Here is a 144,179-nt window from a genome sequence, read left to right as displayed (position 1 = left end):
AAGCCCAGCCTCTCCCTAACAGGTAGCTGGGGAGCAGAAGCAGGGAGATTAATCCACGCGGATCTGTGCATCTTCATCTGAAAACGGATGGTGATGGACCATGTCAGTGTCCATCACGTGGTTTGACTGCATCCTGCAGTCAGGATGATTGTTACGTGGAGCATTCACACACACACATACATATGTGCACTTATACAACATTAAAACAAAGTTTAATGAGAAACACCTACTCATTTGAGATACATTTAAAATTTTTATTCTATTTTATTTGCTAAAAAATTTTGCTCAATGACTTCAGTACTTGCTAAGGCATGCTGCAGTCCATGGGGTCACAAAAGGTTTGACATGACTGAGGACTGAACTGAACTGAACTGAAGGAATGGCAAGGACAGTTTGAAAACCACCATCCCAAACCCAGATTTATGATTCTCAACAATGAACTGGCTGAGTAAAGATAAACCGTGAGCATACGCTGGGACGTATTTGTTGTCGTGCTGTTTTAAATAGTTTTATCTATCTATTCATTTATTTTTGGCTGTTCTGGGTCTCCGTTGTTCTGCAGGCTTTTCTCTAGTTGCAGTGTGCAGGCTTCTCATTGCGGTGCTTTCTCCCGGGCTCTGGAGCACAGGCTCAGTGGCTGTGGTCCACGGGCTTACTTGTCCTATGGCATGTGGGGTCCTCCCGGACCAGGGATCAAACCTGTGTCTCCTACAGTGGCAGGCAGATTCTTTACCACTGAGCCACCAGGAAAGCCCTGTATTTGCTGCTTTGAATATTAAATGTCATCTTATTTTTGTCATTTGCCTCATTCTTATCAAAATTCAATGGAAAAAAAAACAAAAACAAAATGCTTTCTGAGTAAGAGAGAATTCTGGCATGGTGGTAATTCTGGTTGATTGAGATTATTTAAGACTCAATGAAGCCTCATATGGGGCTTCCTGCATAGCTCAGTGGTAAAGAATCTGCCTACAATGCAGGAGACTCAGAAGACATGGGTTTGATCCCTGGGTGGGGAAGATCCCTGGAGGAGGGCATGACAACCCACTCCAGTATTCTTGCCTGGAGAATCCCATGGACAGCTACGGTCCTTGGGGTTGCAAAGAGTTGGACACAACTGAGCAACTAACATTTTCACTTCCACTTTCAAGTGAGGGACAAGAATCTGGGTCTTCTGGTTTGTTCCTGGCACAGCTCTCTGGTACTTCATCCTCATGTCTGGGAGAAGGAGCCTTACAGGCATGATGACAACATCTTAGTACTGAGCACGTCTTGAGCATCTGCTGTGTACCTGTGCCAAGGGCTTTACATGCATTCGTTAGCTTCATTTCAGAAAACAAATTCTATGAAACTGGTACCATTTTATCCCTATTTCCACCTGAATTGATTAAAGAGAGCAAGAGGTGGTAGGGGGCATGTCTTCAGTTCCTCCAGGCCCAGAGGGACCTTCAAATTCCAAGTTAGGGAGCCTGGAACTGGATGCATCTCACTGAAGGAAACCAAGACGGCCTTTGCCCAGACTCCTTCGAGTCATGGATAAATATATTCCAGGAGAAAATGAATTCAATTGAATTAATTCAGATTTCATGCCATTTAATTTTAATAGGACGAATATTAGCCCATCAATAACACTTTTAAATGGCTGGACTATGAATATGTGCAATTCGATGTTGAACTGGTGATATTATTTCAACATCATTTAATCTGGTTCATCTCAGAGAAAATGAAGAAGGCATTTTTAGTGGTCACAGACGTGGCTGACTGAAAGTCTAATAAACGTGGGGACGGATGAATAAAACACTGTCCGGAAACCAACAATCAGAACTTAAGCATCTCTGAAGCATCTAGAGGCTCAGCCCAAGGCAGGCATGTGACCCCTTCTCTTTTGCATCATTAACGTCCCTGGGGCCAGACACAGAGCATGTATAATGGGGTTCTTGCCATAGGTCACCTTGCTGCTATTACAGCTCACTCTGCTTTCTCCCTCACTACCCCATGATCCCTGTGAGGGCAGGAGTCATGTCCCCACATCCTCTGGTGTCTTGTAGCCTCTCGTCCAGTGCCTTTGGATGAATTATTAATGCTGATGACCAGTATTGCCACGTGCAGCCCCTGCCTCTGCCCTCACACACATTCCTCCGCCAGTCTCCATCAACCTGCAGGTCCGCCCAGACCTCACCTGCAACCCTCCTGCCCCAAGCAACAGTCATACATAAACCAACTACATGCACACCCAGCTTTCACCAACCCTACACAGCATTTCCAAATAAATTCTGAGAAGTGTTCTAGGGCATTCCAAGGCAGTTAGGAAAGTTTATGAAGTCCTGGGTTAAACTCAGTGAAATGTTTCTTTAGGAAAGACTTTTAGGAGCCTCTAACATGCTACCAAGTGCTGTAATTTTCCTAGAAGGACTTAAGGCATTCAGCTTTTCTGTCCTAGTTTGGGTTCCCCGGATACAGACAGAGATTTTCTGAGACAAAGATATGGTAATTCATTCTGGATGTGATCCCAGGGAACATTGGTGGGGATAGAGAAGTCAAGATAGGAGAGAGAGGAAGGCAGTGAAAATAGGGCTTCCCTGGTGGGAACCTCCCTGGTGGTCCAGTGGTTAAGGATTTGCTTCCAATGCAGGATCCCCTGGAGGAGGGCATGGCAACCCACTCCAGTGTTCTTGCCTGGAGAGTCCCATAGACAGAGGAGCCTAGTGGGCTACAGTCCATGGGGTCACAAAGAGTTGGACATGACTGAAGCGACTTAGCACTCGTGCAGGGGGCATGGGTTCAATCCCTGCTTGGGGAACTAATATTCCACATGCCACAGCAATGAAAGCTCCTGCATACTGCAACTAAGACCTGACACAACTAAAGAAATAAAGTCAAGCTAATTCTAAAATAACAAAATAAAGCAAGTTACCTGTAATGAACTGAATGTCTGTATCCCACAATGCATTTTTTGAAGCCATAGCCCCTGTGTGGCTGTGTTAGGAGATAGGACCTTTATGGAAGCGAAAGTGAAATTGCTCAGTTGTGTCCGACTCTTTGCAACCCCATGGACTGTAGCCTACCAGGCTCTTCCATCCTTGGGATTTTCCAGGCAAGAATACTGGAGTGGGATGCCATTTCCTTCTCCACTTTATGGAAGTAATTAAGGTTAAATGAGGTCACAAGGGTGGGGTCCTGATCCAGTAGAATTAGTGTCCTTATAAGAAGAGACATCAGATGTACAGAAGACCTGAATACACATCTCTTCAAAGACAACAGACAGATGACCAGAAAGCACGTGAAAAGATACTCACCATCACTAATTATCAGAGAAATGCAAATAAAAACTACAATTAGGTATCACCTTTCACACCAGTCGGAAAGGCCATCATCACAAAGTCGAAACAATAAATGCTCGAGGAGGTATGGAGAAAAGTGAACACTTTTGCATTGTTGGTGGGAATGTAAATTGGTACAGCCACTGTGGAGAACAGTGTTTAAAACAAAAATAAAAAAGAGAGCAGAGAGCCTGCTTGCTCTTTCCCCTTGCACAGGTGCACCCGGTGAGGAAAGCCATGGGGGGTTTAGTAAGAAGGTCACGCAAGCCAGAAAGAGGGTCCTCACCAGAAAGTGAGCTCTGCCAGAACCTTGATCTTCCAGCCTGAAGAACTATGGTGACAAGAGATAACATTTTGCGGTTTTGGCCCCTGGTCCATGGCCACCTGAGCTAATAGTACTGCATTCCCACCAAGAGTGCTGCTGCTGCTGCTGCTGCTAAGTCGCTTCAGTCGTGTCCAACTCTGTGAGACCCCATAGACAGCAGCCCACCAGGCTCTACCATCCCTGGGATTCTCCAGGCAGGAACACTGAAGTGGGTTGCCATTTCCTTCCCCAATGCATGAAACTGAAAAGTGAAACTGAAGTCACTGAGTCGTGTCCAACTCTCAGGGACTCCATGGACTGCAGCCCACCAGGCTTCTCCGTCCATGGGATTTTCCAGGCAAGAGTACTGGAGTGGGGTGCCATTGCCTTCTCCGCCCACCGAGAGTACTGAGCCTAAATCTGCTGAGACTCAGAGACAGACATACACGGGAGACTTGGATAAACCACAAGGAGACAAACTGGGGAGGCTGAGTTTGTCACCTCTGAACACTTAGAGGATGTAAAGCCAGCTTTGCGTGCCGCAGGGCTCGGCATGCCTGGAACTGAGTGGGTGACATGGCCAGAGCAATTCCTGCCTTCTCCCAGCTGTCACATGGTTTTTCCTCTTGCTGTGTGAGTCTGTGCCCTCATCTCCTCTTCTTATAAGGACACTAGCTGTACTGGCAGAGAAGGCAGTGGCACCTCACTCCAGTACTCTTGCCTGGAAAATCCCACGGACGGAGGAGCCTGGAAGGCTGCAGTCCATGGGGTCGCTAGGAGTCGGACACGGCTGAGTGACTTCACTTTTACTTTTCACTTTCATGCATTGGAGAAGGAAATGGCAACCCACTCCAGTGTTCTTGCCTGGAGAATCCCAGGGACGGGGGAGCCTGGTGGGCTGCTGTCTCTGGGGTCGCACAGAGTCGGACACGACTGAGGTGATGCAGCAGCAGCAGCTGTGCTGGATTAGAGTCCACCCTAATAACCTCATTTTTAAGAAATTCATTTCTTTATTTTTGCATGCACTGGGTCTCTGCTGCTCCTCATTGGCTTTCTCTGGTTCCAGCAAGTGGGGGCTCCTCTCTAGTTGTGGTGCTCGGGCTTTTCTTGTTGCAGAGCACAGGTGCAGGGGCTCAGTAGTTGAGGCTCACTGGCTTAGCTGCTGCGAGGCATGTGGGATCTTCCCCAGCTAGGGGTCGAACCTGTGTCCCCTGCATTGGCAGGTGGACTCTTAACCACTAGACCATCAGGGAAGCATGAGAGCATCTTTCTTTTCAGCACTGATGGTACTCCATTAACTGGATAGTCCACAGTTTATTTTTCCATTCACACATGGTAGGGGATCTTGGCTACTTCCAAGTTTGGGCAGTTATGGATTCTGGGTATATTTCGATGGGAGAGTCAATAGAATTTCCTGACAATCTGGGTGTTTGTGAGTGATGGCCCCAAAGAGAATGCTGAGGCACTTGGCCAATCTGGCTGCAAGAACAGGATTTCTGTGGATCCCCATTCACAAAGGGCGTCAGGGAGACGATGGAAAACAGTGGCCACAACTGTTAGTAACGGTAGCTGTCACTGATAGACCGTAGCTTTCTCTCAGGCTGGGATAAGCATACCGTGCAGTTTACACCAGCCCTAGGAGTAGCTGCTGTTAACACCCTCAGTTTTACAAATAGGGAACAAAGGCAAGTTGTTTACTGCTCCAGGGCGCACAAGTCTGCTCACACCTGGCTTCTGAGACTGTAAATATTTATTATACGATAGTTGGCCTTTTGACTTGAATGTATCAGCCTGGTTAATATGTACATGCGTGCTAAGTTGCTTCAGTCATGTCCGATTTTTTGCAACCCCATGTATTGTAGCCCACCAGGCTCCTTTGTCCATGAGATTCTTTCTCCAAGCAAGAATACTGGAGTGGGTTGCCATGCCCATCTCCAGGGGATCTTCTGACCCAGGGATCGAACCTGTGTCTCCTGCAGCTCCTTCACTGCAGGCAGATTCTTTTCTGCTGAGCCACCGGGGAAGCCCCCTGGTTAATATAAATCTCCCCAAACCAGGGTGCATCTGCAGAGGAGTGACTGTCACTCTGTGAGGATTCATGGCTGGCTGGTCATTTCCCCTGAAGACAAGCTCCAACATGCTGGCAGCAGGGTTCTCTACTTCCTGTGAAGAGCTCATGGTTCAGAGCCCAGCACAGAGTGGGTGTTCCATAAGCACAGGTCATCAGCTTGGAGAGGAGAGTAACAAAGCTTGGTAACCTGGGTGCCTAAAAAAAAACTGTACCTTCTGAAACTTGACCTGTACATTTTCCCTACTGAGTTGACAAAAAGTATTCAATCTCTTCTAGGCTCCCTTTGAGTGGATACAAAATCATCACATCCCTCAGTGGTTTTCAAGAGTTATCCTCAGGGGACTTCCTTGGTGGTCCAGTGGCTAAGACTCTGCACTCCCAAAGCAGGGAGCCTGGGTTCGATCCCTGGTCAGGGAACTAGATCCCACATGCTGCAACTGAGTTCACATGCTGCAACTGAGTTCACAGGCCTCAATGAAAAGATTTTGCATGCTGCAAGGAAGATCAAAGATCCCATGCCCGCAGTGAAGACCCAGCATAGCCAAATAAATATATACGTGTTTTTTAAAAAGAGTCATCCTCCAACAAAATCTGTGCTCTGGCAGTTTCCATCCAGCTGATGGAAATGAGAAAAGTTAGAACACTGCGTTGAGTTTTCATAAAACAAGATGTATTTCATGTAAAGCACAATCCTTAAAAAGAAAAAATAAAAAAGCACTACCCTTTTGTTTGAGATATGTCCTTTTTGGAATGCCTAAAATTGTCTCTCTTGCCTTTTGAAATAATAATGAAAGTAGTTAGAAGTGTGCTTGCCTAAATGAACTTATGGAACAAAATAAAAGTCCCCAGGTCAGTCACTCCTTTTTGTTGTTGCTTCACCCGGTGGGGAAACTTACCAACCCAAGAGATGCCAGTTTCTGGGTGTCACTGATTTTACATAATCGATGTAAACTCGGTTGACTATGAAGCAATCAGAAACGTGAGCCTTAGATAATCAAGGGTTAGGACAGGTCAAGTCTACTGCCAAGCAAAGTAAGCACTGATCGCCTGCCCATATACCCCTGTGTATTAGACAGGCATCGTCCAGGGATGAAAACGTAGAGCTGGTTATCCTCCTCCACTGTTAGCAAGACCACTGCTAGAGCACTTCCAGCCACATGTTGTCACATCCCGTGTACACACCTTGCAGAATTTGGGGTGTAAATGAGCATCCCCCATCTCTTTGACTTGCTGAAGGAGTCAAGGAGAGGCAAGATGCTTTACCTCCTACACAATCTCTTGCCAAAGTTATAGAAAAAAAAAATGACCAAGAAGATAAGGAACGTGAAGAAAGTAAAGGTCACACACTGAGGGGATCTGCTGCAGTGTCCCGTAACGGGGGTGAGGCGAACTGAGAACACAGCCTTGAGCGTTACTGAAGGCTAGGCCAGAGTGGCAATTTCTCTTGCCAGCTGGGAAGACGGTCTCAGTGTGCCGCCCAGGGCTGCCTGAGGCCATGTTCATGGCTGTGCGGGAGATGCTGGTCTAGGAAAGGACAGTCTGAGGCTGGCGGAGACGGGCTGATGAAGGGCCTCGGCACACAGGTCGGATCCTGTTCTGGAGCTTCTCCTCCACCCTGAGTCTCTCCAGGACCTTTCCCAGCCGTGCCAGACAGCAGCATCCATTTTAAATGAGTTGGGCTGAATCGCATGTCTGCCCCCTGGCAACAGAAGTCCTGACAAATACACCGATAAGCATAGAAGTATGGAGTCATGTTTAAATTCTTTTTTGTGTTACAAGCAGCCTTTCAAGGGGAAGGAGTAACAGCAGGACAGTAAATGCACAGCTGACCTTGGTCACTGGAGGAGATGCCCTGGCTCCTGGCGCCCAGGTTTCACCATTGAGCTGTATCCAAGCCCCACGTGAGTTTTCTTAGTTTCTTCCTTTAACGCTTTCCAGATCTCAAAACTGCATAAACCTGCACATCTCTGCCATCCGTCTATTACCCTTTCTCTTCTCAATCTTCCATTCTTTATTTAAAAACTTTTTATTTTTATTTTTGCTGCACCACATGGCATCCTGGATCCTAGTTCCCCCACCAGAAACCGAACCCACATCTGCTGCATTGGGAGCATGGAATCTTAACCACTGGACTGCCAGGGAAGTCCTGCAAACCTCCATTCTTTTTTCTTATTTCCTAAACACGTTAAAGAGGGCGTGAAATCCCACGGCTGTAAGCCCTGTAGGTCAGGGCCCGACTCTGTGTTATTGATGAGAGCAGTGTCTGGCTGGTGCTGTCACTCACTTTCCCTAAACGGTTCTGCTGAAGCGAGGCTCCTAAAATGTTGGCAGGTGGTTTGAACTGTGTCATACTGAAACAGCTATCTGTATGTTAAAGTGACTGTTTTTCCTCGCCTTATTCTGAAAACACTTTGATTCACTGCCTAACAGTTGAGAGGAAGATGCATATCCCTACATTACCGCATTTGCTACCTGGTATTACCTCTGCTTTTTATGTGTCTGTCACTACCAGACTGTACCTGCCTGTGAGCAGAGATCACGGCTTACTGGATTTGCATGCCCAGCCCTCATCGTGCTTCTCCATGAGGTACAAGCCGTTCTTAAAATGCCATAGAACCTTGCTTCTTGTCCGTGGGCCAGCAGCATCGGGATCACTGGGAAAGAGGACTGCCAATGCAGAATCTGGGCTCCGCCCCAGAACCACTGGTTTGCAGTTGAGACCTGGGGTGCAAAGAGAGCTGGGGTGATCTTGCAGAGGCAGGGGCTGATTGACAGGAGAAGGGAGGAGCGGGGAGGAGGGGGAATCCTGGTGGGTGAGCTTGAAGGGCGGGAGTGAGGAGTGACAGTAAGTTCAGAGGGAAGATAGGGCCCCCGGAGGAGGATGCGTCTGCAGGAAGGAGTTAGTTCTAGGGTCCTACGCCCTGCAGACCACCTTTATTCACACAGAAACTATTTCCCCTACCTCAGGGTGGAGAAAGGTAGCTGGGAAAACCTTCACTGCTGATGGGGGAAAGACCAGAGTACCATGCCTTTTTCTTCTCCCATCTTGAAAGAGAGACCATCTTTAAACTTAGGATCTCCCAGGTGCTCTGAATTTTGCATCCAGAGGAGACAGGCTCATAAAAGCAGATAGCGATCAGGTTCTCAATCTTAGAAACTATTGAATGTGTTCAAATGGAAAGATAAACTAACATTGCCACTTCAGTGCACCAATGAATTGGGTTTTGGCCGGCATCTGCTTCTGCAGGAAGTCTGTAAATGATTTCCATTGGAAAACGCAGCTCGGGGAACACTTAATAAATTGAATTTGATGATAATAATGATGATTCATGTAGCAGCACCCTATATCCAGTGAAGCAAATATTCCCAGGGAATAGTGATTAAAATAAAAAAAAAAGCTAGGTCCAGGACGCACCTAAGGAAAGGGGTCCCTTGGGGATCAGGACTGAAGTGTGGTCAAGTGCAATTCCGAAAACAGCTGGCTGGATCAAAGACCCTGCTTCCCTAAACCTGCTCACCCCCGCCCCATCCCACCTCACCATCCTGAGTACCACCCTAGGCATTTCTTTTGGTCGTGAAGGCAGCAGTTTAGGGAAAGGCGTGGAGAAGCGGGCCCTGGAGACCGGGCCGCCCCAGGGGGACCTCGGGAACGAAATGGGTCACAGGGCTCCGGGCGGCGCTGTCCCGCTCCCGCGCCGTGCGAGCCCCGGGTGGGATGCGGGGCGGCGGCGGCCACCGTGACGCTGCAGTTCCCGGCGTCCGGCTCCTCTCGCTCGCACCCGGCGGTGGGGGGCTCTCCCTGCCCGCGCGCCCAGCGCAGCCCCGACCCGTGGGGCGCGCGCCGGCCTCCCGGGGCTCCGGCGGCGGCGCGCGCGGGGGCGGCCGCGCGCGGGCGGGGAGAGCGAGCGGCAGGGCGGGGAGAGCCGGGCGCGCGAGCAGAGCCCGCCGCTCACCTGCCGCCGCTGCTCACCTGGCGCGGAGCGCGCCCCCGCCCTCCCGGCCGGGCCCCGCGCGCGCCGCCGCCCCTCGCCCCGCGGGTCCGGCGCCGACATGCGACCCGGGTAGCGCTTCGGGAGCAGCGGAGGAGCCCTCCCCCCGCGGCCTGGGCGCGCCAAGGTGACCCCCGCGATGTACCCGCGCCCTGTGGGTCCCCTCGCGTCCCCTCCCGTCCGCCGCGGTGCCTGGGCATCCGTCTGTCCGTCCGTGTCCACACCTCCATCGCGCGCGCCCTCCTTTCGTGGCTCTGCGGCGACTGCCCCGTGCGCACGGGGCTGCGGGGCGGTATGAGGGGGAGCGGCCAGGACCCCCTTTGTTCTGGCTGGGGTGTGAGTGTGCGCGCGCGCCGGGCGCCTGGCGGGTGGGAGTTTTGAACGTTCCAGCGAGGATGGCAGCCCGGCCCGGCTGGAGAGCTGTCGCCGCGGCGCGGTCCCCAGCCGCCCCCCCCTACCCCCCGCGACAGCCCCGGTGCCAGGCGGCCGCTCGTTGGCTGCACGCGAGACACATTCTCACGTGTGTCCCCAGCACTTGAGCAAACAGACCGCCGCGGTCCCGAGTGTGCCTGCCCCGCTCGCGCGCCTGTGTGCAAGTCCCATCCCGGGTGTCCCCCAGCGCCAAAACGGCATTTTTGTTGTTTTTGTGGGTTTTAAGCCACGGAGACTTTGGCTTTTGTCGTATTTCTTACCAGGTTGTGATTTGGGAAGCTTGTGGCATTTGGGGGCAGTGTCTAAGTAGGGCTGGCTCGCTGTTGGTGTGGTTTTTGCGTGATGTAGGATTGTCGTTCTGCCGTATCTCTAAACAGCCTGTCTTTTCGTTGAAGAGGACAGGGGTTAAAATGAATGAAGACCCGAAGGTCAATGTAAGCGGGCTGCCTCGGGAGTTTGTAGATGCTGGTGCCTCCGGTAACATCTCGGCGGAGGTCTCCTCCCAGGTCCCTGTCCTGCAGCCGGAGCCAGAGCTGGTGGTTAACCCCTGGGACATTGTCTTATGTACCTCGGGAACCCTCATCTCCTGCGAAAATGCCATCGTGGTCCTTATCATCTTCCATAACCCCAGCCTGCGGGCACCCATGTTTCTGCTGATAGGCAGCCTGGCGCTTGCAGACCTGCTGGCTGGCATTGGACTCATTGTCAATTTCGTGTTTGCCTACCTGCTTCAGTCAGAGGCCACCAAGCTGGTCACCATCGGACTCATCGTGGCCTCCTTCTCTGCCTCCGTCTGCAGCTTGCTGGCCATCACGGTTGACCGCTACCTCTCCCTCTATTACGCCCTGACCTACCACTCAGAGAGGACGGTCACGTTCACCTACGTCATGCTCTTCATGCTCTGGGGGACTTCCATCTGCCTGGGCCTGCTGCCGGTCCTGGGCTGGAACTGCCTGCGGGACGAGTCCACCTGCAGCGTGGTCAGGCCTCTCACCAAGAACAACGCTGCCGTCCTGTCCGTCTCCTTCCTCTTCACCTTCGCACTCATGCTGCAGCTCTACATCCAGATCTGTAAGATCGTCATGCGGCACGCCCATCAGATCGCCCTGCAGCACCATTTCCTGGCCACCTCGCACTACGTGACCACCCGGAAGGGGGTCTCCACCCTGGCCATCATCCTGGGGACCTTCGCTGCTTGCTGGATGCCTTTCACCCTCTACTCCTTGATTGCTGATTACACCTACCCCTCCATCTACACCTACGCCACCCTCCTGCCCGCCACCTACAACTCCATCATCAACCCCGTCATATATGCTTTCAGAAACCAGGAGATCCAGAAGGCCCTCTGCCTCGTGTGCTGTGGCTGCATCCCGCCCAGCCTGTCCCAGAGAGCGCGGTCGCCCAGCGACGTGTAGCGGGCTCTCCCGCTAGGAGAGCCTGCGGGAATTTACCAAGCACTCCCACTGCCTGGCCGGGCGTTGAGATACACTCCTTCCATCCTTTCTGCTGGAGTCTCTCTCGAGCCACAGGAGCACTTTGAAGCATTCACTTAGATGAGTTAAGTGATTGAAGTGAAAATAATGTCATCAGTGTTTTCACCTTTTTTAAAAGCAATTGAGTTCTTTGCTCCTTATTATTTTGTTTTATTTGGGATGGGTTTTTTTTTTTTAAGTATTTTATTTGAAGGCGGGGCTTATGCTTTTTTATTGTTTGGAGGATTAATATTGTCAGGGGAAAGGAAGGGATGTAACATGGCCATGAAATTATAAAAGGTAAACTGGTCCCAGAGTTTTTACCTGGACTTTAAAATAAAACTGAATTATTGAGGAAATTGGAGAAAGTACTTTTTCCAGACCTTTTTTAAAATGTCAAGGTAGATTTTTAAAAAATACTGCATGTATCTAACAGAATACAATCACTCTGAAGCCAATAGTCTATGTGATTATGTTATGGATTTTATTAACACAAACTGATTTTATTCACGTGAACTCAGTAGTGAGTTACCAACACTGAAACGATAAACTCATTTTTATTCATTCTTTCTTTACTTTCAGCAGTTGCTGCTCACAAGAATTATTTTGGTATTTCTATGACTGCTGTTAACTCTTTCTGCATGGCTGCCTATGTCAGCTAGACCACTAGTTTCAAATGTTGCCATGTGAATCCAGAACCAGAGGAGTCATTTTTCAATACAGTTTTTCAATATGACCTTCTAAAATGAAATATGAAATGTGTTGTGATTTACGTACAAAGTAGGATTGATTAGGTATAACACGGTGGTTTCCTAAGCTACAGTCTGTGTTCAGGAAACAAAAGAAAAAAATTGGTAAAATGTTCGAATTAGATTAAATTGATTTTAGTATATTCTGAAAAAATGAATCAATGTGAAGCTATCACAAAATATAAAAAGCATCACTTTTCCTGTGTAAGAATGTATTAATAGTTTTTCTTGGTTGAACCAAATAGAATGAAACACGGTAGACCAAGTATTTCTGATTCATACACTGTCTGTGGTGTCAGTGCATTTGAAACAGATGGTCTTCTATTTTACCAATTAAGCTTGTGAATAAATAACATACATATCTGATTGTGATGTGTATCAGCTATATTCTGTACATTTACAAGCAGAATGGCCACGTGGCTGTTTATGAAAAGTTGAATTTGAATTCCTTTTCTTTTCACCAAAAAACAACTTAAATTCAATAAAAGCTATATTGCCTGTTTTCAGAGAGCCAGGATTTAGTCCAGGAAATGACACAGAAAGATTCATTTTAAATATATCGTAAAACCGTTGTGTTTGACTGTCTTCTGTTAGCACAGAGGATACTTTGGACACAGAAAACCTTGCCTCCAGTTGCAGTGTGTTTATAGCTGTGGCTATACAACCAGTGGGAGAATTTCTGGGCGGCCCATCAGTGTAGCCCATTCAGATGGTGGAAGATCAGTATTTCAGGGTCCCTGGGGAATCATTTGTAGTAAATTAACCTATTTGGTCTGTCCCAAATGTTATGTTCACAGTGGTCTGAGGCCCTTCTGGCAGCCTGCAGGGCTGATACCATCTCTCCAGGGCCCCTTCTAATGCAGCCCAGGTGTGGATCAACCCTGCCTGAGTCCATGTAAAGGAGAGAGGTGGAAACATTGCAGAAATGGGAAAGGATTTTCAATACACATCACTGGATGACCCATCTTAGCCTTTAAAAATTCATCAACACGTGGCAGAGTTGGTAGGTTGAATGTGATGAGTCTTTTTTTTTGTCACTTGAAAGTTAATTGCATCTCCATGGGAGAAGTGACTAAGGTAACTTGGTTTCGACGTGGGCTGGGAAATATCCCTAAAGGGGTTTGAAAGCAAAAAATGATGTTTTTGTAGAAATAGTGTTTGCCATTTTCATATCTCTTAAGAGTAATTATAATGATCATAATAAGTACTGTTTTTCACGACATTAAAATGTGCCGGGCCTCATGCTGGGTGCTTTACCTGCTCTGCTAGCTTCACAAAAACACAATTACAGTTAAGAAAACAGAGGCTCAGAGAGGTGACGAAATTTGTCCGAGGCCACAGAGCTTCAAGGGTAAAGCTGGGATCTGAACCCAGGTTTTCCAGAGTCCGTGCCTGTTTCCCTTCTGCACGGGGCCACGCTGATGCTGCCCTGAATACGGGGGAAATGATTTACAACATGTGTCATTGTTTAGTTGCTCAGTTGTGTCTAACTCTTTGCAACCCCATGGAGTATAGCCTGCCAGGCTCCTCTGTCCATGGGGATTCTCCAGGCAAGAACACTGGAGTGGGTTGTCATGCCCTTCTTCAAGGGGATCTTCCTGACCCAGGGATCAAACCTGGGTCTCCTGCATTGCAGCTGGATTCTTTACCGTCTGAGCCACCAGGGAAGCCACCTGTGTTACTGTCACTAAAGTTTTAGTTCTGTAGTTAAGACATAAAGCTTCCCTTTTAAAATTACATGGGATGGACTATCAGTGTGGTCCTACCTGGGTGAAAGAGACCTGTTTTTCTCTAGGTCTCTTCTTCCCTGAGCTTTTTTCCCATTTAGAGCCAAGTTCCCCCACTCCCAGCCCCACCCCTTGCCCAGAGGCACACTGCAATGTTTTAATGCAAAGAGATGAGGGTACTCTTATTATACAGAGATTTCCCCTTTATTTACATTTGAATCCTCCTATTATATATACCCTTACATCTGTATGTAATGGTCTTCTAAATACTAGTTAAGTGGCTGCTCTTACCTCCTGTTTTTAAAACACCTGATTTCGACTAAGATTTTTTTCAGTCAACCGTAACATGTTCTTACGATTTATTTTCAGTTGTGAAGATTTCTGGATGTTTATGTGGGGGGCCATCTTCCCTCCTGGTACCTGGAGGCAGGGGGTGGGATGATGGGGAGAGCACCTTTTTCAGAAACCTAAATGGAATGGCCGCATTCACGAAGGGAAAATTTCTCTGCTGACTTGGCAGGCAGGATTGATCTTGGAGTCCTGCAAAATTTAGAGCAGGATTTAAACATGTTTAAAAGAGAAAATGTCCCTCATAGCTGAGTTGGTAAAGAATCTGCCTGCAATGCAGGAGACCCTTGTTCAATCCTTGGGTCGGGAAGATGCGCTGGAGAAGGGATAGGCTACCCACTCCAGTATTCTTAGGCTTCCCCTGTGGCTCAGTGGGTAAAGAATCGGACTGCAATACGGGAGACCTGGTTTCAATTCCTGGGTTGGGAAAATCCCCTGGAGAAGAGAAAGGCTACCCACTCCAGTATTCTGGCCTGCAGAATTCTGCAGAGTTGGGCATGACTTTCACTTTCAGTGCCAATAAAAGTATTTTGGAGCCATAGTAAACTTTTTGTTTTTAGAGAATTGCTGAATTCATTATTGAAATAATGATTGATTTTATTTCTTGATACCATATAGATCATTTACCAGGATGATTTACCATTTCAAATTTAAAATACATAGTAAATAAGTGACTGTGATGGCATTGTATTGAACATTTGTGTTTCCACTTTGATCAAAGCCCAGTGTAATAAAGGAACAGATGGCCTTCTTTTCCCTTTTGAAGAATGGGATGATTATCAGATGGTTTTGCTATCTGATTGGAATCTTAAAATCTGATTAGAACTTTTAGAATCATCAAATTTAGTTTATATACATCAAGAAAGTAAAAACATAGTTTGAATTAGCAGACAGATATACTGTCTTCTGGCAGACAATGCAGAAAAAATCCTGATAATTTTGACTAGGGTGGTGCTAGTGGTAAAGAAGCCACCTGCCAACGTAGGAGACATAAGAGATGTGGGTTCAATCCCTGAGTAAGGCAGATGCCCTGGAGGAGGGCATGGCAACCCACTCCAGTATTCTTGCCTGGAGAATCCCATGGACAGAGGAGCCTGGAGGGCTACGACCCATAGGGTCACAAAGAGTCAGACACGACTGAGCGACTTAGCACGCTCTCAATCTTGACTAGGGATCTTCAAAATTTAAATGTTTGAAAGACATACAAATTACCTGAGACTTGTTAAAATGCAACGTCTCCTTCAATAGGTCTGGGCCATCACCCAATTTCCAGCAAGTTCCCAGGTGATACTGATGGTGATGCTGACGGTCTGCAGTCAATGCTTTGAGTCACAAGGATAACTGTCCCATCTCTAGCACCCTTTCAAAAAGTCTATAAACTTCTGATAAGAATGAACACTTTAAAATATACATCAGTTCAGTTCAGTTGTTCAGTCGTATCCAACTTTGCGACCCCATGAACCACAGCACACCAGGCCTCTCTGTCCATCACCAACTCCTGGAGTCCACCCAAACCCATGTCCAGTGAGTCAGCGATGCCGTCCAGCCATCTCATCCTCTGTCGTCCCCTTCTCCTCCTGCCCCCAATCTTTCCCAGCATCAGGGTCTTTCCCAATTAGTCAGCTCTTCACATGAGGTGGCCAAAGTATTGGAGTTTCAGCCTCAGCATCAGTCCTTCCAATGAACACCCAGGACTGGTCTCCTTTAGGATGGACTGGTTGGATCTGGTTGCAGTCCAAGGGACTCTCAAGAGTCTTCTCCAACACCACAGTTCAAAAGCATAAAATATACACACTTAAATATAATATATATATAATTTATAGAAATGTATATAATAAAATATAAAATATTAAGTATAAGTACATAATATATTTTAAATAATATTGTTAGAAGTTAATAATTAAATAGTCTGTGTTTAATGCATATGAACTTTGAACTTTTTCTAGAATTTCTCAGTTCCTAGTAAAGATCTACAAATATTTTTTCCATGCTAATGTTCTCATTTTAAAATTCAGATTATCATTACCTTAAGATAATTCTTTCACAATCCTTATATAACAATGGAATGTGTGTGTGTACATATATGTGTGTGTGTGTATATATATATATATATGATTATACACACCACAACCAAGGTTTTCACTGCCATTTATTCAAGGACAGCTTTCCCCATGATGCATATGATTTATGTTTGGGGGACTGTGGGTGCTTGCATGATTTCATTTTGAAATAACTGAGATGAAAACTTTTGTTCTCTGGGTTCTAAAATTCAACCAAACTCATCCTAAGGCGTCCCTTTTCCAGCCAAGATAAATCAGAGAAATTGAAAAATATCTCACCGTGATTTTTGGCATTTATCTGTAATCTTTTGTATCAAAAATGCTATTAATGTTAATAGTGACCATGGTCCTTACATCCACTGTGCTATATTTCTGCCCGAGGAGGTAAGAACATATTTTTTTTACTTCAACAGAACTGTGTTAAAGTACAAAGTTGAAGTGGGATTTAATATATAACTTAAATTGTATTAAATATTTGTATTAAATATTGTATTAAATATTTACAGAAGAAACCTAGGAATTTTTTACTCATAAAAGTTCAAATAATAGCATCAAAGCACCAGTGAACAAACTTTCCATTGAAAGTTTGGAGCAGAAATGAAAACACTAGGGCACAGAGTCCCTGGTAATTGACTGCCTGAATGGACAACTACAAGGAGTGTATTTTAAAAGGAAAAAAGAACATCTTAACAGCATCCTCTGAAAGGTAACAGAAGTCAAGGTTACTGACTCGGGAAACTGAAAGGAAAAAACCTAAGGGAAAATTGGTTTGTTCCAACTACATCCTTACTCCTTCCAGAATCCTTTTGCAATAGGAACAAATTTATTCTTGGGTACTATAGAGTCTAACAGCTGGAAGGAAATTTACAGAGTGGAATTTTCTGTATGGCATCTAAACCATCTAAGTCAAGGCAGCTTTGGAAACTGAAGCCCCACACTTTTCCCTCAAAGCTTAGTGTGTTTTAGTATTTATTCCCAATCACAGTCTGCCTTATGACGCTGTAATTCTGTTTACCACGGCCCAGCCCTGCAGACGTAAAGAACGCCTTTGTCACAGTCGACATTTATATATTGAAAATACTGATTAAACAGTGTTCTCTTCTTCAAATGACGTTATCCCAAAGAATTAAATCATTTTTCCTGGTTGATTTTATTTTATACCCTTTTGATCATTTTCCCGATCCTTTCCCCTACATCATCTACCATTTCTCTACAGCCTCTTCGAGTCATCGAAACTGGGCTCCAGTGTCCCATTGAATGTGGAACTTCCTGGGGCAGAGTGATTAATTACCCTCTGCATCTGCTGGCCGTGTAGCTGTGGGCTTTCAAGTAGAGACCCCAGCCAGCAGTCTCAGCGTCTCCTGGGAACCTGTTGAAAATGCAGAGTCTCTCTCAGGCCTCACTCCACACCTACTGACTCAGACACTTGGGGCATGAGACCCTGCAGTCTCACCTTTAACGAGCCCACCGCCCCGCCCCCACCTGATGCACGTGACTTAACTGAAAACACTAGCTTTCCAGTCCAGGTGCTACTCTAGGAACCCAGGGGCCTCCCTCCCTCTGGATGTCCTCCCCCACGCCCAGGGGCTTCCTCTCTGCCCTACCACCCACTTCTCCCCCCACAGCCCCCAGCAAACTTGGCCTTGTAAACATGCACCATGCATGCTTGGTGCATGTGTGACAAGTTGCTTTAGTTGTGTCTGACTCTGTGACCCCATGGACTGCAGCCCGCCAGGCTCTTCTGTCCATGGGATTCTCCAGGCAAGAATACTGGAATGGGTTGCCATTTCTTTCTCCAGGGAGTCTTCCCGACCCAGGGATCGAACCTGCATCTCCTGCTTTGCAGGCGGACTCTTTACCAGTGAAACACCTGGGAAGACCAAAGGAGCTCCTTTGGTCAAGTTTAAAAAGAAAAAAAGAAAAAACTGCCACTCCTCATTAGGTAATTGCTTTAGTTCTGGAACAGGTGACAAACGCTGAGGAATCTCACACAGTTCAGAAATAAGCTTCAGAAAAGCTTATTTCACTGTATGCAGCCCTTCTGTTTGTGTGAAGATGGCTTCTTCCATCTCTCAGACTAGGCTTCTCCTCCAGTTACCAGCAGGCTCCTACTCATTTTCTCCAGGAAGCGCCCTGGGTTGCAGAGGTTTGGGAAAGAAAACCACTCAGGGTGCCCGCCTCTACCTGCAGACCTGCCAGAGTGACAGGGCCTGAGTCAACAGCGCCATCATAGATGTCGTTTCTATTGGAGTAAAAATAGGTGTATGATTGTAAGAGGGAAAGATGTCAATCAATGGTTATATAGTCTTCCTGAATAAAATGATTGGGAACACGGGCTCTGAATACACGCCACCCGGGTTCACGTCACTTCCGATTACTGGCTTTGGGGTGTGTTGCTTAACCTCCCTGAACCTCCATCTCCTGGTTTTATGAAATGAGCATGACCCAAGGACCCACCATGCCGCGCTGCAGGAGATGGGACACTGGAAGGGTCTAGCATACAGCACTTTGCACAGACCTACTTGGGTGTTACTTTGCCTTAGTGTTTTTATTAGCACTGCTGCTAATAAAATGAGACTCACTCATTTTTCATCCCTTGAAGGTAGTATTTGAAAACTAGCCTTAAAGCGGGGGTCGGGGAGGGGGTGCTGTTTGCACCAGCAGATTCAGAGCCAGGCCTATAAGCCTCCTTCTTCCGTGGCCCCTGGTGCTCTGCTCTGCACGTCTGGGAGTTCAACACACGTCTGAGCTCAAATCGTCTGATGATTTACTGGCTTAATAAGCAACATTGCATTTCAGAAGTCATTGCGTTTTCAACACAGGTTATATGATGTTTGCACGCCCCAGATATGAGCACAAAACAACTGGGCAATGCGATGCTTTGTCACAGCAGGGCTGGCAAGCTCAGAAGAAGGATTTGCAAATTGGAAATTGCAGAAATACAGGTAAGCTGAAGAAACCTTCAAAATAAGCTAGCCAATAAAAAACAGGATTAAAAAAAAAAAAACTGGGACAGCTGCTTTCTTAGTTCTCCTGAGGGAGAAAAGCACAGACTGGCTATTTTCCAGTCTGCGAAGTTTACAGGCTTTCTAAGAAGATGATTTATTTATATATTGGATAAGAGGTTTCACTGAAAATGATGGATTTGGTAGTTCGTTTCAGGATAGCAATCAGCTGCCTCAGAGAACTTGAGACCCAAGAATAATCTTTGCCTCAACCAACATTGGGCTTCCTGGTGGCTCAGGGGTAAATAATCTGCCTACAGCGCAAGAGATGTAGGAAATAGTCACTGGGTTGGGAAGATCCCCTGGAGGAGGAAATAGCAACCCTCTCCAGTCTTCTTCCCGGGATAATCCCATGGACAGAGGAGCCTGACGGGCTACAGTCCATAGAGACAGAAAGAATCGGACTCAACTGAGCACCTGAGCACACCACATCAAGCAGCATCTAACAAAAATATATTCAGTGGAATGTGTGTTTGTGCATCAGGATGGACTATAACCTATGTATTCTTATTTTAGGTTTTGAAACAGTTTGAAAAACAGTTGAGGATATATAAAATCAAGCTTAATTTTTCTGCATGAAGTATGACATAAAATGGGATAGGACAAAGCTGAAGCCTTCAACACATGCTCAGTTTTTCCAAACATGTTTTTATATACTTTTAAAAGCATACAATTCAGTCATTAGTGAGTTATTCTTAACGTCAATGTTTAATGTCAGTGGTACATATTTTGGATTGTATAATTTTGCTTGGTAAATATTTAGTATGGAACTATCAAATCTAAACAGTTACTATTAAAAGCTGTGTCAATGGTTACTTAAGAAAAGTAAAATAAAATAACTACCAACTCTACTTGTGTTTATTTCTATGTAAATCTATTTTGATAGAAAAACTCTGGAGCAGGGCTGTCTGAGGGAACTTTCTGTGATGATGGGAAAGTTGTGTGTGTGCTATTATTTGATAGAGGAACTTGCAGCCTTGTGTGGCAACTGAGATTGGAAATGTGGCTAGTGAGACTGAGGAACTGATTTTTTTTTTCATTTCATTTCAATTGATTTAAATTTTAAAAGCCATTTATTGCTGCCAGCTCCTGCACTGCACAGCACATATCTAGGTATGCACGGCTTTTTTCATGGAGACAACTACAATAGAGACTGGCTCCTGTGGGTCTGTGTGATTAAGGACTCAGGGTAGGAGATGCCCTGGATCCCAGGATGGAAGTGGAGAAGGGTCTCCTGGAAAGCTTCCTAGAGCAGTGGGTGTTGGGGGCATGGGGTCGGCTTTACTGAGAACCATTTCCTATGGGTCAGTCCCAAGGAGACTGATCACATCTCACGGAGCCCAGACGCATACCCCCCCCACACCAGCCCCAGACCACCAACCCCGCCCCCAGCTTCCCGCCCCGTGTGATCCAGTTGCTGTACATAGCAGCGTTGCAGACCCTCCATGCGGGGCCATCCTCCCACCTCACCCCTTTCCAGGTGTGGACGCTGGGGTCTGGGTCAGAACTGAGCCCCCAGGTTTGCCGGCTGCCACCCCGTCTCAGGCCACAGCCCGGGTCCACCACCCCACCCCATCCTCAGCTTTCTCTTTAGACTGTGTTGGTGGATGTCAGGAGCTTGAGCTGGTTGCTGGAAACACCACCTGGGCCAGGGGTCCTGTACGAAGGTGGTGGGCCGGTGCCTGCAGTTGCAGACGTGTGTCCACGTCCTGGGGCTCCTACCTTGGGTTGTCACTCCACCTAATAAAAGTCAGATATTATTTCCCAAACGGGAACCAAGTCTAGCGAGGGGAGGGGAAGGGTTCATGATCATAGGACGTGGAGTGGGCTGGTCCAGTCCCGCTTTACTTTCCTCCATTATTCATGAATGCTTGTGTAAGGCCTCACTCATATTGCTAACGGTGATGATTGCCAACTTACAGAGCCAGCACGGTGATAAGAGCTTTGCCTGCATTCTGTCTGACACCATGGTTTTTTAATGTGCTGTGTTGTTATTTCATGTATGGCAAACACATCTCCTGAGGCAGGGCCTGGTCTATGACTATGTACATACTCTTTAATGACTATAGGACTATATCAGATGAAAATACAGTTGTTATTTAGCCAATTCTCTTTATATTAATTATCTGGCCAATTTCCAGTTTTGTTACTGGAAACATGCTTCAAGGATTAGCCCTGAACACACGTTTGCCCACACCTACGATTTTTCTCTAAAAATCTTAGGAGATAGGTGTTCCCTCCTGGTCCAGTGGTTAGGACTTGGTGCTTTCACTACCATGACCTGGGTTCAATCTCTGGATGGGAAGCTGAGATGCCACAGCCACATGGCACGGCCAGAAATAAATGAATGAATAAAAATAACCACTACCTAACTTAGTACTGTTTTCCTTTCATTTGTACAAAATATAGTATGATGCTATTTGCAGCCTTAAATTAAAAATAAAAACTCTAGAAGAGGAATTACTGCATCAAAGTTCCAAACTGCCCTCCAGGTGAAAGTGTTAGTCGTTTAGTCTTGTCTGACTCTTTGTAACCCCATAGATTGTAGCCCGCTAGGCTCCTCTGTCCATGGGATCCTCCAGGCAAGGATACTAGAGTGGATAGCCATTCTCTTCTTTGGGGGACCTTCCTGACCCAGAGATTGAATCCATCGCCTTGATTGCAGGCAGATTCTTCACTGTCTGAGCCACCAGGGAAGCCCTCAGTAGTGATTCGCAATCCAGCCAGCATTGCATGCAAACATCCTCAGTAGACTTGGTTCTATCCTAGGTGTGTCTGCGCAGATGAGGGAAGGCAGGCTGACCAGATGATTCTGCCCCGTGAGGGACGGCCTTGCAGGTGTACCCTGATGGCACAATGGGCTCCATCTCAACCCAGAGGCACAGAGAGGAGAGACGAGAGGGGGCAGGCTCCCCGTGGGAGGAGGGCTGGGACCACCTCCTCTCCCTCCTGTGCTGGTTGCACTTCTATTAGGCCGTGCGCCCATCCAGGGACATCACGTTTGGAAATGGTTACAGATAACATTGAAATAAATTCAGTTTGCAATGTGATTAAAGGGTCAAGAAATGGAGTCAATGAGGAAAGAAGAAAAGAACTGGATTCTCTGTCCTGGAGGGAAGGAGGCCAGTTCATGACCTAATTACTACCTTGAGGTTATAAAGAACTTGAAAGAGAGTGTTTTGTTTTGTTTTGTTTTGTTTTCAGTATTGGTGGAGTATTGAATAAGGAGAATAGGTCACGTTAAAGTGGGATATTTTCCAGTTGGATACAACAGAAATGCTTTCCATGCATCATCTCACTGAATTTGATGATGACCTTTTGCTGAGGGCAAATCTCTGCGGGTATCATTGGTACCTCAAGTCTACATTAAGGCGCTTGAAGAAATCACTTAACTTGCTAACGCCCCACAGGTGCTCTTCCACTCTCCGGTGGATGCCCAAGCCCCTAGCACTATGCCTGGAAAAGGGTTTATATTTATTGACCGTTCACTTGAGTACTTGAACGCACTCCTACTGGATTCCACAGCCCTTGTCTGATACCACTGGGATACAAGGTCCCCGATGCACAGTCAACAGGTGATGCTCTCTAAAGCATCACTGTAGCGCAGATACCTTGGTCCCGTCATCAGCTCTCTTCGAAGCATTCGGCTTCCCCATCATAAAGAGTGCCATCTCACCGCCAAGTCCCCCTTGTGCAGGCCTCTTCTCCAAACCTGACCTCTGCCCTCCCCTGTCCCAACAGAGGGGGCTTCCCCAGCCCCTTCCCCCAGAGACGGCCTGCTCTCATCCTCCGTCTTGGCAGCTCTCAGCTCTGCCAGTGTGTCTCTGTCACAGGCAGTAGCTGGCACGCAGGCCTGGGAGCCCGGTCTGTATCCCAGATCCTGACAAGCTTAAGGAAATTCCACCCTCCCGCATGCAGGTCTCAGGCAGGGTGAAGTCTTGTAGCGACTTCTGAGACAATGATGTGTACTCCCAGTCCTTTCATTTAATCACAGGTACCACTTGGTATGAGGCTTCCCAGGAGGCATTAATGGTAAAGAACCCGCCTGGCAATGCAGGAGACATAATAGACACGGGTTTGATCCCTGGGTTGGGAAGATCCCGTGGAGGAGGGCATGGCAACCCACTCCAGTATTCTGGCTTGGAAAATACCATGGACAGAGGAGCCTGGCAGGCTACAGTTGATGGGGTCACAGAGAGTCTGACACAGCTAAAGTGACTTAGCACGCATGCATGCACCTGGTATGAAGATATAAGAACATTTCCTTCCCATGAGCCCACACCAACCTCCTGGCAAAGCTCCTCTGGCCTCCCACAGTGTGGGGACCCCAGATCCACACCTCCACCCAGCACAGCTCTAACCACCAGCCCAGCACTGGCCAGTAGGCGCCCTGGACCTCTAGCCTCTGACGATCTGCCAGTTTGTCCAAGAAGCACACATGGTGGCCTGCCTGGGGCTGGGAGACCCTCCAAGCTCAGGAAATGCCTCCTTGGCTAGAAACAGGCCAACGAACTACAAACAGTTTTGGGAGGAAGCAAAGGACTGGTGGGCAAGCAGCTGTCACATCGCAACTGGCCTCTGCATCAGTGAGGACCAGCAGTTCTATTTTCTAAGGCATCCGCTTTGGCTGAAATTCAGGTGAGGGTGCGGGCTAGAACGTGGGCACACAGAAGTGCACGTGGGTGAGTAGCACACGGCACGCCCGCTGCCCTTGCATCTCCCAGTGGAGATTTCCCTTGGGAGGACACACACACACACACACACACACACACACACACACACACACACACACTCGGGGAGCTCCCTGCCACCAAATCACACAGGACATGGGTGCACAGGCCCCCAGAGGCTCTCAGCCCACACTTGTTACTCCTTTTCCTTTCTTTAAATTCTCTGGCAAAACCAAGGTTACCTGGGCCGAACAGTCATATTTTTTCTATGGTTTCTACGAAGCACCATATGAGACGTGTCTTGAAAAAGAGATGGAATCGGGGTGGCTGATACTTGGGGTAGGATGCACTCTGGAGCCCTGCCACCCACAGGGAGGCTACGACTCCTTCCATGTCCATTTCACTCCAGGAAACACACCAGGATGCAAAGGAGGATGATAGCCACCCTAGAGATAACCTTGACTCTGTTTTAAAAGGGTTTGAAAGAGTAAATAATTCCAGCTGTAGCTCTTTCTTGTCAGTAACACTTGGCTGAGGACACACAGTGGGATGTTATGCTGTGACTAAGGATGTCTGAAAGAGTCTCAGCTACTCAGGGGGACAGAATCCACACGTCAGTGGGAACAAGACCATTTCAGGATGAAACGTGGGCGGGTGAGCAATAGGCTGAGGACAGAGGGGCAGGCACCTGCGGGTCAGACCCAGAGGTGGAAAAGCGAGAGGAGTTTCGGGAAAGGTGTGGGCTCATCGTGGTGGATGTCGACCCCTGTGCTGTCTCAAGCCCCAAGTCCAGGAGGATGGGAGATGACGCTTTGCACTGCGGCACTGTCGGTGAGGCCCTGTGCATGTGAAAGTAAAACTGCTCGGGATGCTGTGACAAGATTTATCCTCCAGTATCAGTTTTCTCCTTCTCTTAGTATTACACCCAAATTTTCTCTGCGATACAAGCCTGCCCAGAAGAAAAACTATACTTACTTTCCTTGCACCTGGGGTGGGCCCTGGGATAGAAGCAGGATTGGGGTCCACAACTACCTAGAAATGTCATTAAAAGTAAGAAATACACCTTCCCCACCTTCTCTCTTCTAGCCGGCTGAATGCATATGCGATGGCTGGAGCTACAGCAGTTATCTTAGCTGAAATAGGAAATCCTTGTGCTGAGGATCAAGGTGGAAGGAGCTGGATCTGCAACATGTGACATCCTGTTCCAGTCTGGACCAACTATACCAATTATAGAGATTCCCCAGATTATTGACAATCCACCCTCTGTTGATGGAAGAGGTGCTGAGGGGCAAGGCGATACACAAAGCCAGATATTTGGAGATGACTTGCAAATAGGAGGTGCTCAATATGGTGCTGCGTTATGTGAATGGGGGGAGAAAAGAAAACTGCATAGAAGGAGCATTTGGGAAACAGCAAATATCCCTGACTCTTGGATGAAAATAAACGCACAGGGCTGTGCAGGCAGACCAGCTGCAGCCAAGGTAGGCTGGATGCTCTATTTAGGGGAAAATAAAGCGGAGTCAAAAATAGTCTCCTCCACCAGCAGGTCCCTGGCAGCGCAATCAGCCACCCACCCTTCCTTGACGGCCAGCTCCCAATAGCCCCAGGCGAGCGGGCCCTTGTTTAGTCTAATCGCTTACTGTCCCTTGGAGCTGGGACTGCTTTGAGGTTTGTTTTTGCACGATAGGGAGCAGTCGCTGCCCCACACGTGCCCTCTAGGGAAACACTCTGCAGTGCCTTCACTCTACCAGCCAGCCTTGCTTAGGGGCCAATGGCCAGTCCCTGGGGCCTTCTGAAGCGCCACGAGGGGCCCTGGCGGGGGCTGTGTGCAGTCAGCACACAGTCTGGAGGCGCACAGAGCCCTCAAACAGCTGAAGGGACCAAAGCCAGCGGGCGCCTCCCGAGCAGGCCTTCCCAGTAGTTCAGCCGAGGCGGCTGGCCTGGCCGGGTAAACTGAGGCAGAAGCTGGTGTGGGCGGGGTGCATGCAGAGGCACCACGCTCCAGAGCCCACTTTTGACCACTCAGGAGTGAGGATGCTCCTCCGGCCTTTCAGACTCCCAGGACCCTGTCAGACTGCATCCCTCCCGCCAGCTGGATTTGGTACAAAGACCGATCTCTCTAAAGCACTTGGGTCTGGAGTGTAGCTGCAGACCAGTGACCCTCATGGGCAGCACATCATGGTCTTGGGCTTTAGTAAATACTGCAAGGCCCATGGTCTGGCTCCAGGACTTGGTCCATTTCACCTGCATTTTCAAATGTATTGGCGTAATTGCTTATTATCTTTTTGATGATTGGTGGGACTTTTAGCAAAAATCCCCTTTACACATCCTGACGTTGATTTTGTTACTTCCCTTTTTCTTTAAACTGGGATTGCAATTTTTGTCTTCTCGAAGAACCAGCCTTTGGCTTTCTCAATCCTCTTTTGTATGCTTATTTTTCTAAGTCTTTTCCTTGGCTTTTATCCTGATTATAAATGATACTTTCTTTGGCTTTATTTTCCTGTTCGTTTTCAAACTTGCTGAGATAGACTCTTAGTGCTTTAATTTTTAGCATTTATTCTTGTCTAATAAACTCATTTGGGCTTCCCAGGTATCTCAGTGGTAAAGAATCTGCCTGCCAGCTAGGAGATGGGGGTTCGATCCCTGAGTCAGGAAGATCCCCCGGAGGAGGAAGTGGCAACCCACTCCAGTATTCTTGCCTGGAGAATCCCATGGACAGAGGAGCCTGGCGGGCTGCAGTCCACGGGGTCACAAAGAATTGCACACGACTGAGGGACTAAACTGCAGCAACAGCAACAGATTCACAGAAGGCCATAAATTTTCCTTCAGCCATGGCTTTGGCTGCACCCCAAACGTTTTGATATGTAATGTTTAAGAATAATTCAAAAATATTTTCTAATTTTTATTATGATTTCTTCTTTGTCCCATATAGTTCTTTAGAAAAAGTACTGCTTAATTACCCATCAAATACACTTATCTTTTTGTTATTGATTTTTAACCTAGTTGCATTGAAGTGAAAAAATATTCTCATCTTCCTTCTATTTTAGATGTGTCTCTTGTAAATGGCATATCGCTGGGGTTGTGTTTATCCCATCTGGCAAACTTGGTATTAATTAGAACATTTATCATGTTTACAGTTAATGATGTTGTGTGTTATAGATTACTTTTATTATTTCATTCTATTATCTCATTATACAGCTTTTCATATTCTTCTAGTGGTTACCATGGAGATTACGACACCACTCCAGACGTGTCAAAGTCCAGTATGAATTGGTCGTCTGCTTCTTTCTGCTGTGTCCCGCTTTCTGTCCCTTCTTCTGCCTGGGATTGTTGAATGCATTTTTAAAATTAATTTTCATTAGCGTACAGTTGCTTTACAACATTGCGTCAGTTTCCTCTGCACAGCAAAGTGAATCAGCTATACGGGTCCATATAACGCCTTTTTTACGGATTTCCCTCCCATTTAGGTCGCCGCAGAGCACTGAGCAGAGTTCCCTGTGCTCTATGTCGGTTCCCGATAGTTAGCTGTTTTATACACAGCACCGATAGTGTGTGTATGTCCGTCCCAATCTCCCAACCCATCCCACCGCCCCTTCCCCTTGGTGTCCATGTTTGTTCTCTCCGCCTCTACCGGTGTCCTGGCTGGGCCAGAGCTCAGGCTCAAAACACAGACTCCACTCGTCCAGCAAATGGAGTCTGTGTTTCCTCAAGACTAGCTTTGTTTACAATGACACCCGGATGTCTGCAGGCCCATGTGACATGCATGGAGGGGGTGGCAGGTGGAGGTCAGGGTTCACTGAGTGATATCAAGCCTCCGGAGAGGAAATGCACCCCGGGGAGGAGGAGATGGGGCAGAACACAGCACCCCGCTCCAGGTCAGGCCTCCACAGGGAGCTGACACTTAGACCCCGGTCCCCTGCAAGACACCGGGCCACATGCACGGCCCCCCCTGGGTGGGTGCGGGCTGAAGAGCTGGACTGCTGAACTCTGGGATGGGGGTCCCCTCCCCGAGGTGCCGCCAGGGTGGTGGGGTCTCTTCTATCTGGGTGTCACTGACTCGGGGTAAATTGCAGGGCCTGACATGCAGACAGAAGAGAGTCTGACCCACCAGGTGGAACACTGGAGACCCTGCCAGTGTTCCGCGGAAGGGAGGCAGCCCCCGGCCTCCTGTGTGCGGTACCAGAATCACCCAGGGCCGCCGCCCGAGGCCTGGAGTCAGCGTTTGTGTGATCACTTTCCTACTCCCCAGCAGAGACACCAGATTCCTGCGTGGTCTGTTAAAAAAAGATCATTATCTAAACTAAAAGAAAAACCCATGTGGGGAGAGCTCGTCCCCTAAGTTTGCAAGTTAAGGGCATGGAAACCGCCAAGTCTAAACTCCTCCACTTGATGCCACAGACATGCGGTGAGGTTCCAGCCAGACCTTCCGGGGAATCTGATCACGACCACGCTGAACGCCCTTCAGTCATTTTTCTGAAAGTCTCTGCCTCTTGCTCAGCTGCAATGGCTCTCCACGCGCCTGTGTAGTGGTCGCCCTGGTGAAGCTCGTTTCTGGAGAAGAAGGTCCCCTACGCCGCTCCCAGACTCCCCCACAGCTGTCCCCGGAATCTCACTGAGGGACCTGGGGACCCAGGGTACATGTCTGCGGCACCTCAGAGATGCCAGCTCCTCCCAGAGGCCACACCAGCCTGGGGTGTGGGGACAAGAAGACTGCGGGTTCGAGCCCAGGTGCTGGGAGGAGAGACCTTCCCCCCTGGGGAGGGGGTGAATGGACCCCAGGTGTGGGGGTTGCAGGCTGACCTGGGGCCTCCCCCAGGCCTCTGTCCAGGGCCATCTCACCTCTGCTGCCTCTAGGCCTTCAGATCACAGGACCCTCGGCCTGGCCCCCTTCCTGCCCCACTCACCAGCCTCTGCAAGCTCAGGACACTGGTGGGCCTGCTTGCGAAGCCTGCACGCTCTCCCCAGGACGCTGGCCGGTGTGCCTGAAGAACCTTCCCCACTCCCTTGGCCTGTGGGCCCACTGCAGCCACCCGAGCTGGGCTTCAGACGAGAGGCGTCCAGCAGCTTGTGATTGTTACCTAAATGAAACAACTGCAGAGGGTGCGGAGCCGGGGGTGCAGGGAGGCCCTCGTGGAGCGTGCGTCCCCTGCTCCACGGAGTGAAAGAGTTTGCAGCCAGGCCACCCCGTGCTCTGCAGGGCGTCCATCCTCATCTCTGAGGAGGTCTGACGGGAAGGCCTGCCCTTGGCACTCCCCGGCTCTGCTGGGCACCAGGGGCCCCAGGACGGAGAGAAGACCCGCCAGGACCCTCCAAGGAAGCTGCCAGTGTGCAGGCTTCTCCACTGAATCTGAGCCCGGCTTTAGGGAACAGCGCAGCGGAACCCCAGCTCTGGTTCCGCATGCCTAGCTACTCGGGGCCGGTGGGACCCTAAGGACCTGGAACCCTCCTCCTACATCTCAGCACTGACGACAGCGAGGCTTCCAGAGGCTTCTGAACACGGCTGTGGTAGGAAACGTGACACGCCACCACCCTCCACATGCTAGCTATTCCATTTCTTTTTGCCAGTGCTGTTTATGACCCAGCAAACTGATTTCATGTCTTCGAATCGATTTCCAGCGCACATTTTGAAAAGAGTAGATTAAGGAACCCATACATCAGGATCCTGTTCATTCTTTCAGTGAATAATTTTGAGTCCCTCCCGGTGGCGAGCGGGCTGGACACCTAATACGTAGTGCTGAGCTAAGGAGGTAATGCTTGGCCTGGGGAAGTACACGTTACAAGCCTATGGGTACTCAGTGAACAAGGACATTTATATCTGTGAGTCGTATCAAGGGCTGTGAGAGGAAAGAGCAGGAGGACGGAATGACTTGGAGGAAGTGGGCAGTGAGAGTGCTCTCCAGGCAGAGGGAGCTCTGTGCACAAAGACCCTCAGAGAGAACTCCAGGAGCTCAAGGCTGAAAACCAAATGCCAGTGGGCCCGAGGGCAGGGAGCCTGGCAGACACTGCAGGTGACCAGTGACCACAGGCTGCAGGGGCGCCCCTCCCAGCGAGGGAGCCACAGTCACGGGTGCCCTTGAGCGCTGAGACGTGTACTGAGATGTGTCCCACATGGAAAATATACTAGGATTTCTGAGACTTAGGGGAAAATAACCATATCAACTAACTCAGCAACTTTTTATGTTAATTTCATTTTGAAATGATATTATGTTGAATATTCTGTATTGGGTTAACTAAAATATATTATTCCTGGAGAAGGGAAAAGCTACCTACTCCAGTATTCTTGCCTGGAGAATCCCCATGGACAGAGGAGCTTAGCAGGCTTCGGTCCATGGGGTCACAAACAGTCGGACACCACTGAGCAACTAAGCTCAAAATATATTATTAAAATTAATTTCAGTTTTTCAAAATCTGCAGTATGGCTACGAGAAACAGAAAGTTATACCTGTGGTTCACATCTGTGGTTTGCATTAGAATCTGCTGGAAGGCAGTTAGGAAGTCGCTTGGCTGCTCTATGAGAGGCAGATTCAGGGTGCAGGGTGATAAGGAGAGATGGTGGGAAGGGGCTGTCTCGCTTGACAAACAGGGAGGGAGAGCATTGACCTGGATAAGCGGGGTGGTCCCAAGAGTGGGCAGAAGGGGATGATGTCAGATGTGTTTGCAGCATTCCCCACCGACCCACATACTCCCGAGCATCGAGAAAGGAGCCTTGGCCATTTCCTTCATCTTATGTGAAAATAGAATAAGTTAGTCCCTCAGGTGTACCCGACTCTTTGTGACCTCATGGACTGAAGCCTGCCAGGCTCCTCTGTCCATGGGATTCTCCAGGCAAGGATACTGGAGTGGGTTGCCATTCCCTCCCGCAGGGGATCTTCCCGACCCAGGGATGGAACCCATGTCTCCTGCATTGCAGGCGGATTCTTCACCATCTGAGCCACCATGTGTGTTGCACATAAGTATTTGCCCACACCCCTTAGTGGCATTATTAGCAGCTTTATTGTGTGTGTGTTTAGCCGCTTAGTTATGTCCGATTCTTGGCAAACCCATGAACTCTGACCCCCCAGGCTCCTCTGTCCAGGGGATTCTCCAGGTAAGAATACTGGAGTGGATTACCACTTCCTCCTCCAGGGGATCTGTCTGACCCAGGGATTGAACCTAAATTCAAGCCACCTGTATTGCAGGCAGATTCTTTACCCCACTGAGCCACAGGGGAAGCCCAGCATTATTAGTAGTAGTATTTGTGTGTGTGTGATTAAAAGGCTACTTAATTTTCTTTCCCATCACCTCTTCGTGACTTATTTGGTGAACACAAACTTCCTGCCCTTGATAAAAACATTGAAGGCCCATGACTTTTTTGCAATATTATGAGAGGAATACTGTACCAATTTCATTACTTTTTAAAAAAAGATTTTAAAATCCAGCAAAACATTTTAAAGGGGTCCTTAAGGGCTTCCCTGTGGCTCAGCTGGTAAAGAATCTGCCTGTAATGTGGGAGACCTAGGTTCAATCTCTGGGTTGGGAAGATCCCCTGGAGAAGGGAAAGGCTACCCACTCCAGTAATCTGGCCTGGAAAATTCCATGGACTGTATAGTTCATGGGGTCGTAAAGAGTCAGACATGACTGACCGACTTTCCCTAACTGAAAGTCAGTGAATATGATACCACAAGTTGGTAATGTGGTATTAGCACAATTAGCAATATGAAGTGGTTTAACACTAAGATATCAAAAGATGTAATTCACAGCACTGATAGAATATGGAGAAACATGAATGATCAGCCGAACACATGCAGAAAAAGCACTTTTAAGAATTCAGTATTCATTCTTGATAAAACATTTAGGAAACAGGACTACAGGGGATCGTCCTAATCTCACAGGATTTCTTAGCAGCATTCTTAGAGGCATCATTACCATGTCCCTTTTGGCCCCAGTGCCAACTAGAGCCAGTGCCTGTAAGATGTGGGCAAATCCCTCATTCTAGTGTTTTTATCAATAATTTGAACATTTATATTTTAAGCCAGAGGGCCAGGGAATCTAATATCCGATATCTTGATCATTCCTTCCAAAGTTGAGTTCATTGCTCATGATCAGTATCTAACATAATTTCATCGGTTATTAAAGCTCTGCTTCTTTAAAAGCAACAATTGACCCTCTCCTGCAATGGATTCATGATGCCGGGGCCCTGGGAGCCCTGGGATGCTGGTCATTCTCTGATGATGATGGATTCCCTTCCCCTGCAGGTATATTCTTCTCTATATAATATTGCGATTCTTCTCTCTATAAAATGTGATTGGCACAAACACACGGATGATGTTTTGAAAAATGACCAAAGCTCAGCTTTCACAAGAGAGTAAGATCTCAGTATAGCCAGTCTTTGTAAAGAAGAGACAAAAGACAGTGATGTGGTTCAAAAGAACACCAGGGTTTAGGGCCAAGGAGGGGCCAGGCTCCCCGAAGAAGAGTCTTATTCCATTGACAGTGCTGTTGAGGGAGCCACCTTTTCACATGGCCCCAGGAGTCACAACACTGAGGTTCTCATCCACCTCCCACCCTGTGACCCAGGCAGGTGAACTCAGGCCTCAAAACATCGTCCTCTGCCCCGTACTACAGATGGGAAAACCAAGTCACCAAGAAGTGGACACACACAGAGAACTTAGATGGCTCCACATGCAAAGAGTCCAGTATAAACAGTAGTTATTCGAAAACTGGCAGCTGTCTAAGGATGACACTTGGAATTAATTGGGCTCACTTCCGAAACTATCAGCAACGGTAGCAGGATACAAGGTTAACAGACCAAGTCAACCACTTTCCTATTTGCCAGCACAATCTGGACACTGGGACTTTCAAAATCGCCTCCAGATGTTTCTTACATGCAGCTGGTGTTGGGAATCCCGGCCCCAGGCCACTGAGGCACCCCCGAGCCACTGACCAAGGCCTGATGAGCAGGCGGCTTTAAATGATCATAATATCAACTTTGCAAGATGCTAAGAACAGTCAGCTCCCTTGCCATGTTGCCATCCTAATCATCATAAAATTGTAGTGCATTGGCATAATTTGGAATCTTAATGAGAACCGCTTTCTTCATCTTAATTGGATTCCAAGTTACATTAATTCTTTATAAAAATCTCTCAATATATTATGCTTACTAAGCCAAAAATATTTTGTTAGCACTGCATTTTAAGTATGAGAGAAAGAGTGTGGGGGGCGGTGGGAAAAGAACAGAGCAGATAGCTCATTTTAAAATACTCTAAAAGGCGAAAGCAGTCCTGGCACACACCAGCGCTGCAGACGTGAATTCAGCCCCAGCTCGTGCTGTAGAACAGAAGCGAGACTTCCACCTGCAGGACACAGCACAGGACCCAGGAAGCAGCGTGACTTGGACCATGACCTGCCCCATCAGGAGACACGCTCCTGCCCCGGCCACCCGAGCCCTGTGAGCCTGTGTCCTTGGATCTGAAAGAGAAGAAACCACTCTCACTACCTGTGTGTGGCAAGGAACTGGGTCAGGTGCCTGTGTTTGCAACTTGATGAGATAAATGATGAGACTTTCTTAACTCAGGCAAAACAGAGACCCAAGCACACGCATTGTCCAAAATTACACAACCAGGAGAGGCAGAGACAGGATTCAAAAAACTCAGTACCTCTGAGTCCAAAGTCTTCTTTCTTTTTTTCTTTTTTTTTTTTTAACGTATAGAAACACACAATATTTGGGTTTCCCAGGTAATGCTTAGTAAGCAGTGGTAAAGAACCCATCTGTCAATGCAGAAGACAGGTTCGATCCCTGGGTCGGGAAGATCCCCTGGAGGAGAGCATCGCAACCCACTTCAGTATTCTTGCCTGGAGAATCCCATGGACAGAGGAGACCGGTGGGCTACAGCCCATGGGGTAGTGAACAGTCAGACATGACTGAGCAACTGAGCAAGCACGCACAAGGTAATGTGAGCAAAAAAAAAAAAAAAAATTGCATTCTCTAGCAATGTAAAACTATCTAGGAATGAAAGAAATATAGAAACAGACTATATTTGCTTTATTTAATTATCATAAAGATGAGATAAAATAACAGTAAAATTTTTAAGTGTATAATACATTATTGAATCTAGGCACAAAGTCTTTCTGTCTGCGCCACTCTGGTCTAATAATTCTGACTGAGATAAAAAGCCAGTTTAGATTTGAAGGCATCATGCCAATTGAAATAGACCTGCCCATAGATTCCACTGATGTGAGGCTCAGGAAGATTATAGTGAATGAAGAGGCTTCTTAGACCTAAATCCATAACATGCGAGGGTGGGAACCAATTTCTTATTTTACTTGAACTGCCTTGGGTCACTCAACAGTAGGAGTCCAGGTGAGCCCAGGGGTGCCATGCTTAGGGTGCCCTCTCTTCCACAGTGTAACCTATCTCCCTGCGCCACTTCCAGCTCTCCCTCCCTCCCTCTCTGGCTCCCAGGAGGGCCTTCAGGGTCTCAGAGCACAGATGCAGTGAAGTGATTTCCATCTCTTGCACCCAGCCTCCAACCCAGCCTGGGCCATGAGCCGAGGCAGCCTGAGCAGGCTGGTCCAGCCTCCTCTGGCTTTGGTTTCTCTGTTACAAAGAGAAACCATGTTTCTCTTTGGCTTGGCAGCTCCAAACATGGAACTTACTGTACTTTTTGCAACTTCTTTTTCTGAGTCAGTGGCTCTCCCCCAGCTCCCTGGAGCAGAGAGGATGCTGAGGAGAAATCTCCCAGGCCAGAGAGGTGCACCCCCCAACCCCCGCCTCGGCTGTCTGGTTTGATGTGACAGCCACCTCCACTTACCACGCAGCTAGGTCCAAACCCCACTACCCCCCAGGACTCCTGAAGGATCCTTCAGGCCCATCAGAGAGCAGACAGGGCCACCTCGTGATTCAGCATCCCGCCTCCAGGGACCTGTCCACGTCCAGGACTGACCAGAGGGGACAACTTAACCCCCAATTCTTCCAGCAGGAGTGAGGACCCAAGCAGGACGCCCACACCACCCTCCTCTCCCCAGCTCCATCCAGGGCACTTCCCACGTGGAAGGAAAAACCCCTTTCCAGGCAGAAATAGCCTGAGGAAAGCACACGTTTTAGGCCGGGTCAACCTGACTACCTGCTCTTAGAAACTGAGCTGACGGGCTGGGAAGCCCTTGGCTCTGCGTCCGGGGTTAGGGGGGACCAGCTCTGCAGCAGTGCCCTCCTGGATTGGGCAGCGGGTCACCTGACGGCGGGGGTGACTAGGCAGGTGGGAGGACGCCCCCTGGGGGTGCCGAGGGATCCTTCACCCGGTGACGCCTCATCCTGGTCCCGGAGCCGAGGCAGCACTGCCCCCCTGTGGACGGTCCCTGCACCGCAGCCACCTGGCCGCCCAAATCCCGCGGGGCAGCCGCCTTGGACCGGCCCGCATGGTCGCTGGATTCTGGTCCACCGATGCCCCCATTGCGGGGCAGGCACCATTCTCACCACGTTCTGGGTGAGGAACCCAACACTCAGAAGCCACCCGCGATCTACCCCGGGCCGTGCAGCCTGTGACGGGCCGACAGGGGCCTGGGAGCCCTGTGCCCTGTGGGCTTGCTCCTCCAGGGCCCCACACCCGACTGACCGCCGCAGCTCAAGCAGGATCCTCCAACCTCTGACTCAGCTCCCTCCTTCAGCAGTGTGCGGGCGGCTGTCTCTAGCCTCTTAGACCGCCTCTCGGGCCACTGGCCCATCCACACCCTCCGCCAGACCAGCCCCACCGGTGCCCCAGACTCGGACAGGCCAGGCCCCCAGCCTCTTCCTCCCGGAGCAGTGGGCGCTGTGCAGGCCAGGGCCAGCGCACTCTCTGGCGAGGTTTGGTCCGCCGGGGCGGCCCTGGGGGAGGGGTCCCTGTCCTAGACCCGCGCTCCTTCACTGCCCCTTCTTTCATACCTCCTCCCTCCTCATTCCCCGGGGTCCTCTGAACCTCTGCTAGGAGTAATTCTTTATATCAAAATGCCCTTGTTCAGGGGAAAGTGAAAGTGAAGTCGCTCAGTCGTGTCGGACTCTTTGCGACCCCATGGACTGTAGCCTACCATGTTCCTCCGTCCATGGGATTTTCCAGGCAAGAATACTGGAGTGGGTTGCCACTTCCTTCTCCAGAGGATATTCCTGACCCAGGGATCGAACCTGGGTCTCCTGAACTGTAGGCAGACGCTTTTACCGTCTGAGCCACCAGGGAAGTCACCTGTTCAGGGGAAGGCGGGGTCAATCGAGAGACTAGCACTGACCTATATACACTACCATGTGTGAAAACGCTAGCTTTGGGGAAGCTGCTGTATAACACGGGGAGCCCAGACCGGGGCTCTGTGATGACCTAGAGGGGTGGGGTGTGGGAGGAGCGGAGGGAGGCTCAAGAGGGAGGCCATATATGTATAATTACTTGTTATAATCACTGATTTGTGTTGTTGTACACCAGAAACCAATATAGTAAAATATGTAAACATAGTACAATGCAACCAATACAACATAATAAAAAATAAATAAAAAAGAAAGTGTTAGTTGCTCGGTCATGTCTGACTCTTTGCAACCCCAAGGACTGTAGCCCACCAGGCTCCTCTGTCCATGGGATTCTGCAGGCAAGAATACTGGAGTGGGTTGCCGTTTCCTCCTCCAGGGGATCTTCCCAAACCAGGGATCGAACCCAGGTCTCCCGCTTTGCAGGCAGATTCTTTGCCTCCTGAGCCACCAAATATCCCTGTTCAAATAACCAGTGTAGTTACTGTTTCCAATTGAACCCTCATAGCCTGCTGGCAGAGCTCAAGACTCAAGACAAGAGGCAGATCTCTGGCAGACACTCCCCCTCATCCCAGGGCACAAAGGGGAGTGGGAGCAGCGGGCTACAGTTGGGGGATGCTTGTGAAGAAAACAGTCAATCACTCAACAACTAAACCAAGGGTGAAATAAAGATAATTTCAGATGAAAATAATAAGCGTTTCCATCAGCAAACCCTCGCTGAAGAACATTTTTAAGTAACATACTTCAGGAAAGAATGAAGTGATCCCAAAAGGAAGGTCTGAAATACAGGAAGAAAGGAGGAGCAAAAATAATGATGACTTTTGGGGTAGATCTAAAAGGACATGAAACAATGCTATCTTCTGAGGTTGAAAAAAGGAATCCATAAGTCAGATGGGGATGCTATGGACCGAACTGCGTCCCCAAAATTCGCACAGAGAAGCCCTAATCCCACTGTGATGGTGTTCAGATGTGATTAAGTTATGAGAGGAGACCTTTGGGATGGGATGGGAGCTCTTATAAGAAGAGACCCCAGAGAGCTCTCCTCCACCCTGCCCTGTGAGGGCACAGCAGGAAGGCGGCTGTCTGCAAGCCAGGAGGAGGTGCTCCCCACCAGAATCTAGACATACTGGTACCCTGATGTTGGACTTCCAGCCTTTAGAACCGTGAGAAAATACATTTCTGCTGTCTAAACCACCCAGGCTGCGGTACTTCGTTATGGCAGCTGAGCTACACCAGGGAAGTTGTTTTACACTGGAGATGCAGCAAAGCCCTCATCTTGTCCTGAAGGAGTAAGCAGACAGGGCTGGCCGCCAGGTAGCCTGAACTTGCACATCTTCCCGAGTGGACTGGCCACTAGGGTTCTGATTGGCCTGTGTGTATCATAAAACAAATAAGTTCATTACCTCTGGGGAAATTATTGACCATTTTTAGACTTTGATAAATTAAGCTTTCATATTATAATGCTGAGAGTAATGACCCATTAAAAATTTTCCAATTAAAACACAAAAATTGTCAGAAGGAGGGAAAAAAAATTCCAAAAATTTGCTAACAAAAGGCATATCTAAAACATAAGAATACACAAGATTGAAAGTAAAAGGACAGAAAAAGATACAGCAAGATGTTCCTTTTAAAAAATGCTACTGGAGCATTATAAACATTAGATAGAACAGATTTAAGGTAAAGACAATCATCAGAGGCTCGTGTCATAATGACAAAAGCTCACTCACTAGAACGATGTAAGATCTGGTTAAAAGAACAGATTCCAGGGACAGTCTGTCCAAATCCCAGCATGGCTACTTATTACTTGTGGAGTCTACAGCAAATTACTTAGCCTCTGCATTTTTCAGTTTCCATACGTAAGTAGGCTACTAATAGTAACTAACTCATAGGACTGTTGGGCTTCTCTGGTGGCTCAGTGCTATAAAGAATCTGCCTAACAATGTAGGAGACTCGGGTTCTATCCCTGGGTCGGGAAGATCCTTGGAGAAGGAAATGGCACCCCATTCAGTATTCTTGCCTGGGAAATTCCATGGACAGAGGAGCCTGGCAAGCTGCAGTCCATGGGGTCACGGAGTCAGACGCAACTTAGTGGCTAAACAACATAGAATGGTTAAGAGGATAAACAAGTTAGCATATATTTAAAGCAATTAGAACAATGCCTGGCATGTATGTATATAGTAGGCATTCCATCCATAGGACTTGAAATTACAAACCCTAATAACATGAATCAACATATGTGAAGATAAGTTTACTAGAACTACAAAATATAAGAGATACCAGTCCTGATTCTCAGTGGGCTATTCTAGACACATCCTCTCAGTGATTTAAACAATTCAGTAACAATATGGAAAAGTTGACAGTACAAAAACCTTAAATCAATGAACACATATAAAACACTGCTTCTAATAACCTCCTATGCATTATTTTCCAAAATTTGACATATACTGCGTCATAAAGTAAATGTTAGCAAATTTCATACAAAGACTGCATGAAATCATGAAAACATATTCTAGAACCAGATGCAACAAAGCTAGAAATAAAAAACCAGAAAACCCTAGAAAGTCTTCCTATGTTTGGAAATTAACATTTCTAAATATTGGATTGGCCAAAAGCTATTTGAGTAACCTGCCCAAGGTCACGGGGCAGAGGCAGGATTGGAATTCCAGAAGCCCAATTCTAGGGCCTCATTCTTTGCTGTTTGCCTTACTTGTAGAAAAATAAGGTGAATTTTATGATGAACAGGAGTCTTTGTCTCTATATCACATGTGCAGCATATCGAAAGGACTTTATATATTTAAAAATAATCAGTCAATGTTTTTTAGGCTGGTGAACATTTGTTATTCTTCAACTGGCAAGTTGTGTCCAGCTCTTTTGCCACCCTATGGACTGCATAGCCCTCCAGCCTCCTCCATGGGATTTCCCAGGCAAGAATACTGGAGTGGGTATTCTCCAGGGGATCTTCCTGACCCAGGGATCGAACCCACTGCTCCTGTTTGGCAGGTGGATTCCTTACCACTGAGCCACCAGGGAGGTCCCCCAGGTGAACATTTTCTTGGCTATAAAAGTGACAGGTATGAAAAGGGAAGCAGGCGAGCTCCCTCTTCCCCACCTCGAGACACACGTATGCTCCTGAGGTGTACTAATGTCACTGTCTATGGATCCTTTCAGAAATATTTTATGCACATAGAAATAAGTTCAGTTCAGTTCAGTCGCTCAGTCGTGTCCAACTCTTTGCAACCCCATGAATTGCAGCACGCCAGGCCTCCCTGTCCATTACTAACTCCCGGAGTTCACTTAGACTCACGTCCATCGAGTCCGTGATGCCATCCAGCCATCTCATCCTCGGTCGTCCCCTTCTCCTGCCCCCAATCCTTCCTAGCATCAGAGTTTTTTCCAATGAGTCAACTCTTCTCATGAGGTGGCCAAAGTACTGGAGTTTCAGCTTCAGCATCATTCCGTCCAAAGAAATCCCAGGGTTAATCTCCTTCAGAATGGACTGGTTGGATCTCCTTGCAGTCCAAGGGACTCTCAAGAGTCTTCTCCAACACCACAGTTCAAAAGCATCAATTCTTCGGCACCCAGCCTTCTTCACAGTCCAACTCTCACATCCATACATGACCACAGGAAAAACCATAGCCTTGACTAGATGGACCTTAGTCGGCAAAGTAACGTCTCTGCTTTTGAATATGCTATCTAGGTTGGTCATAACTTTTCTTCCAAGGAGTAAGCGTCTTTTAATTTCATGGCTGCAATCACCATCTGCAGTGATTTTGGAGCCCCCCAAAATAAAGTCTGACACTGTTTCCCCATCTATTTCCCATAAAGTGATGGGACTGGATGCCATGATCTTCGTTTTCTGAATGTTGAGCTTTAAGCCAACTTTTTCACTCTCCTCTTTCCCTTTCATCAAGAGGCTCTTTAGCTCCTCTTCACTTTCTGCCATAAGGGTGGTGTCATCTGCATATCTGAGGTTATTGATATTTCTCCCGGCAATCTTAATTCCAGCTTGTGTTTCTTCCAGTCCAGCGTTTCTCATGATGTACTCTGCATATAAGTTAAATAAGCAGGGTGACAATACACAGCCTTGACGTACTCCTTTTCCTATTTGGAACCAGTCTGTTGTTCCATGTCCAGTTGTAACTGTTAAAGACATGTTTTTTCTTTTTTATTTAACGAATGGCATATATGCACATTTTTCCAACCTTTGGTTTTTCACTTTAATGATTTATCTTGAAAATCATATTAATGCATTTAAAACACCCTCATATTTTGTACAGTGGCAGAGCATTCCATTGTGTATACATTAAATTCTATAATTTAATTTGTATTCTGTCGCTGGAACAGGAGGCTGTCTCCAATATTCTGTTATTTCAAACCATGCTGTGGGGGAAGATGTCATTTTGCAGTGTGCAAATAAGCTGGAAACACCTCTCTGTGCCAGCGAATGGAGTATATTTCAGTTCCTAAAGGTGTGTAACAAATTACCCCAAGTCTGAGTAACCTAAGGGGACATTTATTTTTGCTCACAAATCTGCAGTTTCAGCTGGCAGAACTCAGTGAGAATGGATGTCATTGCCCCAGCAATGGTGGGCTGTGGGGACCCCAGTCCTCGGCAGGGGTCTCTCCCACTCCCAGGCCTGACAGGCGATGCTGGGTGCCAGCTGGGACCAGACCTTAATGTGGCCCTGCTAGTGGGCTTCCTCACAACTTGGAGGCTAACCCCAGAGGTGGGTTCTGAGCCAGGCTTCCTTGTCTTTGTGACCTCGGCTGGGAAGTCTGGCTTGCAGAGAAGCAGCCCCCAAAACCCCACCCGGCTCCGACAGGAGGGAAATAGAATCCGCTCCTGACACTGGAAGGGAACGTGGGCCCAGAAATACTACTTCCGGAGAAGTCCTGCACAGAGATGGACTTGCTGGATCACAGGCATGTGCAGTCTTGATAGTTCTTTGCTAATCGCCCTTGGGGGAATACGTCCCAGTTCCCTCCCAACCATGGTGAGTGAGAAACACTCACCTGTTTGATGGAGGAATGAGAGAGGGAAGCAAAGAAGGGGTGCGAAGAGGGGCCGCAGAGGCTCAGCTGTCCCACCACGCGGCCGCTGGGGGGCGGCGCTTCCCCGGAGAAGCGCAGGGCGGTGCCCTCAGAGGCCCGGAAGCCCCTAGTGACCGCAAGGCGCTTTAAGAGCGAGGCCAGACGCTCTCTGCATCCGGTCCGTTCTGTGGGCTTTCATCGCGTGGGTGCCTCGGTGGACGGAACAGGAGAGGTGGGTCAGAGCCGTCCGTCTCTCGAGCTCTTTCAGTACAGCGCTGTCTGGTCTCCCTGGAGAGTCCATGCAGGGACTCCGGCCCCACCATCCTCCACAGGACTCTGGGGTGATGCAGTTCCATTCAAGGCAGGTTTCCAGACGGCCTCAGGGTTAAGTGCCAGCGCCCGGCTCACTCAGTCCCCGAGGGAACAGGAGATGCTGCTGGGGGTCAGAGGTCATGCCGATGCTGAGCCCCAAGCCGCGCTCCTGCCCAGATGTCTCCAGGGGTGATTGTCTCAGATTCCACCTTGCTGAACCCTCGGTCACTTCCAGGGACCGCAAGACCACAGCCCCTGGGACTGAGCCTCCTCCACAGCGCTGTGAGGCCCCGGGTGTGGCATGGGGGCGGGGGGGTGGGGAGGCGGGGGGTGGGGGGATTGGGGGCTGGGAGGTAGTGGGGGACCGGGGTGAGGGGCCGGGGGGGGGGGTCGGGGGGGTGGGGTGGGGGGCGCTGGTAGCAGCACCCACTCAGCAGCTCTCTGTGCACGAGGTATGAGATGCAGGCCCACTTTGGGGTCATCATTCAAACAGACCCACTCCTGCCTCCAGTGCCCATGAGTCTGACCCCAAAACGCCCACCTTCCCATCTCCCTGCCTGGCCTAGAGCACCGAGGGGGCCTGTGTGCGTCTCTCACCAGGCGAAGGCCACCCGTGGGAGGGAGGGGTCAGGCTAGGCACCCGCACCAATCCCCAGGGAGGTCTAGGCCAGCTCCCTGCCTACACACCACTCTTCAGACATCAGTGGAGCCCAAAGCAGGATGTCTTGACCATGAAGCTTTGATGCCAGGATGGTTCCATTGTGCATAAACCTTCCAAAAACCAATGAAATGGGTGCATGGACCCCCTACTCATCACCCTCACCTCCCCACACCATTTCCCTCTCCACCAGGGTTCTGGAGCTGGTGGAGTCAAATTGCTTGCAGTCCAAGCAGGCGACCAGCAGGTGGACCAGCAGGGCTTCCCAGGTGGTGCTAGTAAAAATCTGCCTGCCAATGCAGGAGACGCAAGAGACTCGGGTTCAATCTCTGGGTCAGGAAGATCCCCTGGAAAGGGGCATGACAACCCACTCCAGCATCATCGCCTGGACAATCCCATGGACAGAGGAGCCTGGCTGGCCACAGTCCACAGGGTCACAAAGAGTTGGACACAATTGAGTGACTAAGCAACAAGGGGACCAGCAGGCCTGCCGCCCACCATGAAGAGGCCGTGTTGTCACTTTGCCTGGGTGGACTCGTCCACCTCTGGGGTGCACTGGGGCCCCGACTCTCACTTCCCACCTTGCAGTCCTGCCTCGGCTTCCTGGCAGAGCAGCGACAGCAGTGGGGTCTATCAGGTGCCCACCAAGTCCTCCTGCAAATTCCTGCCAGTTCGCCTGGCCAAGAGAGCAGAGTCCCACTGGGAGGCCTGGTTTGAACCTCGGTCCTGGGACCCCTGGGGAAAACAGGCGGCCTCACTTTTCTCACCTGTGAAATGGTCACACCCCACTGCAGAGAACTGCCGTGTTCAACACGACGGCTCACACAGCCGTCCTAGCGTGGGGCCGGGCATGGGGAAGCCAGGGGCAGGGGGTGCCTGTTCTCATCACCCTGGTTCTGTCCTGCTCTTATAGCTCCCGGCCCAGCGCCTTCATCCCAGCAGGAGAGGCAGGTGTTCTGGCCACAGTCAGAGCAGAGAGGGGTCAGGCTGAGACAGGCCACGCAGACAGGGGGTCACGGGTGTCCCTCTAGCCACCCTCTCCACCTGGTTTCTCCAGCTGAGGTGGACGGGCCCTCGGGGACACTTGATTGCTTCCCCTGTATCACCCTGCAGTAGGGGAGGGGAGCAATCTGCTTGCCAGGCCCCGAGTGCCCGCTCCCCAGGGCCCCACCCCGCTGGACTACAGGGGACACTTGACCTCATCCTGACCCCCGAGCCAGTGGCCCCAGGCCATGGTGTGGGGTGGGGGGGGGGCGTCCTTTTCACACCTAGCAGTCCTCTCACTGCCCTCTATTAGCATCCACTGCTGCTGCTGCTGTTGCTGAGTCGCTTCAGTCGTGTCCGATCTGTGTGACCCCATAGATGGCAGCCCACCAGGCTCCCCTGTCCCTGGGATTCTCCAGGCAAGAACACTGGAGTGGGTTGCCATTTCCTTCTCCAAGGCATTAAAGTGAAAAGTGAAAGTGCAGGAAGCCCCGCCTCCGGTCTCCCTGCTCCGAGGAGGCCTCTGTCCAACCTCCTTTTAGGATGGCTCCATGGCCTTAGGATAGACGGTTTTGCTCCCTCCTTCCAGGAGAGGCTGGGATGAGTTCTGAGGCCAGGCCGGGCCGGGCTGGGCGGGCTCCAGCTGGCTCAGCCCCAGGCTCCCTGGGCCCTCAAGCTGAACACAGGTGCCCAGTATTCCTGATGAGCTGGAGGGCCCACCAGTATGTAGATGAGTCTCTTTGGCCACTCGTCTTAGCAGAGGGCAGATGACCATCTCATCAGGTGTGGGATCCAGCCGAGAATCTTTACTGTTTCCCATCTAAAGTGTTAGTTGCTTGCTTGTCTGACTCTTTGCAACCCCATGGACTGTGTACTCCACCAGGCTCCTCTTGTCTATGAGCTTCTCCAGGCAATACTGGAGTGGGTAGCCATTCCCTTCTCCAGGGGAACTTCCTGACCCAAGGATTGAACCTGGGTCTCCTGCACTGCAGGCAGATTCTTTACCGTTGTGGCCACTAGGGAGGCTCTTTCCCATTTAAAGTCAGTTACCAAATGGAAAGGGACACCCTAGAGCACCCCCCACCCTGGGACCGGCTAGGGGACCCACCTGCTTGGGTCAGTCCTGCACCTGCAGTCCGACTGGACTTAGGGAGACGGAGCCGCTTTCCCCACTTCCCACCCCACATGACAGACGTCCACCAGCCCACACAGAAGCATCTTTTGTAAAACACGTGACTCTAGAAAACCAAGGCAGTGCTTGGCTTCCATTCCTGTTGCAGTCCCCCCAGAGCTGGGGGTTAGGGCCCCGTGCCTCTCATCATAAACTTGCCTCACATACCAGTTCCAAGGGCCGTGAAAGGGGGTGGGGGAACTTAAAATATATATATATATATATTTTAATACACCTTTATCTTTTGTCTCCACCGTGCACGGTCTTAGTTCCCTGACCACGGTTTGAACCCAGGCCCCCTGCGGTGGACCGCCAGGGAAGTCCTAAGGGGACTTTTAAGAGCAGGGTGCTCACACCTCCAAGAGAGAAGTCCTGGGAGCTTGGGGCCGATTCACACTCCTGAGCATATCACACCAGCCCTGTCCCCACCCCAAGGGGGACAGAAATGGAGTGGAGGATCAGACTCACCTCCCAGTCTAGCCAGGGCAGGACGAAGCTCTGTCCAGTGAGTGGTGTCAACGGGGACAGCCCCCAGACAAGAGTCAGGCCCCGGGATTTTGTCCTCCCAGGTACTGAAGCCAAGAGTTCAGAGGGGCTCCTAAATTACCTGCTCTGCCCAGAACCATAAACTCTCCCAGGTGCTGTGTGCAGCCAAGACCCATCGGTACAAACAAGCAAGGAGCTTGGGGGTGGGGGGCGATCAGCAGGCAGGTATGGAGATGAGGGGACAGCCGTCCTACAGGAACATGGGGCTGGGCCACCAGATGTGAAGTTAGGATGGCCACTCTGCACCCCAGCCCTGGGGTCCAAGATGAAGTTGCTTGGCGGGGGACTCTGCTTCCCCATGCACACCACGGCTGCACACTTCCCTCCATCCGGCACTAGTGGCAGACAGCCCCGGACTATGGGGGGTCTGAGCCCCACCTCAAGTCCACTTGGTGCCTCAGTGGGCTGGCCTGGGTCACTGTCAGAATGTTTGGGGTCTGATCAGTCCTGTAAGGGCAGGTGCTGAGCTTGTGTTTCTTGAACTCTGGTGTCCCCAAGAATCACTCACCTGGTGGGGTGAACTGCAATTCCAGGGTCTCCTGCTCGAGGTTTGGGATGGAGCCCAGAAACCTGTGTTTTTAACGTGCATCCCCAGGTAACTGTGGTGTGGGTGGGGTGGAACAACGCTGGGAGAAAACTCAGACTCTTGGCTGGTAAGACCCTGAAGGGGACATGACCACCAGGCTCCTCCGGCAGCATCCAGGGACATCCTGGCTCAGACGCACTGACTCCTTTATGAACTGTTTTGGGCCTCAGCGCCCCCAGTATTGCCTCAAGACCTGGTGGTGTGGCAGGGTCTGGACGCAGAGGGGAGGAGAGCAGGGAGCTGCAAGCTGGGGGTGGGGGCAGTGCTCTGGAGGAATCCAGGAGCTCAGTAGTGACTCATTGCTCAGCTCGGCCTCAACGTAGCTGTCATTGAAAGTCTCTAACATGCAAGTCAAACGAATGCCTAGGTTCCTGAAGGGTTCAAAGACGTTTCAAAGAAGCTGAGAGGTAACACCCTAATTTAATTATCCAAGATCGCAGTCTTAATTCCAAGAGGGTCCATTTCAAGCCAACATCACCTGCGCCCACAAAAGGCAACGTATGATCCACATAAATGCTGAGTTACAACTCCTGTCTGCAGGATGGGAAGGCTGCATCCTCTCAAATTGCTTGACTTTGATTTAAACCGGTTTGGGGCCAGAACTGCCAGAACGCACCCTAGAATACTAAATGCTTTGAAATGTCACTTCATGGAAAGTACCACCACTTGGTAGGTTTTAAATTACTCTCAGGAGGCCTATTTTCTTCATGGTGAATCATCCACCAGCTCACCACCTCTAATCACGGTGCTGTGTTTGAAGCTAATTACTCAAATCACAAGCAGGCAGATGAATGTAGTGGGGGACTTAACAGAGATGCTGTATGCAAATATTCACCACGAAACTGCTGTGTTTTGGCACATACACGTCCAGCAGGTGTCAGCTCTGTGAAGGAAGTGTGCTTTGATAGCAGGTCTTTCTCATCTAAGTCCTTGTCAAGACACCACTACAAGTTACTTGCACCTGCAAATACGTTAGACTTCTCAGGCTTTGGCGAATCGGTGTTAGCACTGCCTTTGCTGAACATACAATGAGAGCACAGTACCAAGTGGAGTAAGTGTGAAAACTTCTTGGTCTAAAGGTAAGAAAATCAGAGAGTGATGATGCCACGCAGTGGTTCTCCAAATTCTGAGTAGGAAAACCAGTGTTTCAAATGAACCCCTAGTAACAGAATTTACATTTCTAACAGTGAAAACACTAAAGTGCTTTGGGGAGCATAAAAATTTGAGACTGGGGTTAGGGTTGGCAATTTATTAAAGGAATCTCAATTTCCACATTATTTATGTACTGTGTTTTGCTTACAGCTTAGAGACTATCCTGATTCATAGACATAAAGAGATGCGAACAGCGAGTGTTTTAGAGCATGTTGTTCCTCAGTCACAGCCATGTCTGACTCTCTGTGACCCCATGGACTGCAGCCCACCAGGCTTCTCCATCCATGGGCTTCTCCAGGCAAGAATACTGGAGTGGGTTGCCATTTCCATCTCCAGGGGATCTTCCCTACCCAGGGATCAAACTTGCGTCTTCTGCATTGGCGGGCGGATTCTTTACCACTGAGCCACCAGGCAAGCACACCATGCATGTAATTCTTCTCTACCATGTAAAGAGATCGCAAGTCTCACTGCAGGGTCCTTGCAAAAACAAGTTTGCTTGGTAGAAAAATTGAACCACTGGTCTTCTGTTATCTTTTGGTATTTTTAAATGGTCTGCATTTTTAAAAATTACATTAAAAAATATTTTAAAAATAAACATTGCATGAGATATTTACAGAATGAGGCTCCTGGGGATGGAGGGCAGAGACTGGCCTGTTTCCGTCTCTAGCAAGTGGCCTGCAGACGCCGATGGCTAACAGTCCCCTCTGTCAGCAGGGCGTCGGGCACAGTTCTGTGTTTTACATGGGTTATTACATTTACCTTCTTCTTAAGCCTTCAAATATGTGTTGATGAAGACTCCCTTTCTGATGAAGCTCTGTAAATGACCATCAGTCAATAAATATGTATGGACCCTTATGAAGTGCCAGGCACTGTTGCTTGACAAACAGTCTGTAACAGTAAATATGATGCCCCCCATCTGCCCTGCTGAGGCCCAGCTGCTGGAGGACGCAACGTAAATAGAGTGGAAGCCAGGCATCTAGGGACAAGTGCTAATAAAGAGGAAATACAGAGTACCTGGCAAAATGCTTCGTATTTTAAAAATTGCACACAGCTAACTTTTGGTAAGAAAGTAACTCCGAAGTCCACCATCTATCCAATCAGTCCACAAGGAGCTGCTTGTTGTGGAAGACTCGGGGCCGTGCTGGGGCTCAGACACACAGATGACCAGAGTCCTCGCAGAACAGAGTGTGGAGAGCCAGCTCAGAGCAGCGGCCACAGGAGCCGGATGCCAGCCTGCTCCCCCTAAGGTGGCTGCTCTTGCCCACCGACCTCAAATGCCACAATCCCCTGCAGCGCTGCCCCCACGTGCAGTGCAGGTCCATCAGAAACCTTCCCCAGCCAGCAGCTTAGCTTCACTCTGTTCTCACACAGGAAACAGGCAGAACGCCCCCTTTCAAAGGGTCATTTTAAGGAGTAAGATGGAAGCATCTTAGAAGCTCCCAATGCTCCAGAATATCAGTCACTATGACTGAGACTAGATGTGGTTAAGATGCCAAAGTCTCCTGGACAGGTTGCTTCCTGCTCCGGGAATGGCATTTTCAAACTATACCAGTTCTTTCCCAAGTCACTCGCAGAACCAACCTCAATTCTTGTCTACACAAAAACTGTGTAGAAATTTAAATGGCATCCGAGCAGTATCTTTTATTATCTAATAATGGAAAGTGAAAGTGAAGTCGCTCAGTCGTGTCCAGCTCTTTGCGACCCCATGGACTGTACCAGGCTCCTCCATCCATGGAATTTTCCAGACAAGAGTACTGGAGTGGGTTGCTATTTCCTTCTCCAGGGGATCTTCCCAACCCAGGGATCAAACCTAGGTCTCCTGCATCACAGTCAGACACTTTACCATCTGACCCACCAGGGAATAATGGAAAGGCTAATTAAAAACCCCACCAAGCCCCAATTTCTACCCCCACCCCAAAAGGTTGACCATACAAGACTGCCATAATAAGCAAAACTGTTTAGGGTTAAAAGTGTAATTTTATTTAGATGTTACTTGTACATAATCTATAGTAAGATATACAAACAGATAAAAATTGTTTACCAGGAGTTTTTTTTTTTAATACCACTTTAAATTCAGTGTACAACAGCATTGGTAATACTGCAAGGTGACAGACTCTGGTTTAGAAAACAAAAATTACTTGCTACTCTGGCTGATACATTCCCATGAGTCTTCAATGGATGAAAATGTATCATGAATTTCAGCTGCAAATTATTACAAAACTTTCACAATCTAGCCACATGGTGCTCAGAAAAGATTTCGACATTCTAAAAATTTACTGAATTGAAAATGCTAATTCTCCAACAGTATACTTTTACTGAAGAAAAACAGAAGTGATCAAATCTTATGGTTTTAGGGCTAAACAACAGAAAATTGACTACGTCATACGCGTGCAGTTAATGGGTGGTTCTGAGTCTTCTTCTCATCCCTCTGCCTGATCCATGACATGAGAAAAAGCTTGTAAGAAATTAGACTAAACAAAAAAATAACCTTATAACATAGAGCTTACTTTAAAATGTAAAATCCATAGATAGGAAGTATGTGTTTAAATGGTTTTCTCCATTTATCTCGTAAATATTTCTTGAAAATGAAAATGGACAGTTCAAAATAGTCACTTTTTCCTTTTCATGTGCTATCGTATTAGAAAAAGTCTGGATTTCATTTTTAGAATAAATCAGTGCTGAGAAAAATACTGCAAAAAATAATCTAAAATGGATTTTAGTCCTTTTCCGTTCTCTTAGAGGCTACATAACACATCAGGGCAAAAGCGTTTTCACTGGTCAGAACATCAAGTTGAAAATAACTTGTTGATTAAACTACAGGAAGACAACCAATACTTAACAGGCTCATGAATATGTATAAAGTGCCACTAATTTTACTGTGATAAGATATAAATAGAAGAAATCCTGACACGGATAGTAGCTTTATGCATTCTCTCCATCCTGAGGACAGAAGGGACATTACAAAAAAAAAAAAAATAGAATTTACCAAACATAGGTTCTAGAAGGACACAGGTACTTCCATATCCAAAAGTAACACTAAAGACAAAATACTGTAAAGAAAGACAAAATATGACCACAATTGGTAAAAGTCCCAAGAAAAATGCCAACACAGCTGGCCTCTGCACTGGAGAAAAAGAGAGAATTTAAAAGAGAGGAACTGAGGAGTTCATTGGAAGTACTCAGAGGCAACACAGCATGGTGAGGAGCGCCAGCAAGCATGTGCCTGAACAGCTGGTTCTGGCTGAAAAGACTCAGACAACCTGGCCTGGGCGCTTGGAAACAAGGGTCACACAGACCTGAGGCTCGTCTCGAGTTCTAGCCTAGGTGACTCAAGGCCCGTCAGGCAGCCCTCACAGGATGACCGGGACCTTCCACAGCCCGTAGGTGTCCCTCAGGGACAGAGATGTGATGGTGGAGCACAGCTTCCTGGGGAGAACTCAGTAACCACACCCCCACCCGCGGCAGTCAGGGTCCTGCTGACATCCTACCGTCCACCCAAACATTGTTTTAGCCACAGGTTCCTTGGTCACAACTGAGCATCACTAGGACCCGAGTTTTACATGGCAGAGAAGTCAGAACTGCTTGGGGGTAAAGTGTCTTTGTACATCTGTGAAGTTACACCTGAGATCAAAGCCTGGGGTGTTTTTTTCTTTCAAACAAACAGTTCACCTTCACCCAGCATTACAGAATCTAAGTTCTCATTCACGAATTTCCTAGCAGTTTGTCTTGAACAGGAAGACCCGCTCGGGCTCACCTGTCATCACGTGGGAAGGGACAAGGAAGGGTCGACCCTCCCCCAGGGTACCTGGTCAAGGGTGGTGTGCCGACGCCCGGGTGGGAGAGGAACACGTGTGCTTCGAGGGCTGGGTCCCTAACTGGCCACAGCACCAGGGAAGGCAAAAAAGATGTGACAGCCTCTCACCTAAATGAAGCTCTCAGAACTCAAGATCAGGTGGGGCCAGGTGCCACCAGGAGCCTTCTCTGTGGCTCCAAGGCCTCCACGTGGGCCCACCTGGGATGTGGTTCTGGGAGATAGGTTGTACGGGCTCTGTTCCCAGGTCCATGTGGGCTGGTTCCCCAGCTCCAGGGGCCGCCGAGGGTGCTGAGTGCAACCCCCGTCCCCGACGACCCCAAAGGAAAAAGGGCCATTCTCTACTTTCCTTCCTACTGTGCTGCTGAAACCTCCTACAAAAACCACCAGCAAGCACTGATTCCATGAACGCCCGTGAGGGATCCTGCCTGAGAAGGGCCAAGTTCACGTTTCACAAGGTCAGCAGAGAAAATGAGGTTCTTCAACAGAGCCTCCAGATAGACAGAGGCCGCTGGGCCATGACAGTGCTAGCTCAGACAGCTGAGTCTCCTACTTGTCAAATCTTTCTCTTGAGAACCAACTTCTTCTGAAACACATTAAAAAAAAAAAAAAAAGTTACTGATTGGAAGACACTGGTCTGTCGCACAGTCGTGAATCTCGCAGAGACCTGACAACAGGCAGCTTCACAAACACACAGCAAGTCTGCAGGATTTTCATGATCAAGGAGCGTGAACCCAAACGGCACTAAACGCGCTTAGTGGCCGAGAGAAAGAAGCAAGAGGCTGTTTTCAGGACGATGCGATAGTTACAGCGTTATTTCCTCGTGTGCAGCGCGGTTTGCTATGTTTAGTGGCACTTAAGTATTACACAGTAAATACTGAAAAAACCCAGAAGTTTTGGATGTGCAAAAGCAATCTCACATTATTGATACAAAAGTGGCTAAGCTACGGGATTATAATACCACTATCTGGGTGCTGGGACCACTGACATCGTCGACGCGCCCCACCCCCCGGCCCGGCCCCGCCCGTTGGGCGCCCGTCTCAGTCGGACCAGTCGTTCTCATCGAACTCCGAGTCGTCGTCCGAGTCGCTGTACTCGACGGCGATGCGCCGGGACAGGATGGTGGCCACGTCGTTGCCCACCGGCTCGCGCTTGGCCTCCTGCTCCCGCTGTTCCTGCACCTTCTTCAGCTGAATCCCTAGAGACATGAGACGCGGCTCAGAATGCAATCCCTCTGCTCGCTCCGATTAAAGAGAGACGGACCAACAAGCCTATTAGACTTTTTTTGGCCTACTGATGCTGGCATAAAACGTTTTAGAAACTGGACAGGAAATGCTTGGGAAATAGAAGTTACAGGACCAAGAAAAAAAAATAAAATGTACAGAAGTCGTGACATTCCTTTAGTGATGTGTTGAAATGTAAGATAGTTACGATTCCAGTGCACATGAGCACCGAGAAAGAACATTCTAGAGCAGCACAGCCCAACCAGGTAGCCACCGGCCACCAGAGGCTGTTTCAAGGTTTCCGGTGGCCCCCTGTACTGGGACAGTTGTGCCAACATGAGTGTTTCCATCGTGAAGATCATACTCCTGGTCGGCCTGCAGCTCACTGGCACATCAAACTAAAAATACGAAAAGTCTAAGACGTATCCTAGATATGAAAAATTGGTCTGAAAAACTAGATCACTGACAGGAGCTCATTTTCTTTAATTTATACTTTTGACCTTAGAGTAAGATGCAGTGAACAAAAGAAGATCCAATTAATTGATGACCGTTTTTATAATCTATTCCTAGTCAAGTAAAGCTTTCCTGAATTCTCAGTGCTTTATCACCCTGTTTACTTGGTGCTGAAAAAACACATCTGCTGTTAAAAAAAAAAAAGAAAAGAAAACCAAACGAGGCTCCTGTCACCCTCTCCTAAAGGCCATCTGGTGGAGGTTGGAGCTGCTGGAAGCCAAGGAGGCCATTGCTGGTGGGCCACTGTCCTGGGACGGGCACTCACCCATCCGGATGGCGGCGAGCAGGTCGCTGCGGGCGTCGCTGACCGGCGGCTGCACCGCCTCCTGCCTCTTGGCCTCGGCCCCCGGGGGGGCGTGCATTGGGGAGGAGGAGAGCGACGAGCCGGCACCTGGAGGGCCAGGCGGGGGTGGTGGGGGGCCCGGGGGCGGCGGGGCCGTGACCACAAGCCCACTGGAGGGAGGGTGGGGAGGGCCAGCATAGGCAGAGCCGGCGGAGGCCGGGAAGGGGGGCTGCAGGGGCATCTGGAGGGGGCAAACGAAAGCAGTTTGTGCGGAGGGGATCACAGGTGGGGGCGGGGGCGGCGGGGGTCCTGAGGGGCTGTAATACTCCGTGATCTGAGCCGGCAGCATCCTGGTGGAAACAGGAAGCAAAGAATCACTACAGACCAACGGGTGGTCCCATCCTCAGAGGGTCTCCCCCACTTCAGGGACAGACCACCCCTCTCCACTCCCCCACCCCACCCCTGCCCCAGACAACGCCCACGCTGCCATGTGAAACACTGCAGGACGCAAACAAACATGCTTTGGACCACAGGTCATCACAAGTCACTGTGATGGGATTCAAGATGGTCTGCTGACGTGCACCAAATGATAACCACTGGAAAAGGTGACGTCTGCGGAGCGCTGGACAGCTGACTGCAGCGCAAAGAAGGCAGGACAAGGCATCGTTACACGGGGCATTTCAGAAAAGGTGCTTGGAAATCTGTCTTAGAAGGGTTCTGGGGCCAATCAGATTGGCAAATTCTGTATTTTGCATCCCGTCCCCATGGAAATTCCCCAAAGCCCACAGAGCCCATCAGAACATCCAAAGCTTCGAAAACCCCTCCAGCCAAGAAATCTGCAGGGTTCTATTTAGCCAAGGGTTTTCCAAACCAACTGGACCACAAACTCTCTCTGCCTGACACTCAGAGCCTCGGAACACTCTGTGGGAACCCTGAGTTACAGAGAACCAAATTGCAGGGACAGTCTAAGACCCTGTGGTCGGAGAGAAAACCTCTGGAGGCTGAGGGATGTTCGTTTAGAGCGCCACCCTCGCTGCTCCACGGTGGAGAAAACCCTGTCCGTGGAAACACGTGTTCAACTTGCCTGGGCGCTGACTGGGAGGGACTAAACTCTTGAAAGACTGAGCTTAAGCCAAAAAGACCGCTTACCAAAATATAGGTGGTGCTTAACTTACTAAGCCCCTAACATGAGGATCTTTTTTAGGAGATGTTTGAACTTTTCCCAAATGACACAAAACAACAGGACTTGGTGGCAAAATGATATTTGGGTGCCCAGAGGCCAAGGTTGAGCCTGGTGGGCTGCCATCTATGGGGTCGCACAGAGTCGGACACGACTGAAGTGACTTAGCAGCAGCAGCAGCCAAGGTTACATGCATCCAAGTCTAAGAAGTCCTGTGTTGCATATTATCGTTGTTTCCTTTGAGATTCGGATTCTCTGGAGCGTTTGGGACCCGCTCACAAAACTGGCACGTCATCCTTTGCCAAGGCCCTGGCTCAGTCATTCAAACAGAAAGGTAATGTGTGTTCACGGACAGAGACACAAACCTGAGGCTTATGTGTAATAAAAGCGGAGCGGCATGACCCTGCCTTTCCTAACACAAGAGTTTCTCATAACGGACGGTATCTGCACCCGCTCATTCCTGGCTGCATCCTAGCCTCCAGAGTTTGGCTCAGTTTGGCTTAGTCCCTCAGTCATGTCCGACTCTTTGTGACCCCATGGACTGTAGCCCACCAGGCTTCTCTGTCTATAGACTTCCCCAGGCAAGAATACTGGAGAGGGTTGCCACTTCCTTCTCCAGGTTATTCAGTGACAATTCCTCATCACCCACCCGCAAGACCCCCATGCAATGGCGAGCCCCAGAGTGAGCCCAGGATGGGGTATTTACCCGTAGTCGGCTGGGGCCATGGGTGCGGGGGCCTGGGGGCCCTCTGCGGCCTGCGGTGGGGGCGGCGGGGGCTGCTGGGGCCTGTTCAGGGCCAGGTGCCGGGCCGAGGCTGACGGGGGCCGGAACTCGTGCTCGGGGGCCTGGGCTGCCGGCCCGTGGGGCGGCGCGTCACCTGCTCCGTAGGAAGGGGTCCCAGGCTGCGGGTGTAGAGAGTGGTTGGGGGTGGCCGGGTACGAGTAATCCGTGACATCCGATGCGTGGGACCTGCAGGCCAGAGCCAGGGGTGGGAGAAAGTGGCATCAGTTAAGAAGACCTCCCCACCGCCACCAGGCATCAGCGAACATTTAAACCAGAACACGGCCAAGGCACAGAAATCACACGCTTATTCCCTGTACTATCGACAAGGTTGAGGCCCACAAGAGCTTCCAAGCACAATGCAATCATGACTTTAGCGGCAAAGCTCCAGGGTTATGTGGTTTCAGAGCCACAGCTGTGAAGTGCGTGGTCAGACAGACGGACAAGCGACAGACAGCACAGCCCCCTTCACAGCATCGCAGCGGACACGTTTGTAAGACAGGAGCCTCCAAGACAGGGCGTTGAACTTGAAAACGGCATCCAAGGTGGAAGATTTCAGTGGTGATTAAACTGACAGCGTATAACTAGACCTTAACAAATGGCAGATGAATCGGAAAAGAAAAAAATGAATGGTAAGAACAGAGAAAGAAGTCAAGAATGAGGTGAGTGGTAGTTTTCTTGAACAGGAGAGATGTATTTATGGCCGAGAGAGAGAAGGAACACAGTGCCGCAGGCAGAAGCCCTCTTGCTGCCTCCAAGGCTCGCGGGAGAGAGAGACTCTGAAAGGATGCACGCATCTCCGTGTTAGTTGGCAGAGTTCAGAAGAATGCTGGGACCCTGGGGATACCGCTGGGGGCGGGGAGGGCTGGGCAGCGCCACAGGGCGTTAGTCGCCCGGGTTATGGGACGTGTGGTCAGTACAGGGCAGAGCATCCTCTCGTGACGCCGAAGCAGGGGGCCGTGGGGGCTGGGACCCGGAGCAAGCGGAACCACAAACCCGGCGGGCGTCCGGTGCTCTGCCGCGCCCCCCGCCTGCTGCAGCTTCCTCGCGTCACTCATGAACTCAATGCCCATCTTCCTTCTCTCCCACTCTTCTCTTCTGGTCCTGACTTTTCTCACACTTATCTGCTGGCTTCTGTTGGGATTCAGCTTGTGTCTCTCTCTCTGAAGGGAAGAGGCAAACACACGTCGGGTCTCTGGAATTCAGACAGCAGCTTCCCTGGGATATCACTGCGTAGAAAAGTTCTCTAAATGGCAAAAGACTACTGTTTTTTTTTTTTTTTTTTTTCTTTTTCCTTCTCTAATTGCAGTATAAACATAGTTTGTAACTCACTTCCTTTTTCCCTAACTGCAGTATGAACTGTACATTACAGTGTGCGTACGACTGTCTTTTGAACAATGCCAACTGTTGGCAATTTGCCCAACTGTTGGCAAAGGAGTTAAAAAATACTGTCAGTGGGGGAAGAATCTGACCTGTTTTTAGTTTTAGCGTATTTAAAAAATGTAAATACCTGAAACTGCATTCCCTGATGATGGGGGTGTGGCCCTGTGTGGATAACTGTCATAGCTAGGGTACAACTGTCTAATGGAAACAAACTCATCTACAGGCTACGGAGTGCTTCTGATGGGGCAAGAAGCCAGGGCTGGAGATGTCCTGGCCCCATTCAGAGCTCTGTTCTGTGAGGTTCGGGGCGATACAGGGCCGAATGGAGGCGACGGAGGACAGAAGCAGCAAGGCATGCCCAATGTCGGGGATTCCAGCAGGAGCCCGGGAGCAGGGCTCTGTGATGGCGGTGGGGCGGAGCGGAGAGGGGGCCGACTCGTCCCTCGAGGTGTCACTGCCCCCGTTCAGGGGATGCCGGCGGGCTGGGCAAGAGATGAGGAGGAGCGTGATGGCTCAGTGAAAAGGACCCCCCAACAGGAAGGCAGAATCAGCCCCAGGAGAGATGGCACCCATGCGGGCCTGGGCGGGTGGTCCTGAAGCTGCAGGGGCACCAGGAGTTATCTGTTAGGGGAAAGAGAGTGTGGAAGAGTGAAGAAAAGATGGGACAGGAGGAAGTGTCAGCAGTGGAGACTCAGTGGAAGAAGCAAATGAAGCCCTCGGGGTTCTGCGGGAGGGCAGGGTTGAGTGGCTACGATGAAGGGTCAGGCAGCTGCAACACCCAGAACAGGGTGAGGAAGGGGACAGCACAGGGGCCGGGGTGCACCCTGCTTCCTGATCGATGTGGGGAGTCAGGGACAAGCATTTCATCAAGGCTCATCCTAAACATATGCTTAGAATCAAACCATTCCTGATGATCTACAGAGAGAGTGACAACTTATCATTAGTTTGTGTGATGAGCTGAAAATGTATTACTTACAAGAACAAATTACATACATACCATCAAACTTAATGCTCAAATTTCCCTCAGTTACCCTGAGTACATCCATTAAAAATCATGTTTCTAAATAACACTTAAAACAGGAATGTGTGAAAGTCACTCAGTTGTGTTTGACCGTTTGCAATCCCATGGACTGTAGCCCACCAGGCTCCTCTGTCCACGGGATTCTCCAGGCAAGAATACTGGAGTGGGTAGCCATTCCCGTCCCCAGGGGCTCTTCCCAACCCAGGGATTGGCTCAGGTCTCCCACACTGCAGGCGATTCTTTATTCTCTGAGCCGCCAGAGAAGCCCATAAATACGAGACATAAAATCAAAAGGTAAATAACACGGGGCAGATTTCAATTTCATTAAGTCTGAATATACACATGTACAGAAAAAAGACCAAAAAAAGAAACACACTAAAATACAAAAACAGTGGTTTCTCTGGTAATAGAATTATGAATAATTTTTTCCAAATATAAAAATTTAATTTTATTTTATAATAAGAAAACTGTTATACTTTCATAAAATAAAAGTATTCAAAATAATTTAAGGGCTATAATCCATCAATTTTATACCCAACATAGCACAGTCTAATCTCAGATTCCAGAATGAATATCGATTAATTCAGAGAGATTTTTAAAAATTCATTTTTCCATCTGTACCTACGGAAAGACTTAGGCATGGAATATGACAAAGTATATGTTTTGCACGAATAAACAGTCACAGCTTCGCTGGAGAAAACAGAGCAGCAGATATGACATCCTGGGAGCTGCTGAGTTCACGTGCTTTTCACCCAAAGAACTATAAGCAGAAGTATATCTTCAGCCTTACTTTCTACAGAGATAAACTGACACAAAGACTAAAACTTGAGGCTACAGCTCAGTTAAAGCCCCAGGAATTGTCAGATCGTCACCTGATAACCGCTTGTACAGAAGAGTCTAGACCCTGCGTCAGTCAGTGACCGGCAGCCCTTGTGGGGAAGTGTATCTATGGGAACTGTACCCACCAAGCACTAGGCATCTTCTGTACATTAGTCTGAGCTAAACATGGAGATTAATACACATTTCTTAAAACACAGATTTATTGCAAGGTCCAGGTGACTGCTGATGTAAGAATCCTCTATCCACGTTTTCAAATGCCGATGGAAGAGCCCACCTTTACAGAAGCAGAAATACGAAATTAACTGTAAATTACAATTACTGGTCAGTTCTTCCTGTCCAGTGAAGCCCTTTCGGGATAAATGCTGCTTAGTGACCATGTCTTTCACATCTGCAAGAAAATAATTTTACTGAATTGCTAACAATTTTTAAAAATAAATTCCTAAGAGAATTCTCCTCCTGCAATTAGAATACGTAAGATTAGCGAACTGAAGGGTGGGGGGAACTTTGTTCATCCCTTTTGGAAAGGTTATCAAAAAGAACCATGCAGTTATTCCTTGATCACATCAATCACTACCAATCGTTTCAGATACCAAGTGGCAAGGGAAAAGCAAAATTCTAAGCAAAAGAGGCAGAGAAAGAATGAAATGATTATCAAAATGAAAATGCCAGTCACGGGCAGGTACTAAGCCCAAATTCAGAATCGAGGTTAAAACAGTACATCTAGATTAATAGGAAGATTAAGTGAAGTCACAGATGGAAAATGATGCAAAGTAACCCAACATCAAACAAAACTAAAGTAGTATTTCAAACTCAAAACATATACAACACTCATCTTTAAGGAAAGTTTGGAAACACACTGGACGATGTAAACACAAAGCTGCGCTACGTTTCCACTTACAGGGAAGCCAAGCCCCACTCACCCTTACAATGCATGCATGCACGCGCGCGCACACACACACAGACACGCACACACACCTAGTGTCTGGGGACAAGGATCCTTCAGAAGACGCTCCGTGGTGTGCACTCTGTGATAACCTGGTGTCGGGTCTAAGCTCTTTGTCATACGCCATCATATTCCACTCCTGGCGCCTGTTTCTGGCTTTTCTAACCTTTTTCACCTCCCGGGTTGTGCCATCTATACGCTTTTGCTCCTGACGTCCAAGGAGGAAGGCAAGCGTGCCGAGACAGAGGGAAGGAAAAGAGCAGGTTAGTGCGGTTGCCATGGCAGCGGTGAGCCTGAGGCGCAGACAGGGGGGCCCCTTTCCATCACTCCCGGCTCGAGAGCCTCCTAACACCCTTGCCCAACTCAGACCCCACCAAGAGAACAGACATTTACTGACTGAACACCAACACAGATAAGTTACTGTGCTGCAGTTTCAAGGGTTGCTTACCATCATTTTTGGTCAAGAATTCTCACCTCACTAAGATGTAGCTTCGTTTCAGTGTACGATACTTCTACATCTATTTTATACACACGAAATACCTGCTCCATACAGACATCGTTTCCCACCCTTTTACTGCTCTGACTTGTTAATGTATAATTATCTGTCACAAAATAATTTTAAGTGTTCAGTTTCAAAAGGATTATTTCAGAATATTTGAGCGAACCCTGCAACTAGCTTAACACAAACTAAACACAAGGTAAGAACTGACCTTCCCTCTCACTCCTGCTCCAGATCTACTTTGCCAGTAAAAATGTCTTCAATAAATAACTTGGGTCCTAGGAAAGTGCTTTTTTAAAGGTGAGGACACTGCTTCCATGAGTGTTTGTATGTCCTTCCTGCTCCCCTCGTGAAACTGATGATCTTCGGGAAACTGATCTATGAGCCTTTAAGTCCTACGCCCCCCTCACAACCCCTCCACACGTGGCTCTGCAATGAACAAATCCAGGTAACAAGATGGTCACTGTGGCCGGGGCACCTGCCAAGCCCGGAAGGTATGAACGGCAAACCAAACAGGACAGGTGCCTGCCTTCATGGGGCTTGCGATCTCACCCAAGCTGAGCTCCTGTCAACGGAAAGGAACCATTAAAAACTACATTTTAAAATTTTAAATAAATGAAGATAATGCCTAATAACAATAGCGATAATCTTCACAATTGGAGGAGTCCTGTTGGGGCATAAACTGGTCCAGTCCTGAGAGGGTCAAGAGCAAGAGGGTGGCACCTTTCAAAATTTTAAGCCCACACTGCACTGCTGGGAAATGACCCTGAAGAAATACACGTACCTGAGTACAGGCACCCCCTATAGTGCTGTATCAGTGACAGTTTAGACGCAACCTAAATACTCATTAATTCATTAATTGGTAAATAGCTCATGAAGCATCCAAACTTTGGAATATGATACAACTATTAAGAAGAACAAAGTGAAGTGAAGTGAAGTCGCTCAGTCGTGTCCCACTCTTCGCGACCCCATGGACTATAGCCTACCGGGCTCCTCGGTCCATGGGATTTTCCAGGCAATAGTACTGGAGTGGATTGCCATTTCCTTCTCCAGGGGATCTTCCCGACCCAGGGATTGAACCCAGGTCTCTCGCATTGTAGACAGACGTCTGAGCCACCAGGGAAGTCCCAAAGTACATCTTTATTATATCACGATATGGATATGTCTGTGTCTGTGTCTGCAGGTCAATTCCAGGGATAAAAAATACTTTGTGAAATGTGTACACCTGTATTATGAATGCACAGCTGTGACCAGAGAACAGTAATACCTGGGAAAGGGAGAAACTCACCTCTAAATTTTCTAAACACGTGTGTTTACTTCAGGATGGGTTGGGCATTTTACAACTGGCGTGTGTTGTCTGAATGCTTTTTCAATCAAGAGAAAGAAAAGGAGGGAGATTTCTCTGCATTCCAACATACCTCCTGCTTGAGAGTCACTGTCTTCGACTAATTAATAGCTATCACCCTTACTTTTAAGAGGTGAACGCTGACATGGGTAGGGACAAGTGTGGTGGTACCTGCCACTCTCTTTACAATGGCTCAGCCTCCAATCTACCCATCAATGCACGACACACACACACACACACACACACACACAAGCTGCCTATGACATAACACTAACCCAGAGACATCTGCACCTGGCTACACTGCCTACATGAAGACCCCAAGGCTGTCCCCAGCTCCTTTTCACCCCTGGATGATCTCAGCTGCTGCTATTTAGCATGCTCCTCCATCCTGAAACCCCACCAGCCCCATGCACACACTCACTCCGCTCAGCCAGCCTCTTCTATCCGATCCTGTATCTCAGGGACAGACCTCCTCCACTCTCCACATCCTCCCCGCACAGTCACCTCACCTCCTGCTGCCACCTCCCCCAAAGCCACCTGATCCCTCACTTTCCAGCTCTGCAACTTCAGCCTGACACCAGCGTCATTATCTGCACGACTTAAAAAAATGTTTTTACACCAGCAAATGAAGTAAAGTTCATGTTCAGAAAGAACGGATGTCTTCTACCCAAAGTTTCTAAACTAATTCTTCCTTCAGATGGACTTATCCATTCCAAATAAGAGTGTGACTCCTTGGGGTTTCTAGAATCCTGGGAAATGAAGGCTACCTTGCCTCGTTTTCTGTTCCTATAGAAAGCAGATTTTGTATTAAAAATTTCAAATTTATTTCCCTCTTCATGAGTTCCAGAGGATGGCATGACTTTTTTTTTAATGTTTGTTTCCCCCACTCAACTCTTGTCTCCATGAGGGTGATAGTACTTTCTTTTACATCACAGCCTTTAGAAGGCATTCAAAACAGAACCATTATACACATGAATGAAGGAGAAATTCTCAACAGAATTTCTCATCAGAATTTTATGTGTTTGAGGCACACGGGATGAGACAAAACTACCAAGGAAAAGACAAATAATTCTGTACAGAGGGTAATCACACACAGTCGACTAGGACTGCTTTCCCCTGAAGAACAGTGGCGGAAAAGTTAAATATTTTTGCCAAAACGAACACTGCTGCTTCGAGGGAATTCTGGGAGGCCATTTGAAATGAGGCAAGCTTTAAAGGAGAGGACTTATAAAGTCTTGGGGTTCTGCCCTGGTGCATGAGGAAGTTTGGGGATTCAGAGCCACAGGCCTTCAAATCTCTGTTGGTTCTTCTTTAGAGAGATCAGCATCTTCCCATTCTGCACTTCAGTCCTTAGCAGTGTCTCTGCTTGGATATTTCTCCACTTGAACACCCAGCAACCCTTCCAAGATTCCCCATTAAACTGCCCCAACAGGATTCTCCAGGCAAGAATACTGGAGCAGCTTGCCATGCTGTTTTCTGATCTTCCTGACCCAGGGATCGAACCTGGGTCTCCTGCATTGCAGGTGGATTCTTTACCATCTGAGCCCCCTGGGAAGCTCCGAGAAGAGCACACAGATAACAATCTGAGAAATTCCCTCCCAGGATTTGAGGTAACATCTCACACCTGCAGTCTGCAACCGATTGCCATGCTCCCTTTCCAAATCCTGTTTTCAAATCTCAAGTCCTCTTCCATCCTGAACTGTTACTCCTACTGCGCCAGTACACCTATGAGTTGTCTCAAACCTCCAGGGAGCCAGCCCCCAAAATGCTAACAAGCTCTTAACTCACACACTAGGTGGTCATTTTTTAAAACATCGTTCACATATAAAAGGCTTGGCAACTAATCGCCTTTGGAGAATTAACTGATTTTCAGTCATTTAAGTCTAATTTCTGGGCCCCAAAGGGACAATTTTCAAAATAGAAGTTCTGAAGCCGAGGGTGGGTTTGTCCCTCTAAGAGTGTTTGCAAGGCAGGTGCCTCAGTTCTCCTGCCTACGACCACCCCACCAAAGGGAAGCAGCTCATTTTCAGGAAACACTATCCTCTCAGTGTGCTGACCACACATGCTTTTCCATCCAATACGAACCTCTCTCACCAAGGTCTTAATTACAGTTAGGTGGCAGGCCAATAATTAATAATGTTAAAAATGCCAAAAGCAGATAATTCTAACTGATATGGAAGGTTGACTGCTTTGTGAAATTTGAAAGTGCAAGAGAAAAGTTATAAAACGCAGTGACAAACAAAACTGAAATTTTTGCCACTACTTTTATGAAAGCAAAGCAAGTTTTAGAGAATGAATCAATAGAATTTACTGACAGTAGTACTGTATTACTGTGTTAGATTGAATGGTATCTTCACGTGAAGAATGCAACCTCTAAAAAACTTCAGCACAAAACCCAACATCTCAACTGTTTAAAAAATGTACTCATTTTTAAATCTCTAATTTCTAAGCAAGCATCTCAATTACACATTTATATGAACACTTCCCCTACTTGAATTCTTTACCTTTTGACGTCTTTTCTCTTTCCTTTTGTCTTCCGTGTCCTGTAGCATTTTTTCTTTCCAGAGGTCGAAGAAATAGGAAGGATCAGTATAGAACTTCAGCCCATCCTTCTTATCATCTCTGTAAATCAATGTATTACAAGTCAGGTGGGAAAAAAAGGTTGTATATTTTCATATGGAGTATTTATTAATGTTCATTTAAACTCACGAGATAACATCTGCATGAGGAATCTGTTCTATCCTATACTCTCTGAAGTCTCCCAATTTTCCTTATTTGAAAAAAATGTGTGAACATGCAGTAACAGCAGTTTTTTCTAGAATAATTAAGTAAAAACTACTCTTGCATATTTAGACTTAGAAAAATGCTACCCCAAATCACAATATGGCTCATAAACAACAATATTTAATACCACAATTGTTTCAAGGTATGTTCTGCTTACTCCAATGGGGGCTATATAGAGAGATGGATGGATTTCTTAGCACATATATGTTCACTTCTATTCTGCAGTGACAAGGCTATTTGGATAAAAATTAGCAAGTACTCTGTCTTTTTAAAAATCAGGTTTGCCCAACATCTATAATTCAATTAGGAAAGAAGCAGAATATTCACGGCACATAAACGTAACTAGGATAGAAAGTGATGACCTAGATACTTTCCAGATGGAAAGTGAAAGTGTTAGTCACTCAGTCACGTCACGTTGTGACCCCTGGGACTGTAACCTGTTCCTCTGTCCATGGAACTCACCAGGCAAGAATACCGGAGTGGGTTGCCATTCCCATCTCTAGGGTTTTAAATGGAAGTAACTCACAAAGAAAATTCACTTGCAGCTATTTAGTTTTCAAGAACTGCTATAATTACTATATATTAAAAAATGTTTCAAGTCTTTATATGCTACTCATTCATCACAAAGTCAATAAAATGCAGCAAACATGGACCCAAAGTTGTAATATACATCAATAGACAGCAAAGCTCAAAATAATCATGTTAAGACGTGAACACTCTATCTGCTAATGCTTTAAAAAGAGTACGTGACCTATATATTACCTTCAAGAGGAAGAAAAACATTTTCACTTAAAGAGAGCATTTCAATTAGTCATTTGAGGCATACAGAGAAAGAAAAAAAAAATCAGAGAAGTAAGTACAGGGAAGAGTTTGTGGCCCAGTAGTCAAACAAAGTGACGTGAATTACTCGCGGGAAACTGGTCTTGAAGTCCCTGCTATGCCGGGTTCTCTAAGCTTCTCAGCATCAAATGATAAGCCAGTCTCTCAGGAGGGTGGTCTCGCAGATCTCTGCCTGAAAGTCACTAACAAACCAGTACAATTCACTGTGTACTTCAATCTCTAAGTCATTTAAAATCCTCTCTTCCCAATTTCCTAAGGGACAAGCAACCTGCATTACTGGGATTTTAATGAAAACATTGTTGTGAAAAATATAAACTCCCCTAAGATACTAGGGAATATATAGGTCATCAATATAGGTGAGGACATAGAAAAACTGAGCAGCAACTTGCTGCAATTTTAAAATGTATAAAATGCATCTTCTTTTTTCAAAAGTGGAGTTAATACTTTGATGAGAAGTTACTACTTAATGGAACAAATATGTATAATAACTTAGCAAACGTTAACCTTGAGACCAGAATATAAGCAGAAATATTCTATGTTTATCGCAACTAAACACTTGACTTTTCAGTCACACTGTACTTATTTAAAACTGTGTTGTCACTGTCATATTTAAATCCAATTGCAGAAGTTTGTGTTTTTTCCTACCCCAAGTATTTCTGTATTAATAAAAAGTAGATTTGAGTTGGCATGACTATTTTTAAACACACTATTAAAACACATTTTTCTTTTCTGTAAAACTGAATATACACAATATATATGAGCATCAATTTATTTTTATGCAATAAAAATTTTTAACCACCACAAATATTTAATCATGATCTTGATTAGTCAAATATGAGTGGTTCACTGAGTTTTCTGGGTTTCTTTTTTCCTTTATAACAAAATATTTAGTGAGGTTTCTTAGGAAAATTTTAGTAAGTTCTCATCGCTCTGGAATAAATAAAGCTGAAATTGCCCCCAGAAAAATATCTGCTGAACAAAAGCAAATTCACAAGTTAAAACATTAGGCTTCCCACCCCATCTCACCTCTCTAGCTTGTCAAAGAGCCACGGTTTGAGTTCCCAGAGTCACATGGCAAGTTCCCACTGGCTATCTATTTTACATACAGTAGAGTGGGAGGCAGGAGGGAGGTTCAAGAGGGAGGGGAAATGTGTACACCTATGACAGATTCATGTTGATGTACAGCAGAAACCAACGCAGTATTATAAAGCAATTATCCTTCAATTAAAAATAAATTTTTAAAAGGTTAAAAAAAATTAGGTTTACAATACTACTATTAATCTTTAAGTTGAGTATCTAAAGACTCCAGAAACATATATACGTTTCACAGAAAAATGTGGTATCCTGATCCTCTCCCATCACAGCTTCCATGGAATCCCTGTTCCATTTTCTGGAGCATCCTTCTGTCCATGCTGAAGAAAGGGATGCAATCTGAACGATTACTTTCCTAGCAGAGCTGCAATAAAGGACGGGTCCAGACATCTCTTTTTGGATCCTGAGAAAGGACAGGAATTCAGACCAAGGAAACCCCTGGGCGCTGCCTGAGAAGGGCCACCAGACCCAGGAGAGCAGTAACGGATGTGGGGGACTCAGTGAATTCAGGAAGGCGGGGGCACCACCTAGGGGAGCTAATCCTGGGGGGCTGCGAGGACCACCCCCACCAGTCTGAGCTCATCAGAGGCTGAGGAGTGAGCTCTACAGGGAGTGAGAGACGGGATGAACAGAGAATTACTGGGTAGGCCAAAAAGTTCATTCGGGTTTTCCTGTAACTGTTCCAAAAAACCCAAATGAACCTTTCAGCCAACCCAATACACGGAAACAGGAAAGAACTCAGTGACGCGGCAGCAGGTCGGAGAGGAGTTCTAAAGAGCATTTTCAGCGTCTTCATAATAATTTTTGTACAATTTATTTTTCGATCTTTTTCTAGGAAGTTTGGTCCTGATAGTGTGTCCTACCAATTCAAATGAAAGGTTACCTTCCTGATTCTGTACTCACTCTTAGAAACCCCAACGCTGCAGAACACACGTTTCTGAATTAAATAACACGTCTGCAGGGCTGAAATGCTGAGACAGGTACTTGGCTGCATTAGAGATGAATTATGCAACTCCTTTAAACTTGACTTTGAATGTGAGGATCAACACAATCACACACCATTACTATGTAATGTGCCATCTTCTACTCAAGGTATCTGCATCTGAAAGCTAACATCAGAGCTCACACTTCCCTTGGTAAGCTTATCTGCATTTTGAAATACTCAAACTTAAGCAATTCTGTAAATCACTAATGTCATCGTGGTTGTTTTTGTTGTTGAGTCGCTAAGAGTCGACTTTTTTGTGACCCCAAGGACTGTAGCCCGCCAGGCGAGAACCCACTGCAGTGGGTTGTCTTTTCCTTCTCCAGAGCATTTTCCTGACCCAGGGATCGAACCTGTGTCTCCTGCATCTCCTGCATTGGCAGGCGGGTTCTTTACCATCTATGCCACCCGGGAAGCCCAATTTCATCCTGGATAACACTGCAGTGATTATTCTCAAAGTCTGAAAAGATGTTTTCACCACACTGCCCACCTCTCTCAACTTACTTACCTGAGAAGTTCTGGGGACGCACCTGGACGTGGAAGACCTACCTGTATGGTGTAAGGATGTTCAGAGGAGGTGGTTTATCGCTCTGGTTGTAAATGTCAGCAACAGGATTAGGAATGCTGTTCTTTGAAACCACCTGCTGGTCTTGGACTGTGGAACTTTTGAAAGCTTTTTTCATGTTGATATCCTGTAGTGACACTGTTTAGAGAAAAGTCCCCCAAGTCGGGTTATGTGGGAAGATTTTGAACCGTTTAGAAACAAGCATAATTTGATTCACAATCATAAACATCTCCTAGAATAGCCGAATATATAACATCTACACTAGCAGAATAATATCTATTATTGTTCATTTAAAATCATGCTTACGAGGATGCACAACCCCTCCCTCTGATAAACAATAGTTATCTCTATAAATCATGTCTTTCCTTCTTTTGTGGCAATATAATGATTTCATTGAGCCTAATTATGAGTGCACCATTCTTTACTTAAATAGCATTTCTCAGAAACCACACAGGAATAAAGTTATGAGTGTAATAGGTATGTAAGCACAAAGATTTGGGGTATCCAGTGGGAGGGGAACCATTCAAACAGTTAATACGTCTGCAAAAAAATACATGAATGTAGAAAGTGCATTAAGTTTTTCTGACAGTAATAGTAAGGAGAAACGGTAAAGCTTTTCAGCACACCTCGAGTCCTAGAAATTAAGCAGCATGATACAAATCTACACTAAGGAGTCTGAGAGAAGCAGGCTAATTACCCTCATTTCTTGAGTCTGAATGGCATGCTGCATCTCAGGTATCAACTCATCGGACCTTGACATGACTTTTTGAGGTGGGTGTACAGGCACATTCACCCACTGGACCAATGAGGCTGACGGTCAGGGGTGTTAAATGACCTTTCCAAGACTGCCCAACGGAAGAGTGGCAGGATCACATAAAGCATAGATTTCCTGATTTGGTCAAGGATTCTTCTATAGGAATATTCACCAAGGAAAGTCATAAGGGAGAATACTGATTGGGAAGGGAATGTAAGGCTATAAAATGTGCTGTAGAATCTCACGATTCGAACCTTTTCCAGGGTAAGGTTTATTACAAGCACCACAACTGCAAGAGTCAACAAAAAGCTGAATAAAGACAAGTAAGTATTTTTAAAATCATTTTGACACCACTTGAAAAGTATATGATTGATTTAAAATGTTAAAACTCCTGTCTGAATAGACCCAGTAGCTATTCAAACTTTTCCTTTTAAATAAAAGATACATTTAAAAATCAAATTAAAAAGAGCACATCTCTAGCTTCCTAATTACTGTTGGAAAAGTAAGAATGTTCATAACAAATATTAAAATCTCAATGTTCTATGCTTGTTAAATTTTTAGTTCACTAATTTTGACCTTTGAAACAGATCTGAAGACAAGAAAACATGTTTTTTTGAATGATGAGGGATGAATTTCATAAATAACTACATTAAAAAAAAACTTTCACGTTTTATTAATACTGCTATTGAAGGCCTAACAGAAAAATAAGATGCTAGGATCATTTTAATGCCAGGAGGGAAACTGTAACTACCTATATAAAGGGAAAAATAATTTTTAATCTGAGTGTTTTCTTCAAAGTAAATATAAAATGGCACATTTTGATTTGGGGGGATAGTTTTTTTCAGTCTAATTTCAGTCTCTTATTTGAAAGAGACAAAAAGTGAAAATTTTTTTAAGGGATTGTTGAATCTTAATTTTTTTTTGAAACTATCCCAATTTCAGGGAACATCATCAAAATGACCATCAGTTAACTACACAGCACCTGTGGATACTAACTTTGTTTTAGAGGCCTGAAGCCCTTCATTTCCGGGCAATTAAGTCAGCAGGATCCACTCAATTACTTACAATCAGTCCTAAGGGGAGCAGAGGGTACAGGGCTCTCTTAGCTGGACAGTATCTTTGGAGTGAGTCTGTGATTTTTCCGGTAAGAAAGTATCTTTCCAATAACTACCAGTAACCTCCATTAGGACTTCTAACACTGAATGCATTCAGCGAGTCCTTTAAAGCAAATACTACATGTGTCGTTTATTTAAAAATTGAGTGTGGATCACGAGGTAGACCAGATGTGACTCTTAATTACTAAGTAACCCCACGCTGTGGGTTTGCCCCTCGCTTTTCTTCTAGGAAAAGATGAGATGAAGGATGAGCACATGACCCCGAAGAGGCAGCAGGGTGATTCCCTCCCCTCCTTCAGCATCACTTCTGGCTCCGGACTCTCCAGGGATGACCTACCCTCTTCCACCGTGGAATCCAGCTGGGTGACCTTGACAGCAAGGCGATCAATCCTGTCCTGCAGAGAGTTTGCACGGATGTAGAAGTTGTTGGCTTCGTTAAACAGCTCTCCAAATATGTCCTCAGCATGTTTGCCTGCAGAAGGCCGCTTAGTTAGAGGCCACACTCTCACCCAAGCCCAGTGCCAACCTCCGCACGTGTCATTTTGTATAAACCATCACAAAATGCATCACTATCAAAAGCCTGTAGGATTTTTCCAAATTTATTAGAAATACTCACACATATCTGAAAGTGACCCAAAGCTGTAGGATTTTTAAATGATCCAGACAATACAGATTTTTTACTATGAGCTTTCTGCGCCTACCAAGTTGCTTCCCATTAAATTAAGCTTCTTTGGGAAAAAAATTAGCTCTCATTTTGCATGCTTTGTGCATACACGGTTCAGGACCTGAACTTTCCTTTTACTTCCCAAGTAAACAAATTTGATTCAACAAATCATGTTGGCTTCTAAATTCAGGATTTTAACCTCATTCACAATCAGCAATGTCAGGTATCTTACACGGTGCCTCACACTTCCAATGGCATTGAATTCTAATTCATATTTCAAAATCTAGGTATACAATGCTAACTCTGGCCCTCCCTAAAAATCAATATGTTGAATTCTGAGTTAAATTTCTCTGTACAGATCATCTCTTCTTTCTCGTGAGTGAGAGACATACCTCCCATCTTCCTTAAAGTGTAATTAACAACACTTCTGAAAATTTCACAGGATCAGAATCAGTATCTGCTTTCACTCAATTTCCAAATCCTAACACCATTCCTTTACTCACTCAACAAACATTTAATAACTGCCTACTAAGCATGCAAGGAGCATGACTGCTAGATGCTATGGTATGAGTACGTTTAGTTCTTTAAGAAACAGCTAAACTGTCTTCCAGGATGGCTGGACCATTCTGCATCCCTACCAGCAATGAACGAGAGTTTCTGTTGCTCTACCCTCTCGTTAGCACCTGGTTCGGTCAGTGTTTTATGTTTTGGCCATTCTAATAGGTGTGTTTTATCTTGTTTTAGGAGAAGGCAATGGCACCCCACTCCAGTACTCTTGCCTGGAAAAGCCCATGGATGGAGGAGCCTGGTAGGCTGCAGTCCATGGGGTCGCTAAGAGTCAGACACGACTGAGCAACTTCGCTTTCACTTTCATGCACTGGAGAAGGAAATGGCAACCCACTCCAGTGTTCTTGCCTAGAGAATCCCAGGGATGGGGGAGCCTGGTGGACTGCCGTCTATGGGGTCGCACAGAGTTGGACACGACTGAAGCAACTTAGCAGCAGCATCTTGTTTTAAGCTGCATTTCCCTGAAGACTGACGTGGAGCATCTTTCCATGTGCTTGTTTGCCATCTGCACATCTTCTCCGGTGAGAGGTCTGTTCTGGTCTTTCACCCATTTTTCAAACCAGTTGTTCTTTTTTTTATTGCTGAGTTTTAAGAGTTCTTTGGATATATTTTGGATAATGGTCCTTTATCAGATTATGTCTTTTGGAAACATCTTCTCCCAGTCGTTGGCCTGTCTTCTTCTTCTCCACAATATCTTTTATAGAACATAAGTTTTTAATTTGGATAAAGTCCAGCTTGTCAATGATTTCTTTACACTGTCATGTAAAAAGTCTTTCACTGTATCTAAACAGTCACAGTCGTATCCGAAGTCATCTAGATTTTCTCCTTTGCTATCTTCGACGAATTTCATTGTTTTGCATCTAGGTCTAGGATCCATTTTGACTTAATTTCTGTGAGGGGTATAAGATGCATTGTTTTTAATCTGCATATTCTATCAATTTATCACTCAAAAGGGAAGAGAGCCTGAACCTTCCCGGAAGAAAAGTCACCTGGAGCAAGAATAACTGTAATGCTTTCACCACGCGTTACAGTTTACACGGTGCTCTCACACTCACTCACTTTCGTCTTTGCTCTGAACCCCGAGACTATCACCTCCACGAGAGTGAAGAACCACCTGTGTCCAGTGGGTGTCCCCAGCTGTCCCCACCTGGGACAAAGCCTTCTGGCACCACCTATATGATGACTGAGAACTCACGAGGACATGGAGCCACTGCTCCCACCTTCCAGGTGACTAAGCTGAGCACCAGGTGGTCCGTCCAGACACCGTGCCGAGAAAGTGGGACAAACAGATGAAATGACAGCTTAGATCTCCTATCTTCCGACTCCCTGCCTTAGCACACACTTTCCTCAGCTTTCTTGGCTAGAAACCAGCAACCATGAATTATCTCAGGTCATGAGACACTTGGAAATTTCCTGTTTACTTAATACAATGGACTGAAATATTTGGCTGCTTCAGTGGTTACTCCTAGATACTGGATAAGCATCTCTTAAAAATTGAAAATTTGTATAATTTCATGACTTCTAACAGTGTAACTGTCTTAATAACAGGAACGCTGTCTGAGGAAATACGATTAAGAAAGGAATCAATGAACACCACTAAAAATGGGGGTGGGGACTCTGAACTATGTACCTCAGTTGAGCAGTAAATCGTTTCTCCTGAAGCTGAAAATCCGCGGTGTGGCTCTCTCGTTACTTGAAATCCTGCCGACAGTCCCCACTCACGCAATATACAAAATGGTTCCAAAAGGCGAACCAGTTTTAAAAAAAGAGAGTCTTCAGACGAATTATGGATGCTTTTAAACGCTGTAACTAGATGCGGCACCCAATGGTAATGTCTGCTTGCTGCCTTTATTATGGACTTCCTGAGCACGCCTTGTGTGTCTAATTACCTAACAGACATCTCCATGCTGGTGTCCTATAAGAATCGCAATCCCTGGACAAGTTCTCATAGGAGCTCATGTTCCCATTAACTCAAACCCACACCCCTACGTGGAAAGGCATGTTCCACCTGCGATGAAGCCCCGGAAAGAACAGAGTCGCTCGTGACTGCTCCCTCCCTCCACGGGCAGACACCAAACCTCTCCTGTCCCCCAGCCCCTGGGCTCCAGCCCTTCCTGTTTCTCTCCTGAATTACATCAACAGCTTTGCTTTCCTGGGTCCAGATTCGCCTTCCATCCTTAGATCTGCACCTCAGGATGCTGCTATTCCCACCCTTCACTGCTCCCATCATCTCAAGACCAAGCCCAAGGCTCTGAGCAGGCACGGGGGCCCCGTGCACTTTTGCTCTGTCTTTTTTCTGGGCTCCGGCAGGACACACTGCCTAAACCCTCCCCACTTGCTCACAGATGCCATTAGTCCTCTCCGTGTTCAAACCCCTTCCATGCTGTCACCTCACTCAGAAAAAGAAATGAAGGCCGGCAGTGACTCAGAAGGTTCTGCCGGGTCCAGCTCAGGGACCTCCCGGCCTATCCCCTACTGCCATCTCCCTCTCACGTTCCTCGCCAACCACACGGGCTCCGCGGATACTCAGACACGCCTGCTCCCGCCCAGGCTTTCACATCTCCTGTACCTCCCGCCTGGACCACTTCTGTCACCCAGGTCTAGACCCAAATGTCATCTTCCAAGGGAGATGTTCTCTAGCTAAACAGCAATCGCCTCTCTGTATACACACTCACAGATGTAAACAAACCCCCACACCCTCCCCTTCCCTCCCTGCTATGTTGTTCTCTGAGCAGTCACCGCCACATAGTAAGTTATACACTTGTATTCAGTGATCCTGTTTCCGGCCTGCCTCCTTCCACAGGAACACACGATTCAGGAAAGGAGGACTCTATGCATCGCTATGGCATCAATCGCCAAGGTCTAGGGCGTGTCTGGCTTACTGTAGGTACTCAAAAAGAGATTTGAAGAAACAAACAAAAATGCACACATTTAAAACCCGTCCTTCGGGAAGCAGACTGGGGTCTGTGAGATCACAGGCCCCTCCCTGTGTCCTCAGATACCCAGAGGACATCTCAGTCACAGGATGCATCCTACACCCCTCCTCTTGGCTTTTTTACACAAGTCCTATAAGGGCGTGGGCCACACCCGTGGTCTCTGCACTGATTGTGCTACCCAGTGCTCAGCATCTCTTGAATAAAGACACATAACCTGTACCATTGTTTTCTCATTCACAAGGACACAACCAACAAAGGCTCCCTGCTCAGGTACACTTGGGAAATGCTGGATCAGAAAGATTAAACATGTATATGCCTCAGGCATCTCAAAATCTTTAACATGCTCGTTCCACAGGACAAGCACTGTGCACACCACATTTTCAAACTGACTGGTTTTTGAAATACCAGTAACGCCTTTCAGACTGTTTTATGAAGCCCGTTTGGGAAAATGCCTGCCCATTCAGCTGGATGACCTGTAGACAAAGCATTGTGTTCCAATGGTTTGGATTCAAGTCTAGCAGCTGTTTTTTTGGAATGCCAGATGTAATCAAAATGGAACCAACTAATTTTTTTCTACTTGACCATTCATGGTTTAAAAAAAAAATTCCAGTGCAACTCCAAGAAAACCCCTTTCTCTTCAGTGCTGCAGAAATCTAATTAATAGCAACAGTGTACCACTGACAACTGGGGCATGGACTGCACAGCCTCTTCCTGAAGTGACTTGAATGCTCTCAAAACACACTCTGCAGATGCTGAACAGGCCAAAAAGGATCAATACAACAGACCCTCTTCCTTCACTGCTTAATCCTATTTGAAAAAACACAACGGACATACTACTCCTCTTGGAAGTTCTCGATTTATAAAACCAAACAGAAATTAAAGACTTGCAAACTTAATCTTCTACTAGCTGCTGGAAGCTGACAAGTGACTAAAGAGAAGAAAATAGGAGGAACTATATTTTCTGATGAAAGAGAATAAAGTATTGCAACCACAGCACTCAGTTCTATGAACAGTAACTCGTTCAAAGAGCTTAATTTGACTCACTCTTCCAAAGGCAAGTCCGGTAATAGCTGAACTGAACTAATTCTGAATTAAAGACCACGAAGAGGTAAGAGTCACTGATTCATTCTCAACTGACAAAGAACCAATTAGGGATTTATCTGTACCACACAAGTTTGAGTCCAAGCTCAAAAAATCTTGTTGGGAAGGAAGGGAACAAGGAACGGGGCAACGGGCGGAGGGTGATCTCTCAATAAATGAGTATTTGGTAGAAGGACGCAGACGGGAGTCAGGGGTGCATGAGGCAGGCAAGAAGGGGGTAAACCCGATCCTGGAATCACCACCGTAAGCGGGCGGGGCAGGACGCACCGGTGCAGAGGCAAAGCAGAGGGCTGAGATGGCAGAAGGGGGATGTCTGGCTCTCCCCTAAAAGCTTTTATTTTCCGAGTGAAATAAGCAAATCATTTGCTCACAATCTGGGATCGGGGGCTGCGGGGAGAAAAGATGTGAAACAGGCAGGAAGCTAATTAGTGCAGGAATTACAGTGTGGCTGCCGAGTGGCCCTGAATGCCCACCTGAGGAAGGCTGCCGATTTCATGTCCCTCTCCTTTTCTGACACAAGCACTTAAAGACACAAACTTCCCTCCGAGCACCTCTTTACATAAATCCCACAAATACATTGGTGATTCTGTGTGTTCATTACTGGTGCAGTGAGAGTTTGCAATTTCCTTTTTGAGTTCTTCTTTGACCCAAGGGTTAATTTAGAAGCTGCCTGTGGGTTTGATTTTCCAATATGTCAGAACTATCTAGAAAGATTATTAGAATTATTTTCTCATTAACATCGTGCTCTTGGTGGTATGAGTCTCTTCAAATGTATTATTTTATGGCCAAGCGCATGCCCCATCTTAGAGAGGGAGCATTAAAAGAACGTATATTCTGCAGGTGGGAGTTTTGTGTTCTACAAACATGGATGAAGTCAGCCTGGCTGGCAGTGTCGCTCAAACCTCCCATATCCTGGTAAGTTGTGATCTTTGGAATCTGCCTTTCCCAGTTCTGGGGCAGTGGTTTGTCCTGTGACCTCAGTTTTTTGATGAGCTAAAAGAAGCTGCTGACATCTTTTCTTGTGCAGGTGGGTGTGAGTTCCACGTCTGGAATGCCAGGCTGGGGTCATCTGTGGTTCCTGCTTCTTTCTGTAACTTCTCTCTTTCTTGATTGAGTGTCACGCTCTTCTCCCTTCCCGTGAGTCTCCTATTTTTGGCTGGACCACGTGTGTAGAAGGCTGGTAGAGAATGAAGCAGACACAGTAGACCTACCCTTACGAAAGGCCCTGTGTCAAGGAGGAACACAGCTGAGACTGCTGAGCATCACAGTCATGGACTGATAGGAGAGTGGTGTCATGGTTTGGACAATCTTAGAAAAAAAACATTAAAATCGTCCCTCAATGTTTTTAGGTGATAATAACAGTGCAGATCGCAATGATCAGAGAGACACCTGTAAGACACTTATGATATGTTACTGTAGGCCTATGAACTCACGGGATGGGAAGAACACAGCTGATTAAGGCAGAGAGGTTTGATGGCTGGCTCTCCACGTGAGCTAGGAAGAATTAGTCTGTGTTTAAACCCTGCCACACTGCAGTTGGCCCAGGGCAGGGAGAGCTGAGAAACAACCCTGATGTCATTACTTTTATTGAGGAAACACTTCTGATGCTCCAGGTGAGTGATGGGTTAGGGAAAACGCTTCAGTTTCCAACAGCCCCGTCTTTGTGAGGAGGGGATTCTTCCGCTGCTGCTGCTAAGTCGCTTCAGTCGTGTCCGACTCTGTGCGACCCCAGAGACGGTAGCTCACCAGGCTCTCCGTCCCTGGGATTCTCCAGGCAAGAACACTGGAGTGGGTTGCCATTTCCTTCTCCGGGGATTCTTCTACTTGCCTCCAATTCTGTGGCCGACAGAGCCTTACTTTACACGTACAAGTACACAGGGCTACTTACCTCCTTCACTGGCTTTCTATTTTTATCTACAAGAAATGCAAAAAACGGTCTGAGGCAGTAAATTTTTAAAAATCCATGCTGTTTCTTCCAGTCAACTCTGTCTAGTACATAAACACTTCTTCTCTTAAAGCACCCTTAACCTAGCCTGAACCTGCATGGTGATGAGCTTGTGATCTATCTCTTGGATATATTATGTTTAATCTTCCCTTTTTCCCCTCAAATATTCCATCTGGCTAAAAACATCCAAGAAATCTATTCAGTGCATGCCTTCAAAACACTTAAAATCTCTCTTCTGACTAGAACTGCACTTGGTATAATCAATTAACACAACCCTGAATTTCAGATCCAATTACATAAAGCAAATGTATTATGCTGCAAGCCATCAAGGAAGTATTTTCATTCAATTTAGCATTTGGTTTGATATGAGACATAATACATAAAGAGTATTAATAAAAATATTAATCACTAATTTAAAAACTGAGAAGAAAACAGACTTTCCTTCTCATTTATACAAGTACTCAATGTAGAAATTAAATGGAAAATAGGTTTTGTAATAGTTTTTTTTAAAGAGACTCATGTTTAAAACTGATAGAGTCTCAGAATTTTATACCATTGGTAAGGATGATCTTAGCTCTGTGGGAGGAAGCTTGATGACATATAAGATGAAAGAAATCTTAAAAAAAAAAAAAGAGAGATGCCAAAAAGGATTTGAGATGTAAGTATTAGTTTTATACAAGAATTATGACAGTGTCTCCTCAAACAAAGAAACATATGTATGCCCAACAGCAAGATAATGGTTATTCATGGTATACCAATGTAATACAGTAATCTCTAGATATTAAAAATGTATCTTGGATGCTGAATATATACCAACTGAGTATAGGCTACAAAACCAGATTATGAGAAATCACTTTTAGAAAGATATATATGAACCATTATCAATGACTTCCTGTGATTAATTTTAAACAATTGTAATTTTTTCCTTCCATGTTATCCTGTGCTAAGTTTTCTATACTATCTTATTAGTACCATCAAATATAACCAAAACCTCTGGGCAGAGGGCACCTAAGGTCTAATTCCCCTCCTTGTGCCATCCTGGAGGCCTTCATGAGAAAGGAAAAGAAAGCTATTACTGCAAGAACGTAGAGAGAGAAGTAGAAACTGGCTTGGGAGGCACAGAAATGGATTTGACACAAATGCTCTGTCTCCTTTTTAAAGCAAATTCTATTAGAATTACATTATAATGTCAGAAGGAATTTGATTGCAAGGCAGTAATTTTAATTGAGCAACTAGGTGATAAGAACAAGAGCACTCAGATAATTAATCAAGGAAAATGATGAAGAAGCACTCCCAATTCAATGTTAATTGCTACGCTAAACTGTCATTATTTGAGGAAAAAGATATCAATACTCCACTACTGGAAAACCAAGTAACACACTAATTTTTTTCTTCCACCTCACTGAAGTAAAGTTGATTTACATATTATTTTCATTTCAGTTATATTACACAGCGATTCAATATTTTTACAGGTTATATACTGCACGAAAAGCTATTACGAGATAATGGCTATAGTTCCGTGTGCTGTATATATGTAGATTCTTGTTGCTTACCTGCTTTATCCACAGTAGTTTGCATCTCTTAATCCACACCCCTATCTTGCCCCTCCCTCTGCCCACAGGTAACCACTAGCTTGTTTTCTGTATCTGTGAGTCTGTTTCTGTTTTGCAATACACATTCATTTATTTTCCAGATTCCACATATAAGGGATACACAGTATGCCTTTCTCTGACACTTATTTCACCAAGTATAATATTCTCTCAGTCCATCCACATCGCTGCAGACTTTCGTTCTTTTTTACGGCAGAGTAATATTCTACTGTGTGTACGTGTGTGTCTATAGCCCATTGTCTCTATCCGTCGGTCGTCAATGGACATTCAGGCTGCTTCCAGGCTCAGTTGTTGTAAACAGTGCTGCTATGAACCCTGGGGTTGTTGAAACACGTTTTTAAGTTAGTATTTACATTTTCTTCTGGATATACATCCACGAGTGGAATCGCTGGGTCATATGGTAGTTCTGTTTGCATTCTGAGGGGCTATTTGATATCTATTATCCCCTCAGGATGCTGAACTGTCCCCCCACCGATGTGAAGAGAACCGGAGAGACACCAGAGTTGCACCAGCCCCTCCACTGCTAGTCTTCCTTCTGGAAAAGGCCAAAGAGACGCCTTCTGGCCCCGGCGCTGTTCTTCCTCCCCCATATCCATGAGAGCAGTGCTCCTCAGCCTTTCAGACACCAGGGGACCGAGCTCGTGGCAGACGCTTTTTCCACGTATCAGGGGCAGGGGCTGGTTTCCAGATGATCCGACACACTACAGTTTCTTTGCTCTTCACCTCTAATCTAACGTCACCACTGACCTGACGGGAGGTAGTGGTCTGTGGCCCAGGGCTTGGGGACTGCCGCACTAGAGAAGCAGTGACTCCGGACGGCCCATTTAAGGAACCCTGGTTTTCACTGGGCCCACCTGGACAGCCCAGGGTAACCTGCTTCTTGTGAGGTGAGCTGACAAGCAGCCTCAACCCTGGGCCTGCTGAGTGATACGGCACACCCGTGGGTCCCAAGGGTGAAGATTCAGATACCCTCGGAGGGGCTGCCCTCAGTCTGCCCAAAGGGGACTCCACAGAACAGACCAGACCGTGTGGGCAGCTCCGCTTACTAAAGGGCCCCACAGACTCGACTGACACAACGCTGTACCTGGAACACGGCACGGTTATTAAAAACCGTAATGGTTCACGTCAGTTTCCCTCACTTAGACCCCATGCCCATAGACGTTTCAGGCATAAAAACAAGAGACTGAAAAGCGTTCTTACAGAAGCACATGAAGGCACACAGACACACGTCCACCCTTCAATAATCTACACGGCATCCTCTGGTGACATGAATCTACACATTTTATCAACAACCCCTACAAAAAATCAATTATAATTAGTTCAGACTCCAGAAGAAATCTATTTCAAAACACATTTTAAGTCATTTCCAGGTTACTCTGGCCTCAGCCAATGATTACAGGTATCATATATCAAAAATATATCCATAACAACACAGTACAATTCTTTTAAAGAAAAAAAAAAAAACTCATCTGTTGTGTTTCTTCTTCAAAACAAATAAAAGTACTTGAGTTGTTGTGTGTTTTTTTAAACCACTCTCCTGTGCTTGAGGCGACCAGGATGTGAAATTTCATGGAGGATTTTCTCATTATTAACAGAGGTTCTGAAAATTTAACTGTGAAAACCTGTCACCCAAAATGCAGTGTGAACCATCTAAACCGAAAAGGAGTGGGATGAAGTGAGAAAATAAGATCACGACGTGAATGTAAAAGTTAGGGAGAAAGACTGTAACTTCAAAAGCTTTGGAGGAAAAGCATTTTCATGCATATATGAGTCTTAAGAAATGGAGTATTCCTTGTGTGTATCTCATGTTTAAAATTGGAAAAAAAGGAAGCCCTCTCCTCCTTATGCCTGTGTTTGCTTACATGTCTGTAACCCACGCATGTGACATGTACATAGCACTGCATACGTGTCACCAGCAGCTCATTGCTGACCTCCATCTGGAAGTCAATATCTGCACTTTCACCTTTAGAAGGTTAAAATCAGCAAGTCTCAGTGGATCCTCAGGCTGGATCCTTTAATTCATTTGAAATCTTATTCAATCAACAGTCACGTATCAGGCTTCTATTCTATGCCAGTCATAGCACAGTTCTCAATTCACTACATTAAAAAAAAAAAAGATTAGTCCTGTCCAAGTGTAATAAATAACTCACTTAAAAAAAAAACAACTACCAATTATTTTATCCTTATGTATAATAAGCTTTTAAAAATGAACACTACTTTAAACTACACATTTGGTCTTATCTGCTGTGCTGCTACTGCTAAGCCGCTTCAGTTGCAGCTGACTCTGTGCGACCCCATGGCCTGCAGCCTACCGGGTTCCTCCGTCCATGGGATTTTCCAGCAAGAGTACTGGAGTGGGCTGCCATTGTCTTCTCCTTGGTCTTATCTGCTGCTGCTGCTGGTTAGTCATTTCAGTCATGTACGACTCTGTGCGACCCCATAGATGGCAGCCCACCAGGCTCCCCTGTCCCTGGGATTCTCCAGGCAAGAACACTGGAGTGGGTTGCCATTTCCTTCTCCAATGCGTGAAAGTGAAAGTGAAGTCGTTCAGTAGTGTCTGACCCTTAGCGACCCCATGGATTGCAGCCTACCAGGCTCCTCCATCCATGGGATTTTCCAGGCCAGAGTACTGGAGTGGGTTGCCATTGCCTTCTCTGTTGGTCTTATCTAGTCATCTGTAAACACGTCAATTCCAACTTGATCACACCAAGCCGGTGTCAGCAGACCAGAGAGGGCAGATAGCTCATTTCATGCCGCGAAATTTTCAGAAGGGAGAAAGGCTCTTTCCTCCAAAGCCTCTTCTTTGGACAATCCCAGAACTACTGAACTAAAATCACTTGGCGAAAGTCATTAAAATTAACATGCCCCTGGTCATCAGAAAGGAGGGAGCCCGAGGCGAGGGGACTCACTCAGACTGCTCAGCTGGCGGATGATGGCAGCCAGGGTGCTGTTGGTCACACACTCGAGCTCGCTGGTGATGCCCTCGGGCAGGGCCCCCCGGCACAGGTGCCGGGGCTCGATGTTCCTCTTCACTAAGGGCATGGCTCACGATCTGAAAATGAAAAAGATGGTTTCAGAAGCTCACAGTCCCAGCGTAACACGCCTGGAACTTCGACCCCCTGGAAAATCGATTCTTGCCCAGGAATCCGCCTTATCCTATCGCTTCTATGTGAGCAAACTGGCTGAACACGCCACAGATGTCGAACTACTTACATAAACGTTACAGGTTTCAAAGATATACGGACAGCACATCCTACTTTTATAGAAAAATGAGGTATGCACGATTTCTAGTTAAGCATGGCAAAAATAAGATACTTGAAATTATTTCCCATCTCATTTTGCTTACTGTACAATTAATCTAAACCTGAATTTTTCCTGTGATTTTACTCATTATGCAAGAAGATGCCTGCACATTGGCATTTAACTTCCAGCAGTACTCTTCATTACAATTCAAGTCAAATGACTAAAGAATTTCAGAATCGTATAAATATGCTTTCTACTTTCAGGCAACTTTCCTATCTTCTAATAACTCATCTAATCTCTTTTTAAAATTCCATACAATGAAGCTCTTCAGTTATCCCATAGCATGATTAACTGGAATACTTTTTTTCTTAAAAAAGAAAGGAAAAGAAAGAAAGAAATTACAGAAGCAACTCCACAGATGTTTAAAACAGTATGAAGCTCTCAGAACTCTTTCCGTGACCATCCCGGTCCATGTGAATCATCTGGAAGATGGTCTTTTGGGTGAGCAGCCAACTGAGTGAGACAAACACAATTAGTCAGTTTTTCCAGATATCTCACTGCTGGTGGTTTTCAGATGAATTTTGTTGTGATCAGAGGGCATGCTTTGTCTGATTTTAATTCTTTTAAATCTGTTTTGTTTTACGGCCCAGGAAACGGTGTGTCTTGGTGAATGCCTCACACGTGCTTCAAAAGGCTGTGTATCAGCTGCAATGACTGACGCTGCTGCTGAGATGTTCTGTATCCTTAGCTGATTTTTAATACACTCGTTTCATGAATTACTGAGAGGGGTGTTGAAGTTGTCAGTGATCACTGCGGATCTGTCAATTTCCCTCTTGAGCTCCATCAGTTTGTGTTTATGTATTTTGAAGGTCTGCTGTTGAGCATATACACGACATTTAAGATTCCTGTGTCTTCTTTTTTAATTTACTGCCTTTGGTTGCCCCGGGCCTACATTGCTGCTCACTGGCTTTCTCTAGCTGTGGCAAATGGGAGCCACTCTCTAGTTGTGGTGTGTGGGCTTCTCACCACAGCGGCTTTTCCTGTTGCAGAGCATGGGCTCCAGGGGCACGGGCTTCAGCAGTTGCAGCTCGCAGGCTCAGCAGCTGTAGCGCCTGGGCTTAGTGGCTCTGCGGCATGTGGGGGTCTTAGTCCCTCAACCAGGGATCAGACCTGCGTCCCCTGCACCAGCAGGAGGATTCTTAACCCCTGGACCATCAGGGAAGTCCCCACTGTATATTCTCAGTGAAATGACCTCATTATCCTTCAGTGATGCTCCACTTTTTCTGGGAGATCGCTGGGCTGGCTGCCCATGTTTGGATCTGTGATCATACTGACAGGTATGCAGGAATTCTGTCCTCAGAATAAACATGATCCCAGCAGAAGTGGCCACACAGAGCCTGTGCTGTGACTCCGCTGTACTGCCCACTGTGAAGGGCAAGGTTGCATGCAGCTGCTTCCGGGTTTTACAGCACTCCGCCTGCCGGCTGATGTCCCCAGGAAGTCACGTGTCCACAGTCAGAAGGAAAACCTGGGCTTCCCCAAGGCCCAGCCCATTCCATCACCTTCTAGAGCAATACCGCCTGGCCTCTTCCTAGTTAAGCTTCAGATGAAAGTCATGATGAAGTGAGGGGCGAGGTGGGGGAAGGACCGTGGACAGTTCACCAGTCATGTGATCAACGTTCACTGGGATCAACGTTCAGGCTTTGCTACTAGAACATGGTGCGTCCACTTCTGCAGGATGAGAAAGAAAGGCACCGGGGTCCTGCCACTAACACCACACAGTCTTAACCGAGATGGGCCTCAGGTTCCTCTCCTGATCGACAGAGCTGCTATTCTTGCCGGGTCCTGAGCTCTCATAGGCTTTCCTTCCTCGCAGTTAGATATACTTCGCTGGCCTCCAGAAACATTCACATTGGATTTGCCTGCACACCAAATATCTGCATTTTGATGATACTTCAGCCAGTGGAAATGCAGAGAATAAACATCAAAAAATAAGACAAAAATCCCTTTCCTCAAGGAATTAAAGGTTCACTGAGAGAGACACTGAAAGTTGTCTTCAGTGTCTTCAATGAAGTTACAATCCAGGGTGACAAGCACTAGTTTAAGGTATTTCTCATTTCCTGGGAAGTTAAAACACAACTGGAAAGACTTCACTGATGGGGAAGAGGGGGCAGGGTCAGGGTCACACTGCATCGCCAACCCCATGTGTGGCACATGGAGGCCACTCAGTAAACATCAGCAGGGTGGTGGAGTGCAGTTCACAGCCATGGCTTAGAAGCAGATCAGAGGTATAGTGGTGAGCAGAGCTGCCTTCCAAGCCTTAGAAGCAGCATCCTATTATTTTTAAAAAATCATCTAGTCTTTGCTCAAAACCCTCTATAACTAAATAATAAGTACCTCTGGGTGGGGAAAGCAGAGTTCTGTCTATGGACTAACACAGTGATACATATGAAATGGTCGTTCACCTTTCCTTGACACGTGGACCTTTCAGGTGGATGCTAACACCCAGCTGTAACTGAAAAGGCAGAGAACGGAAGTCAAGGCTGACATTCCTCTGCCCCTATGCATTCATCACTGGCTTCTGTCTCATTGCTTGTCTGCTGTAAGAAGAAGCCCCGAGCCATCAGTCATTACTCACGAAGGAGATGCAAGCTGGAACCACAAGGAGGTAGTGGGCACACCCGTTAGAATGGACGAAGGCAAAACCACTGGCTACACCGAACGTTTGGTAAGGATGTAGGCAGAGCAGAGTTCTCTGCTGAAGGGAATGGAAAATGACCCAGTCACTATGGCAGTCTGGCAGGTTCTTAAAAGATTAAACATACACTTCTCAGGATGACCCTAGGATCTACTCCATGCCTTGGAACTCAGGCAAAAGTAAAAGCACACGTCCCTAAAAAAGACCTGTACACGAACTATCATACACCTTCATCTGTAAAAGCCAAAAACAACCCCAGAATAGAAACAAGCCCAAATTCATCAATAAGAGAGCAGATAAACAAACGGCACTTCTCAGCAACAGCAAGGAATGAATCACTGATCCCGGAAACAAACGTGGACGAATCTGGGATGATCATGCTGAACCAAAGTCAGACCAAACACAGCACAGCCAGAAGGACTCCATCTGTGTAACTATGATACTGTGATTTACAGTAACAAATATATATACTTGGTCTTCATCTCCATCGATGGCACAGAGCTCCAAAAACTCTCAGAATTCCTAAGTGACAAGAGCTATAAAGCTGTGCTTTGCAACAAACAAGCCAACCCTGTTGAACTATACCTGTGGATGTTAGTGAAGTGACTCTGGACCCTCCCTAAGGATGGGGGGCTGGTTACCAAGGGAACCAACCCAGTGAGTAGGAGCCTTGAAGCTTCAGTCCCACCCCCAAATCCCTGAAGAGAGGACAAGGGCTGGAGGCTGAATTCCGTTACCCACAGCTGATGTCCTAATGCATCGTGTCCGTCATGAAGCCTCCATACTCCCAAAAGGATGGGGTTCAAGGGCTCCCAGCTTCATGCACCAGATGCATTTACATGCCAGGAGGGTGGTGTGCCCCAAACTCACAGGGACAGAAGCTCCAGGGGCTCAGGACCCGAAAGACTTCGCCCTTTGTTCTCATCATCAAACTGCTCATCATATCCTTGAAGGTCCTTCTAACAACCCTGCCATGAGTCTGGTGGGAAAACTGGCTTCCTGGGCTCTGGGCACCATGAAGCTCAGATGGGGCTGTGGGAACCTTAAATTTACAGCTAGTCAGCCAGAGTGCAGGTGACAAAGGAAGCTGGTGGGGCGCGGGCAGGGGGTCGTGGAGGATGGACCCTTTACCTGTGGGGTGACTGCCCTCCACCAGACACGTGTCAGAACTGCATGCCCAGAGGCTGGTGTCGCCAAACTGCCTGCCATTGGAAAATCTACACGTCTGGTGTTAGATGAAGAAGCGCAGACACACACGAGTGCTTCCTTTTACAGTCACGTTCTGGAAACACAAACCCATCTCCAGAGACACAGGGAAGATCAGAGGCTGCCTGGAGGTCGGGGAGCGACCAGGGAGGGTTGACCAAGGCCAGAGGAACAGTCTGGTGACGGTGTACGAGCTCACGTCTGGTCTGTGCTGGTGGTTTCGTGGCCATGTGCACAGGTCAGAGTTCGTCAGACGGTACATCTCAAACACTCATCCTTTACTGTTGGTCAGTTTCGCCCAATATAACTACTTAAAACTGGACCCGTGGGGGTGGACGAGAGGTGCAGAGCAGAATACAAATTGGGAGGTGCCTGGAAATGTATTCCCTATTTAGATTCTGACATGATGGTCAGGTAGAAAGAATTACTGTCAGCCATAGACAAGGGACAAAAGACTACAACAGACCAAAAAGAAATAAATAAAATACACACACACACACAGAAAAAAGATAAATTTAGCAACTCATCGGGCATGGCTCCAGAAGAGTAACACAAACAGCCATGGTTAATGGCTCGGTGAATCTGGCAGACAGAAAAGCTAGCTCCGTTCCGAGGAAGAGTTTCCTCCTGCAGAGCTCCCTCCTTCTCAGGGGATGCGATCCCCCCTCACCGGGCCCTAAGTCAGTACTGCAAAGAGGGTGAGCGCCGAGCAGAGACAGCTGCTCTGCCTGGCCCTGCCTCCCTCCTGCACCGCAGCTGGACAAGCCGGACCTCTGAGCCGAATCCGAGTTCTTCCACTAAACCCCAGTGCTCACCTACAACACGGAAGCAACAATGCCTGCTGCTCACCTCCAAGGGCTGCGATGAGACTGCACACCAGCAAGGCCAGGAATGCTGAAAAGTGGATCCCAAACCCCCAGACACTACTCCTATGAAGGAATCGAGGCTCACTTGACACATGAAAGAACTAGCCCCATCCCTCCCTCTCCTATTCAATTGGACAGGAAGGGGAGGACGGTTTATCAGCACCACAACCGGGCTGTGATCACATTGTGATGAGCAGGCCAGGCTCACGAGCTGCCTTCTGCTGTATTATTACTGCAGTATTCATTAGGATCCACACTAAGCATCTGTTATGTGAATGCCCTTTTAAATAAAACTAAAATAGTAAACTTCTGATTCGAAGTATAATGAACATGTGACCTACACACACTTGACAAACACAAGATTAAGTTGAGTGGCCATTGCATTATTTTCCTAAGAACACATGAAGAAGCTGAAACCATCGAGAGTACTTTAAGACTTGTGAGGGAGACAGGGCTTTCTGAAAAACATGAATCTCAAAGAATTCTCAGGGACTCAGACTCTACTATATGATCTATGACCTCAAGGTTTAATTCTCAAAAGGCTCTAGTTTTTGTTTGTGTTCACTCACTTGACCATAAATTGAGAGTCTTCCTGGAGATAAGTCAGCATCTCCTCTTCTTGTTAAGAAAGATGCAGCTCTCCTTTTTCTCCACCCTACTCCTTTACAGCAACCATCTGAGAATGGCAGTTGCCAAAGAAACTAACGAAAGTCCAAAATGCATTAAAAATAAATTTAAGGTCCTGGAGGAAATGAACTATAAGATGCAAAAGCAGATCATTTGCCAGTTGTGTAAAGAAAACACTATCGGCATAGCCTGAAATATCAACTTGAACCATACAAAATTACCACTTTTGTTGGTCAAAAATAGCCAAATGTTGCTGATTCATAGGAATGACATAAAGTAAGGTCAAAATAGCAATAAATCTGTAGAACCTATCAACTGTTCCCTAGCACACGTGCTACGAATCTGTGGAGTTTCTGTATTTTTAGAAACCAAAAGCATCCTGATGGCAGTATTTTTGGCAACTAGAAGCTGTGCTCATGAAAGAAAGTTAAGATAAACTGAACGGTTATTTTAGTTAACTACACTCAATTGTTTGCACTGTGAAAGCAGGAAGAGATGTACTAGTGAAATATCTAAAATTTGCAACATTTGGTCTCAAAGAGCACACCTGGCATCTTGTTGGTTCCAACACAGTACGCAAGGTGGGTTATGATCAACTCCAAAAGGATCATTCGGGTTTCCAGGTGATGCAGAGTCCTGCCTCAAGGCCACAGAAGCTGAGCCCAGTACTAAGGTCATCTCCAGAACTGACTGGGCCCCTTGTAACTGTCGCCAAATAGCCCCCCTGATCCTTACGAGCCAGTTTTCCTGACCCCAAATTAGGCAAAAATGCCCATCCTGGTACTCTCCCTACAGCGCCCTAACCAATCACTTAATGCCACCCTTTCAGCACAAATTTTCTTTGTCTTGAAGCTATACAAATTGGCTCAGTTCAGTCGCTAAGTTGTGTCCGACTCTTTGCAATCCCATGGACTGTAGCACGCCAGGCTTCTCTGTCCATCACCAACTCCTGCAGCCTACTCAAACTCATGTCCATAGCGTCGGTGATGCCACCCAAGCATCTCATCCTCTGTCATCCCCCTTTTCCTCCCACCTTCAATCTTTCCCAGCATCAGGGTCTTTTCCAATGAGTCGTTTCTTTGCATCAGGTGGCTAAATTATTGGAGTTTCAGCTTCAACATCAGTCCTTCCAATAAACACTCAGGACTGATCTCCTTTAGGATGGACTGGTTGGATCTCCTTGCAGTCCAAGGGACTCTTAAGAGTTCTCCAACACCACAGTTCAAAAGCATTCAATTAACCCCCCAAAAGCACTGATTCTCCCTGGTCGGTCAGGAGGTCAGCCCACTACACTCACGGTGCCCACATGATCTCTGCTCTTTGTTCTCAATATAACTCACTCCTTTCTGAAATGATCTGTGCCTGGAACTTCTTTTCCAACCACGTTCAGACAGGTCATTTTACAGAAAATCAACCAAAGAAACAAAATCATAAAGCTGATGATGGTAAATTGGTTACACATGATAAATGGGAACATGTTATCAATACATATGTAAGCATTTTATATGTCATTGACACCCACTACAACTTTATAGGCTGGCAGATAAAGATAAACTTAATAGATTAAGAACTCAGGGCTCAAAAATGTAACTTATCCAGAGTGACGTGACTAGTAAGTGCAAGAACTTCCAACTCCAAACCAGCTGTGGCAGGTGCCAAAGTCTTAGTATGTTTCTACAACTAAATCCTCCGTCAGCATCACCAAGTGAGGGTCCATGGTCTCCGAGGTGCTCTTAGGAATGTTTTTCAATGTTTTCAGCAGCTTATCAAGATTGTGTGTGTGTGCTAAATTGCTTCATTTGTGTCCCAGTCTTTGCAACCCCATGGATTGTAGCCCACCAGGCTCCTCTGTCCATGGGATTCTCCAGGCAAGACTACTGGAGTGGGTTGCTGTGCCCTCCTCCAGTATATCTTATATTATTACACAAAACATGTCGGTATATTCTAAGACATGACAGCAAACATACAAAACAACTGTTAACTCCACCAAAGCTAAGTGACAGTTACAACAGCGTTAACAAATAATGTTGTTATACTCATAGAATTTGAGAGGACATCTAAACATTGTTTCAGATAGCCTTTTTCTTTAAAAAAACAAAGGCTATTTAATGAAGTTGAAACCAATGCATAACTTTTAAGTACTATACACAGCTTTCTAGTTACATTAACAGAAAGAAGAAAATGCCAAAATAAGACCTCTCAATAGATGATGCTGACTTTTACCTTTGAACTTAAAAGAAAACAGTAATTTAAACCCACAAGTGATATAAATGTGTTGCCTTGCATTCATGAGTTTCAGATCACAACCACAGAAACCAAAATGTAGTGGATAGTACGGGCTGGTATTCAGCAGCGACTCCCAGCCCCTACCCTCCCTGCTACATCAGAGGCTAGCAGGCGAACCCACATTTCTGAGGCCCCTGGCGAGGGGAGCCCTGAATTTGCTTTTGCCTCTTTCCCTATCCATATACCTTATATTTCTTTTTCTTGCTTTCTTTCACTGACTAGGACAATTCTGAAGTAAATGTGCAAAATATACAGGGGAGAATATGAGACCCAGTTTAATGAGTCAGAAACTTCATAGCCACATTTGTGGTTCACATAAAAATTAACAGGAAATGAATATATCAAATTTCAGTTTTCCTCTTTCAAATCCTTACTGTTGACTAGGAACAAAAGCTTGATATAATACCTGGCTATTAATATTTATATATTAAACTATATTAATATTTAGGAACATTAACATACTTTCTCCTATTCTATTTCAAATTAACATCGTGAACTACAATGCTATAGAAAATAAATGGCTTTAATGACGAAACGCACACACTCTTACCGTGTAGCTGCTGACTTATGGGTTGCAGAAATGTCCCCTAGGTAGCATCACCACTGGCTCAGGTATCAGTAGTAACAGCAATCAAAATTAAAGCTGAAAAGGAAAAAGTAAAATTAAACACCGGCAAGCAAAATGCACTCGAGTCTCCAAGAAAGTTTAAAATTCAAATCTCGCATTCTGATTATTTCATCAGGGGAGCTCCAGTCCCAGAACTAGTTCTTTTTTAATTAGCAGGGAGCTAATAAGGAAGGCACATTCCGGTATGACTCCCACTCCTTTTCTTGGAATGAGCTCCGCAAGTAACTTCAGGGAGTCGAGTAAACAACAGCCAAAGGGAAGAGACACAAAAGCCCAGTAAATCACAGGTCTGTTCAGTGGAACTGCTCACACACACTGCAGGCTTGTGACCGCCCTCAAATAATGGAATACCAATCCTTTGCACAAGAACTCTTATTTCAAGTCCATAAAAATTTTGGTGATCACTTCAAAAATATTTCGATAGTACAAATGGGGATAAAACAGTGACAAAGACTCCATGTGGGCTGAACTGACCCTAGTGTTTCCAGGATGACTGACAGTAACAGCAAGTCTACAGAGTCACCTGAAGTTAAATACTGTTCACCAGTGAGAAGAAGCTATGTGGTACCAAAAAAACAGTATAGCTTCCTACTCAGAGGTATGGTTCACTGTGGAGAATACAGTTTAGAAAGGTATAGTGGACAAGCATTCATTCATCTGACAAAATTTTCCAAGTACCTGGCCTAAGTTGGCCCCCCCTTTCCAACACTGTGGACACAAAAATCACTGAGAAGACGCCTGCTCAACCCTGTGAGGGTGGCGGATGCTGGCAGATACAACACAACACAGTAGATGTAGGAAAGGGCAGAGCGCCCGGAAGTGGGTGGAGTAGAGCAAAAGCTCCCCGGGAGATCAAGGGCGGGTGGGGAGGGGTGAAGCTAGGAAAGCAGGCCCAGGAAAGGACAGGATGCAATGTCCTTAGGGAAGGCGAGCAGTCCAAAGTCTAGAAAGGGCTGTGTTGTGAGCTGTATGTGGGCCGGCAGATAATGAACACCCAGAGTTAGGATCATCACCATCCTTTCGAAAGTGTGAAAAAAAAAAAAAAATAGATCGTTCAATGACACTCTGATCCACACATGTCCTAGTCTGCTCACTTAAAATTAACGGCAGCACATGACTTCCTTCCCCTTTCTCAGGAGCAGCTGTACGGCGGGCGCTTGATTATGCAAAATTAAAAATGACTTTTCCCTAAGTCATTTGCATAAGTGATCATCCTATTTTCAAAGACAGAGAAGTATCTCTGGGTTTTAGACGATCTGGGCCAAATTGCCCCTGAACCAGATCACCTCATCTACATGACTCTGAAAGTAACCAGCATGTATGTTTCACTTTGGATGGGGTTATTATATATATCTGCTAGCCGTGCATAAGGGCAAGGCCAGTGTCCACAAACATGTGTCCCGGGTGACGCTTTGTATTTACAGCCCTGGGTTACCTCTTCCTTCGGGAAACACAAGTGTGGATTTCCCCACTCATGTGAAAGGCTATGCAACTAATATTCTGCTATTAGTTATCTAGTGGTAAATGTCTCACTGCAGACTAAGCAGAATGCTAATATGTCACTCACATCTAACTCAGCCTTCGCAAGGCAGGACAGAACCATGCTCCCTGCCATTTCAATAAACAAAGAACGCTGCCTACCATCCAACCAGCAGCCACGGCAGCTGCCCTGACAAGTCAGCCCTGAGGGGATTCAGAATGGAGAAAAACAGGATACCGGCCCTAAGCAGTTAAGACAGAGGATGAAGGACTACGTTCCATGAGCCCAGATCCCTGCATCCTCCCACACACAGAAAAGCACTAAAATCATTAACTTGAGACGTCTGTCTTTTATGATTGCTAGTGACCTTCTGATGCTCATTTGGAGCAGTTCCTCAGAGAAACTGCGGGGCTATCTTCCAGGCTCTAGTCCTCAGTAGGGCCACCCTCCCAAATGAAACATAACTCCCAACTTTCAGGCTGCGTGGTTTTCTTTGGTTGACACAGGTAAACACCCTCATTAAAAAAAAGAGGAAACTGGGGATGGGAAGGTGTCTTGTCCAGATGACACAGCTTTGGAGGGGCAGAGTCCAGACAGGCTGTCTGGCCACCACTGTTCTCTTAGTTACCACATCACACAATGTGCATCACAGGACCTCCTCGGGATATGCACACGTGCACTCTTCTTTCCTACTGACTGGCCAACACGTCTAAGCTAAGTCAGGAGCTATGAAGGGCTTGAAGAATTAACTCGGCTCTGTGAATGTGCTGCCTCACTTTACAGGGGAATGTGAATCTTTAACTCCTTGGAAGTTACAGGTGAAGGCTGTGAAGTGTGAAATGTAGTGCCTCTACAGAGAGGTGTCACACCAGCTCAGGGAAACACGGTTATATGCCACACCATCAACGTGTAACTCCCGGTGAAGCCCTGGCCATGGTGCTGAACACGCCGCTCCTCCATGGTAGTTGAACATGTGGCTACTCCTGGGAGCACAGCGCCCTTCACTTCCTGCCAACAGGCGTGGGTCTGTGATGGTCCCCACCACGAATGCCTCTTTTCTTCTGATTTCTGTGCATCCAAATTGGCTCCAGCCTTCACAGTGCAACCTAGAGTGGCCTCCTTCACCCACCCATTCCTCCCTTTGTCTACTCAAAGAACACTTACCTGCTGGGGTGATGTGTCAGGCTTCATGTGTGTGTCCCTATCCTGTCAAGTCAAAGCCTATACTGCACCCACAAGAACTTCCTGGTACCCCAGAAGAAAAGTCCTATCGACAAGGAATCAGCATTCAATGTGACGATGGTATGTGTGTGGTATCGAGTGCACAGAGGTGGAGTGACAGCAATGGGGGATGGGGGAGGAATTCACAACCTTGGCAACACTGCAGCCTTAATTCAGATGACAGGTGACCAAGACCTACAATGAGACAGGGGAGAAGTTTTTAATGGGAATGAACTTGAGAGGCATGGTGCTGGGTGATGGAGCAGATGGGCACTGGGGTGTCTCGGGGTAGGGCTGGGCCTGGGGCAGAGGCAGCACTTCCTGGCTCAGCTCCTCCATATACACCCCCAACCCACACCAATGGATGTGCTCCACAGATGGACACTGGTCCATGTACAGCCTGAGCCACAGATGGCACTTGAGTGATTGCTTGACCTTGACAAGTGTTACTGAGGAACTGAGTTTTCCATTTTATTTCTTAATTAACATTAAACAGCAATACATGGGGCCTTCCAGGTGGTGCTAGCGATAAAGAATCCGCCTGCCAATGCAGGAGACATAAGAGATGAGGGTTCGATCCCTGGTCGGGAAGATCCCCTGCAGGAGGGCATGGCAACCCACTCCCGTATTCTTGCCTGGAGAATCCCATGGACAGAGGGGCTATAGTCCATGGGGTCGCGAAGAGTAGACACAACTGAAGCGACTTAGCACGCACACACTCACATGCATAGCAATGCGTGGCTAGTGGCTAAGAGATGGAACAGTGCAGCTCTTAACGCTGCAGGCTTGTGATTCTGAGCTGAGGGGTGGTCACCAGATCTGCGAGAGGGAACACCAAGAGAAAGGCACGCAGACATGCAATTATTTGTTGAATAGATGGATGAAGAAGTCAAAGGACAAAGGAACAAACTGAGTGAGCTTGAGGACTCCTCCCTTTAAAATCCCACCAAGACTTGGCTATCCTCGTCCGGTCAGGTCTCCAGTAAAGTCCTCAACGTGGGGGCATCAGAGTGCACTCATGCTGGCGTCAGATCACAGCCTAATCCTTAAAACACTGCTATTAACTTAAAATCCCTTTTCCTGTGAAGTACAAAAAAAAAAAAAAAAAAGGGAGGGGGGAGAAAAAATAAAGAATAAGGAAAAACTATTATTTTGAAACTACAATAAGTCATAATGTAGATCAAGGAAAATCAACAGAGCCAGGATAAATATCTATCTAGAAAAATATGTCTTTTTCTTAAAAAAAAGCAGCAGAGAAGGGAGAGGAGAGTGGCTTGATCCTGAGTTCAGGTTATTTCAGATAGATTACAGGCCACTCAGCTTCTAAGCGGTTCAGCTGAACTTGGTCTACACTCTTCTGCGAAAGAAATGATTGAATTTACTTACGAAATAAGGCATTTTGTTCTAAACAGCACTTTCAAAAGGTCAGTGATAATAAAGCAGTCCCTGGGATTTTGCCCTTTCCTCTTAGTTCCTACAACATCCAAAGTCAACACGAAAGAAGGAACTCTGTGATGTGAAAACATCTAACCTGAGAACAGGTTGTGTCTAAATAACTCACTGGTAATCTGCCAATAATTAACCTAATCTGATTGTATCAGGATTTGTTTACTATTTTGGTCCCTGCCATCCCGCCTAAGCTTCTGAATTCCAGTTTTCCGGAAATGGGGAGCTGCGTACACATGACACGCACACATGGTCCAGGACGGTGGTTTTTGCACTTCATTCCGGGGCCACCTTCCTCCTCAGACTCAGAGTCTAAGTTCCTCTCCATCCAGGAGATCACAGCATCAACTATCTTCACTCTACACAGAGCAAGCTCTACTTACAAGATGGTGAGCACCCTGGAACACGCAGACTCCACCATCTTCAGAGAAACGTTTCATCAGCATGTCTAACAGGAATGGTTTTAGCTAGAAGTGTGTGTCTAACAATACGATAAAACAGCAACCTCTGTGTTGCTCCGCCTGGCCTCTCACTCAGGTTGGTTATCTGAGCTTCAGCTCCCATGGCTGGAGTCATTTTATACCTCTCAGGTCAGGGCCGCTAGGGACACACTTAGCCGGCCCCACAGCCCAGCTCCACACGTAGGGAGCTCCTGTGTAGAAGTGCTGAGGGGTACACATGGTCCTGGCGCCCTGTGTGTGTGCGAGACATGGTCTCGGTGCCCTGAGAGCTTCCCCTGGGGAGGAACAGGGTGTGTGTGTGAGAGAGAGAGAGACACATCCACACACACACACAGTCCTGGTGCCCTGAGGGACACGCAGACACACACACACACACACACACACAGTCCTGGTGCCCTGAGGGACACGCAGACACACACATACACACACACACACACACACAGAGTCCTGGTGCCCTGAGGGACACACACACACACACAGACACACAGACACACACACAGACACACACACACACACCACAGTCCTGGTGCCCTGAGGGACACACACACACACACAGACACACAGACACACACACAGACACACACACACACACAGAGTCCTGGTGCCCTGAGGGACACACACACACACACACACACACACACACAGTCCTGGTGCCCTGAGGGACACACACACACACACACACACACACACACAGTCCTGGTGTGTGTACACATAAAACAAGCAGCGGGAGAGGCACTGTGGTGTAAAACACAAGAATAACGTCGGCTGACATTCAGAGCCCACTCCCAACTAGGCACACTCATTTAACAATGAACACAACCACATTAATAATCTTATGAGGATGCAGATGGAGAAAAATCCTCCCAGTTTTAAGCATTTGTCCATTTAAAAAGTATGTATCACAGATTTATATGCTAGGATCATAAAAACAACGGTTTCTCCCCCTTCATTTCATGATCAATGCTGCTGCTGCTAAGTCACTTCAGCCGTGTCCGACTCTGTGTCACCCCAGAGACGGCAGCCCACCAGGCTCCCCCGCCCCTGGGATTCTCCAGGCAAGAACACTGGAGTGGGTTGCCATTCCCTTCTCCAATGCATGAAAGTGAAAAGTGAAAGTGAAATCGCTCAGTTGAGTCCGACTCCTAGCGACCCCATGGACTGCAGCCCACCAGGCTCCTCCGTCCATGGGATTTGCCAGGCAAGAGTACATGATCAATAACTACCCAGTATAATAGGAAGACAAAATGATCAATTCTTGATACAACGTGGCTGTGCAGAGAGCCACAGCTGGCCCATACCTCTGGGCTAACAATCCCCAACCAGAGACTCAAAATAACCCAGATGGAGATCTGGGCCACATCAACACCTCACAATCCATTCAACCACTGAGCATCTTCCTACGACACTTAAGAAACACAGTCACGAATCGGGCGGAAATGAGGCTTGAAAGCGCTACGTGGCCAGAGCAATCCCGCACAGTGTCCTGGGAGGAGAGGACCAGCTGCCACAAACAAGACAAGACTTAGATGTGCGTGCAGAATAAAGTGACACCACAAGACTGATTCCTGTCCTCAGAGGCACAGGGACGATGCGAGGTCAATATAGACAAGTGCTCCACCACCAACTAAAGATGAAGGCATCATGAGGGGGTCAGAAAGTTCCCAGATCCAGAGCCTGCTCACAAAATAAAGTGTCTGTCCTCTCTGCTGAGGTCTGGGCAGCTACAGGAAATGCAGTGGCCGCAGCGGGAAGGCCAGAGAGCCACCCACTGCTCACTGCAGGCTCCCCTCTGGGTTGCCCCACCCCTGGGTGCTTCTCCTGAACACTGCTCAGGCAGGGGACACTGTAACCTCTCGCTGTGAACACCAGCTCTGTATTCGGTTCAAGCCTGCATCTTTATCACTTCAAACCCGTGCTCTCTGTCTGCCCTTGGAAACCAAAGAATCCACCTCAGCCACCCCCCACCTCTGCAGGCTTCCAAGGATCTGAAGGCAGGGGAGGGCTCCCAGCCCCTCTGGCCTTCCCCAGGTGCTCCAGCTTGCCCTTCACAGAGGCAGGTGCATCAGAGGCACTGGGGGCCGCAGTGCACCCTCCCATTAACACAGCCAGCCTGCCTGCTCCGCCGGCTTTTCCTTGGGGTCCCCGCACAATGAGCACCACACCACCCCACCCCACCCCACCCCACGGGGCGGCATAGCCAATTCCTGGGCAGGCTCCACAGGTTTCCCCACCTGGCCCTCCTCCCCACCTGCATCTCCCACACCTGCCCTCCCACCTGTACGCCCTTGGCCGCCCTCTGACCAATGAATGATCACGTACACTGCTAGCTGCAGGTGGAGCCCACCCCGTCCTCTGTGGGCGGGGCAATGCAGGACGGCATGGTATGGTGGGCTCTGGAGCCAGAATCCAGCTCAGACCGGGCTCCCACTTACACACTCTAAGGCAGGTTATTTAAGCTTAAATTCCCTGGAATACAAAAATGAGACCAAGAATCAAAGGAATGATCCCTGGGACAAGCTGGCCTCCCAGATGGTACCACCGCCGCGAGAGCCTCCATCGCTGACCCGGCGCTGGCCCTGCCTGGCCCCTGGGCACTGTGACTGCCCCCCAGGCTGCAGGAGGATTGCCTCATCCTTATACCCCCAGGGTTTCACACAGAAAGGAGCTCAGAGACCTCCTCAACCATCCTGGGTCCAGAACAAAACAAACGGTAAACCAGTAAATGAGCACACAAGAGTCTAAAACCAAGACGATCGAAGAAGCCCAGATTAGGTCTGGTCTTACGTCTGCCTGGTTATTCATAAACACAGCACAAGACACCCGAGCCACTGGGAGACCAGAGAACTCAGAGGCTGCAAAAGTTTGGAAATTCACAGTAAACAATGAGTTTTCAAAGGAAAAGTGGATTTTCTAATTATTTGTTGCTTCTGCCAACTATGACTGTTAAGCGTTTGTAAATATATATATAATATTTTCAGGGCTTCCCAGGTGGCGCTAGTGGTAAAGAATCTGCCTGCCAATGCAGGAGCCGTAAAAGACATGGGTCTGATCCCTGGGTCGGGCAGATCCCCTGGAGGAGGGCACGGCAACCCACTCAAGTACTGGAGAATCCAATGGACAGAGGAGCCTGGCAGGCTACAGTCCATAGCGTTGCACAGAGTCAGACACGACTGAAGCGACTTAGCACATACACATATAACATTTTCAACACACAGCAGAGAGGTCTGGCTGTGGGCAGCCACCTGAGTCCTAAAACTGCACTCTTCACTCCCAAAGATCTTTTAATTCCTAGTACCTGGCTCAATGCTTGGCATGCAAGCAATGATCAAAAGGCATTTGTCAAATAAGTGAACTTTCCCAAATGCCTTGGTTTAAAAAAAAGAAAATCATACTGCATCTTCGTGACCTACTTCAGCCAGGTGCCTCGTGCCCTGGTGTCAGTCCCGTGGTCACCACCCCAAGGGCGGGGCTCCACCCAGGGGAGCGGCGGGAGAATCTGGGTCAACAGAACCCCCGATTCAATGCAGCCCAACAGTTAATGAGCTTTTGCAGAAGGGGCATAAAAGACAAAGTAATAATAACTTGCGCAGGATAAAATAAGGCTCCCAGCTCGAGGAGAGATTGCTGACTGGGAGCAAGTTTTCAGGGAGCTGTTTAGCAACGTTATGGAGCAATCCACAACCATTAGATACAAATGTGGACCAGGACCAACTGGCAGCTGTGCGCCCTGTGCTTTCACAATACTCACAGGCAGCCGGAGAACGGAAAGAACAACCAAGCGGCAGGACCGAGGCAGGAGACAGAGGGGCAGGCCTGACCGTCGCGGAGGGCCCGAGGACAGGCAAACAGGGGGCCGCCCGGGGACCCCTGAGCACTTCTTCCAGAACCCTGCAGATGACACAGTTACCACAAGCTTACCCATTAGAGACATCCCAAGCGTTTTTTTTTTTTCTAAACTTCCCTTCTTAAAAAGGGGACACTGTGTCCTTGGCTGAGGTCCTGGCACTCTTCTTGTTTGTGACCCCGCGGGGATGACAGACTGACAATTCTGGGCAGACCCCAACGATAGCAGTCTGAACCCTGAGACAGAGTCAACTCAAGTAAAAAGATTTTCTTGCCTACACAATGTTATATTTTTCTCTGCTTTAATTACTGAATCCTGTAACTGGGATTCATCACTGATTCAAACAGATGCTAAAAATAGTCTGTTCTAGAATGTGGAATGAGAAGCATCGTGTGATTTTGCTACTAAATGGACTCTGTTTTTTTCACAGCTCAGTAACTTACTCTTCAGATATATTTCCTCTTTTTATTAACCAAAAATGTAAAACCCTCCAAATTCACATTAAACATTAATTTTCAGTACTAATTATGTATTTATAAGTTTGTAACTTAAGATCTCAGACATACACTAACTTTACTAAAAAACAGTCTCTCTGACTCCTTACCTCAATGTCTAATCATGACCTTCATCAAACACCTCTGATTGCAAAAATACAACCTCATTTACATATGATGAATGAATTAAAACGGAGCTGTGATCCAACAGGCCCCTGCTGCAAATGGCAAATTATTAATAACACCTTACATCTGAATCCATGGTGCCATTTACAAAGGGCTCTCACATAAATCGTCCCGTTTAATCTCTACAACGAGCATGATGCCAACAAGCAAGGCAGAAATTAACTAGCTTACCGTTGAGGAATTGGGCTCCAGGGGTGCACAGCATGGAAAGGTGGGAGGGGGAAGGGCCCTCTCTACATCCTCCTCACTGAAGTCCCACCTAGTATAACATTTCCTAAGCACCCCCAGGCAAGCCCGCTCACCACCTCCTCCGGCTTCAATGGAACTCAGGATAAGCACCCAAACAAACACCCAACTCCTCTTCTTCCTACTGAGGTTTCCCTCTGGATGCAGAGGCTCTGTCTTCTCACCTCAATGAGAAGCTCTGGAGGGTAAAAACAGCAGCTTACATTTCATGCTGTCTAGAATAACACCATGCACACCACAGGGGGACGCTGGACCAGTGTTATGACATCTCCTATCAAGAAACCATCGCGGAGACCAAGGTCCGACTTCACATCCCAACCCTGGCGTGGCTCTTGGCTTTGGCCTCACCTTCCTCGCTGCAGCTGTTAGAAAGTCCATCCCAGGCCATCATTAGTAAATATCAAGGAGGTTTCCTTAGCAATGATTCAAGTTGCTTTCACCTTTATAAATGGTCCCTGGCTTCTGACTCTGTGTGGGTTCTTGAGAACCTGGGAACCTGACCCACTTGGTGTCTCCATGGTGTCTATTTCCTTGCTATGACCCGCCTTGATTCCCATATGCCCCTGGCTTCTGTCCATTCCTTTAACTTCCAGTCCCACCTGATTCTCTCACCCTGACTTTCTCTCAACCCTGACCCTCACATGGACCACAGTCGGCCCCTACAGGGACCCACAGAGTTTCTACAACTGCCGGAAAGCGTGGCTACTTCTTCACCTATACCTTGAGTCCTGCAGGTCCAAGCTCCTTCAAGAGAAGGACAGATGTAACTCAGATATGAGGGCAGTCACTCTGGCCTCCCCACAACAATATCCTTCCTCTTCAAACTCGGACTAAACAATATTACAACCTCCCAAAGTACCACACAGTCAGCAATCAGCATACTGCCAGACACCAAACAGACCATAACCAGATTAGGACTACTGTTTAGTTTCACTCAATATGCTGAATCTTAAATTTGGACCAAAAATATCACATAAATGCACAAAAATACTTAAGAAATCTGCACCTTATCAGATGGAAATAGTGGATATAAATGCACAGCAGAGGGCTGGGTTTTTCCCATCACCATGACAATTTTTATGTATTCCAGAATGAAAATCTATTTCAAAGCTTTCTGTCTACCACTAAACCTGACATAAAGATTTCACGAGCAATTCAACAAGTAACGTCAGTTCTTTTTCTCCCTGGGGACAGAGTATAGTCACAGCCGCTGTAACAAAGGGGTCCGTAAACGCTGCCCCCTCTCCCAAAGGGGACCTGTTCATGCAAACGAGACAGATACATGCAGCTATCACAGTCTATGATACGTCCGCATTCAAGTCTCCGGAGCCCCCGGTCACACCCTGCAGTAGCCACGTCAGAAACACACTGAGGAGGAAAAACACAGCCCATGGGAGGAGACAGAAATAGGGGGGAATGATAACCGCCCAGAAAGACAGGTGAAATTTCAGTCGCCTGGAAAGTAGCTCATCGCTAAAGAGGAAATGGGAAGGAACTGAGAATGGCTCGCACACCCCCAACCTTCACTTGTCTCCACAGGGAACAGGGCAGGAGGAGCAGGTCGTGACGGAAAGGGAACACTTACCAGCCTGGAGGAGGGGACCCGAGGTGCAGGGAGACCCCCAGAGCCCCAGTGAACAGAGCTGAGCCCAGAGTAAGAATGTCAGGGTCCGCCAGCACGGCCGCAACTGGGCAGGCAGAACAGAGACCTGGCAGGCGGGAGGCCAAGGGGATGAACACGGATGAGAAGAAACAGCCTCTGAGAGCAAGCGCCAGCGGAAAGGCGCTCCCCCAAAATGCCAGTGGAGGTAGAAACTGTTATACTTCTGTTGTCAGTGTATGTTAAGAGCCTTAAATTATTCAAATGATTTCAACTAGCAATTCTTTATATATATGGAAGCGACAGTGAAAGTCGCTCAGCCTTGTCAGACTCTGTGACCCCACGGACTGTACAGCCCACCGGGCTCCTCTGTCCATGAGATTCTCCAGGGAAGAATACTGGAGTGGGGTGCCATGCCCTCCTCCAGGGGATCCTCCCGACTCAGGAAAGGAACCCAGATCTCCTGCAGTGGAGGCGGATTCTTTACCATCCGAGTTACAATGTGTCACTATATATATGCTGCTGCTGCAGCTAAGTCACTTCAGTTGCGTCCGACTCTGTGCAACCCCATAGACGGAAGCCCACCAGGCTCCCCCATCCCTGGGATTCTCCAGGCAAGAACACTGGAGTGGGTTGCCATTTCCTTCTCCAATGCATGAAAGTGAAAAGTGAAAGTGAAGTCGCTCAGTCGTGTCCCCGACTCTTAGCGACGCCATGGACTGCAGCCTACCAGGCTTCTCTGTCCATGGGATTTTCCAGGCAAGAATACTGGAGTGGGGTGCCATCGCCTTCTCCATGCTATATATATAAATATATTCTAAAGGAGTAAACACAAATGTGGGCAAAGATTCGTGCATTAAGATGCTCCCCTTAGTGTTATTTAAAATAATAAAACACTGGAGAAATAGGACAAACAATTTAAAGCAAATTATGTTAGGTTTGTAAAATAAATTATTAGGCAACCACCTATGTTGCATTTTACAAGACTTCCAAATTACATGGTTAAAAGTCTTATGACAAGAGATTACATGGGAAAGCATACAAAATAGTATCTACAGTATTAACTTACGAAAAGATTATTTCTTGGGTATCTACTATGTACTAGTGCCTAGGTACTAGGGACCTAGTAAAAAATGCAGTAAAAGATACAATTCCTTGTTTTTGTGGAGCATGGATTCTACTGGTAAGCATTCCAGAAAGGGTAAATAAATAAATCTGCAAGAGAATCTCATGTGAAATAAATGCTAACGAGGCAAACATTAACAGATGATATAAAAAGAATATCAACTATAATAAAAAAAAATCTGAAGTTGACTTAAAATGTAAAGCAAAAGCCAAAATGTAAAATAAAAACCAAGAGCGAATTTCAGGTGACTTAATTTCAGGTCTAGAAAAATAAAGGTGGCGTTAAGACAACTGAAAAAGTGTCTGGGTCCTTTATGGTTTACCCTTCAGTATCCCCAGGAGGCGAACTTACAAGCTCTCACCTCTTTCAGCCCCAAACATAAAACTCAGAAAGTGCAGGAAGGCAACCTGCCCAGGGAGGCCTGGGCTCCACCTATGGCTCCCAACAGCCTGTTCCCCACTCAGAAGGTAGAGCAATTCCGTCAGCAGGGGAGCTGGATCTCCGCCTCTCCTGGTCTGAAACTCTCTACAGGCTGGTCACCTCACTCAGGTAAAAGCCACAAGCCTTGCAATGGCCTGGGAGAGGCACCTGGCCCCTAGCCTCCCCTCCCTTCACCACTCTGCGCTCCTCTCTCCCTTCGGACTCTGGCCACCTCCCTGTCCTGCAGGGATTCCTCTTCCCCCAGGCCACCTGCCCCCTTCCAATGCACACGTGTGTGTAACTGACTAAGTTTCCTCCTCTGCTGCCCACTTCTCCCATTAATGGCAGCTCAGCAGGGGTGGCGCAAAGTTTTTTCACTGTCTGGTTCACTGATGAATCCCTGGTGCCCAGACAGCCCACAACACATAACATGGGAGTCAATAGCCAGCCTACTTTAAGTCCATGTGGCGTTTCATCCCTACTTTTCATACAGAAGAAACTAGAGAATTATGAGACTATCAGATTTTAGACGTATTTATTTGCAACTTTTCCTCTGTGATCTCATCTAGATCTGCCTTGTACCTAGGTCTCAGCCAGATTACTTTCTACAAGTAGATTTTCAGGGGATATTTCTGGTTTAAGAGCTACATTTAAAGATGAGATCTGTAGGAAGAAAGACATTTTATAAAAATCATCAACTTATCAACTTATGCCTCCTTTTAGTTTTCCACTCAAATAAGAAAGGTCAAAATTTTTTTTAAAAATGACTGAAGTGAAAGTAAACATCACATTACATCTTTTTACAGAGTGAGAGATGGCAATCTTACAATTAAAAACAGTAGTCAGAAGATTCACCCTTTTTTTTTCTGAGTCTGATTAAATGGGGAAGAGAGATCTTCTCAGCAGAGGATCACAGATAAGAAAAGAGCAGGGTAGAAACCCGAGCATTCCAGCCTCCAGCCAAGAACATCCGGACGGTGTCTTGCTGGTGAGGATGGACAAAGCATATTAATGAGAAATCCTGTTGTTAACGCTATTCAGATGTGGGCTCAGCACCAGCTTGCCCAAACGGAATGGGTTTCATTCACAGGGGAGGGAAAGTTACACACACGAGAACAAAGGCGTGTTTACATTCCCCATTCACTGCTGTAACCTGAGCTTATGAGGCCACCTTCACCCGCGCTGGCAGAAATCCAGGAAGAGGTGGTGGTGGTCAGTCAAGGAACCAACATGGGGACAGGATGCTGCCCTGCTCCAGTTCAGCGTGAGACGCATGACAAGGGTGTTTGTTCACCAAGGCTAAAATCTAAAGCATCATCTAGCCAAGCAGCGCAAGTCTAACCGCATCCAAGATCACACAGAGCGCGAGATCTAACACTGAGAAGAAGACGGTCCACTCCACCACAACCTTCACCGACGGGACTGCTTTTAATGTAACTGCAAGAGAAGCGCACAGACACATCTGCCCAGCTCCATGGTGCTTTGAAGAAATAACCAAAGGGGAGATTTAAATACCAGATATATGCAAAATCATTCCCAAAGGGTTTTTACTCTCAGCATTCAACCAATGTTGAATCAGCAAGATGCCTCCTACACAGGCATCTATGGACACCCCCACGCCAGGTCAAGGCCTCTAACTTTCATGGAACTTGGTCACTTGCGACATAGGTAACTGGCCAGGCCATACAGTCCCCGATGCCTGCTGCGTGGTCACGGCCACAGTCCTACTGATCGCGATCGACCTGCTGGTCCTGGCAGTTCCCGCCAGGCGCGCTCACTTCCTTCTGTGCTCTGCTGGCACCTGCCGGCTCCCGCTGCCCAAGCCGGTCCCAAGATGAACCACTCTTAGTGCTATATCTGATGCCTGACAGAACAAATTGAAACTCTTCCCAAACAAATCCTCTCACAAAACAGAAGACTCCCTTCGGCCCAGGGATTCGTCTGAACAAAAACAGGGAACTAAGGGAACTAAGTCACGCTCCATCCAGAGATTAACAGAAGAGCAGGTGCGAAGAGGACTTTCCTGTGGCTCAGACAGTAAAGAATCTGCCTGCAATGCAGGAGACCTGGTTCGATCCCTGGGTTGGTAAGACCCTCTGGAGAAGGGAATCACAATTGACTCCAGTGTTCTTGCCTGGAGAATTTCATGGACAGAGGAACCTGGCGGGCTACAGTCCATGGGGTTGCAAAGAGTCAGACAAGAATGAGCAACTAACACTAGGCATGAAGAAGTGCCTAACCTCAAGTGACATCCATAAATGCAGAGAAGAGCCACCGTGCCATATACTATTTTCACTTATTATATTAGCAAAGGTTAAGACACAAAAATCTACATGCTGGCCAGGGTTGAGGAACAGACACCCTGACACTCTACTGGCACACATATTAACTATAAAGGAAGCTTTTTCAGATAGCAAAGGGTGCCCAAGATCGAATTAGAATCTAAGGAAAAAATATGTATTTCCCGGGTTTCCCTGGTGGTTTGGTGATTAAGAATCTGCTTTGCAATGCAGGGAACCTGTCTGACCCCTTGTCCAGGGAGATCCCACGTGCCTTGGGGCAACTAAGCCCATGTACCACAACGCCTGAGCCAGAGCCGCAACTACGGAAGCCCGAAACTACCGAAACTCCCACACCTAGAACCCATGCTCCAAACCAAGAGAAGCCTCTGCAAGGAGAAGCCAGCACACCCCAACAAGAGTAGCCCGCTCACTCCAACTAGCCTTTGTGTAACAATGAAAACTGAGCACAACCAAATATAAGTAAATAAACAATTATTTAAAAATTACGTATTTCCCAAAAGGCAATAACAACAGACACAGAAGTCAGTTTGGATAGAAACACGCAGGGTTAATTTGACACCCCTCCCCTCCGCCCTGAAACCATGCACACACACACACTCCCCAGCTGCAGTGTGACCAGGACGGACAAGACACACACACACACACACGCACACACGCTCCCCAGCCGCAGTGTGACTAGGACGGACAAGACACACACACACACACACGCACACACGCTCCCCAGCCGCAGTGTGACTAGGACGGACAAGACACACACACACACACACACGCACACACGCTCCCCAGCCGCAGTGTGACTAGGACGGACAAGACACACACACACACACACACGCACACACACACACACGCACGCACACACACACACGCACACACACACGCACACACACACGCACGCACACACGCACGCGCACACACGCACGCTCCCCGGCCGCAGTGTGACCAGGACAGACATGACCCAAAATGGGCTGGTTGGCTTTCCTCCCAGGACCTGGGATCTGAGACTCTGATTCTGGTTGACCCCCGTCATGTGTGCGCCAATGAAGGAAACTCACATCAAGGGCTTTACTGACTGAAGTCCCACGTTCCTGGCATGTCCTCTTCCTACTTAGCACACAAACAGCATCTGGATCCAGTCAACTGACTCCCAGTTTGAATCTTCCAAATGTAGGATTGTTGTTGCTGTTTTTCAGCTGCCCTGTCGTGCCTGACTCTTTGCAACCTCGTGGACTGTAGCCCGCCAGGCTCCTCTGTCCACGGGATTCTCCAGGCAAGAATCCTGGAGTGGGTTGCCATTTCTTTCTCCAGGGGATTTTCCTGACCCAGGGACTGAACCCTCAGTCTCTGCAAAGGCAGGCGGATTCTTTATCACTGAGTCCCCAGGGAAGCCATACTCTGAGATTATTTTCTTATGCTCTTGTTTTTCCTAAAGTCCCTTCTTTAACCTTCCTAATTTCATAGTGGTGATTTAACAAGTTTATCTGATGACTATATTGATCCCTATGATTCCCGTTTCTTAAAAAGACTGTGTCTGCTGTAACTAGAGTCAACACATCCCAAACCTCACCCTCCACTTCAGAATACCATTCTGGTAGAATTATAGGATTTTTTTGTGGCTCTTTTTTTAGGTTTTTTTTCTTTAAGTCCCATAACAATTTTAAAATCCATGAATCCTGAAAGAAACTTTCCAGAGGGGGCAAAAAAAAAGAAATTGTCTTCTCCTCACTTTTAAAACTCACATTAATGGTAACTGCTATTCACCGACAGATGAAGGCCAATCTTCTCCCGTCATTTGTTCCATTATTTTCCAATCTGTTACAGAGTTCTACAGAGTACAGACGTGCTGTGCCCTTCAAAATGTAAACTCTGGCCCATCTGAGAATTAACACAGCCTTGATTGTCTCCTCCCATAATCATTCCATCCAAGGCCTTCCCCGGCCCTAACAACGAACACTCAGAAAGGGAAGAAGACATATACATACTTATTTCAATCATAATAGTCAACTGTGACAACACAAAGAATGCAAGCTTTCAAAGCACTTAATTCTGCTGAAGATGCAGTCGCGTTACATGCTTCGAAAATAACGCACTCCCCCATCCTGTTTTTAGAGAACTTTGAAAATCTAGACAATATGCTTCCTTTCAAAACACCAACTGCTTACAGAGGAAAAGAAAGAAACAGACAAATGATCTTGCCAAGAACCACTTCTGCAGTGTCTCTTGTTGGAGTAGCCCTTTCAGCAACGACAAAGATGTAAATTCAATCCTTGATGGGGTTGATGATATACCACCTCTCGTTTATCTAGAACTGAATTTTAGGACAAAAGAGAGCTTACAGGACTCTAATTCAGTTGGTTCCAGCTTTTGCAAGGACGAGCACCCCACTTCGATGCTAAAAAATGTTAAGGGTTCTTACAATAGTTGTGTCTAGAGATTGAGAAAGTTAAAAAAAAAAAGTGAGCACACAGCAATTCTTTAAAAGCACCTGCAAACACGTGTAAAATAGTAAAACATGAATCTGATTTTTATTACAAAGCCAGTTAATGTCAGAACTAGGTTTAAAATCAAGTCTATAGGCTACCAACACAGATGGGGCCCTAAGAATCCAGAGTGTCACTCATCACAGAGGAAGGTTTTCGGTAAGCATGCCCAACAATCCTCTTAGGAACAAGACAAGCCGATTTTAAAGTTCTCATGGGAATAAAAGCAGAGATGTGAAATTCTGAAAAAGAAGACCGAAGAGCTGATAGCATCCCCATCAGACACAAAGACACTAAAGCTACAGTAATTAATCAGTGTGGTGCTGACTTCTGAGTAAATACATCTATGATGGAGCAGATTAGAAAATGCAGAAAATGACAAATACATACACATCTAGGAACTCAGTCTAAAATGGATGTGGCATTTCAAACCACTGGAGTAAAGATTATTATTAAATGCTACTGTAACAACCCATTAGGGGGTTAAAAATCCACCGAGTCTGAACCCATCCTTTATAGCAAAAGAAATTTCAAATAGAGCCAACAAAGGACTGAAAGAAACAGAAGATTTTTTTTTCAATATGTATCTTGCAGTGGAGAAGGTCTTTCAAAACATGATCGAACAAGAAGCCAAATGTTAAATTACTTGAAAAAAATCAAATATTACGTCATTACCGAAAATCCTATGCACGCACTGTCAGTCCTGTCCAGCTCTTCGCTACCCCATGGACTGTAGCCCACCAGGTTCCTCTATCCATGGGATTCTCCCGGGAAGACTACTGGAGAGGGCTGCCATTTCCTTCTCCAGGGGATCTTCCTGACCCGGGGTCACACCCCATGCCTCCTGCATCTCCTGCACTAGCAGGCAGATTTTTCACCACTGAGCCACAATCATTTGAAACACGACTGAACAACAGAAGCCAAATGTTAAACTACTTGGAGAAATCAAATATTACTTCATTTTTAAAAATCCTATAAACAAAGCCAGAATTATGCACTAGACGAGGCCTCCTTCAGAACACAAGGATTCCAACCAGCAAACACACCCAGGTTCTCTGCCACTGGTGCACAGCACTCCTGTCTGCTATACAACCCCAGATCACTCAGAAGATAGACAGCCTTAAAACAAAAAACCAAAAACCTAAATCTCACAGAATCCGTGGGAACAACATCAAACCTTTCTCTCTTGCCTGGGCCTGGGAAGTGAGGTTTCTAGAGCACCATCCTCAGCTACAACCTCCACTCACACTGGAAACCATCAGCCACACAGAAAATCTTTCATTAGGCATCTGGGGCCACAGTTGAACTTAACAAAACATACACATGGCAAAGCAACAAGCATTTTTTCCAGAATGCGCCTGCTCTGGGGTGTATGGTCTGACTGTCCGCACACAGACTCAGCAGTGAACGCTTCCTGATTTATGATGTCCACAGACACGACTGGGTACCTGCTGTATGTAAGTTGTGACACCAAACTCTAAGATGGAGAAGAACCAGCCCTCTACCTTTGAGAAGCTTACCGTCTAACTTATTAGCCAAACAAACCATACGCATCAACAGGAGCAACGTGCGTCATGTTTCAATCTTCTCACTTCCCCATGTGACCAAATAAAGCCAAACAACTGTTATCTAATGTATTAGTTATAAGCAAATCACTTCTGACCATGTTTTTTTTTTTAAACCAGTTCAGGGGTTACCTAAGTGCCTCGGCCCCAAACTAGAAGGCACCACAGAATAGCCTCTTAGCTGAGTGGGGGCTCCCCTGGCATGGTACAGTAAGCAGCTGCTGTGTGTGTGTGTGTGTGTGTGTGTGTGTGTGTGTGACTCAGTTGTGTCTGACTCTTTGCAGGGTAATGTAAACAGCTATTTCGTGTGTGTGTGTGTGTGTGTGTGTGTGTGTGTGTGTGATTCAGTCGTGTCCGACTCTGTGGCCCCACGGACTGTGACCCACCAGGCTCCTCTGTCTACGGGACTGAACCCAGGTCTGCACTGTAGCTGCTATTAGTATTTAAACTCAACCGTTATTCAATATCACGTAGGTCCTGAAATGATGACATTTTCACTTCTTGTGGATTCTTTCCCCTTTATCCATATCCTGTTTTCCTCCAAGTTTTCACCCATTCACTCTCTTGGACATGAACATAGCATTTGCTACAATTACGTATTTGCTCACTTCTGTCCATTTTTGCCGAGTTTTCTTCCTTTTGTGCCTCCCATGCCATCACTTTGGAGGATGTTAATGTATTTCATGATGGAAGCTCTGATTCAGAGGGAATTTGCTCCTCCCCCACCCCACCATCACTCCCCAGAGAATGGGAGACATTTCTCTTTCGCGTCCTTGGCCAAACGCACCAGCCATCGGAACTATCAAAGGAGAAACTCTTTTCATCTTTTTCGTTTACAAAGTCTTTGAAACAGTTCTGACTTTCTGTAAGGTCATCTGCAGGGCAATTCTGACTTAGCAAGGGATTCCCAAACCTCTTATCCTATGTGTACCTTCAGCATACAGAGTCTAAAAAGATTCCTCGATAATTATTTCATGTGTTTCTTCACTGCCCATGAACATTCCCCATAAACCTGAAAAAGATTTTATAGGTTCCTTATTTTAATTTGAGGAAATGACTGAACTCAAGACAAAGCATCCTTTAATCTGGTAGTTATGAAGAGATGAATGAAATTATAAGTCAATTCCATTACGCAGTCCTTAATAATTTCTGCAATAAATAATTCTTTGGTTAACAACCAGGACTCTCAATATACTGCAGTGAATATATTAAATGTAGATTAGGTTAACAGAGGCCCTATAGTCTTAATTTCAGACCCCATGACTAGTTTCATAAAAATTATGTTCACTGCCTAGTACTGGAAATTAAAGTCACACTTCTACTCCAAAAATAAGTGCTCCAGAGAAGCACTCTTAGCAAATATTTCTTGTGAATTATAAGACACATTCATTTGCCACAGTCAGGGATTTTCATAGTAAATATCTTTAAAATCCTGAGAGTTTCATTTGTATTCCAACAGAAACCATCCAGCCCTCAAGAAAAAGGACTAGGAGAAGGCTTCCCATGGCAAATAGATGGGGAAACAGTGGAAACAGTGGCTGACTTTATTTTCCTGGGCTCCAGAATCACTGTGGATGGTGATTGCAGCCATGAAATTAAAAGACACTTACTCCTTGGAAGGAAAGTTATAACCAACCTAGATAGTATATTCAAAAGCAGAGACATTACTTTGCCAACAAAGGTCTGTCTAGTCAAGACTATGGTTTCTCCAGTAGTCATGTATGGATGTGAGAGTTGGACTATAAAGAAAGCTGAATGCTGAAGAATTGATGCTTTTGACTGTGGTGTTGGAGAATACTCTTGAGAGTCCCTTGGACTGCAAGGAGGTCCAACCAGTTCATCCTAAAGGAGATCAGTCCTGGGTGTTCATTGGAAGGACTGATGTTGAAGCTGAAACTCCAATACTTTGTCCACCTGATGCAAAGAGCTGACTCATTTGAAAAGGCCCCGATGCTGGGAAAGATTGAGGGCAGGAGGAGAAGGGGACGACAGAGGATGAGATGGTTGGATGGCATCACTGACTCGATGGACATGGGTTTGGGTGGACTCCAGGAGATGGTGATGGACAGGGAGGCCTGGCATGCTGCAGTTCATGGGGTCGCAAAGAGTCGGACACCACTGAGCGACTGAACTGAACTGAACTCCCAGTCTGTTAATGTATGGGTCCCCTGTCATTCAGCCATGATGAAGTGCCTTTGTTATCATGCTCATTGGACCTCCATAATCCTGAAAAACCAAGGGTGTCTTTGCTTTGCTTTTCTGGAAGGGAGGGGAATGACAGGAGAGCACCAGAGGTATCACTTAAAAGTTAGAGATGTAAGGAATCAGGAGGCAAAGATGCATTATCTTACAGGAGGTCAGGGGCTTCCCTGGTGGTTCATCAGTAAAGAACCCGCCTGCAATGCAGGAGACAAGGTTTGATCCCTGTGTGGGGAAGATCCCTTGGGGAAGGGAATGGCAACCCACTCCAATATTCTTGCCTGGAGAATCCCATGGACAGAGAAGCCTGGTGGGCTACTGCAAAGAGTCAGACATGACTGAGCACATGGACCAGGAGGTCAGAGATTCACTGTCCTGAGCCCAAAATGAACTGCACTGAACTGAGCTCTCAGGACCTTTCTGAGATCTCTTTCTGGTGAGCCGTGGCTTTTGCACACCCAACCTTTCCTGGCTACTGAGGGGACAGCCATCCTCCTGATGCCTGTTACTACCTGCGGAGACTGAAATGGTCCTGACACAGCTAGCTGCCCAACCACAAAGGCAAACTTGAAGAAAGCAAGAGAAGCTCCAACAGACAGTCATGGCTCTAAGAAGGGACATCCTACAGATGTGATACAGACGAGGAATGGAGAGGCGGCCCAAAGCCACAGGACAGTGTGTTCGGGGCCATTTCCCCGAAAAACTGCTCAAAGAAACAACAAAAGCAGGAAATAACAAATTCACAATTTAAAAAGCAAATACAAATATTTTTTAATAGAATGGGCCTCCCTGGTGGCTCAGACAATAAAGAATCTGCCTGCAATGCAAGAGATATGGGTTGTATCCTTGGGTCAGGAAGATCCCCTAAGGAAGGGCATGGCAACCCACTCCAGAATTCTTGCCTGGAGAATCCCATGGACAGAGAAGCCTCGCATGCTGCTGTTCACGGGGTCGCAGTGTCAGACACAACTTAGCAACTGAACAACACAACAAAACAGTGAGAGAGGGTTAAAACATAGCCTTGGTGGTAGTGGTGGTTTAGTCACTAAGTTGTGTCCAACTCTTGCAACCCCATGGACTGCAGCCTGCCAGGTTCCTCTGTCCATGGAATTTTCCAGGCAAGAATACTGGAGTGGATTGCCATTTCCTTCTCCAGTGCATCTTTCCGACCCAGGAATCACCCGGGTCTCCTGCACTGTAGGCAGTTCAGTTCAGTTCAGTCGCGTCTGACTCTTTGTGACCCCATGAATTGCAGCACGCCAGGCCTCCCTGTTCATCACCATCTCCCGGAGTTCACTCAGACTCACATCCATCGAGTCAGTGATGCCATCCAGCCATCTCATCCTCTGTCGTCCCCTTCTCCTTCTGCCCCCAATCCCTCCCAGCATCAGAGTCTTTTCCAATAAGTCAACTCTTCCCATGAGGAAGAAACTCCAGTAGTTTCAGCTTTAGCATCATTCCCTCCAAAGAAATCCCAGGGCTGATCTCCTTCAGGATGCATTGGTTGGATCTCCTTGCAGTCCAAGGGACTCTCAGGAGTCTTCTCCAACACCACAGTTCAAAAGCATTAATTCTTCGGCGCTCAGCCTTCTTCACAGTCCAACTCTCACAGCCACACATGACCACAGGAAAAACTATAGCCTTGACTAGACGGACCTTAGTTGGCAAAGTAATGTCTCCGCTTTTGAATATGCTATCTAGGTTGGTCATAGCTTTTCTTCCAAGGAGTAACTGTCTTAATTTCATGGCTGCAATCACCATCTGCAGTGATTTTGGAGCCCCCCAAAATAAAGTCTGACACTGTTTTCACTGTTTCCCCATCTATTTCCCATGAAGTGATGGGACTGGATGCCACGATCTTCGTTTTCTGAATGTTGAAATTAAAGCCAACTTTTTCACTCTCCTCTTTCACTTTCATCAAGAGGCTTTTTAATTCCTCTTCACTTTCTGCCATAAGGGTGGTGTCATCTGCATATCTGAGGTTATTGATATTTCTCCCGGCAATCTTGATTCCAGCTTGTGTTTCCTCCAGTCCAGTGTTTCTCATGATGTACTCTGCATAGAAGTTAAATAAGCAGAGTGACAATATACAGCCTTGACATACTCCTTTTCCTATTTGGAACCAGTCTGTTGTTCCATGTCCAGTTCCAACTGTTGCTTCCTGACCTGCATACAGATTTCTCAAGAGGCAGGTCAGGTGGTCTGGTATTCCCACCTCTTTCGGAATTTTCCACAGTTTATTGTGATCCACACAGTCAAAGGCTTTGGCGTAGTCAATAAAGCAGAAATAGATGTTTCTCTGCCTGCACTGCAGGCAGATTCTTTACCAACTGGGCTACAAACATACCCTTAGGATGTAACATTTACTGTTTCTGCAACGGGGGAGAAGGAAGGACAACAGATCAAAAAGTTGTGGTCAACTCAAACCTCTCTGGGTTTACATTTATTCAGCTTTCCTAAAATGTGGCTTAACTCATTACTGTTCATATCCCCAGCACTTCAGAACTTCTGGGAACTTAAATTTAAATAAAACTTGCTGAATCTTATATATTTTAGTACTTTCTTATATATTTTAGTACTTGAGATGTATCAAATTTCACTCAATTCAGGAAAAGAAATCGTATTCTATCCATACAGATAAGGAAGGGTTTCTCATCTCACCAACAAACCAATGCTTGTAAAACAAATATAATCTTTAAAAAAAAAATCTGAAATTACCAGAAATAATTTGAGGCTGACGCTAGAATTACGGAACAGAAAAAAGTCAACAAGGTGCCGAAATGTATTATATGAAATCCAACACTTCAGAAATAATATTTCAAAGCTAACTAGACCTACAAAAGCATATGAATCTAATGCTTGGCTGCTTTTATACAAAGCCCATTGAAAGGGATTCCATTCACTGAGGTTTTTTGAGATGTTCCTAATAGAAACAGAAACTGCACATATTTTTAAAATACATTATGCTATAGCACTTCTGGGGGGGGGGGACATGAAAGCCAACTTTTGGACACATTCATATTAATAAGAACCTATCCTAATAACTGCTCTAAAAGGAAAAACTGAAGAGGTTATTTTCAAGTGCCTTGAAAATACTGGAAACCCAAAAATACACAATAAGAAGTGACTGGAAATACATGCATCTCTAATTTTCAACAGCTAAGGCTTCCGAAAGGCAGTCAATCCAGAAATCATGTTTTTCGGGCAAGATTCAGTTTCATTTTCCTCTGGGCTCATTCATTTGCTTTTGATGACCATGCATAATCAGTAGGCATGCTAACTGTTAGAACGGCGTCTCCTGCTGGAAAGGGTCAACACAAGAATATGTGCTCAGTTGTGTCCGACTCTGTACGACCCCATGGACTGCAGCCCGCCAGGCTCCTCTGTCCATGGGATTCTCCAGGCAAGAATACTGGAGTGGGTTGCTATGCCCTCCTCCAGGGGATTTTCCCGACCCAGGGACTGAACCCAAGTCTTCTGCATTGCAGGCAGATTCTTTACCGCTGAGCCACTGGGGAAGCTCCTCACAAGAGTACACACCATCTCTAAAGATTATAGTGAGGGACGGATGCAGGATGACCAGGATGCAAAGAGAGTCATGTTTTTCTTTTTTTCATTTCCCCCCAAAAGTTCAGAGACAAAAGAAAAATAGTAAAATAGGCAAGGTGATAATATATATGAGATTCTGTTATATCTGGAAAACAAAAGAAAATACAAATGTTCCCACATCAAGAAGAACTATTATTTCCAACCTATTTCCTATCTTTCGTATTTTGATTTAATGTTTGTCTGGAATCCACGAAACATTAAAATACTTGAATTTTACTTGCCTATTTCCAAAATTACTCAATAAACGGGAAGCAAAAAATCATAATTAAATAATTTACTTATAATGGATCATCACCATCTTTCTCCTTCTCTAGCTTGCATATTTTATTTACTTTTCTGTTTTAATCTAGTTTCTCTCGTCTTGCTGTACAACAGTTTCACAGTAAAAAGACAGTTCCAGACAACTGTCATTCTAAAATTCTATAGTCTAAAACACATTCATAGATCATTTTTCAACAGTTTTGAAGTTAAGTTCCACCTAGCTGGTAGAAGATTAACAAAACCGATACACCTTTAGACTGCCCATGAAACAAGGAGAGGAATCACAAATCGGTAAAGTCAGGAAGGAAAGAACAGACATTGATCACTCCTAAGGATTACAAGGGACTACTCTGAAGAAGCTTCTGCCACTAAACTAGACAATTTAGATGAAAAGGGAAATTCATAGAAACATATAAATTAACAAAACTGACTTAGAAAGAGAAAAGCTGAATAAATGGACAGCAAGTTAAGAGACTGAATTAGTAATTAAAAATCTTCCCACAGAGAAAAGCTCAGGTCGAAATGACTTCACAGGTGAATATCTAAAAAGAAATAAATACCAATCTTTCACAAATTCTGCTACAAGAACAAACACTTCCTAATTCATTCTATGAACCAGTTTTATGCTGACACCAAAGCCAGACAAAGTACCACAAGGAAACTATACATCAATACCCCTCATGAATTAAGATGCAAAAACCCTCAACAAAATATTAACAAATCAAATCTAGAAACATATAGAGTTACATATCATGAACAAATTGGACTTATCCCAGGAATGCAAAGTTAGCTTAACCCCACAAAATCAATTAGCACAACACGTCATATTAATACAGAGAAGGCAATGGCACCCCACTCCAGTACTCTTGCCTGGAAAATCCCATGGGTGGAGGAGCCTGGTAGGCTGCAGTCCATGGGGTCGCTAGCAGTCGGACACGACTGAGCAATTTCACTTTCACTTTTCACTTTCATGCACTGGAGAAGGAAATGGCAACCCACTCCAGTGTTCTTGCCTGGAAAATCCCAGGGACAGGGGAGCCTGGTGGGCTGCCATCTCTGGGGTCACGCAGAATCGGACACGACTGAAGCGACTTAGCAGCAGCAGCAGCAGCAGTCAATTTCATGACTAGAGCATGTCATGATCCTATATGTAGAAAGTCCCAGGGAATCCACAGTGACATTGCTAAAACCAAAAGACAGGTTCTACAAAGTCACAGGACACAAACCAGCACAAAGCAACTGTGGCGCCATGAAACCAGAAGACGACTGCTTCCTGGCCAGAAAGCAATGACAAACCTAGACAGTGTATTGAAAAGCAGAGACATTACTCTGCCAACAAAGGTCCATATAGTCAAAGCTATGGTCTTCCCAGTGGTTGTGAGAATCGGACCGTATAAAAGGCAGAACGCCAAAGAATTGATGACTTTGAACTGTGGTGCTGGAGAAGACTCCTGAAAGTCCCTTGGACTGCAAGAAGATCAAATCAGTCAATCTTAAGAGTGATCAACCCTGAATATTCACTGAAAGGACTGACGCTGAAGCTGAAGTTTCAGTATTTTGGTCATCTGATGTGAACACACGACTCATTGGAAAAGTCCCAGATGTTGGGAAAGATTAAGGGCAGAAGGAGAAGAGGGTGTCAGAGGATGAGATGGCTGGAAGGCATCATCCATGCAATGAACATGAACTTGGGCAAACTCCAGGAGATGCTGAGGGACAGGGAGGCCTGGCATGCTGCAGTCCATGGGGTCGCAAAGAGTCGGACACGACTGGGTGACTGAACAACAGCAAGGTGAAAACAAAGGTCCTTTTAAATTACACTTAAAACAGACTCAAATGGCCTCTTCCTTTTCTTTTTCTACTTAAATGTTTAAAACTTTTTTTCTTGGAAATATTTCACATCTACAAAAAGGTTCACAGCCCCCTAAACCTACAACTTATACAGAATTACCATGAAGTAGACAAACTCAGGTAATTCACAGAGATCATGAAGCAGGGCACTGCCAGCACCCTCAGATGTACCCTCTATGCCTGCTCAGGTGTTAATCCGTTCTCCTTCCCAAAAGGAATCACTTCCCTCACTAACACCTCTTTTTAATTTTATTTAAGTGAAATCTCGCAGTTATGAATTCTGCTGTTTAGCATCTTCTGCCCAACATTAAATGTATGAGATTATCATTGTTATTGCATGCAACATAACGTTTTCCATTTCTATCACGGAACAATATGTGAATTCACCACAATTTACTCAGTCACTCTACCGCTAATGAACATCTAGGCTGTTTCCAAACGGGCTATTACAGTAATGCTGCTGCAAACACCACCGTACCTGCATCCTGGTAGGGTCAAGCATTTCTGCTGGATGTATGCACACCTAGAACAGAGATTCTAGCTCACACACGGTACGTGGATAGTCAGCTTTAGTAAATAACGCCTGACGATTCTCCATATTTGTGACAGTTTGCACACCCATGGGTCAGGGATACTGGTGCCCGCTGCCCCACTGCTCTGCACACTACAGGCCTCAGTCTGGCCTTTCCCACGTGAGCCAAGCTGACGACTCTACGGTGGCATCTCAGGATTATTTCTATCTGTGCTTCCTGATTCCTAATGAACTTAAGCTTCTTTTCATGTGGTCACTGGCCATCTGTATGGCCATACCTGTCCATCTGTAAAATACTTATTCAAATCTCTTACCCATTTTTCTTTCGGATCACACATCAATTCTCAAAAAGACCATACTTTCCAAACTTTCTGTACGTCATACAATCAAATGTCTACACATTTCTGGTTCTGTTTCAGGGCTCTCTATGCAGTTTCATTAATCGGTTTGCCTACGCTTGTGCCAATACTGCACTGTCTAGAATATATGACTTTGTAAACTCTTGATATCGGATAAGTCCTGCCGCCTGTTCTTATTCAAGGAAGTCTTGAAATTCTTTGCTCTCTACATTTGCATAAATCCTAGAAACACATAAACACATGGCCAGTTTCCACACCCCCAGATTTTTTCAGGCTATGGACTAGAGTTGAAAGGAACCATATCAATTTAGGGAGAATGGACATCTCTGTAATATTAGTCTTTCATTCCATGAACATAGTATATTCCTTCTTTACTTGCCTGTTCCTTGAATTTTCTAAATACTTTATGGTTTTCTACGTAAAGGTATTGCAATTACTTACAAGTTCTACTCCTGTATATTCAGATACTGTTATTATAAACAGTACCTTTATTAACTCCATTTCTAATTGTTTATGGCTACAGAGAATCTAGCAAGCGGGCTAAACACACATCTTAAGTCTAATAGCTTACACATAATCTTTCGGATGTTTATACATACAAAATAGTTTTGCCTGCATGTACTAAATTTTCTCCTCTTCCAACTCTTGTGTCTTTCATTTCTTTTTCTTATTTTACTGCACTGGCAAGAACCTACAACATAATGCTGAATAAATGTGATAATAACAAGCATTTGTATCTCGTTTCCAATTTCAGAAGGTCACTTTTTATTATTTTGCCACCAATAGGACATCTGCTGCACATTTTCTTACAGATACTCTTCCTAGTTTGCTTGAAAGTTTTTCATCACAAATAGATACTAAATTTAGTGTTTCCTGCATCTAATGGTGATTGTCTAGCTTTTTTTCCTTCGTTAATATGGTGATATACACTGGATTCTGAATGCTAAACCAACACTGCATTCTAAAATAAACACAAATAGCACATGATATATTGTCCTTTTATAGTGACAGATCTAACTATTATTTTTTAGGATTTAGCAAGCATGTTCATGAATGAGACTGCCCTTTGATTTTTTTCCTTGTAACATCCTTGACAATATTAGATATTAAAATTATGCTGGCCTGGCAGGTCTCCCAGGCTCAGAGGATTTTTGTCTACCTAATTCCAAATCTCCCCATTCTCCCTCCAAACCATTCCTAAGAAGAGTGAAAAATCCACCTATGACCATGCCTTCCAGCATTAATAGAGAAAAAGGAATACAATGGCCTTCAAATTACTCGTAAGTAGAGGAAAAAACTGAATTCCAACAGAGCTTCCAACACACACCACCTCAAGCCAAGGTGCTTCTCCTGTTGAGTCACTGACATCTTGCATTATTCAAATAAGTCCATCGCATCTAAAACAACGACCTGGGAGGCTCGAATGCCACTGACAGTACAGGTATTGTTATTTTAATTTCCGATCTTCACGGAGTTTTGATTCTCATTATTTATAACAGCTTTATTATTATGAATATCTCCTGTAAGTTAACTCAAGCCTTCATGTAATGGGGGAACAAGAAAGATAAGCCCCCACTGTTTCTGTCCAATAAAATCAAGTATCCCAATATGTATTTGGAGAGAGTACACATTCCATTTAAACAAAACTGTACTTGGAATTTTCACGTATACACAGTGGATCTAAGTTATTTCGGTGTCCAAAAAAAATGCTGAGTAAATATTAAAATACAGGGCAATATCATTTGTTTCAAATGAAATTTGAAAATCATTAGCAACCAAATCGCTGAAGAAATAAAGCCACAAACTTCCAAACTGTGTAGCAGGAAATAGTGGCCACAGATGTGGCTTAAAAGAAATTCTCTTCTAAACCCTTTAATGCCTAATCCCTAATACAATTCTTTCAAATGATGCCTTAAGGTTTTGTCAGGTCCATAATTTTGTTTTTGGAGGAGTAGAATGTCCAGGATGTTCCCGGGCATCCTGGAAATGGAAAAAGTTTTTAACTAACCTATGTGATTGCAATGGACAAACAGTGCAGAAGATATGCATTTTTAATTAGGCTCAGGTAGGGACTTCACTAAGGTTGACAAGCCTGTAACCATTCAAATTACAATGCCAATTTGTATAAAGAAGTAATGTTTTAATAATCTTCCTCCCTGGGATATCTCAAAGAACAATTTCCACTTCAGTCAAGCCTTTGGAAACAAAGCTGTTTGCCGTGTGTAATTGAAATCCGAAGACAGGTGACTGGGGAGTTTGGGGGATTCTGTGTATTGCTGTTTTTTAAATCAATAATCAAGGTTGTTAACTCTAAAGGGTGTACAAAAATGGGAGACAAATCCTATGGAAAACCAAGAACGAAGATATGTTCTAAATCTACAGGTTGGTTATAAAACAAATTAGTTTTCTATTACTACTGAAATAGATGAATGTCTTATATTAGAAAATTACAATCATGGCACCAAAATTAAGATGTTACTTTGCAGGAATGGAAGGTGACTCTGTGGCTCCCTTTCCAGGCTACGGACAGCCGCTCACAGGACGAGACCAACAGGAGCACAAGCTGCTTCGTCTCCCTCCTTGCAACTTCCTGGCTAATGCCATCCCACTTTGGACTGGACGCTTGGCTCTCTGTTTAGGCACTATTCCTTCCAGGCACCACAAGGAATAATGTGAATCCCTGAGCCTCTCCAGAAGCATTCATTCTAGCCTGAGGAAAGAGTTACAATGCCAGGCCAAAGCAGAAATCTGCCCAGGTAACTCCCTAACCCAGCACTACATAAAGGAACAGGTGAAAACCAAAAACCACGGTGTCATATACAATTTGGAGACGCTGAAAGAAAATAAGTGTGGTGCCTGCAGGACAAAATGACTCCAATCAAGTTTTTAAATTACACAGTAGGGGTAGTGCTCTGCTTAGGTCATGAATCAAAACTTAATGACATTCAGTCAATGAAAAAATGTTTGTTGAGGCTCTTCTATGTGCAAGGAATACACTATTTCATTCATTTAGTGGATAAAATATGGCCACACGGGCTCTGGTTCACAGTCGATCACATCCATACCTTTACACTGCCAACAGAATTTCACTGAACTGTTGACAAGCACAAAGCGGGGACCGGCACTCAGGTAGAGGATGGTAGGAGATGAACTAAAATGGAACTGTTGCCGTAGATAATAAAATCTTTGGATTGGGACTTCCGTTGTGGTCCAGTGGCAAAGACTCCGTGCTCCCAATGCAGCGGGCCTAGGTTCAAGCCCTGGTCAGGGAACTAGATCCCATATGCCACAACTAAAGACTCCACCTGCCACAACAAATATCAAAGACCCTACATGCTGCAACTAAGACCCAGGACAGCCAAAAAAAAAAAAAATAAATAAATAAAAACTTTGGATAGTACTGGAACACAACTTTTAATGTCCAATACTGTCAGAAGTACTCAGAGACCAAAGGTCAAGTTGGCTGGTGGAAGACAAATGAGTGTTACCCCTTTGAGCTAAGGCTATGAGCTATCGAGGTCTTTACCTGAGGGCATCTGACCAAGCCAGACACATCTACCAAGACAGGCACCACCTGTCCGGTTCCTGCCCATCAGGAGTTTATAGATGATGAATGAAACAATTAACCCTCTGCCTCACCTCTCCGGCTTTAGAGGACAGGAGTTTGGCTGTATCAATCCTGTCACCACCAGTAACTATCATGATACATGGCAGGCATCCAAACACAAGGGGACCTCCTGAATAGAACCAGAAAGCAAAGACCAAAAGAAAGAAATTAAAATAAATAAAACACTGAAAAGGTTCAAGAATATGGAACACAACTGAAAACATCTTGACACCAATTTCAAGACCATTGTTCCAGAAGGTCAGAGGACACCCCAACAACAGGCATAAGAGGGAAAAAAAATCTCATTTGTAAAAAGTCTGAGAAATGATCCCAGATGCTGAGCTCAGAATCAAGGCTCAGAGGCTCTAGCAGACCTGAAAAAGTGAGAAAATACCCTGGGGTGTTTGGGATATTTAAAATTTTTAAAAAATAAAAAGTCAACAGAGGTGAAGAAGAGCTAACCTCAGAGACAAGAGGCATGGTCCAGGGAAAAAAACAGATCAGGGTGACTCCCAAGATCCAGAGTGAAATCTGAGTATGGAGAATATTCTAATCGAAGGACATCTATTAAGTTAAGGGGGAGGGGCTCTGATCAGAAACAAACAAGACTGGCCTTGAGGTCAGTGGGCAGGGAAGCACCTCCAGGAAAGGGCAGCCAGAGAGAGGACGTCACAATGTGACCCTCCGAGGACACCAGGACCCGGGAAAATGACAAGGCTGTGCACACAAATACCCACCCTTAGAAGAACCACCTGCTGCAGGAAAAGCGTGCCTTAAGAGGAAAACAGCATCTTAAGAAGACTGCTTTTAACAAGAGAAACTTCTGACAGTACTGGACCTTAAAAGTTGTGCTACAGTGCAATCCAAAGTTTTTTTTTTTAATATTTACTTTTATTTATTTATTTTGGCTGCGCCGGGTCTTAGTTGCAGCATGTAGGGTCTTTGATCTCTGTTGTGGCAGGCGTAGTCTTTAGTTGCGGTATGTGGGTTCTAGTTCCTCAACCAGGAATTAAACCTGAGGCCCTGCACTGGGAGCACAGAGTCTTAGCCACTGGACCAGCACGGAAGTCTCAATCCAAAGATTTTACTATCTACTGCAACAGTTCCATTTTAGTTCATTTCATAGCAATCCTCTCCCCGAGTGCCGGTCCCCGTTTTGTACTTGTCACAAAACACAAAACTCAGCCTGCATTAGGGTTCCTCTCTAAGCGAAGGCCCTTCTCTCACCTTCAAAATCTAGCCTTCCCTGACTGGCTGCACCCCCTTAGCTCCATCACCCCCCAATCCACAGCAGTGAGGCTCCCTTGAGATGCCTCCTGCCAAAGTCAGTAATTACATCCTAGGGCTAAATCCAACAGAAACCTTGAAACCACCATCCAACGGCATGTCTGTCTAGCACCTTCTGCCCCTTGGTCCTTCAATATGCTCAAAGCCCTCCAGTGAAAAAGAAGTAACTGCCCCCCTTTGCCTACCCTCCTCCATCACCCTTCAGCACCACACCCTGGCCCCCGCTTACAAGGAAGCCCACTCACAACCAGCTGTCTGGCTCCTGTTCCCGTCACTGTGCCACCACGACCATCACCTCTGTGATGACCTGGCTGCTATCATCCCCCTTGAATGACGCTGCACTGTATCATGGTTTCCCAGACACCACACATGTCCCCAACTCCCATTCTTTCAGTCTCGACGTGGCAGCCTGCCTTTTAAATACGAGAACCCCAGACAGTCCATTCTCCTCACTTCTCTTCTCACTCTACACATGCTTCCTGAATAACCCAATCTACTCCACAGCCTCCACTGTTAACAAAGGCAGAGGTTCCAGAACTTTCTCTGCTCACTGCACCCTCTTGACTGCAACCAGAAAATGGCCAGGGAGTAATGAAACCTTTAGCTACACGCAAGTAACAAGTATCTACTAGCAACTTAGTACCCATTTGAAAACAGTGCACTTCTATTGAGAGAAAATGGGTATTTTACTTCACTGTTAAATAAACCATGAACAGCCCACGTGCCTGTGTGGAACAGCTCACAATTTCTCACACCTGAAGTCAGACTGGATATCACTCCCCCAACACCTTCCCTAGCAAGCAGGGAAGTCACAGCTTTGCAAAGACACCATCAGAAGGAATTTGGTAGAAACCCTGGTGGAAGCTGTCCCTGGGTGCTCAGGGAGGACAGGTGTTTGCACTGCTGAGGGTCCTTCAACAATTTAATCCCCACAGTCTCCCTGCGAGTTCACTGTGGCAAGCAGTTTGGGAGCCAGTGCTGAGAACTCTCGAGTGTGTGTCTCCTAGTCCAGACACCTCCCAATATCTGGATCCCAGTGCAGCCACTGACCGATGCGCCCTGCAGGCACCTTGAAATTGACAAGGTCAGCATCTTCCCCCAAGGGAATGGTTGCTATTCCCTGACCTGGTGTCTAGGGACAGCAGAGACCCACCAACCAACACCCTGCATGGCCCTGTCCCCTCCCTCTCCCAACACACACACCACCTCGTTCTACTCCTCAACCGCCCCTCCCTCCAGCCTTGCCCCGCTGTCCGTTCTCCAAGGACACACCTGACCATGGAGAAGGGAACAGGACAGGACCAGGGCGCCAGTAAGAGGAGGAGAGGAGACTGCGGACTTTCCACCCCACTGATCTCTAGAGTGATGTTACATTTATTATACAATATGCATTATTTATGCCCTGCTGGTCTACGATATTCCAGTATTACCTACCTAAAATGAGTTGGGGGTAAAGAACCAGCCCTGAAGAGGAATGCAGAGGTCCAAATGCCAAGAGGATTTGGAAAAACCAGGTGCTGAGAAACAAGGATGGAAAAGAGAAGTTGAGCATTTGTGGTCTGTCCAGCCATGTGGAGGTGCTCCCAAGAAAATATAAGGAATGACAGTCACCTATGCCTGGAAAACACAATCTCAAATAGCTATCCTTCCGAGACAGTTCTGGGCACTCTGAAAGATCATCAGCAGTGGCCCAGGAGCTCAGATAACTCTGAACACTTGAAACAGGCAACTGTTTCAATCAAAATGTTCCAATAACCAAAAAGTTCCTTGTCACATGCAGGTCCCCACAGGAAGAAGGGTAAAGCCCACCTACAAGGACACACTTGTAGAAGAGGGATGCGCACACTTAAGAGGAGGGATGTGCTAATGCTGGCAGGACTGCTCAGCAAAGTGTGTTTTTCTACCTTTATATTCAGAATTTGTAAAAATAGTGTAGAACATCATTGACTATTTGGTCAATAAATCTGAGACATACAGAGAAAACGATGCTATAATGCAACTTCAGGTCAGCAACCAGAAGGGCAGGAACAATTTTTATAAGTAGATAGTTCTAGAACAAGCTTTTCACTGTGGTAAGAAAACAGAGACTACAGGTCAGATGGTAACTACATAAAGCCAACCAAACTTTCCAACCTAGTGAGCTTGAAACGTCTGAAAAGACACAACTCTCATGAATATAAATTAAGAAGGTCTTTAAAAATGAAGAAAAATGAGTCTGACTGTGGCTGTTCTTAAAAAGGAGCCCAGACACACAATGAGAACTGCCTACGGGAAAGACCAGGCCGGCTTCCTTTTGTTTAACCTCTCCAGCAGATAAAAAGAACTAGCTTTCAAGAATCTCCGCATTGTTTCACGGCTAGAAAAGGAAAGTTGGGTGAAGCAGATACAAAAAGAAGCAACCAACCTTCAACGGAATTTGCCCTAGAGGCAAAAGAAATGTAAGTCAATTATAACACTTTGAACCTAATTTCGATAAAGAAGCAGACATTTTAAACTTTTGGGAAACCTCTTTTTTTTTTTTTAAGATGCAAAACACTTCTAATGGCTGGCTCCTCCCCTTAAAAAAATGTGGATTCCAGTTCTTAAGTTAGTATCTCCTGCCCCACAAGACACTTGATTTGAAGCACTTCAAAAGCTAAAGCAGACCTTTTAGTGTCAGCTTTTAAAAACTTAGTAATTATTGCTAGTAGTGACTGGGTATTTAAAATTCACCCCCAAATGAGAAAGAATTCCTATTCCACCCAATAGCAGCTAAGAAATGAGATGTTCCATTCATCCCTTAAGCCCACGGCTGAGTTTCTTAATAATTAAGAACTCTGCTCTCCACCAGGGAACTCTCCCTTGCAGAGACTGAACCAAGAAGAAATCGCCATTGCCCGTGAGCCGGCACACCGAGAGAGGCAAAGGCTTTCTCCCCCGGCCGAAGCCCCGGGCCCCGCCGGGAGAGTCTCCCCGGAGGACGCATCCCTGCCCAGCGACCCCGCAGCCCCGCGGCCCCGCAGCGCGCCGCTCGTGGGCTGCCGACCCCTTCCCGGAGCCCAGCCCGAAGGCCAAGGCCGGGACCCTGACCTCGGGTTCCCGCAGCACCGGGGGAGGGCCGAGCCGAGCGGAGAGGGCCGGACCGCGGGCGGCGGGCACGCGGGGACGGGGCCAAGGTGCGGCGAGGGCGCGCGCAGCCAGGAGGGACGCGAGGTTCCCGGGCGCTGGGCAGCCCCGCGCTCCTGTGTGCGGCGCGGGCCGAGGCCCGGGCGCCCGCCCTGCGGCCGGGAAGCGCGTACCGGGGCCAAGGGCCGCAGAGCGACCGCGGGAAGTCGGCGGGGAGGATGCGCCGGGCCGCACTGGGCCCCGCCGATCGCCCAGGCGCCCGGGCGATGCAGCAAGTTCACTTGGCCGCGGGGCTGCGGGGGCCCGCCTCCGCCCGGCCCGGAGCCGGCAGGGATCGAGGCCGGGGACAGACAGCCGGCCGGCCGCAGCGCGCACTCACCGGTCCGCGCCCCCAGCTCCATGGTCCCGCCGCCGCCGCCCCGCACCTCCCGCACCGCCCCGCACCGCCCCGCGCGCAGCGGCGCCGGCGACGCCGCCTCCGGCCCGGCCACGGCCGCGGCCACGCCCCCTCCCGGCGGGGGGCCCGGCGGAGCGGGGTGGGGCCTAGCGCCGGCTCCACCAACCAGAGCCCGCTCACCGGCCGCGGCTCTTGGATTGGCGGGCGCTTCGGCCAATGGGGGTGCGGCAGGAGCGCGGCGTGTCTGCGCCGAGAGGAGGGGCATTGCGGAGGAGGTGGCTCTCAGCCTTGGTCCTCCGCCCCGAGCTTGGGGATGAGGCTCTGACCTGAGTCCCTCCCCCCGTGGGGTGGACAGGTGAGGACGCTTCGGGCAGAGTTTAGTGTGGGGGCCGCGCATCCTTTCCGCTTATGATGGGCGCACTGCAGTCCCTTCGGGTGTCCTCCCCTACCCGAACCTTGTCGGGCTTGGAGGGATCTTGCAGACAGAGATGCATGTACCTGCGTGCTGCAGAGTTGAGGGCTGGCCGCCCTGAGAGGATTAGAGCCGTGCCCGCGGTTGGTCTTATGCCCTTCTCAAATCCTTTACCGGCCTCCCTGCAGAGCCTTCTCATCTCCCTCTGCAGATGTTTTCCCTTCTTATTCCCCCAACTCCAGTCTCCCTCTTTCCAAATGTGAGAGAATCCGCAATATCTATTAAACGCGGGGTACTCAGCCAAGCCCCCTGGCAGTGGGACTTAATGACTTAGGGGTAAACCTAAGGAAAGGAAAGAAGAGGGGAGGAAAGAAAGACAAAAAGAGAGAGAGAGAGCCAATTATGTTCTCCCAGGCCTTGACGGATGTGTGGATCATAACAAACAGTGGAAAACTCTTAAAGAGATGGGAATATCAGACCATCTTACCTGCCTCCTGAGAAACCTGTATGCCGGTCAAGAAGCAATAGTTAAAACCTTGTATGGAACAACTGACTCAGAAAGGAGTATGATAGACTGTTTATTGTCACCCTGTTTTTTAACTTATGCACTGAGCACATCATGAGAAATGCAGGGCTGGATGAGTTAAAAGATGGAATCAAGCTCGCAGGGAGAGAGAGCAACAACTTCAGATATATGGATGATACCACTCTAATGGCAGAAAGTGAAAGGAACTAAAGAACCTCTTGATGAGGGTGAAGGAAACTGAAAAAGGAGGCTTAAAACTAAATATTAAAAAAACTAAGATCGTAGCATCTGGCCCCATCATTTCATGGCAAATAAAAGGGGGAAAGGTGGAAGCAGTGACAGATTTCCTCTGCCTGAGCTCTAAAACCACTGCGGATGGTGGCTGCAGCCATGAAATTAGAAGACGATTGCTTCTTGGCAGGAAAGCTATGACAAACCTAGACAGTGTGTTAAAAAGCAAAGACATCACTTTGCCGACAAAAGTCCCTATAGTCAAGGCTATGGTCTTTCAGGTAGTCACATACAGCTGTGAGAGCTGGACCATAAAGAAGGCAGAGCGCCAAAGAATTGATGCTTTTGAACTGTGGTGCTGGAGAAGACTCTTGAGAGTCCCTGGACAGCAAGGAGATCAAACCAGTCAATTTTAAAAGAAATCAACCCTGAATACTCATCGTTAAGGGGAACTTCAGCTGAAGCTCAAGCTCCAATACTTGGGCCACATGATGCAAAGAGCTGACTCATTGGAAAAGACCCTGATGCTGGGGAAGATTGAAGGCAGGAGGAGAACAGGGCGACAGAGGATGGGATGGTTGGATGGCAGTACCAATGCAATGGACATGAACTTGGGCAAAATCCAGGAGATGGTAGGGGACAGGGTGGCCTGGGAGAAGGAAATGGCAACTCACTCCAGTATTCTTGCCTGGAGAATCCTGTGGATGGAGGAGCCTGGTGGGCTGCTGTCCATGAAGTCTCACAGAGTCAGACACAACTGAAGCCACTTGGCATGCATGCATGCATTGGAGAAGGAAATGGCAACCCATTCCAGTATTCTTGCCTGGAGAATCCCAGGGACAGAGGAGCCTGGTGCACTGCCGTCTATGGGATCGCACAGAGTCGGACACGACTGAAGCGACTTAGCAGCAGCAGCAGCAGCGGGGAAGCCTGGCGTGCCTACAGCCCATGGGGTTACAAAGACCCAGACATGACCTGGCAACTGAACAACAGCTTTATTCTTTTGATTTACCAGTAAGATCACTAAATCCCAAGCTCAAAACCCAGTAAAGAGTTCTAGAAAAACTAACTCAGGTTGTCTTTATAGACATGTGGTAACTACCCACATCTCATCTTGCTGGTAACAGCAACTACATGCTAGGAAAAATGCATAATAGTTGATAACAATTTTAGCAATGTTTGCAGCACTGGAAATGCAGAAGAAAAAGCATGCACCCCTCTTTATGTGTAATCTATTAACCTACATTACTTCCAAAGGAAGGGTTTTTGAAGCTCCGTTTTAAGGTGACGTATATTTAGTTTCCATATCATGGCAACATGAAATATTCTGGTCATTCATAAGGTAAACAGGATATTAGTGAATTATCACAGTGCTCTGTATTTGAAGTATTAATACCCGAGTGATAAATTTCTGCTCAATGCAAAGCTGAATTGGCATTCAAGTTAAAATGTTTTTTCTTCATTCTGTCTTCACTTACACAGGGGAGTAGCTTCCATGTCTATATTTAGGTCATTGATTTAGAATTCAAAAACATGAAGGCATAGATTACCCAGAGTGTGTTTTCAGGGCTGCTAATCGCATTTGCCTTTCTCCTCCTGGCTTCAGTGACCACCCCCCACCACCGTATATAAAGTGCTGCTACACTTAATTTACACCTTCTATTAGCCCTTAATTGTCGAAGAATTGATGCTTTTGAACTGTGGTGTTGGAGAAGACTCTTGAGAGTCCGTTGGACTGCAAGGAGATCCAACCAGTCCATTCTGAAGGAGATCAACCCTGGGATTTCTTTGGAAGGAATGATGCTAAAGCTGAAACTCCAGTACTTTGGCCACCTCATGCGAAGAGTTGACTCATTGGAAAAGACTGTGATGCTGGGAGGGATTAGGGGCAGGAGGAGAAGGGGACGACAGAGGATGAGATGGCTAGATGGAATCACTGAGTCGATGGATGTGAGTCTGAGTGAATTCCGGGAGTTGGTGACGGACAGGGAGGCCTGGCGTACTGCGGTTTATGGGGTCGCAAAGAGTCGGACACGACTGAACGACTGAACTGAACTGAACTGATATGTGCAGGGTTGTCTCCTAGAAGTTGGTCTGATCTCAAATTAGATGGTAAATCCCATGAGGGAAAGGCACTTACTTTCTACTCCTGTTTCCTCAGTGAATAATGTCTAGAGCAGTGCTGGAACATTCAGTAAATATAACTCTACCCTAGTGCTGTGTCCATAATGTAGAAAATTTTCTTCGAATATAGTACTTCAGATAAAATTGCTCAGAGCACTTTCAGTAAGGGGCTAATGCCTCACACTTAACAGAGCTTGAAAAATGTTGCCAAATCAGGAGTCAATTGGTTGCCTGTACCAGAAACTTGAGTCAAGTGTATAAGAGGGAGAGAGGGGAGGGAGTGTTTCTTAACCACGTAGTAGCAAGTCTGGAGTCAGCCTGGGGCTTCTGCCTCAGCTCCAGGGGGTCAGTGAGTGTCAGCCTCCTTCTCCCCTTTGTCTCTGCTGTCCTTGACACGTGACTCTGTCTTCGTCTCACATGTGCCTGCTCCCCTCTGGACGTTGTCTCGTACTCGGGAAAATGGTAGGGGGACGGGAAAATGGTAGGGGGACGAGCAAAGGACGCAAGAGCAAAGAGATGACTGTCAACTGAATCTTCCCCTTAACGATCTTTCTGGGAGGGCCCAACCACCACCTTCTGCCTGCTTCTGATTGGCCAGACGTGTCTCGCTGACCACCCCTGGATGCCAAAGAATCTAAAATGCTAAGTAATGTAAGCCACGGGCCTTGTCTGCACCAGTGTTAGGGCTCTGATAGTGAGGGAAAAGGCTAGTGTAGTTTCTGCCATGGTTACCCAGTCTCTTTCCCCACTCTTCTTTATTTATTCATGAGATGACCCACTTTTCTAAAAAAGTCATTCAAATCTCAGTAAGAAAACAAACAGCCCAGTGTAACAGTGAGCAAAAGGTCTGAAGAGACTCCTCATCAAAATAGAGAGGGCAATATTCATTACATGTCAGAGACCTGTAAGTTAAACAATGAAATACTACAGCATACCCTCTAGAATGGCTAAAATCCAAAAAACTAATAATGCCAAACCTGGAAAGGATGCAGAGCACCTGGAACGCTCATTCCCTGCTGGTGGGAATGCAGAATGGTGAAGCTATCTTGGAAGACAGCATGGTAATTTTCCACAAAGCTAAGGACAGAGGTGCCTGGTAGGCTACAGTCCACGGGGTCGCAAAGAGTCGGACACGACTGAGCGACTTCACTCACTCACTCACTCACTCAAGCAGAGTCTGACCGCATGATCCAGCATTTGGGCCCCTTGGTATTTACCTAGATGAGTTGAAACAAAGAACCTGCATCCACACGTTTGTTTACATTCACCAAACACTGGAAACAACCAAGATGTCCTTCTGTAGGTTAATGGATAAACAAACTGGTACATCCAGACAATGGGATGTTATTCAATGATAAAAAGAAGTGAGCTTTCAAGCCATGAAAAGATGCAGGCAAATCTGAAATACATACAGTATTGCTAAATGAGAGAAGCCAGGCTATATACTGTATGATTCCAACTATATGACATTCTGGGAAAGGCAAAACTACAGAGACAGTAAAAAAGATCAGTGGTTGCCAGGGGTTAGGAGGAAGATGGGATGTATAGGCAGAACACAGGATTTTTAGGATAGTGAGGATAGTGAGACTGCTCTGTATATTATAGTTTGGTAGACACATCATTATATATATATATATATGTCAAAAGTCCATAGAATGTACAACCCAATGTATAACACAAAAGTGAAATATCCTGTAAACCACACACTTTAATTAATAAAAATATATCAGTATTGGTTCATTCATTGTAACCATACTAAAAGATATTATTAGTAGTAGAAATCATGTGAGGGGGTCGGGTGGGGAGGGGTCGGGTGGTGGATGTCTGGCCCTCTATCTATGGTCCTCTATGTACTGTCGACCACTTATCATGGGAATCTAAAACTGTGCTAAAGAATAAAGTCTATTAATCATTAAAAATAAGGGGGAACCATAGTTAATATAACGATGTCAACATAATGAAGCTATCATAATAAAAAGAAAAAATTTGCTTTGAAGGAGTCACCTTTGTTTTATTTATGGACTTTGAATGCATTCACAGACAAATTCTATTGCCCTTCAACTACTGCTAAATCTTAAAAAATTCTTCACATATAGTTTTTTGTTTTTTTAGATTTAGTTCTGGGTAAAAGATTCACCAATTGTCTGCCCACTGCCACATTTTTTTTTCAATCTTTATCAGTCTCTCTCTCCCTCGCTGAACCGCCTCCCATTTTATCTATCTCTGTCTATCTCTGTCTCTCTCTCAGCACGCATGACTTTTTTTCCATTCAACCACTGAAAGTGAATTGCAGACACCCAGACAGTCTACCCTTAATACTTCAGCATGTATCTCCAGGAACAAAAACATCTTGATTGTTCTACAAGATGGGCTCATGGAGACTAGGCACCACTAACTACTCAAGACTTCATCATTTCCTTTTTTTTCCCCTGTAAATATTTGTCCAACCGGATATGCAGTGCTCTTGTCCCGAGGAACTGAAATGCTGCTGAAGCAGTAAAATTAAGTTTGGGAGCACTGGAGGTGATGATAAAGCATCGTGCTGAAGAGAATCCTGGTGATGTGAGGTGATCAGCCGTTCATGTTCCATGAAACAATGTGTGTGGAGCACGTGGTGCAGCCAGGGCTGTGCCCACCAGTGAGCCGAATACACACTTCCCAGTGTATTTATCAGGACAGCCGAACAAGCTCTCAAGTATATTCCTAATGAGATCCTCACAGCTATATTCTTCAAAGTTTTTGAAATGTGCCATCTTCGTTTCTCTTTACCCTTGCTGGTCAAATTCTTGGATAAATTCCCAAAGTTAAAATGTAGGCAGTTTTAGTGTCCTCTTTACTTTGAATCAGATGAATCTGAAAGTGATAACACTGTGATTTTGTGAGACTCTTTATAAATGAGATACTTGCTTGGTGATGTGCTTAAGTTCTCTTTATGATTATTAAGTCCTTAGTGAAAAAACAATTGTCATTCTTTTTACTTAAGAGTATGTCATCTTACATAAAAATTACAAACTGTTTTGCATTAGGAAGTGAGTTCAGTCTCTCTTTGTGCAAAGCCAAGGAATGAGAGTGGTTACTAATTAAAAGAACATGATTAGAATATGTAAGAAATCAAATTAGAAGAGCACAATAATTGTCAACACTTTTGACACGTTCATCTGTCCTTGTTCTCAGAATGAAGTGTAATAATGACTATAAATACCTCAGTTCTCAAGAGTTAATGTAGCTCCATACATAAATCTTTATAAACATGCTTCACTTACGCTAGCTTTCTGTTGAAGGATAGTATCTATTTTTATCTTGACACTGCAGTGAGATAAATACACACATCTACGTGCCCATACCTCACAAGAATAAAATCTACCCCCAGAAAAATGAAGCGCTTTATCTTACATTGGAATATTAGCTCAATTATCTTGTGAGAACAGGGCGGTATATTGATATCAACCTTATTTTCAAGTGAGGGGAATTACGTATGGTGATAATAACTAACATGTATTGACAATTCATTATTTGCAGTGTGATGTGCTTGTTAGCCTTAACATTTATAACATCTTGTTCAGTACATGGGATTATGTCCATTTTACAGATGGAAGTGGAGAAATTATGTTATGTACCTGGGGTGATATGTTAGTGCTAAAGCTGTTTTTACAGTGAACCAGGACAATGGTGAAAATTGCCACGTGCACACCCTCTTCCAAGACCACATCCAGGACTTCTGCCATCTGTCCCCTGCCCTTCTTTCCAAGTGCCACTATGCAAGCTGAGGTCACTGCCACCGCCTTCTGTAGTGTGACAGAAGTATTTCTGATACTGGTCCCCTGGCTTCAGTCCCTTTCTGTCTTCACACAATTTTGTGGGTGGTTTTTAAAATTCCTGTGAATCTGATTGTATCTCTTCACTGCTCACAAACCTTCTGAGGCGCCAACTGTCTACAAGATTAAGTCAAATCATTTTCTGGCTCCAACTGGTTTTCCTAAAGCATCCTGCACTCGCCCGCATGCCTGGGCTGTCTGATACCCGTGGTGCCCTTCCCTTCTGCCCCTGGGAAGCTCGCCTTTCACAGGCAGCTCAATGTCACCCTCTCTGGATCCTTCTGGCGCTTATTCACCTCCGCCTCTGTGCTCACCTGTGTACCCCTTCACCTTCCTTTCCTCCCGCAGCTACTTCACTGGCCCCCACCAGACAGGGAATCCCTAGAGGGCAGCAGCTCATTCTTATCTGTCTTGAATCCCAGGCCCCTCCACATGCTAGGCATTGAACTAATGCTTGTTGAATGGATTTCATGACAGCAGAGGAGTAACTCACGTCCTAGAGAGCCACGGAGCACTTAAGGGCAGAGGGCTCCGAGGCAATGAGCTTAGACATTTCCATGGTGAGTGAGTGGAAAGCAGGCTTCCATCCCCCACGAAGGCCACGAAGCTGACGGCAGTGGGAGCAGGAAGGGTGAAGGTGTCTGGGTGGTGGGCAGCCTGGCCACGCATGGCCTGGGGCTCCCGCCTGCTCCAGTGCTGCCCCAGCCCCATGGCCGTGGTCACCTTCTCCTGACCCTCGTCTGCTAGCCTCACAGTCTGACAATGCTGCAGGGAAAGCATGTGGATCTGAAGTTACCTGGCTGCCAAATGCGTTCCCGAAAGAGAAGCACGGGCCATAACTAGAAGCCATTTGTTGTGGGCTCACTCTGGGCCCTGAAGCCTGCAGAGGCAGCAGGGATGGGCTGCAAAGGGTGTGAGTTCCAGAATTAACCACTTGGGACCTGCACTCCTGAACCCCATTCATTCAGGTCAGTAACCATGTTTCTGAGCCCCAGTTGCCTCATATAAAATGTGTATAAAAGTGGTTGTACCGGCTTCCCTGGTGGTCCAGTGGTTAAGAATCTGCCTTGCAAGGCAAAGGACTCTGGTTTGATCCCTGGTCCAGGAAGATCCCACAAGCCAAGGGGCAACTGAGCCTATGCACCATGGTTACTGAGCCTGTGCTGTTCTCTGGAGCCCCAACTAGTGAAGCCCATGCACGCTAGAGTCTGTGCTCTGCACCGAGAGAAGCCCGTGCAATGAGAAGCCCACACACCTCAACAAAAGAGTAGCCCCAGATCTCTGCAACTAGAGAAAGCGCACACTCAGTGCAACCAAAAATGAATAACTTAAAAAAATGATTGTACCCTAAGTATACATATGTCCCCTCCCTCTTGAACCTGCCTCCCCTATGTATATTCACAGCTGACTCAAGAAAACTTAAAGCATAAAATAAAAATAAAATTTTAAAAAGTGGTTGTACCCTTGCCAGTGTTCAGGAAATGTTAATCCTCTTCTCCACCCTCTCTATGTCCAGACGACACTCGATTTATCAGCTCTATTCCCTTCGCCACCTGAAGGAATCCTGTCTTAAGTCAGTATTTTACAAACAATGCAAAAGAGTTACTTGGAAATGCCTGAACCAAACCTATGATGTGGACTCAAGTTAATGGCAAGTATTTAAACAAGCAGGAAGTAGGGTACAGGATGGACCTGGGTATTGCAATAAGGAGGTTTTTTTTTTTTTTTCTTTTATCAACCCTGTAGTTGATATTGCTGAGGGTACAGGCTGGTCCAATTAGACTCATAGGGAATGTGTTAATCCCTAGCTGGGATGGGTGCTTCTTTTATTAATAGATCCACGTGCACCATATTTTCGTATCATCACAAAAACTGAAGAGCGCTTGTTTCAAATTCAGTTATTAAACGACAGTCTTCATATTACTGCTCAGGTTATTACTGTGCCTAATTTGCTCCTGAAACAAGTTTACAGCTCTCTTGTGCGCTGCAGACTGCACAGTGACCAGCTAGAGCTGCTGGGGCCATTTCGGAATCTGTGAGGTCGAGTTAAATAAGACATTGGGTCCTTAACAGGAAGTAACTGGCTCCCAGGTGGATGCTACCTGAGGGATGTGCCTTCATTTCCAGATGCTCCCTTTGACCATCAGAGCTGGGAGTTTTGCCAGTTAACCATTGCAAACCCATTTATATGTGTGTTATGATCCAATGGCTTTTCCTATAAAATTTAAGGGCTTCCTTGGTGGCTCAGATGGTAAAGAATCTGCCTGCAATGCAGGAGACCCAAAAGAGCTTAACAGATTTGGGTGTTTTAAAAAATATATTTTTCCCTAGAAAAGCCCTTGAAGGTAAGATATTTGACAGATGAGGCATGGGAGGCTCAAGGAAGTTAAATATCTTGCCTGGGGTTATAGAGGATTTTTATCTTAATAAACCTCAGAAGAGGTCCTAATTGCCTTAGCTGCCAGTCTGAGTCATCCTAGGTGGAAAGGCTGTGTTTTTCCCCCTCTTTGTGATTCCCACATCACGTTCACTAGCCCAAACTACTCATAAACAATCATCAAGTCTTCTTAGTTACTGCAAAGCACTAAAGATATTCAACAACCTTCCTAAAAGGAGATGTAAGTTGCAAGGTGTTCTGAAGGATGGCAAGCCAAGAGTCATGTTCCTTCCTGCCCACGAGCAGCATCTCGGGAGGGAAACCCAGGCATGTTATCAACTTCAAACCTTGAAAGTCAAGGAAGAAAGGTAGTTAGTTCTAGGGGAGAAGTCAGTTATAAATTAAATTCCATTGGAACATTGTAGAGGGGTATATAGATTCATTCAAGTGGAAGCATGTAAGAGATAATGTTCAAGCTGAACCTTCAAGGGTAGATGTCATTTTGGAAACGGCAGAGTTGGGAAGAAATGGGCAGACGTGGTGGAGGAGCCAGAGGAAGAGATTAGGCCTTATCTCCATGGGTCATTAAGGTCTTGCTAAGAAATTCAGGCATCACTGCACAGATGGCGAGGACCCACCGGAGGCAGTCGGTCTGTCTAGCCACATGTGCGAGTGAGCAAACTGGCCAGCAACCCAGGGAAGTGTTGAAAGGACTTGCGCTTCGGGAGGACTTCTGTCCTGTGGAGGGGAGGTGGGTTGGTGAGGAGGGGTCGGAGGTAAGTTATTGAGTTCTCACAGCTGTGACAGGTAACAAGGATTCAGAGGTTGCACAGCAGAGGAACAGAGAGGAATGGCAGGTGTGGGGTGTGGACAGTGGTCTGGCCCTCAGCGTTTAGCCCTGGTCTGGAAGGAGGAAGAGAAGAGGTTAAGATGTCAGGGATCGAGTCAAGGTTTCAAGTTTCTGGGGAAGCCAGGAGGATGTTATTATAAACAGAGGAGGCTAGAGAAAGGGCAGGCTGGAAGACATATCTAGAGTTTCATGGTGAACACTAAGGAAATTCACTGGGTCCTGTATAGATCGAAAAGATAGAAATCTACAATCAAAAATACACTGGTGTAAGGACTCCCTGGAGGTCCAATGGTTAACAATGCGCTTCCCCTGCAGGGGCTGCAGGTTGGGTCCCTGGTTGGGGAATAAGGAAACTGCATGCCTTGTGGTGAGGCCAAAAAAATAAATAACAAATAAAACCTATCTATACCATTTACTCAGTAGTTCCTTTCTGCAAGAGGAAAAACAGAAAAAGGCAATTTTAAAAAAATACATTGGTGCATAGATGAACAATGAAGTCCTACTACACAGCACAGGGAACTTGTATATGTGTAACTGAATGACTTTGCTGTACACCAGAAATTAACACAGCATTGTAAATCAACTATACTTCAATTAAACATATATATATGTATGTATTGGAGAAGGCAATGGCACCCCACTCCAGTACTCTTGCCTGGAAAATCCCATGGATGAAGGACCCTGGTAGGCTGCAGTCCATGGGGTCTCTAAGAGTCGGGCACGATTGAGCGACTTCACTTTCACTTTTCACTTTCATGCATTGGAGAAGGAAATGGCAACCCACTCCAGTGTTCTTGCCTGGAGAATCCCAGGGACGGCAGAGCCTGGTGGGCTGCCATCTCTGGGGTCACACAGAGTTGGACACGACTGAAGCGACTTAGCAGCAGCAGCATAGGTATGTATATATTATATACAGGCACAGAAGTTGACTTTTTAGAATCTGAAAACCTGACCCATCTCTCTGCAAAACTGAATATGAGGTCAGTGTGTGTTAAACCAAGTGATCTATTATGACAGCTATTAATAGAGTGAAACCTTACTCTCCAGGGGAAATCAAGCAATTTTAGCTAGCGTCATTGATTGACACTGACGAAAGACTGAATGACTTCACCAAACCTACACAGACTATCTTAATTCACCCAAACAAAGGTCCGTTCTCTGAGCTGTCCTTGCTGGTTTCTATTTTGTCACTCTTTCCAATGTGGACAAGAGTCGGGAGCATTTTACTTGCACTTTATGAAAATGTTCAAAAAATTAAAAGTCTCAGCTGCTGAGGAATTTGCAGTTTGGTTGAGAATATCAGGAGAAGCAAGCGGACTATGGCAGTCAGTGCGCACACACTTCCAGAAGGTTCTGTGAGAAGCATCTTAAGCAGAGAGGCTGAAAAAGGGAAACTGATGCAAGAAGTCTTCTTGAGGAGGAGACTCAGGATTAGCAGGAATCAGTAAGCTCGAGCAAAGAGCCACCAGTAGGCAAAGTTGATGCAAAAGCAAAGGTACCAGGGTGTATGGTGAATTCAGGTAGATATTACTGTTAACTCCGGACAGACCCAGAAAGCTGATGTACATAAAGTGTGTGTATGTGTGCACACCCATATCAGTGTAGGCATAGGAGAGAGGTGTGGAAAGGTTATACAGAAATGAGGCAGGAGTCAAACTGAGGCAGGTCCTATTCATGTAGCCAAATTATTTACTTACACATTATACGATGACAAAGAAGGTTTAAAGGATGTCATAACAAATATTCCACAAAACAAGGGAAAAAGACTAATGAGGAGGGCTTCCCTGGTGGTTCAGCGGTTAAGAATCTGCTTTGCAATGCAAGGGACACTGGTTTGTTCCCTGATCCGAGAGGATTCCATATGCCTTGGAGCAACTAAGCCCTTAGAGCAACTAAGCCTGTGCTCTAGAGCCCAGGAGCTGCAACTACTGAGTCCACGTGCCACAGCTACTGAAACCCGAGTGCCTGGAGCCCATTCTCAGCACCAAGAGAAGCCACCACAATGAGAAGCCTGCACACCACAACGAAGAGTAGGCCCTGCAAGCCGCAGCCAGAGAAAAACCACATGCAGCAGCAAAGAGCCAGTGCAACCAGAAACAAATAAATAAATAAATCCTAAAAAAAAAAAAAAAACTAACGAGGAAATTGAAGAATGAACACATGAGGCCTGGAGATTGCGAGATGAGGGTGAAATCACAAAGAGTAGCTAAAGGTGGACCATTTATTTGGTTCTGAGTTTCCTAGCTGCCAACCTAAAGAAGAATGACTCACAAAGTTGATTAAATAAAAAGAATTCAGTGGCTCAGAAGAAACAGTGGCGCCTGGAATGTAGAGAGGGTTCCTGAAGGTTCACAGGGTAGATGTTTTGCTGATAAGAACCTGGAGCTAGGTAAGTAAAGATCTGAGGACAACCATCCTTGTAAGGCACCAAGCAGGAGGAGAGGCTGAGGGGGCGGCTGCGTCAGGAGCCAGGCCTCCCGCCCCCTCTTTGCCATCCGGGCTCCTCTCCTGCCATCTGGGATTAACTCAGCATGGGAGCCCGACACCCACATACACCCAGCAGAGGTGTTCTGGCTGGCCAGCGTTGTGTTTTCATTATCGTTGCCTTTTGTTTTAACTCTTCTCCCTCTATCACCAAACCAATTCATTTGTAAAATTTTAAGATATAGAAATATATTTTCTATATAAAATACAGGAAAAAAAAACTATAATCTTGATCAGAAATGAGCACTATTCACACCTGCTTTTTATCCTGGATATTAGCTCCAGTGACAAATACACCAGCCCCCTGGTGTCTCATCCTCTTCTTACAAAGACATGGGTCATCTTGGATTAGAGTCCCACCCCAATGGGCTCATTCAGCTTAACCCTCTCTTTAGTGACTGCATCTTCCAATACAGACACATTTTGAAGTACTGGGGTTTGGGACTTCAGTACCTGAAACTGGGGGAGACACCGTTTAGCACATCACAGCATCATTCATAAAGTCTAACTGGAAAACATTGGCTTCAGCTTATACTGTATTCAGCAGTTTCTAATCTCATATCTGCCCAAGTATATACGAAAGATCTAAGATCTACCACAGGCTTGCTTGTAACACCCTCCAACGGCAGAGTCTTTTAAGAAGGATATTAAGGGGGGAGGGGGGTGCGGTTTACATCCAGCCCCAGGAAACAAAGTAGAATTGGAGGGTGAGGGCAGTGCCAATCCCCAGTCCCAGATCTAGAATCGTTTTTTAAGGATTTGTTGCAGAACTAGCCTTTATGTCAATAACAATTGCTGGGATCTTAGAGATTGATTCTGGCAGGCTTAAATATAGCTACAGTTAATGACTTATAGATTATTGCAGTATAACAGCCCTGTAAAAGCTGTTTCTCACTCAATTGTCAGTGGAAACCAGGAGAAGAGGTCAGGCTCAGCCAGGCTGGGGAAACCAACAGTGCCACACAGTCTTTCTGTAATTCCAGGTTTTTTGAAAGAGAGAGAATTGTCAGGCAGGTGCCGTTAAACATGGTTCTGATACCAGGACAGAGGACTTGAGGCCCCAAGGCTCTGGGACCGGGGGCTCGCTTTGTTTAGTGCTTCCCCATCGTTCTGCCTGGAGTCCACACACTGCCTCTCCTCCTTGTCCTAGGATTGGGTGTTTAGATCTGACATTTACAACTGCATGAATCTATTACTCCCCGCTCCTGAGCCCCCATGCATTAGTGATAGTCCTTGTTGTTGTTTAGTCATCCAGTTGTGTCCAACTCTGTGCGACCCCATGAACTGCAGCAAGCCAGGCTTCCCGGTCCTTCACCCTCTCCTGGAGCTTGCTCACACTCATGTCCATTGAGTCGGTGATGCCATCCAACCATCTTGTCCTCTGTCATCCCCTTCTCCTCCTGCCTTCCATCTTGCCCAGCATCAGTGTCTTTTCTAATGAGTCAGCTCTTTGCATCATGTGGCCAAAGTATTGGAACTTCAGCTTCAGCATCAGTCCTTCCAATGAATATTCAGGACCGATTTCCTTTAGGATAGACTGGTTGGATCTCCTTGCAGTCCAAGGGACTCTCAAGAATCTTCTCCAACACCACAGTTCAAAAGCATCAATTTTTTGGTGCTCAGTTTTCTTTATGGACCAACTCTGGACCAGATTCAAAATGAAGTCATTGTCTCTTTGAATGATCTCTATTGTATTTTTTCATTTCTAACTGGAAGCTAAAGGTCTTCTGAATCAATAAATAATCCACCTTCATTTCCAACAACTTTTCCCATTTGATCCACACAGTTTTCCAGATTTGCTTTCAAACTAAGCAAACGTCCATCCGTCCATCCACTCATCCATGCTTTACTTCCTCCCACATGCACAGAGGGGTCCCAAGAGCCAGGTGGAATGCTTCCAGAAAAACAAAGACCCAGGTCAAAGTCAGGGCAGATCCCTTCCCACCACCTCTGTATCACCCCAGCATGCCGCTGCCTGGACGTGACTCAGAGAAGTGGGGCTCAGGCCTCAACACAGGGACCCATGGGCCATAATTCCCCAAAGCCCTGTGCTATTCCCCTTCATGTCTTCATTTTCTTTGCCTACTTTACAGACTCCAATCTTTTAGCCCAATTCAGAAATTCTTTGTCCCGTTAAATCTGTAGGCTCCTCACGCTGTACTCTCCTCTCTGCCTTCCCTAAAGTGACACTAAATAAATGTCACAGGCCACCAATCTATAAGCATTTGCTGAGCACCTGGTCTACGCCCAGGGCAACAACACCCCTTGCTGTTGGGTTTTAGCCTTCAATGGGCTTTGGGCAGGAGGAGGTGGGGAGGGCTGGTTACCCCAGATGAAACACCCTCGATATGAGGCCTTGAACCCTTATCCTCACATCAGTGTGTGAGGTTAACACAGCCTCGGGCAAAGAGGTGGCCACCTCAACAACCACTTCTCACTGGCAGGTTTTGTTTTTCGCTTTTTATTTTATTGAAGTATAGTTGATTTATAGTAATGTGTTAGCTTCTACTGTACAGCAAAGTGAGAAGCTGTACATGTATGTAGCTCCTTGTTCATGTTCTTTTCCATGACGGTGCAGCACTATATTCAGGATATACAGTAGGACCTCGTTGTTTACTCGCCCTACATGTAATAGCTTGTATGTGCTAATCCCAAACTCCCAACCCATCCCTCCCCCTTGGCAACCACAAGTCTCTTTTCATACCTATCTGTTTCTGTTTTGTAGACACGTGCATTTGTTTCACATTTTAGATTTCACCTATAAGTGACATCATATGGTCTTTCTCTTTCTGACTTCACTTAGTATGATAATCCCTGGATCCATCCATGTTGCTGCAAATGGCATTACTCCGTTCTTTTTTATGGCCGAGTAGTATTCCACTGTATATATGTTCCACATTTTCTTCATTCGTCTGTCAATGGACATTTAGGTTGCTACCATGTCTTGGTTACTGTGAATAGTGCTGCTATGGACATAGGGGTGCATGCATCTTTTCAAATCATAGTTTTGTCTGGATATACGCCCAGAAGTGGGATTGCTGGATCATACAATAAATCTATTTTTAGCTTTTTGAGGGTCCTCCATACTGTCCCCCATAGTGGTTGCACCAATTTGCATTCCCACCAGCTTGCTGGCAGGTTTCAATGCCATCCTCCAATTAAGATTCTGTGGCTCCCCAGCAAACAGAAGACAGAAACATTTGAGAAGCAAGCATGGTCTAGATGGAGATGATTTACAGTTTATTTGCCAAGATGTGTAGAGGTAAGTCTAAAACAAAACCCTAACAGGTTTAGCATTTTCCTTCTCCAAATATAACGTGGCTGACTCCAGGCCAACAATATAGCCTCACACTGATCAGCACACTTCCTTGTGCTAAAATGTGCCTGGAACGGCAACCATCAGTGCTCAGCAATGAGACGCCATCCCAGTCATTTGTGAGTTTGTGGCCAGATACTGGCTTCTTCAGACAACCTGCAATCTTACTTACGACTGACCTTGCAGAAAACAAAGTTAATGGTGGAACTTGTTGAAACGGTGAGACTTTACACATAACCAAAGGTCATATTTCTCCCCAAAAGATCATGTTTTGAATGTGCAATTAATCTTCCTCACAGGTGTGAAGCAACAAGTGAAGGACAGTTGCCACGAAGCAGTGAAGGTCAGCATCTCACAGGTGCCCAGCCAGGAGATTCCAAGTAGCATTTTTGTAGGGCAAACTGATTGTCTTCAAAACGTGTGATTCAACTCAGATAATTCACGGAAGGCATGGCATAGTTTTGTGGCATATGGTTCCCAAAAGGAGTGAAACAAGTGCCCAATTAACCGACAGAAGGGAGGCACGCTCAGGGAACCTGGTTCAGAGTGACAGACAGAGGCAGGGGAGAGTGGAGCCACTCCAGGTCAGAGGCTCAGAAAAGGAAATCTTGAGTAAAGGATGTGAGGTTTGAGATGGAGTTGAAAGGCTAGATGGAGGACTTTCCGGGCAGTCCTGAATGGTTAGGATTTTGTGCTTCAACCACCGAGGGCACGGGTTCAATCACTGGTCAGGGAACTAAATTCCTGCATGCAAGGCAGCTTGGCCAAAAAAAAATAAAATAAAATGAACTAAATTTCTCTTTTAAAAAAGAAAGAAAGGCTAGGCAGGACTTTGGAGATATAAGAAAGAGGAACCCAAATGGTGTTGGAGTGCCAGGTGAGACACACACCCCCACCCAATCCTATCTGCCTTCTCCCCATAGGAGTTAACATTGGTTGCATACTTACTACATACCAGACACCATGCAAAGTACCTGTTACATAAATAATTCATTTAATCCTCAAAATACTCCTAAGATTATCCATAAAATAATCTTATCCCATTTTTTCCATCAGACAAACAAGGCACAGAGAGGATAAGCTGCTGGCCCAGGATTGCACAGCTGTCAGATGATGGGCTGGATAAAAACCAGGCTAGCTGCTAACAGTCCCAGTCTTAAGCACCCCTTCCCCTGCCCTAGGGAGCTTGGGCCCCACACTTGGGGACTTGGCTTGACTCTGCTCTAGGGCCAGGGCTCACAGCTGACCTTACCCTTGTATCAGAGAATCAGGACTCCTGGAAATACCTTACATTTTTAATTTATAAAAATACTGTCTTTTGGTTGTTTTTCTTACTAAAAATACTTCTTTACTGAAAAATAATCAGATGATAGAGAGAAAGAAGAAAAGTAAAAGACTTCCAGAATATCACCACCTCCCACCCCAAGACAGTCGCTCATAACATATGGCTGAGTTTCCTGAAAGACTCTCTCTCTACATACATACCACACCCCTGGGATTATTGCACAGATACAAACTCTCTTGCAATCTGCTTTTTATCACTTAGCACCAATACAAACATCTGTCTGGATCAATAAATATTTATCTATAGCCTGATTTATCATCTCCTAATAGGGAGTTGGGTGTAAAGCACATGGGTTGGGGAAGGGGTTGTTTGGGGTCTGAAGCAGGGAAGAAGGCCCTGGAACCGATGGAACGCATGATGAAGAGGCAGCAGAGGTGGTCAGGGGCTCAGGACTATCGACCTCATCCAGAGAGGACAGAGGACATGGTAAATTCAGCCTGATTCAGAGCTGCCCTGGGAGCAGGTGCGGCTGGCAGACTTCTGAGTGCTGATTATGAAACACCGAGATGGAGCAGGACTGGGGCCAGGACCAACGTTCCACCTTATTCTCGGCACCCATCTGGGCTTGACAGGTAGTCCTGCCAGGGCTGGAAGCCCACAGATCCATGGTTGGGAGCCCGCTCTGGTCTGCAGACTTCCTGTCTGCTGCAACTTGAACATTTCCACACACCCTCTCATGGGACCCCTCCAAGCCTGCTCCAGGCCTCAGTGTGTTCGCTCACAAGGCGTCAGACACCGTGCTCTGCCTGCCGGGGAGCTGTCCTTTCCACACCTGCACCTTACCTGGACCCATGCATCCCTCCCAGGGCCTCTGCACAGCTGGAGTCAGCCAGGCTGACCCACCACATCCAAGGACATTGCAGGAGAATGCCAGAGTGCAGGCGGGCTAGGCAAGGATGCCCCACCGTGTCTTGAACAGCGGGACAAGGAACCTGTTCACCTCAGAAGTAAAAGGAGAGCCACAGAAGGTTCCAGAGCATCGGCCCTGAAAGGTTCATCTGTCAGTCGCATGGAGGATGGATGATGGGGTGATGACCAAGCAGTGCTTAATTCTGACTTCTCTAGCATCACCTGGGCAGTTGCTGGGCTGCCCATCTTCAGAGACTCTAACGTAAGTGGTCCCAGGGAGGTATTTGTTAAATACCACGAGCGGTTTAACTGGGAATGGGGAGTCTTAAAGAAAGGACGTGATCCCCAAAACACAGCTGAGTGGCCTACTCATTTTTTTCCAAAAGCAGCCGGCAGAAAGTTATTTCCGGGAACGCGTTCCTCCCTGGGTCCTGGTTCCTGGTCTTACTTTTGCATTAGTTCCTGAATCTGGTAGCCACCCTCAGGCCCTGCCACCCTCACCTCTGCTAACCAGTCCGCACTCGCCTGATGCTGGGTAGGCCACCCTGACGCTCAGTAGCTAGGCCAGGCTATGCTTCTAGATTCTGTGTTTGCCTCCACAGTTGATATAATCGG

General features: G+C 46.5%; 2 protein-coding genes across 4 annotated transcripts; one reads left to right on the top strand and one right to left on the bottom strand.

Moving 5' to 3' along the window:
- On the top strand, nucleotides 9,588-12,903 carry GPR12 (G protein-coupled receptor 12). Its single transcript, XM_018056584.1, has 2 exons — nucleotides 9,588-9,808; nucleotides 10,509-12,903. Exon 2 carries the CDS (start codon nucleotides 10,524-10,526, stop codon nucleotides 11,526-11,528), a length of 1,005 nt encoding a protein of 334 aa, XP_017912073.1. The 5' UTR covers nucleotides 9,588-9,808; nucleotides 10,509-10,523; the 3' UTR covers nucleotides 11,529-12,903.
- On the bottom strand, nucleotides 48,786-125,279 carry WASF3 (WAS protein family member 3). Of its 3 annotated transcripts, none has more exons than XM_018056581.1 (10): nucleotides 125,218-125,279; nucleotides 89,082-89,174; nucleotides 80,515-80,657; nucleotides 69,120-69,254; nucleotides 66,898-67,051; nucleotides 63,155-63,272; nucleotides 58,839-59,014; nucleotides 54,545-54,808; nucleotides 52,641-53,008; nucleotides 48,786-51,837 (listed from the first exon to the last, which is right to left on the bottom strand). In XM_018056581.1, exons 3-10 carry the CDS (start codon nucleotides 80,645-80,647, stop codon nucleotides 51,680-51,682), a joined length of 1,506 nt encoding a protein of 501 aa, XP_017912070.1. In that variant the 5' UTR covers nucleotides 80,648-80,657; nucleotides 89,082-89,174; nucleotides 125,218-125,279; the 3' UTR covers nucleotides 48,786-51,679. The 3 variants fall into 3 exon arrangements, with proteins under 3 accessions (XP_017912070.1, XP_017912072.1, XP_017912071.1); XM_018056583.1 differs by lacking the exon at nucleotides 58,839-59,014 and adding an exon at nucleotides 55,616-55,782; XM_018056582.1 differs by lacking the exon at nucleotides 125,218-125,279 and adding an exon at nucleotides 97,516-97,648.

The sequence above is a fragment of the Capra hircus genome, chromosome 12 (genome assembly GCF_001704415.2).
Source record: "Capra hircus breed San Clemente chromosome 12, ASM170441v1, whole genome shotgun sequence".
Taxonomy (NCBI): Eukaryota; Metazoa; Chordata; class Mammalia; order Artiodactyla; family Bovidae; genus Capra; species Capra hircus.
Note: the sequence above shows the minus strand (reverse complement) of the source record. Positions and strands in the feature narration are given on the sequence as shown.

What these genes read in the sequence shown, in the direction of transcription:
- GPR12 (XM_018056584.1), top strand. Translation starts at nt 10,524, where the DNA reads ATGAATGAAGACCCGAAGGTCAATGTAAGCGGGCTGCCTCGGGAGTTT.
- WASF3 (XM_018056581.1), bottom strand. Translation starts at nt 80,647, where the DNA reads ATGCCCTTAGTGAAGAGGAACATCGAGCCCCGGCACCTGTGCCGGGGG. An exon ending in ATGGCCCCAGCCGACTACGG is followed by an intron (nt 53,009 to 54,544) that starts GTAAATACCCCA and finishes TGTTTCCACCAG; the next exon opens with GATGCTGCCGGCTCAGATCA. An exon ending in GCTCGCCGCCATCCGGATGG is followed by an intron (nt 51,838 to 52,640) that starts GTGAGTGCCCGT and finishes TCATGTCTCTAG; the next exon opens with GGATTCAGCTGAAGAAGGTG.